We start from the raw sequence: 133,222 nt of genomic DNA on the forward strand, positions 1-133,222 counted from the left end.
TGCTATAAGGTTGATTAGCACCTGAACCTGAAAAAAATCCATTGGGACAGCAACAGCACAGCATGCAGCACAGACAAGTTCTGAAATTAGATGCTGAACCCTGAAAAGTGAAGGCAAGTTCTCATTCAGTCTTCAACTAACTGGACATCATCCAGCTTGTCCATTTTGGGGGATTTCAGCTCCTGATGGCTACACCTTCCCATTTGCAACTAGGCAAGTCACCTTGTCACCTCAAATGGCACAAAGCATCCTGGCCAGAAGGTCAACCTCTACCTGGGGACAGGGGTCCCCTTAACTCTACCTGGCTCAGGGCCACAGCAGTGCTGGTGCAACTAGGTCAGTCTTCCAGGAGAGGAGAGGCAACATGATCTACACAGCAACATTGGCATCTCCGTGTGAGCTTGTTCTTTTCACCAGTTTAGCACAGCAGAGAGCAGAGACTGCTAGCTCAGCTGCAGCAGTGAGCCAAGCCTCAATACTGTGCTAATGTGGCAATAGTGCTTTTGCTTCTACAGTCCTTGCCCTGCGATGTCCCACCCTCTCCACTGCCTGGTGTGGACACTCACTGTGGGGAAGTGGCAAACATCTGCCATGTAATGATCAACTGCTCTCATTCCATTACCATCCACCTGAGCTGGCATTGCTGACCAGCTCTGCAGACAGACATAAGACTAATTTGGTGAGGAAGCTCTTCGTGACTCTGGAGACCAAAGAAAGTAGCCTACAACACCCACAAAAGATTTTACATAGAGAAATAGAATAACCTGATACTTCCCTTCCATCCTGGGTTATCTGGGATAACCTCTGCCTTCAGATCTATGTTCTGCCTTCAGACTGTTTCTTGTGTTATGCCCAAGAAAGAAATGTTACTACCTCTTACTGGATGCAAACTGTCCAGGGACAGGCCAGTTTGCATGTCTGCTGCTAATGAACATCCTTGACTGAACTCATGGGAGCAAACATTACCACCCTACACAGAAGAAGAGGCACTAAAGCTGCTAGTGGTCACTAGTCAGGCAGCCCAAAGCCAGTGCTCCTCACCCTGGACCCATGAGCACAAGTGTGCAGAAAACAAGGCAAATGAGCGAGTCTAGCTGCCAAGAAGGGCCACCACTGCTCTACCAAGCATTTACAGCCTCTCTTTCAACAACACTGATTAGCCCCACCAGCACAAAATCAATATTTACTTGAGAGAAATTCTGGTTGAGAGAAACCCAGCAGTGACCCTGGCAGAGGCCAGTCCCCAGACATGGGGCAGCATGCCTGTCAGAGGGAGCACACACTGCCTGCTGGAAAGTGCCTGTTAACTCCTCTTTTGTTTGAGACTTCCTACCTTCCAGACATCTGATGCAGTCAGCCCTCAAGGGGCACAGGCGTTTATTCCAGATGAGTTCATTGCCCTCCCTTGGGGCTCAGGTTGTATGAGTTTTTAGGTCTGTACCTAAAAGGCAACTTTTTTGAGGAGAAAACAAACAACAAGAGGTGCAGGAGTGAGATTGTGTTTTTTTCCTCAGCTGCTTCACTGAACCCATTCAGCCTGCTGCTAAAACTCCCATCCCTTTCATGTAGGGCAAGAACTCAAGCTCACATGGCAAATAGTAAGAGGATCTGAGCTTCCTAGACTCAGTTAGGAACTATCATCTGCCTGGCTGCATCTCACAGATGAGAAGTTGCATTGAGCTTTGGGGTTTGGCCCTGTGTTGTTTCCTCCCTCCCACTGCAAAATGTGGCGACTTCAAAGCACAGCTTATTCTGTCCACCACACTCCTTGGTCTAATAGAGTTGGAACAGTCTCATGCTAGAGCCTTTTATCTGGGATGAGCCTATTAACTCTCTTCTAGGCTCAACTCAAGGCTTATTTACTTGTTTAATGCGCGAGACCAGAGAGGATCCCTTGAGTCACTGTATTCAGTCTCCCACCTTATGATACTTGGCCACCTTGTCTCAGATCTTTACATCACATTCCATCTGACCTCTAGCACATCACCTACAACTTCTTTCTCTCCTTCACAACCTCTTCTGTAAATGTTAGTTACAATCCATTGCCCCGCTCAAAGGGTCCCTAGACATCCCCAGAGCCCCTAAGAAGAATGGTTATTATTACCTCTCATTCCCACTGTGGAGGATATCAGCTATCATCCATGAGAGGGAAAAGAATAATTCTATATGTACAGCATTCCTCAGTTCCACGCTGATGGGACAGTGGGTACTGTAAAGCTTGATAACAGCAGATGATAAAATCCTTTTGGGAACATCACGCATCTGATGTACCCCATTTTCATTCTAGTTAGGTGACAGGGCATTTGCAAGAGCAGGTACTGTGGCCCAAGAGCTTCTCGGGCTGCAGGCGAATGGAGGGCATCTTTGTGACAGCATGACAAGTCCAGGTGAACCGTGACAGAGACTCAGAAGCAACTTCCTTCCTGCACATGACAAAAGGGAGTTTCCCAGGAATACTTCCACATCCATCTGCAAAATCATCCCCATTCTTTTTCACTTGATGATCTCAGCCTGCTCTTCTTTCTATTCTTACAGCTTTTCCCTCCAGCCACTCTGCTGGAGACTGATATTTTCCTGAGAAGCCAGATTTCTTCTCAACTGCCTTTGCACTGAAACCAAGATTTGAAGGGGAGCCTCAGGAGAGGGAGGGAGCAAAGTATGACACATTCAAGCTATAGTGAAATGACATATTCATCACAGCTAATGGGGGCCCACATGGCACTCCAACTGGATGCTGCCCCACTGCCCATTTCCTGGCTGGCTCTGCTGGAGTTTCCCCTCTGCTCCCCTCTCCAGGTTTCTGACAGTGTCACTCCAAGCGAAGTGGCTGATCTGATTGGCGAGAGAACACGAAGGGTGGCAGAGAAGGTGCTCACAGACATTTCTTGGCTGCCTCAAGGAAATAAAGGCCATCACTGAGCCTGTCAAAATGATTAATCGCTTACAGAGAATGAGGGGGAGGAGGGAGAGGGAGGGAAAAGGAACGGGAGGAAGGAGAAGAGAAAGACAGATGGGATGGGGAGAGCTATAAACAAATAGCAAAAGCAGGAGACACAGGTTTGCTTCTGTGCTGGGGAGGAATTGGAAGCAAGAGGCCCCAGGCTGTGCTCGGAGTGAACTGGTGGCAGATGAATGGGTCCTTCACAGCCCCCAGTTCCACTTGGAGATTTGTTCCTCAGGTGTGCACCACTCCCAAACACAGGCTCCAAGTGCACTAAGGCCTGCTCCACCAGAGCAGTGTCAGACCTGACAGCACAAGTAACATGGTCCTGTGACACCCCAGTTCTACAAATCTCTGCAGTTCCTGTCAGCTGACAGACCAGAAGCTTATTACCTCAAATGCCAAGCAAGGCCTTGCCTCCAGCTCCACAGCCTGTAGTGGCTGGCATTTGACCCAAATACCCACCAGCACCAGTAATTCTTTGCTGCCAGAAGGATTGTAACCCAATGAAACACAGATGGTTGGGAGCAGCTTCTGAATATCAGAGGTTCTGGCAAGGGAACTTGCAGCAAAATCAGCCCATTGCTGATGGTACTAATCTCTTCCACAGAAACTACCCGCTTGGATGCTATTATCACCCCATGTGCCCTCTCTGTGCATACAGGGACTGTCCTTTTATAGAAGCTAACGATTTGACCTCACCCCTTTAGCTGCTTTCAGCTGAGCTCGAGCCCCCACACAGCTCACTGCACGAGGCTAGTACTGCTTAAGCAGCTCAAGGGGCACAGAGCATGCAGCAGATCTTGTAACACAGATTACATACACACAGGAGAGCCTCCCTTCCTGGCTTCCCAAGAGGTTAAGTCACATCCAAAGGTCCTCCCCATCAAGGCATTCAATCCTGACTATTCATGAAAAAAAACCCACAGCTGACACTGAGACAAAAGTTACACTTGTGCTCCTGCCATCCAGTAGAGTGACATTTCTTACAGAAAGGGCAATGCCCTGCCATGTCAAAGTCTGAGATTGCTCAGGGTTTGCTGCAAGTTTGTTAAGTGAATTCTGACCCCACTACCTACTAAACCACAACCTACCTTCCCGCTCTACAAAGAGCATGAGGTGCACTCCAAATGTAAACACACATTTAAAGTGTTGCTGTAAATGAGGACAGCCTTCCTCTTGTGTTCAAGAGGGAATAAAAGTCACTACCTGACATATCTTCCCATCCTAAGCAATGTGACCAGTGATTCTCCTAACTGCTGTCATGATGAGTTCTGGATGAAAAACCCTGTTCGATCCTGTCCTGAGATCCTGTTTTCTCTTTCATTTGAGTTCCTGTGGTGAACACTAGCCATGGGAAGAGGCTGAAAATCCAATCTGCTATCATTTGTCTGAGCTCAGAGCCAGCTGGGAATGAGACAACATGGCTTCAGCTCTCCCCTTTTGTTCTGGTTTAGGGCAAATTTGGGAGAAAATCTCTAAAGGGGCTCCTCTAGAATGCAGATTCAAGCAAGCTCCTCCCTCAACTGGTCTGGGAAAATAGTTCCTTGGAGAAAAGTGGAAAAAACTGTTTATTTAACAGGCAAAGCATTCACCAGCACAAAAATGAACAATATTAAACAACAAAACCTCTTGCTGCTCGGAAGAGATGACAAATTCAGAAAGTTCTCTTTGTGGGTCGCTTAGCTTGGTTCACTCAGTCTGTTATCAGTCCCTGCCGTGCTGGAATGCAGCATCCTGGGCCAGGTGGGCCACAGGTGTGAGCTCCTGCTGTTTTACCTTTGTATCTGCTTTGATTCCCAGTCACAGCAAGAATAATCACCCCGATGGAGACCTTCACCTCAAGTAAATGACCCAGCCTTGCAAAGACAGGAACTGCCACTGAAATCAATGGATCCAGTAAGCTTCAGTCTTCAGATGAACCAACCAAGATTGTATGCCCCGCAAATGGTCTGTCATGCCCCCTCCCAGGTTTGAGCCGTTGATTTAATCAGAGGCAATGCCTCTTCATGCAAACTATCCCAAAGTGTTTAACCTGACAAGACCATGAATGACAGCTGTAGGAAAACCAGGTAACATGGATTCCATAGGTACGATAATTTGGTCAAAGCCGACAAAACCCAAACAAAAGCATATAGTGGATTGTGCACTACTGGATGATGAGGCAAGACAGCAAATGACAGACACAGAGAAGTCACCACTGCCTTCTTTTCTTTACCTGTCATGCAGTCCATCAGGTTTTTTCTCACTCTTGTAGAAAATGACATTATCAGGAAAAGAGCCTGAAACTTGCTTTCATGTTGCCTATCCTAAGGTTTCTGTATGCTAGTCAAGGCCCCTGCCTGCTCTCTTCCATACCACAAACTGCATGCAAGATGTGGAGAAAGAAGACAGAAAATTTAAGACCTTGTTCCTGTGGTTTTTGCTGTCAGTTTGTGGCCAGGCATTGAGAAGTGCAAGTTATCAGTGGGGGATGGACTGGTCTCCCAGATATGCTCTCTCCCTTACTAAGTAGGACTAGAAGGATTTTGCCACGCTGCCTTCCTCCCCAAGCTTTCCAAGCCAGACAAAACCCTCTTTGCTACTCTGTACCTAGGCAGAGATGGCTCTGTGGAGCAACAGGAGCACTTAGTTATGCATCTTGTGGACTTCACGGTGGCTCTAGTGGCTGCCTCTATTGTTTGTGGGATATTCTCCCCCCCTTCCCTCCTTCTAACAAAGATTCTGATTAATGATCGCTCATTCCTAATTGTCAAATTTCTTTTCCTTCATCCTGTGTCTAATCACCAGTGACAGAAGCCATTACGCAAATGAGAGCAGACGACTTCCCACAACTGTTCTCGTTGGTAAAAGCCTTGTAATTTAAAGCTCTGATTTGTAGAGGAAAGCTGCGTTTCCCCAAGGCGTCCGGGCATCTGTTCCACTTACACTCCAAGAGCCTCGACTTCCGCTCCCTCCCCCCACAATTAGTCCTCTGCTTGCAACAAATATTTGACTTTTCGAGGCAGTAATTAGAACTTACTTTGCATGTGTTTGTCACAGTAACAGCATCTTCCCCCTTCCATCTAGGCAGTAGCAATGCAGAGAAGTGCCCAGGGAAGATCGTGGCTTCAGGGCTTCCAAGGATATTGATGTGAGAGGTACTTTCTGTTCCAAAACAGGAACAGAAGATGAAGACCAGAAGCAAGAGTGCAAGGAAGCTTCTCACACACACGAGGCAGAAATGCATTTCTAAAAGTGTAGAAACACATGAGCAAAGGCAATACCTCTGCTGCAATTGCTGCTCTGCTTCCAGGGCTGAGACCATGCATTAACAAAGGCCTGCCAGGAGATTGCTGAGACCCTGAGAGCACTACCCCCATTCCAGGGCTTTAAAGCACAGTTGGCTGTGTTCAAGGTCAGCTTGGTCATTGATAAGAGCTGTTGCAAACAAAAGAAGTCTCTGCCCAGGGCTGCCCCGCTCTCTCTCAAGAGCTGCTTTGATGCCAAGGGTGACCCCTTGCCCCCAGCTGAGTTAGACTGCACTGCAGCTGTGCCTGGTACCTCCTCAGCCCAGGCCTGATCCTCACCTCTTGGCTTTGCCTTGGACCTGATGTATCACTCCAAATTTCCCTAAGCTGAGCATGACCCTGATCAACAAGGGGGTGAACAAGTGAATCAGTTCAAAAACCCATGTTCTTCTCTCACAGGAAAGATTCTGCAGCTATGATTTACAAGGATTAAGACTTCTCCTCAGAAGAATCCCACTTTTTAAGGAGCAGGGAAATGAGGAGGGAAAAAAAAGGGAGAAGAAAGGTATTAAGGAACCTAAGTTAATAAAATAAAACAAGAAAAAGACAGTAAGTACAAGTGAAAAATCTTGGCCTCTGACCTATTTTCAAATTACACAGTTCTCATCCCTAAGTTTCCTCTGCTCTTTGCACATTTCTGAGCTTTGTGATGCCACCTGTACATTACCCAAGGGGCAATGCAGAGCTGAAAGGATCAGACACAGCAGATCACAAAGTTCAGTAGAACACAAGCAAGGGTGTTCAGAGATGATGACCCCAGCAGGCAGAGCAGGGAAGGATGAGCACCCACAGTAAGACTTCCTGCACTTGGCTTTCCTACTCCCTTCACATTCACCCTGTCCCCCAAAGGTGTGAGGAAAGAGCCATTTGCAGTGGCCAGGCTGAGTCTTCTTTCTCTCCCACAACACCAACACCCCTCGCCTACTATTCAACTCTTCCCTATTTTACTACATCTTAGCCATTTGTTCAGAATTAGTCAACATTTCACCAATGGTTAGATTTCAAGATTGCTGTAGAGTTAATATTACTGTAACACAACTTCTGTTTACTAGATAGAGAGGGCTCCATCTCCCAAGGCTGCTAACATACAGCACAGGTACACACAGGAAGCTTCCCCCCAAAATCTCCAGGACAATTAATTGAGATCATCAGGCCTGCTTGTGTAGTTTGCTCCATCATCCAGAGTATGGTGACACCATTCAGGTCAGCAGGGAGGGGAATTTTTCCCTTCCCACCAACATTTCTTGTTGACAGGGTACAAGCACACCATCTTATTCCCAGCTTTCCTTTCAGGCTTCTGGAAGTAGTATGGAGAAAGTTGTGAAGACACATAATAATGCAATTGGTCTTGCTGATTTGAAGGCAGTTCTGGAGACCAACAGCCTTCACCAGTGAAGAACACAAGTGGAGTTGTCAGACTGAAAGGCAGCTTTAGACACACATGTCCTTATAGAGCTCTTCTACATAGCCATTCACAAAATAAAAGCCACACCATTCTGTTGTTCAACATTGGTTGTATTTAAGAACTACACTTCAGAAGGTACCATGTGTTTGTCACACCCCACCCCCTGCACACACACCCCTAGCAGAGAACACACAGCTTCCCAATACCATGGCAAGGGGCATTGAAAGCACAAGGTGAAAAGGGAAGGGGGAGGGAGTCAGTCCATCAGTGCATTGTAAATGAGCTTTCACAAAGTCAAGTGCAGCAAAACCTGTTCAGACACTTTTTAAAAGTTAGACCTTTGGCAAATAAAAGAAAAAAAAGGATCCTAAAAGTTCTGTAAGTACCATTCTCTCTCCACATGGGATATGAACTCCCACCCTGAGCTTCAAGAGTTGATGGTGTCTAACAAGCAGTACTGAAGACTACCATGTGCTGAATAAATAGCACAGAAACAGGATTTAATTTGAGCATCTTTCAACAAAGGGCATGTGCCCAAGGTTCCTGGGAAGGCCTTGATTTTGGCCAGTCAGAAGGTTCTTCCCCAGTTGTCCAAAGGCTAAGCATTGATGAGCATCCAGCTGAGTGACCATCGTCTGGATCTAACCACAGCTCTGGAGAGCCTGCAACATGGCAGTCAGACTACTCAGTGACACACATTTCTTGAACAAGGACCCTGTAGCTGCCAATTAAACTTCATTTATTCTGACCAGTAAAGCAGCCAGAAAACTTGCCTCAGGACCTCCTGTTTGAGAAGCCTTTCACTTTTGTGAAAGACAAGCCCACTGCAAGTGGTGCATGAACTGTTCCAGCAAAAGATGGGATCTGAGACCAAAGATGGAGCACCTCTCAAGTAGCATGTTACACTTTTATCAGAACCCACATCAGAACAAGCCCAGCACAACAGGGAAAACACTGGGAAGTCTCAACAAAAGAAATTCTACACTTTCTGGGATGAGATATGTGGGCTGTGAAAGAGCTTCTCCCACCTCTAGCTTTTGGAACCCATTACAACCGCATCAAAAGTACAAGACCTTTGCACCACTCCCCAAACCAGGGACAGCAGTGCAGCACACCTCAGGGAATAAAAAGCCAGCTTCCACATGAGCTTAAGGCTTCTGCATGGAAGAGAAGAAGGAGGAAAGCAAAGTTATTATTCAGAGTGATTACTGTGGACTCAAACAGAGGCTTATCTGGCTCCTGTGCTCTGGTCTCATCACTTCCCAGCCTGCCATGTCAAGTCCCGGAACACAAAAAGGATCAAGATAAACTTAATCACATTTAAACAAAAAGCCCTGAACTCTTTCACATGACTGTACAAGGAAGAGAACCACACACTGGCATGGATTTAACTGATGGACAGGAGCCACACAAAATCACACAAACAGGCGCACCTGTGTGCAGCCACACACACTTGAGTTCTTGGAGTTTCGGTAAAAAGGGCACTTTCCTGTGTTAGTCTCAGGAGCCAGCACCCTGCTGGGGAGAAGTGAGGCTCTGTACCTATCTGACACTGTGTTTTGACAGCTGAGCTCAGCATCCCTTGGAAATGTAATTTAAAAATGTGGCTTAATCATTCAAGACTCGGAGAGTGCCCTGGCATTTATGCATCTCCCTTCATAATGCTACATCCCCTTTTAACCATACTGCAGCTTCAAAAGAGTAGGAGAGAAGCCTTCACTCCCCAGAAAAAGCTGTCAGAAAGGAGATTTATCTAGACTTATACAAGACAGATGTTATTTGGATAGCATGGGATTTGGTGCTCACACACTAGATAAATTCATTCTGATCTCTACCCTGTACTACATCCAAAGCATAGATGTCTTAGGTTGAAGGAACTGAATCATTTGTCCTGTTGCTCAATACACACAAGCCATCTCACGTGTTCATTTCCATTAATACAAAAAGGTGCCAGAGTTGAGCAGGGACAGGTCCTCTAACAACAGAGGACTGTGAAACCTAACATTTCCCACCTTATATCCACTGCCACCACCAACACACAAACCCAGCCAAGAGGTCCAAATCCCGTGAGGCTGAGGAAACAATATTGCTCCTGGTTATCCTCCAAGCTCTTCTTCATATGCCTGAAAATCCTGAAGTAATACATCCAAGTGCCAGAAGCCATGCTCCTTGTTTTGGCAAACAGGGCAGAGGGAAGAAAATAAACAAGTTAGTGAGCATGAATCCAGCTTCCAGTAAGTGCAGACTCTTTCTTGGGAGGTTCAGTTAGATGAGAGTGGAGGATGAATAGGGTACTAATGGTTTTGCAGTTCCAGTAGCCCCTTAATTGTAGTGGGGCCAGGATAGGCCAGGAAACCCATCAGTCTGTTAAGTGCTGCGTGCAATACTAGCGCTCAGTATCTTCCATTGCTTGTGAACAAAGCAGCTCCAACATCAGCCAGGGGCACCAGGCATTAGTCATACCGGCCCTTAATCATCATATTCAACAAGGGACCCACCTGTTCAAAGCAAAAACAGGTCATTAGCCTGGACAGTTACACAGAAATGGCAGTGCAGAGCCTGCTCCCTCTGCATCACAGAGCCCAAGATACACCTAATCACTTTCAAAGTATTTTCTAGAAAAACACTGGGGCACACACAAACACATTCTTAAAACACCCGACCAAAACTGCACAGTTCTCTGTCAACACGTGACTTCAGGCAACACCGAAACATTCCATCCAGAGTGGAAACATGCCCGAAACATTTTCACTTCCCACCTAACCTTTGTGATTTCTAAGTAGATGCCATTAAAGGGAATCAATAGTGTCCACGGGTTGCTTTTTTCAGGGAGAGAAGGAACATTCTCACTCATTGAATCCTCTCTGGTTGCTGGGGTCAGTAAGAGGTGGTGATACAACTGATGATTTTGCTAAGGTTTTTTTTTTTTCAGTCAGGACCACTCCCACATCTCAGGACTGCCTAATCATGGAGGGAACTTCAGAATGCCATGACAGTAAAATAATCTCAGGGGAGAAGCTAAAGAGGAGTTTCTGCACACTGGTAAGGATTACAGACCATGAAAGCATTTTTACCCTTGACCTGCATTTCCACTTACAGATGATCAGATCTTCAAAAGCATACTCTTAGTACCTCAGTCTTTTTAGACTTAGTACCTCAGGGTTTTGGGTTTTTTTTGCTATACCAGATAGTTAAGACTGCAAAGAATTCAGAGATAAGCAAGAGACATGTTAAAGATGAAGCACATGACTTAATAGAGGAGATTTCTGTAATTTAAGAGACTTGGATTCAACAAGTGAAACAGTTTCAATTTATTTTTGCAAATAATGGGTATCATTGCTGCACAGTAGACTAAGGAGTTTTTGGGAAAAACACTTTCCTGGAAGTGCCCAAAGTCAAAGTACACTTTTTCCCACATACAAGAACAACTACTTCATTGTTTGTAGTGGCCCTTCCCAGAATTATAATTTTAAGAGCTTGCATTTTTGTAAGCAAATGACCTTCTGAAGACTGCAGGAAGAATCAGCAAAAGAGAAATCCTGCTTTCTCCCACCCTCACTGTGGCATCTAGAGAGCCAAGTAGCTGCCATCTCAAGTTTTGCCTTAACTATTTCAACAGCGGTGACCACATGGTTTTTCCATACCTCTTGGGGATTTCCTAAGGCTTCTCCCAGCATCTTCTCAATGTTCCTCATTATCGCCACTTTCTGATGAGCCTTTAAGGGATACTCAATTCTCTTTGGAGTTGGGGCACCCTGAAATATCAAAAAGAGCTTATTTGCATGCTTCCTGTATTGGCAGCTTATTCCACTGTACCCCAGTCACCCAGTCCTTCACACACACAACTCTGAAGAGGAAAAAGTAAAGGACTTGGTGCCACGAAGTTCTCATATTGACAATGTGTGCCAATACATCTCTACCTGAAAAAAATCATCTGAGATGGAGTTATCCAAGCTGTGCTTGTACTCACCTTGTACCAGAAGTTCACAGTGATGGTAATCCCCCCATTCAGGAGAGACTCAATGTGGTGCCACCTGCATGGAAATCACATAAAAAAAAAAGAAAAGAAACTATTGCTGTAGCTTATAGTGAAACACCATGGATGATGAGTTCAGACAGCACTAGACAAGCCTGGCCCTATACCTCCTGCATCAAGACCTCAAAACTTCTGGAAAGCTCTCCTTATTTAAATATATATCCTTTTCTCACACACTAGTGAGTACATATACAATTAAAGTGGTGTCAGGGAAAATTACTATATCCATCCAACAGACAGGAATTAGAAGCATACTGGCCCAAGATATCACAGAAAATATCACAGTTGCTGGAGAAGTAAAAGCAAAATACTCTTAAGAACCAACCCAACAATAAGAAGAAAACATTTTAAACCTCTGTTTTTTATCACAGCGCAGTCCTGCCTGCCATCCTTCTTACCAGTACATAGGTATGTACAGCACATCCCCAGGACCCACCACCGTCTCGTAGCCAACCACATTCCGGAAGTTTGGAAACTTCTCATAGTCGGGATTGTCAAAGTCCACCTAACAGGAGAAAACATTAAGAAACTCAGAAGAATTCCCTGCAATGACAGTCCTCATTATTGGCTCTCAGTGTCAAATCATGCTGGTGTTCCTTACATGGCTTTTACATTTCCATTTGTATCTTAACTTTATTGTGAGGTCCTGCAGTACCCTCCAAGTACCATACAGGTAGGAATCTTGCAATTTGTCTGTCAACAAATCTGCGTTTGACCAAATTATAAATGAAACAGAACAGAGAAGATAGCAACTGCAGACTCATTGTGTATCAGTAAGAAGGTTTTTATGGCCTAGCACTTGCGAGTCAGAACAAGAGACAAACAGAAAACCACCAATGCATTCCCCACTTAACAAAAGTGAACAGAGGTTTTGCAAAAGCTCAGTAAGTGTTTTGCAACTTTAACTCCAGTGCAGCTTACTCCCACCTAGCATCTTTACAAATGCCCATTTTTGGCATGGAACAGAGAACAGATCTGCTGCTCTCACCTGGCTCTGTCTGTCACATGGATGGTGCACAGGATAAGGGTAGAGGCATTCAAACTGATCAGGAGGAAACAGGATACACCTCTTGTAACCCTTAATCTGAGCAAAGAAGTTCTGTTGCTCGTCATAATGAGCTGGTGTCACATTCCCTACACAGAGAGAAAAGAAAATCAAGACACTCTCAGCTATGAAAGAGATGCAAGTTATATTCCTTGCTGAAGACAGAAAATATACTCCCACATCTTCAGAAACTAAACAAGGAAAATGACAACAGGAATGTTACAAACACAAACGCCCTATCATCAGCCTTTATTGAGGAGCTGCTACTCCACTTAATTTCCATTCTAAATCCATACTCAGCAACTTATGCTCTACACGATTAGGATGTCCAGCTTGTTCCAATGAACAGCAGATGCTGAATGTTGATAGGAAACTTCTTCATAAAACACTTTGTTTAAATGACAAGTTGTGGAACAGACTGTCAAAGATTATTAGTCTAGAAAAAAGGAGCTCAGTGGTCGGATTTGAAAAAAGTCCCAGAAGTTTTTCAAGAAAACAAGCAAACAATCTCTGTCAATGGAGCTCCCAACAGCACCCGCACAAGTCTGATTAACAGTGCTTGACTGTTGCCACTAGATCTTAATTTTATCAAATATTCAAATACAGAGGGCTGTTTTGTATGCCTCACAACTGTTTTTCAGGTGGTTTGCCAATTCAGATATTACTCTCTTGGCCTGCAAGAATTTAAGATAACAGTTAGCCCCATAACTTCATTAAATAGATCATACAATCACATGCTGCTCTGAAGACATTCCTTTTCCCAGCATGTGCTGTTTCAAGACCATTCCTTGGTTCTTGTGCTAACCTGTTAATAGGATTTTAGTGATTTTATGGCCTGTAAGGAAGTGTTGGTCCACTGATTTTATATTATGTTCTCTCAGCTAGTAAAACAAGTGGCAAAGACAAACTACTGTAGGTTGAGTATGACTTGGTGCAAAGAGGAAAAACCCATCCAAGTCATGCAATTGAACAATTATAATTGGATATGTTGGCCACATTGATTATAGGCTCTCCCACTTCACAGAACGTTGTACATTTCTTCCCCAGTTATTGAGATTACTTTCTAAAAGAATGTTCTCCTTGTCAACAGCCTAGTGGTACCTCTGTCTTCTAAGGCACCTGCCTCTAAGTCAGGCTCCACATGAATTTGGAATTCTATTCTATCCAAATACTTTTAGAATTTACCCATCTTCACGTTTCCCACTGTCCTCTAGCATTTCAAGGAAAAACAAACAAACAAACAAACAACAACAAAAAAACAACAACAAAAAAACCCCAGGTCTTAATCAAAAGAGAATTCCTCCTCACAGTGTAATAGTTCAAATAAGAAAAAAGGCTTCACGAAATAATCAGATTTCCTCCTAGGCAGACATTGGACATACTCAGAAAAGCCCAGAAGTCTAAGACTGTTCAGGTTGCAAACCCTTCTGCATTTTGAATCTGCAGGCTTCGAGCTTTTTAAATCTACAGTGCCTGAAGCATGCAAACAGTAAACAGATCCCAGGATATGATTAGCAGTTACTAGAAACACAGTCCCACCAGCATCACACAGAGCCTTTCCATGAGCACATGACATTCAGGCATTCACAGTACATCCCTGGCAAAATACAGACTGTCCCATTCCTTGTTTCCTCTTTATAACCCAAGTTAAGGTGTGACAACAGTCTCCTCCCAGCACAAAGCTTTACACTACCTCTTCTGAAGGAACACACAGATCTAGGGGAAAATCCATTTGAAAGACCATCTGGAACTGAAATACAGAACTGCTGATGCAATCTTCTCCCTTTCTCCTTCAGTCTGAGGAAGCTATTTACCTTCCATGCCAATAAGAAGCAAGTTAGAAGTCAGTTGACCCCAGCCTCGTTTCCCTTGCTGCTTGTTAATCCAGTTCCAATTGAAGCCAAGGAAATCCACTACAATCTTCCTTCCAACTGTGTCATTCAACGTTTGCTGTAGATACAGCCTGAATTGTCCAAGAGAGAAAGCAGAAATCAAGTATTAAACTTTGTCATGAGCACAGACATACTCTGTCTCTTCAGAAAGATTTCAAAACAGAGAAGTACTTCCTAGAGATTCTGTTCTATCACTACACAGCTTGAACACCTGTGGAAGAAAACAGTTTCAAAAAGTCTACATACTTTGCTGTAAGGTTTCCCAGTACACAAGAGAACAGATCTTGGTTCAACTTGAACAATTACAAGGGAAAAACATAATTTTAAGGAAGAACAACCCTCTTGCAGGGCAGGAGGAGGAAACTCTAAACAGACTGGCCATTATCAAATACAAATATATTCACATCTAATCCCTAGATGAATGCCACCCCTCTAACTCACCTGCAATATCAGTTACCTCTTCTAGCAGAACTACATGAGGGAAAAAGAGGGCTCAGGAGATCCTGCACAGTTCAGTACAAAGTTACGTAAAGCCATTTAGACATAGAGGATCAGAGGAATCTAACATCTGTACCAACAATCACAGCATTACAGACTGCTGTCTGCAATGCTGGAAGAAAACACATTTTTAAGAGCAAGGATTGATTTCTCTCTTGGAAAAAGCACACCCAAAGCTGAGAAAGAAAAGAAAGGCACAGATGACAAGTGGGCAGTGCTGCTCTCAATTAGGCATCTGTAACTCCTTTTAGAAGGCTGTGACTGAAAACACTAAGGGTTTAAGTACAGCTGCTGCCAGTTATATTCCATGTCCAGCTGAATCCTCTCAGTGACCTACAGCTCTGTTAGTGGCACGGGCCATCACCCCCAGTACACAGCACGTGCACAGCCTGGCCTCGTGCTCCCCAAAGAGGGTTAGCTCCAGCTGCCTTGGGATTCTGTGGGAAAGCCTGAATGCCACAGCCTATACCTTTACATCAGACAACAAGCTCTTTAACAATACCACAGTCTGCAAAAAAAAAAAGTGAAGCTTAATTCTTTCTCTATACAAACCCTGCCTCACACAGAGGAGGAAAAAAATAAATTCCCACGGCCAGTGTGAACAGTTTGTTTGGTATGACTTTTCTAATAAGGTAACGAGGCTGCTGTCAACTAGAAGCCCTGCAGGAAAATCAGGATTATTAACAAGAAACAAATAAAAATTCCAAAAAGTTCAGGACACTTTAATCATCAACACCCACTGAAGAGAAACTTTGCTCCTACTTAGGTCTGAAGAAACAGAGAAACCTCCACACTCCACTTATCACTTACCTCTCAGCACTCCCTTTTTGTTTTATTTCTTTGAGTCTGTCCACAAACTCAGCAAACTTCATTTCTTCCCTACTTGACTTGGGTTTGAAGTTCTTAAAATTGGCCATTTTTTTCTCATCATAGTACAAAAACTTGTGTGTGCTGGCACTATACACTGAGAAGTCCCCATTGCCAATGTTTTCCTGGAGGTAGTCCAGGTCCCATTTCAGAGCAGGATAAACCAGATTTGTATCTGTCAGCACCACTGGCTCCTGCAGAGAAACAGAAAGTTTATTGATTCAAAGATCTCTCGGACTTAAGAACAAACACATGCATTATTGCACCCACAAAAACTTGCTTTCAAAATGGGGAATTGCAAAAGGCATTTGAAGTAATCATATACCTTGTTCTGGGGAGAAAACCAAGCAAGACGTGATAAGAAATTTTAAGAAAGTGGTGGCCTGGGGCTACAGTAAGCTCCAGGTAGCAATGGGACGACAGATTGCACTATCTACTTAGCCAATCTCTATCAGCAAGGTTAGACAAACACTAGCTGGCAACACTTCTGGGCCTGCTTGGTGCTGCCACGTAGCCAGGAGACACACTAGATTCTGGCTGGTCACCTCCAGCCTCAGCTGTGAAGGGGTAAGTGCCAGCAAAAAGATCCCTCTGAATCCAGAAACACAACTCATTTCTTTTCTCAGAGGAATGCAAATAACCATCAAAAAACTGACCCTCCCTTCTCCAGCAAAAAAAGAACCTTTACAAACGGAAGACAAAGGGCATCGCCTATCTCCTCACCTACCAGCAGTAAGCAAGCTAACCAGGACAGCACTGTGTTCCCAAGCTGTGCATACACAACTCCTTGCAGACTTTCCTTAAGAAACCCAACCACCAAAGCTACCAGAAGGAGACTGAGCTGCTACAGAGCCAATACGAGAGCCACCACTGCAAAGGAACCTTCACATCTGTGGTCGCTGGCACCTAGAAAACAATCAATACGTGCCATGGGGTTCACACAACGTTCCCACAACTTCCGTGCCGACAACAAAGGGCTTAAAACAAACATTTCCTGCGAATTTCACAACTCAGTGCCGTAGCACCGAAGAAAAATGTCCACTACAGCAGAGATGAACGGGACAGCGGCTAGAACAGAGCCCGCGCGGTACCCAGGACGGACAGGGCCGGGATGAGGAGGTGACTGCGCCCTCACCTCGTTCTCGATGAGCTCCTCGGCGCGGGGGTCGCTGTGGCTGAGCCGCGGGATGGGCCGCGTCTCGAAGGAGTAGCGGCGGAACTGGGAGTCGCTCCAGCCGGGCCCTGCCGCCACCGCCGGGCCCTCCCGGCAACCCGCGGCGGCCGCCGAGGAGGAGCAGGAGGAAGAAGAAGAGGAGGAGGAGGAGGAGGAGGAAGAAGAAGAAGAAGAGGAAGAGGAAGAGGAGGAGGAGGAGGACGAGGCCGCCGCCATCGCCGCCTCCACCGGAGAACCCGTCCCCAGGAAGCCGGAAGCGGAAGCTGCGCACCCATGGCAACGCCGGAAGCGGAGGGCAGGGGACCATGGAGAGGGAGGGCGGGAGAGAGAGAGGCGCTGCGGCGGCGGCAGCGCCCCCGCGCGGGCGGAGGCTGCAGGGGCTCCTCTGCGCTTGGCCTGGGCCCCTGTGCGAGGCTCGGGGAGCCCGGCGGGCGCTGGGAGCGCAGGCGGCAGGAGCCGCCGCGGAAAACAGAGAGGATCGGCTCTGCAGCCTCCTGGCCGGGCCCCTGCCGCCCCGCGGGCCTTCAGCCGGCAGCCCCCTCCCCTGAAAGGCGGCAAGCGCTGCGCTCGGGCATTCCCATCGCCCAAGGAAACAGCGCGGCCCGCTGCCTCTGACCGGCCTCGGGAAATGCTCTGCGGAGCTCTGCGCCTGCAAACGAGCTCCTTAATTAGCACTTGCTACAAAAAGAAAAAAAAATAAAATTTGGATTTGGCTTTTAATCTGCAGACAGCAAGAATGATGATCGCTGTTTCCCAAAAATGCGCGCCACATTAGGCATCAGCTCTGGAGAAGATTTTGGTCTCTGCCATACAGTGGTTTCCATCTTACAGTAGCTGGTATTTGTTCTGCCTGTACAGAACTTTGCCTTCATGAGAATAATGCCATTTCCCTTTGTCCTTCCAAAAGTTATTAATATACTTAGTTGCAGGGAAAATGATTGTCCTCTCACATTTTAAATCTACAGCATTTCTGCTGCACGGGTTAACAACATTTTTTACAGTGTATTTCCAAATATTTTTGGATGCTTAGGAAACTTGAAACTCAGCCGTGGAAAACTCAAACATAATTCAGAAAATAAATAGCCAGTGGTGAAGAGCTGATGTAAGAAGTAGCTGACCACAATCCAAGCCAGCAGTGAGGCCTGAGACCAAGTCAGTGGGAACCAAGGTCCCCACGTCCAGTGCCATCCCCATACTGCTGTCCCCACAGCTCTGTGGGCTCAGAGGTGGGACAGGACCAAATGCTGCTCCATGGAAAACAGCAGAAGCATCTGCACTGGAAGGTTGGGCTCTGAATTAGTAACTTTATTAGATAACTGGGTAACTTCACTGCAGACTCGTTGTAAGAGAGTTGGCTGAGTTAAGATACCATCCCTAAAATGACATCTGTAGGCCTTTCTTTGGGATAAGTGAAAGGATCCTGTTCTTTATCTGCAATAAAGCCCCCATCTCAGGCGTACTGTGTCTCAGATATAGTTTTGTGGTTCATCACTATCTTCATTCAATTCTTAGATTTAAAATTAATGTTGTTATTAGAAGGAATGGCTTTAATGACAAACTGTCTGTGATAGTTTTTGAGCTGCAAAGCTTTATAATGTAAATCGTTATAGAGACATTACCCATTATGGCTGATGTGAATAACCGAAGGAAAATGAGTTCAAGTACCACAGAGTTTACATAATGAAGTAAACTGCAAAATCCTTAATGCTCGTATTGATTTTATTTACAATAATACATTGCTTACATTTGAAGAATCACACTGCTAAATTAACGTGCCATTTCTGCCGTCCACCTTCCTCTGGCTCCATAGAGATAAGATGATTAGATTTGGGTATTGACTTTAATAATATTGATACTGATACAAAGAAGGCGATTTGCATAACGCCGCCGGGCACGGCATCGATCCGACTGAGCATCGATCCGGCGCTCCGCAGGAGCTCCCCGCGTCTGGAAGGCAGTTCCCGCCATACATTCCCGCTGCCCCGCTTCAGACGGTGACAGACAAACCGAAATATCGCACCGCTGCCTTTTCCGCCCATTGACCTGGCGTCAGTACCGCCGATGGGCTGCTGCTCGCGGTCGATGGGCTGGGGCCCGCGGCCGATGGGCTAGGGCCCGCGGCCGATGGGCTGCGGCTCTCGGTCGATGGGCTGCGGCTCTCGGTCGATGGGCTGGGGCCCGCGGCCGATGGGCTGCGGCTCTCGGTCGATGGGCTGGGGCCCGCGGCCGATGGGCTGCGGCTCTCGGTCGATGGGCTGGGGCCCGCGGCCGATGGGCTGCGGCTCTCGGTCGATGGGCTGGGGCCCGCGGCCGATGGGCTGCGGCTCTCGGTCGATGCGCTGGGGCCCGCGGCCGATGGGCTGCTGCCCCGGCGGGCCGGCCCCGGCACCGAGCCCCGGGCGGCCGCGCCCCTGGCCCCGCCCCCGAGCGCTGGCCCCGCCCCGTTCCCGTGCCTCGCGCGGCCGCGCCTGCGCGCTGGGGGTGATGGCGGCGGGCGCTCTCCGCGGTGTCCTCTGGCCCCGGGCGGCCGCCGGGCTCCGGGCGGCCCGGGCCGCCTTGGCGGCGCCTTCGGGGGCACGGGCCGGTGAGCGGGGAGGCGGAGGCTGGAGCGAGAGGCCAGCGGCGGGGTCGGGGTGTCTGGGGTGACGGGCCGGTGGTTCTGGGGTCGGGGCGGGAGGGCGGCGCGACCTCTCCGGCCCGGCTGCGGCTGGCGGCGGCGCCCGCGCCCACTCTGCCGCGTTCCTCTCCCGCAGCCTCGGAGATGTCCAAGGACATGATGCCTGGGCCGTATCCGCGGACTCCGGAGGAGCGGGCGGCCGCTGCGAAGAAGTACAACATGCGGGTGGAGGACTATCAGCCCTACCCCGACAACGGCTTGGGGTGAGCTGCGTGGTGCCGTGGTTCCGGGCCGGGACCCGTAGCTCCTGGCTTTGTGGGGGCGTGCTGTAGGCTCGTGGCTCCTGGTGAATGCCTGCCTTTGCTGTACTGTGAGCTTAGAGCTTTGAAGACACTTCAGTGTTTAAAAATAGGAACGAACGGAGTGAGTTAGAGGCTTGTGTGAATAAAACACGAGAGACTTCGTGAGAGAAACTTGAGAGACTTCATATGCTGTTGTACTGCAAGGCTAAGTGGGATGAACTGAAAGTCATGTCTAGAATAAAGGTTTCAGGCGATGTTTAAATGTTGGGGAGTACTTTGACATGTGCCAAGACAACTAAGTTTCCAAATTTTGGTTAAGCTTGCGTTTCATCTAGTAGAGCCCAGTAAGGCCAGTTTGGGGAATGCCATTTGTTACGGTGACTGGTGTCAAGGTAATTATTGTCGTGCTAGTTGTTTTAATGCATTTCAAAAATCTGTATGCATAAAAGCTATAAAAACAAAGTAGTATTTAATTCTGTTTCCTCAGGCCTGTCTTATACTATCTCTTACAAATTATATCTAAATTAGTACAGATTTCTTTATGTTTGGTCTTTTGTTTGTTTCTCATAGGTATGGTGACTATCCCATGCTCCCTAATAAGTCTCAATATGAGAGAGACCCCTGGTACCAGTGGGACCAGCCAGACGTGAGGCACAACTGGGGAGAGCCGGTAGGAACACCAGTTCCACTTCTCAAGCTGCTCACCAATGCTTCTGCTACTAAATTCTAACATGCACCTCTTGTTAGTGCTTTCTGGTGAATCCTTTGTGTAATTTCCTCACCAGTGCTGGTGTGTGTTGCCTGTGCAAGCAGGGACAGTCAGTTCAAGGCAAAGTTAGGCTTTGGCCATCTGGGTAAATACTGTAAAAGTACTGAGGACAGTTAACTTACTACATATGAGAAGGGAGACTTAACTTTCCCTCAGGAGTAATTTTATTTGCCTGATATGATACCCTTTTATATGCCTTTTATTTGCCAGTATGAGAGCCTGGTTCAGAATTGTTTAGCAAAGAAGCCACTGTTTGAATAAAGTCCTTTTAGTGCAATGGAAGTAGCTACTGCTGCTTTATTACTCCAGGGCTTTTTTGAGGTAGACTGCAAAAAAGGATGCTCTCTCTAAAGGAAGTTTGCAACATGTCCTTAAGATAAATGTGAATAGTTCATTTATGTTAACTTTGAACTTGAAAATATAAGTTACTCTAATTCCTTGCAGGAGTAGCTCTTTTCCTAGTGCATGCTCTTTCTGTGAATGACTGCAATCTGACTGCAGTTACTGAGCTTGGTAATTGACTCGTGATCTCTTTACTAAAAGCAAGAGTTCATCTAAGTGCATGTGCTTAATATATCATAGTAGAACCATGTCAGAGCATTTCAACATGTGTACCACAGCTAAGTGCATGTTGTAGTGACTGTAAAAGCACATGAAAAAAACCCATGTTGATTCTGTGTTGTTCTGGTGCTTGCTGCAGGAAGGCTTGTGTGCAAGCCTAGCACATAGTGTTGGCAATCAGGAGCAAAAAGGGCTATACTGGTGTTTTCCAGGTGTCACTAGATGCCTCTTTAGGCAGCTTTGATTTCTGCTCATTCTGGCTCTGGGCTTGATAGGAAATGGCTCTGGGAGAACTAGAGCTGGGAATCTGGAAGCAGTACTTGAGCTGCAAATTAATAAGTTCCCTGCATTTATTAATGTGAAAGGCGACTATAGGCAGAACATGCCTATAGTCAGAGACTTTCCTATTTGTAGTTCAGGGCATTAGCTTGCTACCAGCCTTGCTCTTGTCCTGGAGTAACAGCAGGTTGTCTCCCTGTTTTGAGGGACCAGCTTCCAAGTGTCAGGTAGTTGCTTCTTTGTTTGAAATAGCACTACTTCTGTTTGGGTATGTGACTGAGCTTCCATTAATGAGGGTTCCAGTTTATACCATGCCTTTCCAGTGGTCCTGGGGAGCAAAGCCGAGGTGGAATGATTATGCATAGAAATAAAAGCTGCTGCTATCCTATGTTTAAGTATGTGGTGTGGTATAAGCGTAGGATGAAATGTAGGGTCTTTTGAGTTCTACTGTAAGCAGCAATTTGTTGTGACCATAGGTGAACAATATACCTCCTCTGTGGCTTTATCTCTACATTTGAGGTGGAGATGGAAGAGCTTCTTGCAGTTTTGTGAATGCTGTGATGTGCCGCTTCCCTTGAGAGAAGTGGCTTGACCACTGTTGGTAAATGTGCAATTGTTTTCCTTTGTTCTTTAGATGCACTGGGATTTTGACATGTACGTTCGGAACCGGGTTGATACATCCCCCACTGTCGTTCCCTGGCACACCATGAGCAAACACTTCCTTCTGTTTTTGAGCACAATGCTGATCATGTTTGGTCTTGGACAGATCTACCCATCCTACAGGCCCGTGGTAAGTGAAACCTGAGGGTAAAGGGAGAAAATTTAGCTGTGTTTCTTGTCATTGCCAATGCCAACAAGAGTGGTTTTGCTGAAGATGAGTGATGAGTGTGAATGCAAAACTGCTGCTGGCAGTGGATGGGCCAAGGGATGTCCTGTGGCCTCATCTAGCCTGAGTTGTTCTCTTGACTGGCCTGGCTCAGCTCACAGATGCTGCTTCATAGTGTGCAGTTCCTGTTCACAGGGAACTAATTTGGACTATGCTTCTTAGAGTATCCCATCCTTGGTCTAGGTATTCTCCTTCCCTGTGTGTGCATCTGCTCAAGTGAGATGCTTTAACTCTCCTCTTGCCCTGTGTTTTTAATTATATCTCATGAGCTGTATCATTTGGGAAATGCACTCTTGAAAAATGTGCCCGAATTACACAAGCAGCTTTTGCAATGTATTATCCTCATGCTGTGAGATAAAATGTTGATAAAGATTAAAAGCAAGGCCGCCTTGATGTTTCTGTTTAAAAAAATCATTTATGCAAGGAATCCCTTATTTCTGAATTTACTTTCCTCATACTCTAATGTTCTAGCTGAAGCACTTAAGAAATAGAAATTTAGGTCATAAATTACAAGCCTTCATTTGGGTGGGGGTGGGATGGGATGAGACATTTTCCTCTTTCCCCTTAATTTGCTTGGTGAATGTGGTGAATTTGCCACTCTTTGTCTCTCCTTGTAGGGACCGAAGCAATATCCCTTCAATGACCTGTATCTGGAGAGAGGAGGAGACCCCAATAAAAAGCCACCAGCGGTGATACACTATGAAATTTGAAAGTTGTTCAAGTGCTACATTTCCATCAGTTCTGCTGGGGAAGAAATCTTGTCTAGTGTTCACTGGCATATGTTAACACTTGTTCTTCAATGTTCAGCTGCTAACTGCAGTGAAATATATCAATGACACCTACTGTACTAGTTGTCTTCTGTTGGTGTGAGACGGCTGAATTATGGCTAATGAAATGGAGTGACCTTTGCCATTTTTCTAAATGGGATAGTATCTATGGGGCAAAATTATGAGTGCAGACCTAGGACTGCTGGTCATTTATGTATCTTGTGCCCAAACATTCCTCACTTGTGCCTGTTTATGTGGGCAATACTGCCTGTAACCCAGACATTTAATGTAGGTGCTGCTGGGAGTTGAACTGGAGTGTCACTGTATACTGTAAAGTGACAGGCAGAAACAGATTGGCAAGTGCCAGTCCTTGGGAGTCTTGTACTGTGTCTGCCTTTACTGGGAGTTGACTTTGATCTCTTCCAGGTCTAGATGCCTTCTCAAGTGAAGTTTGCATAAGCAGTAGGAAGCACTTGTGAGGCACTGAGCCTTGCAGTGTGTAGCTTGAAGCTGACAGCAGAGCTGTGTGGACAGCAGCAGTATGAAAAGGCTAATGAGCAAGTTCAGCTCTGGCCAGATCTGCTTTGATACAAGTGCCCATAGTTGTTCCTCTGTGGCCTGAGTTCATCCACCTGGCCTGGAGTTACATCTGACTCATGACATCTGCCTGTTTTGCTGCAAACCACTGGTCTTGAACCTCCTATAGTTTCAGCAACAGTTTGCTTGGGAAAGTTATACATACAGTTATATTAAACTCCTAAATTTGTCCAGCTCCACTCTAACATAAGGGTTTTTTTCCTCGTGTTGCTGGAGGAGACAGTACCTTTAGTACTAATTTACAGTGAATCTTCTCTCAACTCTGCCCTGCTATGCCTTAACCCCACTGTTTATTTGCAGGAGGGGTTGATCATAGAGGATGAAGGCTTGGGCTGCTCTAGGTGCTTCCCATAAACTGGGTGCTGTGCTCTGCTCTCAGCACCCTGTCTCAGCTCATAGTTTTGTGCTTTAAGAGAAGCAGGTATATAAAAGACAGTGATGCACGGTTTTTCCATCTGTACAGATTTTAAACCCCAAATTCCAAAGATACTGTCAGCTTGGTTTTTGCGTAGGGGTTTTTATAAGGATTTATGTTAAAGGAAATTATGGGATTGAATGCTAGGACATAGTTTTATTTGCACCTAAATATTTGTAACTCCTTTGGAGGTGCTGAACAATCAATGTTCCTCATAGCTTTTGTTAGCTGTCACCTTCTCTTTTCATTACAGAAATGCTCGCTTTTAAATTATAGTCAATGATGTTTTATCTCAGAAGGGTTTTCAAGTGTTTTTTATGAGCTGTGGGGACCTTAAAACTGAATTCTGTTTTGCAGGGCAAAACACTCCTTAGGGATACTTGAGTCGACAATTACCATTCCACAGCACTGTATAAAATGTTATGAGAGTTGTAAGAGTCTTCAAGTAAAATGAAGGTGGTCAGAGCAGTAGTAGGAGCTTTGGTGTGTGTGATAGGGTAGCGCTTGCATTGAGGCAGGACTAGGCCCATCCAGCTGTGTGCAGTGTTCCAGTGCTGTTTGCTGCTGCCCGCTTTGGGGACTTCCCATCCCAGTTTGTTCTAAACAGTAGCTTAATTATGGTTTTCATCCATGGGGATGGCATAATGGGTTGGGCAGATATGGTTCAGAAATCCTAAAAAATGGAGTTTGTAATGTAGGCAAATTTTTTCTTAAAGCAGGAGAGATGTGAGGGAAGAAGGCCTGGGTCCTTCTGCATATTGTTTCCTGGCAATTAAAATACTTCTAGAAAAATACATTCCTTTCCTTTCTGCACGCCCTCAGGATGCATTACATGTGCAGCTAAGGCAAAGTTCTGATAGAGGTATGGCAGCCGCAGCAGAGCCCGGCTCCAGCAGTGGTGTCCTTGGCCTCCGGCGTGCACCGTCCGGTCCCGATGGACGGAGCCGATTCGGGTACCCCACACGGGGTGAAGGAGCCCGGCAGCGCCGGGCCGGGCCGGGCGGGCGGAGGAGCGGGGCGGCTTCCGGGCCGCTCGGCGCAGGCGCGGTGGGGCGGGGCGGGCGCCGCTCGGGGCTCCCCGCGGCCACCGTCGGAGCGCCGGGCTGCGGGAGCGAGCGGCGCGGGAGGCACGGCAGCCAGCCGGTAAGGGCCGCCCGCCCCCCGACCCGGCCCGGCCCCGCCCCGCGCCCCTCGGACACGAGCCGGGGCTGGCCCTGCCCCGCCGCGCCCCTGTCCCCCCAGCCCAGGGGCGCTGCGCTGCCCTGCCCGTCTCGATCGAGACTCCGCTCCCAGGTCCCGTGGCCCCGTCCTTGCCCCGGGTGCCTCGGCTCCTCTCTCCCGTCTCTCCTCCGCCCGCCGGCTGGCGGGGAGCGGCCGGGGCTCTCAGCTGTGTGCCCTGGGCCGCGGAGAGGCCTCTGGCGTAGCCCGGAGCCTGTGTCTGACACCCGTGTCCGAGGTCAACGCTTTCCTCCTAGACGCTTGCTCTTTCTCACCATCCCACGGGGTAATGCTGTTGTGCAGACACACTTGAGACGTGTGTGCACTGCCATCTGAGCAGCGCCGTGCAATGGGCAGCAGCTTCTGAAACTGCGCAGAGCACAAGAAGTTTCTTTATATACCATTGGAGCTGTCATGGAGGAATGTGCTGAGCCCTGCCCTGCCACAACCCCACCTTGCACACACCAGTGATTAGCTGAGATTAGCTGTGTGTCTCTGCCCTCTGTAATCGGGGTTTATAATAAGCACATACGAGAACAGCCTGGCTGTGGGGTGCTGGGGAGCTGCGGAAGGAGCATGTCATGTCAGAACAGTGCAAATGGAAGGGGCAGAACAGAGATTTTAAATCAATGCTGTGACGTGGAAACTCTCGGGACAGTTTGTGTCTTAACTGTTGTGTCATGTCTGGGGGATGTTTTTCAGGTCTTAGGGTGTCTGCTTGTCACCCGGGTGACCTTGGACTAATCTTTTTTGTTCTGCCCAAGTTTCACTTTTTAGCTAGGAGTGGGGAGATCAGCCTATCAGGTCCTTTGTGTGCAGTGCTGAAGTCCAATATCAATAGGAACAGAGAGGAATGGTTGTGTGTCCAGTGGCAGGAGGAGGACTGGGAAAGTCAGTGGGAGGGGATTTCTGATTGACAGTATTTGGGTGGTGCAAGAGAGATAACGCCTCACTAGAGTGCTATGAGGGATAATTATTATGACAGCTTTGAGGGTTAATTAGCTCATACAACAACCATGGTCTTATTATAGTGTACTGTAAAGCCATAAGTATTTCAGGTTAGCAAAGGTGAGAAATTTTTGCTTCTGTCAGCATTGTTTGCATGGTCTAATGTGATTTGGGAATTTTCACTGTTTAGCTGCATGCTCTGTATTTCTCAGCGGTGAGGTGTGCTCTGACCTGTCAGGTTTTGCTTTGTTACCCTTTAAGGTTTGTGCAGGAAGCCATGTCTAAGGAAAGCTGTGGGGAATTGCTGCTTCTGTCCACTCCCTTTGGGGCTGAGATTCATTAATATCTTAGATCTGTAATCGGATGGATGGCTGTGGAAGAAGGGTGAGGAATTGTCATGATTAATTAATTAGAAGTCCTGAGAAAAGTATGAGCTTTCTTGGAAGTCTTAGATGCTATTTGGAGAGATGACAGCAGGTGGCAACCTCTCCCTAAAAATTCTACTGAGGAAGAGTTCAATACTTGCAAATTTTTCTCAGGCAGCCAGAAGATTTTGCTGAAGAAGGGGTTTTTCCTTCTTTAAGGATTATGGTTCCTCTCCTGGATACAGATATTCATAGGGTATAGAAGGATCACTTCTCTAAAAGTAAGACTCAAATCAGGCTTTTTTTTTTCCCTTTCAAACTCAGAGCTCACTGACTTCAGGAGAGGGTGCTGCTGTATCTCTGCAGATTCTCAGCTGCAGTGGAGCTGAACTGCTCAGACGTTCCTAAGAGACAGTGTGAGATACTGTGATCTTTTAGCTTCTTATGCATCCCCTGTGGGCCTTCTGAAGTCTGTTGGAACCACTGCTGGTTTGCCTTTAGGGCCAGGGACACAGTGAACCTCTTCAGTACCTATGAACCAGCAGTTCTACAGTTGTTCTGTTGACATTGAGCCACTCTAAATGGAGTGTTGTTTGCTTTCCTCCATTTGGGTGGGTTACCATGACCAAGACACTTTACCTTCACATTCTGTCCTGACTTAATTTTGTGAAAAGAGAACAGTAATGATGCAGTAACTGACTTTATTATGTAAAATGCTCTATTGACAAGAAAAGCCAAACAATTGATCAATACTGTTCTGCACAATTTTTGCAGCTTATCTTTATTTGCACATTAAATGTAAATTATTTCAGCCATGTAGTCCATCCAGCACAGAGGTAAGGAGGGGGAGCTTGTACCATTTACCCAACTAAGTTTGTGATAGTTGTATTCTTCACTGATTCCTTACCAGTAGGGAAGAGATCTCTTGGCCATTGTCTATTAATGTTTGCAGGGAAGTTGCCTTCTCAAAAGCCAAGAAGCAGTGAGACCTGAGTGTACAGCCAGCTCCTACAACTGGTAGATTGTAACTGGAGGAGGAGGAGGCAAGAAGGGGACTGGTGAGGAGCATGCCAGCTGTCCTGTCCCCCATGGTGGTGGAGTCAGCTAGAGCCTTGTGCAATATCTTCTTGTTGCTAGAAGATTCACCTAAGTTCTGCTGCCATTTTCACTCGCCTCTGCCAATGAAGGGAGAAGACCTGGACAGGGTTTCTGCAGTAGTATGGGAGGCATGAGTAGGTACTGGAACATCTTCAGAGATGCACCACAGAGAGAGTGTGGTAGACCCCTAACGAGTACCCCACAAAGTGTGTACTGGAAGATTGGAAAGTAAGCTTTAGAGATTTATTATGGTAGTGAGGAGATGACCTTTCCATCTCTAATCGGAGGGGGCATGAAGAAATACTTGCACTTTTTTTATTGTACAAGAATTCTGTTCAGATTCTGTTGGGCCTTAACTAAGTTGGGGTAAGCTTGATGGGCGAATTGGCACATCAAGCAGTTGGCAGTTTGAGCTTGGGGAGATACTGCTGAGGCTAATGCTAAAAAGCATTAAATAGGTTCTAGTCAATCAGCATATCCTCCTAATAGTGCGTGGGAGAGAGAGAGAGGATCTCCTTAACTTTCTGACTCGTGAGGCAGAAGAAACCTTAAAAAGAGGTGTAGAATTATTAACTGGGAGGTCCAAGCCCAAGAAGTAATGCTGACCAAACTTCCCCCTTGTGTCGGCCCCAGGAGGCCACAGTTTCTTATGAGCCCTGCATCTGAACAGAGAGCCATGTGATACAGGTTGTGGTTTACACAAACAGTGTCAAGTAACCAGGAGAGGTTAATCACAGCAAACTGACAAGATGCAGGGGGTTTTGCTGTGCTGCCTGCTGATGGTTTTACTTTATTCACCATGATATCATCTAAGCATACAGTTCTGTTTAGCTAGAGTTAAAAGGCTGCAGTGCAGCCAAGCTTGAAAAGTTAGGCACTGCTCATGAGAGTGACCCCACTAGCCTGTGAATGTCCACACATCATTTGTGATGCTTAGAAGGCCTGTTTATGGTCAGGGATGGAACTCAGGGTGCTTTCTCTTTAGTAAGAATGGGATCCTATCAAAACAATAATTATTTGTATTGTAGTCAGTTGTCTTTATATTCAGTTTTGCAGCCTCCCACCTGTCTGCTGTTGATGTTTGATTTTCAGTTAACCTGCCACATTGTTGCCCAGCTAATCCCTCTCCAAAGACATGGGGAAATTTGGTTCCTGTTTTACAGGTGTCACTCAATCTATCCTGAGTAAATAAAGAGTTGCTGTCAGTGCTGAGATTGAAACCCTGTAGTTATTTGTGGATTACTTCTTCTCACCTTCTGCCATTTGCTGGCTTGAAGAGAAAGTCAAATGATTTTTTTTTTCCCTTTTGCGTTTTGGAGGAGCAAGAACAAAGTACATTAACTGAATTGGCACACGATAGCATTGCACTTTGTTTTCTGTTGCCACGTCACTTTTCTGCTTGGATTTTAGCCTGTCCTGAGATTCCTTCTGCTCCCTTTTTGCTTTTGTATATACTGACATTTGCTTGTTTGAGAGCAACTAGTGCTAGATCAAAATACATTTGTTTAAATTAATTTCTGCAGCTAATTTAAACCAGCCTGCAGTGAAGACTTGAGTATGTTAATTTAGATCCCTTGCTTTTTTCTGAAACTCTCCTGTAATTGGGACATATCAAAAAGAGAGCTATATATAAAAGAAAATCTGGGGTCAGACAGTGGAATTTTGAGGGAGGGGGGTTGGGGAGGTTTAATGAATTCTTAAATATCCTGATTTATTCCAGTATTCGCTGCCTCAGGAAGTAGCAATTAACGTCACTCTTTTGAGAGCAGTGTGTTCTCATCGTGTTTCTGATGTGAATATTTTCACATCAACTGTGTCTCTCTCTTCTAAACTCTGTGTGAAATTTCTTTCAGAGTCTAGAAAATGAAGCTAAAAGAAATTGAGCGAACAGCTGTCCAGGCATGGAGTCCAGCAAACAACCACCCTATTTACCTAGCAACAGGTAAAGTTCTTCACAATTTGTGAATATTAGAGTACGAATCACAGAAAAAAATTATGTAGAGTTGTATGGGTTTTAGCTTTCAACAGTTTCCACCTTGATAGTGTCTGGAAAACTTACAAGCAATATACCAAAAACATTACAGCTTTTATGCTTTTTTAAAGTAACTGGTAGAGAATTACTTCTGTGCCCAACAGTGACATTTCAAATATGATTGATTTTTCAAAGGTTGAATACATGATTTTTTTGATTTCCAATTAAGACTCCAACACTGCTTGATGTTCTGCATTACACATGGCCTGTGCCTGTGGGGGAAAAAAAGTTAATTCAAGCAATGTTTGTTTAAGGTCATTTGAAGTTGTCTGTCTTCAGTCATAATCACATAGCTTGACAATCAAATACTATAAACCTCTTCTCCCTAAAGTTGCCTGTTTTTGTTAAAATTCCATTTTCAGTACTTTTGCAAGACTTTAAATTTTATTTCGTTGATTTTATTACTTAATATCTATTCTTATAGTAATTTTATTTCCTGAAGCAGAAAGTGAGCCTGTTCACTGAGTTGGCAGAGTTTGTCTGTGTGGAGCTGACAGCTCTGGTTGTTTTGTTGGGTTTGCACGGGAGGGCTTTGGTAGCTGGAGTGGCTCCTGTAAGAAGCTGCCAGGAGCTCCCGCCGTGTCTGCTGGTGCTGGTGCCAGCCGCCTTCCAGACAGACCCACTGCTGTCCCAGGGCCAGCCTGGCAGTGGGAGTGCCTCTGAGGTAACACAGTTAACGAGAGGGAGAAAAAATGCCATGTATAACTGAAGCACAAGAGAGGAGGGAGGATATGGGAGAGAAGCAATGCTGCAGTCACCGAGGTCCATGCAGAAGGATGGGCTGGAGATGTTTTAGGTGCCAGAGCAGAGATTCCCCTGCAGCCCCTGGTGAAGACCTTAGTGAGGCAGGCTCTCACCCCCACAGCCCATGGAGGTCCATGGTGGAACAGATACCCAGCTACAATCCACCATGCTGGAGCAGGTGGATGCCAAAGGATGCTGTGGCCCTGTGGAAAGCCCACACTGGACAGGCTCTTGGTAGGGCCTGTGGCCCCATGGAGAGAGGAGCCCATGCTGGAGCAGGTTGCTGGCAGGACGTGTGACCCTATGGAGGACTGAGGTTGGAGCAATCTGTTCTGAAAGACTACCCCATGGAGGGGACCCACACTGGATTAGTTTGTGAAGAGATGCAGCCTCTGGGAAGGATTTGTATTGGGGAAGTTTGCAGAGAACGAGGCCAGGGTTTTGACTGAACCAAAGGTCGTGGCTTTAGTTTGCTTTAGATCAGGAGCTGTGTGGTTTCATAAATTGTACTGCTTTTTAATAGTCCTTTGGGCACTTTCCATGCTGTAAGCATCCCTGTGGTAACTAGGGGACAGTTTGCCTGGCAGTGCCCCACTAGGCAATGTTAAATCAACTTGTAGCTTTTATTCCATAAGAATAAGGAGAAAGAAGGAAGCTACCAATTTGTTACTGTCTTTGGGTTGTTGAGGCATGTTTAGTTGGTTACAGTTGAAGAACTTATTCTGTAGAGTAGGTTTACAAGGTCTGATTAAGACATATCATGATTGAGGAGCAGTATCCAGAAGTACTTGGGATCATAATTGTTGCTGGATTTCATTATGTCAGTGCCTTTGTATTTTAGAGAAGAACTTGATAATATCAAAAGCCATAGTTGCTTGGAGGAGGGTGCATGAGTTGCACCTCTCCCAAGAAAGAAAGTTATCTGTGTAACAGTAATGTTGGTGACCAGAATTTCCTGAAGAAATTTTCATTTCTTTCAAAGTCTTTGTCATAATTGTTGATTCTTTTTTCTGAGTTGTTCAGAGATGTCCTCTTTTGAACTGTTGCAACACCAAGGCTGTGTTGATTATGAAGAATAGGTTTTCAGTGCCTTACTCTTTTTGTACCTCATGCCTTTGATAAAAATGCCCACTTGTGTTGCCCTTGTACTTCTGCTAGGAACATCTGCCCAACAACTGGATGCATCCTTCAGTACAAATGCCACCTTGGAAATATTTGAGGTTGACTTCAGGGATCCCTCCCTGGATATGAAGCAGAAAGGAGCACTTCCTGCCTCAAACAGGTACTAGAGGCTCATACTGATGTATCAATCAATGAAAATGAAAAGGGTTTTCTGATGCAAGAAAGGAGAGCAGGAGATGTTTACAGCATATAAAGTGATCCTTTGAATCAATTGACCTCTCTTCAAAAATGGAACATTTTTGTTGATAGAGACCATATTGGGTGTAAAAGTAGAGCAGGTGGACTATTAGAGAAATCTGAAATTACTTGTGTGGTAGTCAGTCAGTAGAGACATTATGTATAATGTGAATTTGCTGGGACTAACAGTTTGTCCTGAAGACACTATAGAGAGAGCGAAACTTACTTTCCAGCTATTTAAAACAAGATGATTTCTTAGGCTTATCAGTGTAGGGATTTCTTAGGCTTATCAGTGTAGGTGACATCTGCCCCCAGTGTAAAACGCAGCCTGGATTTCTAGCTAGCAGATTTTAAAGGGCGTAAACATATTTTTCAGATAACAGCTCTGGAAATGAAGGCACATAGATCTCTTAACTAATTTTCAGTAAAGTGTAGGCTAGAGGATTTCACCCACCAAATCCCATGTGAGGTCCTAAAAGTTTTAAACAAACAACATAACAGTCAAAAAAATAGAGACAAGCTCTGCCTTTTTAAATTCCCTTGAAAAGTCGTTGGAAGGGAGCTTATTTCTTTTTTTGCACGCAAGAGCCACAGTCCTCTTAAAGGGGAGACGATTGTTTAAAGTGCAGACTTGATGGATATGTTTGGTAGGTTTAAACAGGGATGTGAGTTTTGGTAATGCAGAGGGTGTCTTGATTTCCACCAAACATCATGGCCTATGCCAGCTTTATTTCCTTCTGGTTTTAGGTTTCATAAGCTGATCTGGGGGAACTTTGGAAATGGGTCTGCAGAGTCCTCTGGAGTGCTCCTTGGTGGGGGGGATAACGGAGTCCTGACGATGTACAGCGTGCAGCGTGTCCTGGCTTCGAAGGGCGACCCTGTCATTGCGCAGACAGAGAAGCATTCAGGTCCTGTTCGAGCCCTGGACTTCAACCCTTTCCAGGTGTGTAACGTTAAGGTACCGAAGGAAAGTTAATCTCCATGTTAGAAAATACATTCCTTTGTGTATAGATTCATAAATAAATGGACAAGTTTTAACTTACGAGGCACAGTAGTTGTCCGATAAGGCTGGTTTGAGACTCAGATTTGGATTCTTTTCACAGCTTTGCCTCTGAATTCTCCTGTGACCTTGTTCAAATCACTTACCTCTCTATAAAAACATGTCTTGTAATATTGTTACATGTCAAACCATTGTCCTTTTAAAATTAAAACTTTTATTTTTTTATTTGTTCAGTTGGTGTTTAATTCAGTGGGGCTCTGATCACAGAGGACTGTAACATAAATGAGAAGTGAACAGAACATGTTTCTTGTGGTAGCACAAAGGCAAATGGAAAATTGTCTGCAGTCAGTTGTGAGAAACTTGCATCTTCTCAGAAGGAATGTCCTTGATGCCAGGCAAAGGCTCATCTGGCCAGAGACGATGGCTTCAAGGCCTGTGGCAGAATTTCATCATGGTTTACAGCAGCCATCTGCACAAAACAGACAAATTTTAAATTTGTCTCTACTCTGCCACAGTGGATGGCACGGGGGCCAGAGATGTGCTTATAATCCAGTTAGTATCTTTATGCATGCTAGTGGCTATGAAATAAAGCTCTCATCTCACTATAGAAGATTTTGGGGTTTTTGCTTCCATTTATTTTTAAGAAATCTGTGAGCAGCAATCTCAGCTGAGCATTTCCTTTTTTTTTCTACAGAATAATCTCTTGGCTTCTGGAGCCAATGATTCTGAAATTTTCATCTGGGACTTGAATAATTTCAGTGTGCCTATGACTCCGGGGACTAAATCACAGGTAAATGAGTTTTCCTCTGGGCAATACTCGTGCAGTTTTGTATCTCAGTAGGCAAGACAAAAAGATGTGTGTGGAGACATCCTAGCCTAGTCAGTCAGTCTGTGAAAGGGGAATGACTTTGAAGTCTGTCAGGAGAGAGTTGAATCAGAAGAGACTGATTGGTTTCATTCTTGGGGGTGGAAGAAGTGTTGTAAAGGCAGGGGAGGTAGACTGGCAAGCTCTGGAAGGATGCACTTTGCATGGATGGGTAAGCTCTTTGTTGATTTGAATCAAGTAACTGACCAGTTTATCTTGTGATCCAGCTGGGGCATGTGTGATGGATTAGGAAGGTTTATTGGACCTTTTCTGAGGAATGAATTTATTTCAGGCTTCAGCTGAGGCTTTTCATATCTCATGAAAGTCATATCCCTCGCAGAGCCAGTGAGCCATTAAATGCATCTTGGCTATTGCTCCCAGATAATATTTCCCGAGTTTGAAGAAGAAGTAGTTTTTGATCTTCTGATGCTTATTATATTATTCAGGGCAATCAACTCCTGAAAGTAGAAAAATCATAGTAAACTTCAGTAAAAGCAAGCCAGGTTTTTCCTCCAGTAAGTCTCCTGTTTGTTTCTTTGTCTATCTCCTGCATTGCAGTAGATACAATAACAGCAATTAGTCATGAATAGTTCATTGTTTTCCATCTCACTGCACTCCTGAAATGTTGCAGAAGGTCATCTTTCCATTTAAGTTCATCTGAGAAGTTGGGGTAGAAACATATAGGTGTGCTTAGCTGCAGTTCTCTCTAGAGTGATTTATAACACATTTGGCCAATGAAGAATCCAGTGCCTGTTCCTCAAATGCAGAGGTACTTTTCCAGGTGACATTCTGCTATAGAATTTTACTGTCCACTGTACTCTGAGTAAAGGGCTTTCCCTAGTCTTTCTGGTTAGCGCTGCTGATATTTCCAGTTAGTTGATCAGCAGTTGAAGAGAGGAATCTATGTATCATCAAATCCCTAATCCCTCAGTTAAACTATTGACAGATTCCTGTGAGTGTTCCCTCAGCTTGGGAATAATGGATGTGTGGCCTTTCCTGTCTTGGCAGCCCCATGAAGACATCAGTGTGGTGTCCTGGAATCGGCAGGTGCAGCATATCCTGTCCTCCGCTCACCCCAGCGGCAAGGCTGTGGTTTGGGACCTCAGGAAGAATGAGCCCATCATCAAAGTCAGTGACCACAGCAACAGAGTGAGTGGAGAAAAGACTGCGTTTTTAGCTAGCTTACAACATGCCACATGGGATTACAAAGCAGTGGCACAGACTCTTGGGACAAGTGGTTTTATTCTAGGAGCTGTTGGAACTCGTTCTCTTGGAGACATAGCATCAAAGCACCTCTTTTTCTTCTTTTGTGAATGAAATGGAGAAACAAGGCCCCTTACTGTTCTTAAAATTCATGCACACTTGCATTCAGTTTCTGTGTTCACAACTCATTTATGAGAAGCCCCCAACTTTCTTCCTAGGTCAGCTTTGGACATTGACTTCTATGTGGTTAGTGTTTTGTTTTTTTTGGGTTTTTTTTTTGCTGCGAAGAGACGGTAGAAATGCTTGCTGCCTGGAACAAGACATTACTGGACTTGGTTTATGTCAAGCATTCTAGGCGAGTTCAGTACAGAATGACACGGCTTTGGCCCATTCGTGCTATTGCCAACTTGCATTGCTGAATTTTCAGCCTGTGCTATTTTTGTCCCTAGATGCATTGCTCAGGAATGGCCTGGCACCCAGAAGTTGCAACCCAGCTAGTCCTTTCCTCTGAGGATGACCGTTTGCCAGTGATCCAAATATGGGACTTACGCTTTGCTACCTCTCCTCTCAGCCAGCTGGAAGGGCACACGAGGTGAGGACTTGCATGTTGTGTTGCATCTTTTCAAGACCAACAGCTGGGAGACTGGACTTAGGGGAACTATTATTTTCTCCTGGGCCTGCTTTCTTTCCCAGATGAATCTGGTTGAAGGTAGAGATGAGAACTTGCATTTCTGAGCCAAGGTGCTGGTGCATGGTGCTTTCTTAGTGACTGGATGGCAGAACAAACTATACAGGAAATATGACTGATTTCTTTCTGATCTGTTTTAGGGGAGTTCTGTCTGTTTCTTGGTGCCAGGCTGACCCTGAACTGCTGTTGAGTAGTGCCAAAGACAACCGGATCTTGTGCTGGAACCCAAGTTTGGGGGAGGTATGTAACCACAGCTATCAGTACACGTGGTCTGCTTTATATTGTGTACTACTTTGCTCTGTGTGTCCTTCCCTTTATCCTTGTGGAGTGCCAATGTTATTCCCTCAAGCATGTCTTATGCACTCTTTCTGAAGTGAATGAGTGTGGTCCATATCCAGACTGAAATAGGATTTTGCTGATACGTCTTTGTCTGGAGGTCAGAGAGGGAAGAAAACTTTAAGTTAAAATTTAGTTTCAACTATTTATGATTACTCTTGCTATGCTAATACTTTAGTGTTCTCTCTTTCCATGTGTTTCTTTTTTTTCCTTCTCCTAGAGTAGTAAGTTCATTTGGGAGGAAATTTGAAGGAGACCAAAGAGCGTATGTTAAAGAGGGTCACTGAGAAGGGAACAGTGTAGTTAAACAATGCGTGTAAACTTTATTTATACTAAAATGGTTTCACATGTATGTGCTTATCTACTCATGCATCTCAGAATTACCATAGGTATATTTAGGTTTCACCTGAATTAAAGTGGTTTAATTTATGGTTTAAAAAGATGTTTAAAAAGATGTTTAAAATTTTTTTATGCACACCCATTCATTCAGTGCGGAGATCCTGGATAAAACTGAACTTTGGACAATGCAGTTGATCTTGATGATGGCATTGGGAAAGTGCTCTAGCAATACTGAGCAAAGTCTGGATGGGAGCCCCAGGCTAGATTAATTTCATGGGACAATGTCACTCAGCTGGCCACTTTTGCCTTGGAGACAAGGAAAAAAATGAATCTGTTTTCCTAAAATGCATGCAATGCTGCTTTTGTACTTGCATGGGATTTGATGCTCACTTCATCTAGATCTCTAGTGGTTAGAAGAGATTCAGACTCTGAAACGTGCCTGATGTCTAATTTTTACAAAAATACTTTCACTGTCTTTTAGTGGAAAACTTAAAAAAAATTACTGTGACTGAAATGCATGCTGCTGTAGATTTGCGGAGTCCAAGTTCAAATTAGACTTTTATGTATAAACTACGTTAGGGAGCTCTTTTTGACTTGGTACCAGTGAGCAGCAAATTTTCAAGTGAAAAATTGGGAAGCTTTGCAGAATTAATACAGTTATGCAGAATGGCTGATCTTGTAAGTTTGAGGGAAGTATTGGTTTCTTTGGGTTTGGGGGATGTTTGATTTCTTGGGATTTGTTTGTTAGTTTTTCTGTTTGGCAATCTAGATTTTAATATAAGCAAATGATATTAATTTGCTTCTATCTGGAAAACACAGATCACGTTCCTGCAGAAAATGAAGATGTGATTGTCTATCCTTTGTTTCTGTAAACCATAAAGGAAATATGTTCATTTTACAAATGAGAGGTTTAAAGTCAAGGCTGTGTTAGTGAGTTGCCCAACATCAGGCAGGAAGTCTGTGAATCGAACTTTGGCTTTTTGAATGCTGAACCATAAACTTGTTGGCTGCAATGCCCTTCATAGTTCATGTGCAGCTATTACATTCCTCTCTTCTTGTTCTATTTTTTCTTTTCTTTAGGCTCTTTATTTTCCTTGCCACATTTGTTACTCCACACTATTCTTTCTGTTTATGTGTTCTTGCTCATGACACATTCTTGCCTCTTGACTTCTGGTTTTATTTTGGACTCAAGGTGCTGTAATTTGGTTGCAGATGCACCCTTCGAGAAGCAAAAATAATAGATTTGTATGCAATGGTGACATGTAAATAAAGTGACAGGCTTGCTGTGGGCAAGTAATTTGGGGAAAGCAGGAGGCTATTTGTGTTGTGCTTCTGTCTTCTCTCTTTCTGTGATAGGTGGTGTATGAGTTGCCTATTCGGAGTCAGTGGTGCTTTGATGTCCAGTGGTGTCCCAGGAATCCTTCAGTCTTCTCTGCTGCCACTTTTGATGGGTGGATCAACATTTATTCTGTTATGGGTGGGAACTTAGAAGCTCAACAGAAGACACAGGCTGACAAGGTAAAGTCCTGTGACCGTATTAGACCTTGACAGACTGGCAGTTTCTCTCGTGACTGCTCAGAGTGGTGGGAACACATGTGTGTAACAGGGTCACTTTTAAGCGATGCAATCTGTCCCACACACCTGGACCTATGGCTGTATGGTGTGGGAACCAGAGGCTACCTGTGGGGGGGTTTAATAATCCCACCAGATCCCAAAGAGACCACACTGGCTCTGACAAGGTGTGTAAAGAAAACCAAGAGCAAGCACAGTTGTGACGTTAAGATACATTTTATTGTTGTTTCTATTAGACTAAAAATAAGGCAGTGCACAAGCTTTTCTTGTCATTAGGTTAACATTAAATACATTGATACTAATTGATAGGATATGTTATTCTTCATTAGTTTAGAAGTTAATTTTATAAAGTGGCTTATAAACCACTATTAGCAATTTTCCTCAAGTCTTTTGACTGCAACTTTAAGCATGTTAATATTTTTGATACTGAAACCCATTACTTAGCCAATGAATAGATGAACAATTTATGAACAGATTAAATGTCACTACTGTCTAAAATTTTAGTTTTAATCTGGTGTCTAGTCTTTTAATTCCCTCCCTCTGTCCCAGCCAACAAATGCCTTACAATACAGGTTTTAAGAGAATACATATGAACTGGCTTAAGTGTTATTTATATAGTCATTTACAGCTGACTGAGTTCAGTTTCATAGGATTTGCAAGAGACAGAAAATACTTTATCAAGCAACAGCTGCAGGAGATTAAGGATTTATTTAACCCATGGAGAATTTTCTTTCTCTGCATTCTTCATGTGTATGCACCGCACTTCCACTGTTCAAAATTGGGGAACAGTAGTGTTGAATAATTCCTGAATAAATTGAATATCAAGTAAGAACACAAGCAGGAGATAATGACAGTTATGGTGACAGGGAATTTGTGACCAAGAGGTCTTTCTCTTATGAATTCAGTAGTCTCAGGACAGAAACTATTGCAGACCTGGTTATGTTATTTCTTTAAGGTTTAGGGTGTTTGATCTGTTGGATATAAGCTGTTCTTCAAGAACTATTCTTTCTTTGGAATTGGTTTTCTCTGAAGAAAGACAAGCACTGCTTGTGATTCTAAGATTTGGCAATCTTAGCTTGATCAGCCTGAGGTTGCTTGCTTTTGGGTATGCTGGTTTTGAATTATAAAGCTATTCCCTATGGTCCAGTCAAACTTGAACAGGATTATCTTTAGCAAACAACAAATCTATGCCAACAATGTTAAAAATGAAAAATGCTTGTGAACAGCATTGTATGTATGTTTACTGACTCCCTAAATGTAAGAAATCTGGCTCAGGGGCCACTTCTGTCACTCTCTTGTCTAGACAAGAAAATTTTATTTCATCAGTCTCATCAAAGCCAAAAAAGCTTGAGACAGTCCTTGAAACTAACCCGTTTGAAAAACTCCAGCAACAAAAAGGGAGATTGAATTCCTTTGTGAGAAAAACAAGAAATAAGTTGGACAACTTTTGACCATATGTTGTCATTATCTTGCATAAAACAAGTAATTTTGCAACTTCTCTGTTTGAGCTGGGTGCTAGGCCTAGCAGTGCTTTTTTAGGAAATTTGCATCTTGCTAAGGAAAAACTACTTGAAAATCTCTTAGGGTAAAACTTCCTTGAGAAAGGATTGCTGGAACTGTTTTGACATGCCATTTCTCTTGCATAGGGACTCGGTGGTATTCCAGAAGGAGGTGCTGTACTTGCCTCATTTTTCATGCTTACTCCATACAGAGAGGAATTGAATTATATTTTCTTCCTATTTCCATCTGATTCTAGATCTCTTCCTCCTTCAACAATCTGGATCCCTTTGGCACAGGACAGAGCCTTCCTCCTCTGCAGGTGCCAGAGCAAGTAACTCAGACCACCTTGATTCCACCATTAAAAAAACCACCCAAGTGGATTCGGAGACCTGTGGGGGTTTCATTTGCAGTAAGTGAACGGAGCTGACAATGCAATAGATATGTTGTCTTGTGACACAATCCTTTGTTTTGACTGAAGAAACCTGTATCTTCCTGTTGCTAGTTGTTTTAATGCCTGTTTAAGGTGCATTGTAGTGTCCCATGAAGTGAAGTTTGTTTACTCTCAATATTCAGATATATTTTCAACAACAGAGAGTCCTGTAGTGGAGAATGGGAGATTATAAGTACAAGTTAATATAAGAAAAATTTGTAAAAGCTATCCTTGAAAGCTAGCATGCATTCCCATTCTCCTCTGTCTCTCTCTTTCCTATCCAGGCATTTAATTTTCCTCACATCTTTGCTCCTAAATTGGATGGCTGAATTGGATTTTTAGCCTGTTGCTTGATTTGTTCTTTGTCTGTCTAGTGCCTGCTCTTCACCTGATAGTTTTTATCATTGCAGTCTGCCTCTCCATGTAACAAAGGAACTAACAGTTCTGTTCAAGGGTACTTTTTCCTCTGTGCCTCTCTGGCACTTGCAATTGGCTAGGCTTGATTGGATATGCACAAGTGTCAAGTTTATCAGTGTTCAGTTCAGCTGAAGGGCTAGTAATGAGAGCTCCCTCAGTGTTCATACCATCCATGCACACTGAGCTCTTGGGTTCCTTGTGGTCACTGCTGGAACTTGGGTCTGTCTTGCTAAATGAAGAACTGAGTAGCTTTTACCTTTGTGTATAAGAATACTTACTGTGTCTCCCTCTGTCATTCTCAGTTTGGAGGAAAACTGATTACCTTTGGTCTAACCAAAGCTCCTGGACAGCAAATGCAGCAGACTTATCCACACCAGGTGTTCATCAGTCAAGTCACTACTGAAACTGAATTCCTACTCCGATCCAAAGAGCTGCAGATGGCCTTGCAGTCAGGGAACCTCCTTGATTACTGCCAGGGCAAGATCCAGACAGCCAAGTTCCCATTTGATGAGAACCTTTGGAACTTCTTGAAGGTAGGATGGCTGTGGTGAAATACAGAGGTCAATTCTTCTATGGTCCTGGGGTGGAATGTGGTCCTCTCTAACCCTTTATGTTCCTGTTCTTTAAAATATAAATTGGAATTGAATGAATATACTTCTTATTTTTCTAAAGAAAGTTTAGGTCTTGGAGGTTGTCTTGTATTTCATTAGGAGTGATCTTTTCAGTGAACTTGTCTGGGCTTCCTGAAACAGGATCTTTTCAACTCAACACACTGCCAAGCTATATCTGCCTGCAACCTGTGGAGCTGTACATTATTATTTTTCAAGGTGAAGTCCAAATGGACAATGAGATACACCAGAACAAAGGAGAGAGCTGTGGTGGCATGAGGACTGACTAGCCTTCATGGACAATTTGGTAGCATGAGAGTTTGGTAATAAGAAGAGGTCGTCCTTCTGAAGAGGCAGGGCTTAGTCTTGACAGTGGTTTACAGACACTTGTTGCAGACTGTGTGGAGGGCAAAATATTGAGATATTTGCCACAGTATTATATTTGTGTGGGGAATCTTGAACGGGATGGCCAGCTGTTTTATCTAGGTGGTGAAAGTGGTCTCCATTGCAACAATGCCTTCAGTTGCATTAAATGGGACACATCAAACTGTCATTTTGAGTCTCTTTTTATAACCCATCTGGTGTGTGGTCCTGAGAGACCACTCCAGCACATAAAGGATATATTACAATATTACAGTTGATTGTCTTAAACTACAAACTAGGCTTCTGTACAAAAGTGTCCTGCAGCACCATTCCTGCTTCTGCAGGAACAGTTTCTGAAATGTTTACACGTATCTGTAAACATTTACTGTTTACATGTACAGTTTGATCATTTGTGTAGAAAAAGCAGCATGGGACTTAACTGAGACAGACAGATTCTCATTGCAGAATGTAAATCATGCATTAAAGCATATAAATAGTGCCTATCAATTAGGCTCCGTGCAGCCTTTGGGAATTTTTGGGAGTGTCTGAAATCCTCACCCAAGGAGCTTCTGTAACAGTTAACTAATTCTTGTGAATTGGCTAGCAATTCAGGCGACCACCTTGTCTCAGTTTCATCCAGATTCAAATCAGTCAGTTTTCTCTGTGAAGAGATGAGCTTGGCAATTCCTTGATTATCCAGAAAATTAATGACCAAGTACACTAGGTATGGATACAGTCGTGGTCTGGATACACAGTTGTATCTCAGTTGTAACTGTGGCATACTTGAGTTTTGCCCTTTTATCACGATTATAACTTAAATTCCATACATCTTTCCACGGTAGTTTTTAGGTGGACTTTTCATAGTTCAATTCTTTATCTATAAACTGAGCTCTAAACTTTGCTGCTGCCAGAAGCAGCTAACTGTTATCAGTGTGTAGATGTCTATGATATTACATATTTTTTGTCTTTTTAATATCTATTGGGACTCAGGTGAATTTGGAGCAGGAGTCCAGGACTAAACTTCTCAAGCTGCTGGGCTACAGTAAAGAGGATCTGCAAAAAAAGGTAAGGGGTATTTCCAATAGATAGAAACCTTTACAGGACTAAAGCTGCTGCAGGAGGGTTGCAGGGTCCTACTGGAACTGAGCAAGTGATCTCACAGCACACAAATGACCAAAGTGTGTGAAATTTCAGCTGGGAGTCACATGAAGTATATCCCACTAAAAAGCAAATGCAAGCACTTGTAACGGTGTAGCCAAAGGGGTCTTGAGCCCAGTTATCTTGCTTTGTGTTGTTGGTGCACTGGGAAATGTTCAACAACAGTGCAGTTGTGAGAGCTTCTTTTAGCGTTCAGCTCTCTGCATCTCAGGGGATTCTTCAACCAGGAAGAAGGTGACAGGTGGAGACAGTCTGGCATAGTACTGATGGATAATGTTCTGAAAAGGATAAATAGTCACTGATAGGCAGCCAGCCAGGAATAGGGTGAGGTGGAAGTTTTCAAACAGGTGAAAGAGTTGGGGGAATTGTGTCTGGGGCTTGCCAGTCTCTTGGTAGTTTTGCTGTCCAGTTGCTTGCTTTGCTTTACTCTCTGTGTGTGTCTGTTACTTTCCTAGATTGCCTCATGTTTGAGTAATGGGATCCCAGATAAACAGCCCCTTCCTGAGGCAGGTGATACAAATGCTGCACCAGATCAGGTATGTCCTGTACATCTTGCCAGCATTGGAGAGCAGAGGAGGGCAGAATGAACTGGAAGGCCTAATTCCACCCACAGCTTGTTGGGCTTGATGCCTGCATTGTAGAGGGCAGTTCACAGGCCTATCAAACCCTCACAGGGTCAGACTAAATGATAATAACTTTCTCTTCTGGCTTTAAAACTAACCAGTGAACAGTGAAGGACTCCTGGCTATTATTCCTGCAAGAAGGTTTGCTTCACCTGTGTTGATTTCTTCAGTGGTAGAATTAGCCTCACCCCCGCTTAACTTAAGGCTACTGTTCTGGATTTCCTCTGTGAAGCTTCTGCTGTGGTATTTCTTTCTTTTTCACCTCTATCCTCTGAAATGTATTTTCACATAATTTGGCATGTCCATCTTCAGATGCCTTCCAAGGCCTGGTTCACTGTAAACTTTTCTCCTCTGAGGTATCTAAAACTTATATCCTCTGATTAGTAATCACCTTCACAAGCCTCAAACATGGGCTGAGATATTCTAGGAGTAGCAATTGTGTCCTGATTTCAGTAAAGCACCATGCATGGCTGTGATCCAGCCTGTTATTTACAGATTTTATTTGTTCTTGTCTCTCTTCCATCCAAAATAGTTCAGCTTGCTCAAGGGCTGACAGTTGAGTTGATGAATGCTGCCCAGCAGTGCTGTTGGCATTGCATGTCTTGCACCATCAGTGTCCTAGGCTTTGCCAATTGCAGCACTGCTCTTGCTGCTTCCCTTGTGAAACTGTGCAGATTGATTGCACAGTGACAGGAGTTTCCAAATTGAAATTAGATTTATATGAGCATGCACAACCAAATGGAGAGCAGCCCCATCCCACCCTGTAATCCACTAAACTGTTTTGTGTAGAATATGTGTGTGCTGTGAATTAAAAAAGCTCTTGCACTTTTTGCACAGCTTTTGATGAATTCCAGCGATGATGTAGCTGCTGTTTCTTCCTCTTCAGCCTTTTTTGATAACCTCATCCCACAGAATATGAGCACATTGGAGATTCCAGTCACAGAAGGTATGTTACATAAAGAGTGTTTCTACCCTCTTAGGAAAAGGGGAGAGGAGGGAAAACCAGTCTATTCAGAGAGACCAGGAAGAATCTAGTTCACTCCAGCAGGTGGATACCTTTAAAACATATGACCCCTTCAAGTGTTATGCAGCATATCACATTGAGCATAGAAATACTTCTTTCAGATGAGAGACCCATTAAAAATTTAGAAGAATCTTCTAGATGATGGAAGACCTAGAGTCAATTCAGTGGGTTTTTTTGAGTTTACAAATTTTCTTTTAGGTGGGCTTTTAGCTGTTACTGCTTTTTACTGCCTGCTCCTTAAAACAAGCATCATCAGTGCATCTGACTGATGACTCTTTGGGTTGACTCTTCTTCTCACCTCTGTAGATACAGATGGACTCATCAGCCAAGCCCTTTTGTTGGGGAATTTTGAGGGTGCAGTGGAGCTGTGCATGCGAGCAGAGCGCTTTGCTGATGCCATCATCTTAGCTATAGCTGGTGGGGATAACCTCCTAAAGGAAACCCAGAAGCGCTACTTTGCCAAGCGGAAAACAAATCTCTCCATGGTAAGTGATGGTTTTGTGTACACACTGAGCAGGGGAAGGTGTGCACTGTCTTGCCAAATGTTTCTCTGAATATATGTGGAAATGCTTTTTCTTCAGTGAAGGAAGTAGAATATTAGCAGAATCTGTTCATCTCCTATTGCATTTACTCTAATATCTTGGTAGTTTTATGACAATTTTACATAGTATGTCTGTGTTCTCTATTCCTTTTTTTTTGGTAATGGTTTCTGTTTCAGCTTCTCATGCTTGTAACCTGTAGTGCATACTGCCCCTTTACAGCTCAACTAGGAAGCTCCTAGCTTATTAATTTACAAACGGGAAATGTAACAGAGCTTGGGATATCTTAACCCTGTGCTCCCAGTCATTGATACCAGCTGCTCTGAACAAGATATGTGTTAGATCTTGTCTAGTGTGGCTGTTTCCATATTCTTTTAAGTGCTTTGTTGGGCTTTTTTACTTTCCTTAGAGGCATCAGGTTCCAATTATTGTTAACATAGGGATGCTGAGATTGTTGGACCTTAATGTACAGTGAGGTACTCTCTGCATGGTGGAAAGCATGTTCGAAAGTGAGCTGTTGCTTAGACTGTCAGCTTATCTTTTTCTTCAGTGACTGACAGGCCTTCTGCTTCCCTTACAGCTGCTTTCCTCCATTGTGCAGCAGAAGTGGCAAGATATTGTTTGCACTTGTGATCTACAGAGCTGGAAGGAGGCACTGGCCATCTTGTTAACATACTCAAAGCACGAAGACTACACTCAGCTCTGTGGTATGCAGTGTACTCTGTTTTGATACTATTTCCCTTGCAGAGCGTACCTCTGCACTGCTTATGGACAAAAGTGGATAGAGTTCAGAAAAGGAAGCACTTCTTACTCATTACCGCTATCTGGAACTTAAATAAGTGTGGAGTGTTGAGTTAGGAGAATGATAGGTGTACACTGTAGCTGAGAATCATGGTGTAAAATTGTGTATGTGGGTATGTTCTGTGACCTCTAGAAGTAGCATGGAAAAAAACCAGGATAGATGCTATCCCTTGGCTGAGACATGAAGAGGACGATTTTTATTCTGTAGAGAAGGGTATTTACTTTACAGTAAAAGGTCCAGTGGGCTTCATTCACCTAAAACAGGTTTCAGCACCCTACTATTGCCTGGAGATTCCCACACTTCTTTTGGAAATTAAAAGAAGTGTTGGATTTTTTCACTGAATTAATCTGTCATTTCTTTTTTTTATGTGTTTGGGCAGACATAAAAATTGGCAGATGTTTAAAAGTGTTTTTTTTCAACCAGGTGTGCTTTGGGTTTCCTTCCCATTTCTCTGTTATCCAGCAGTTATGCAGTGGAGCTGGTGAAGGGTCTAAATCCCATATCTTATGAGGAGCAGCTGAGAGAACTGGGATTGTTTAGCATGGAGAAAAGAAGGATTGGAGTGACTTTACTGCTCTCTATAACTACCCAAAAGGAGGTTGTACTTCTCCAAAATAGCAAGTGATAGGAGAAGAAGAAACAGCCTCAAGTTGCACCAGGCGAAGTTTAAATTGGGCATTAGGAAAACCACCTACACTCAATGGGTTGTCAAGCATTAGGACAGGCTGCCCAGGGAAGTGGTGGAGTCACCATCCCTAGAGTTATTTAAAAAACAAGTATATGTGGCACTTAAAATCTTGGTTTAGTGGGACTTGGCAGTGCTAGGTTTATAGTTAGACTAAATCTTAATGTTCTTTCCTGATCTAAATTATTCTATGATTCTAATTAGGTGCAGATTAAAAGCACTGGGGTCAATGAGCTCTTCCAGAGGAGAGTGTATTAAATGTTGTCTGCATCTCTTCCTCTCTAGACATGCTGGGTGCCCGCCTGGAGTCAGAGGGAGATGCAGCCCTGTCCAATGATGCCTGCCTCTGCTATATCTCATCAGGCAATGTGGAGAGGCTGGTGGAATGCTGGGTAAAAAACCACGAGACTTCATCACCACTTGCTCTCCAGGTACAGGTGCTATGATGTTGGTTTGACTCCTCTTTAGGCCAGTCTGGTAGCCCTGAACTGTTTGCCTTTTTCCATCAGGGTATCTGGCTTCCAGCAGGCAGTTTGTACTCACCCAGGTATCTCCTTGTAGCCTGGGTTATGGGCCTACTTTGAAAGGAGGTTTGCACTCTGGATCAGTCAGGGTTTGTGTGCTTACACTGCACATAAATCCAGCCATGAACAGGAGTTACAGCCTACTTGCCTCTCTTACATACTGATGTCACCTCTGAGCTTCCTTTTGGTCAGGGAAGTTTGAGCTATACCTTTTTTTTACTGGTAGTAGCCTGGGATGCATTTGCTGCTGTGCTTGTCATGTATAACTTAATGCTGCAGTTATCTGGCTGTACCTTCAGAACAGCCTTAGCAAAATAAAATGAAGTCTGGATCATGATATTCCCACTGCAAGTAGGATGATCACATATGGGAAGTCACACCTTGGAGATAAATCAGGACTTCTAAGTCAATGTTGTTGCCTACCTCTCTTCATTCCTATTGGTTATTTCACAGAATAATCTGAGTTGAAATGGACCCGTATGGGGATTGAACCCACAACCTTGGTATTACCAGCACCATGCTCTGACCAACGGAGTTAATCTCAGTAATCTGCTACACTTAAACCAGTCCTGGCTAAGTGACTAAGCCCTGTTGTGTATGTCACTTGCTAGAATGAGCTAGACAAGTTTATTTGATATCTGCAGATAATGCCCTCTGCTGCAGAGTTCCCTGGTTTTGTAATCCTACTACTGAGTAAAAGTAATAAAAAGGCATCTTCAGCACTCCTGGTTATTTCTGAAACTGGCCTCCTCCCAGTTGCCAGATATCAGCATGTATCATTCTCCAGCTGTAAGCACTGCTTTCATTCCTGGGAGTTGAAGGAGTTTTGAGTAACTGAAACCCTTCTGGTCCTTTTGCCAGCAGTAGTAGTTTTTGCTAATGAATTTCTCTTGATATGGTTTTAAGCCTTCCTCTTCCAAGTTGATCACCTATAACAATAGTAGCTTCCTAGTAAAATGATCACAGTTGATTAGAACAATCTTGTGGCTTCTGATTTTCTTTTTTTCCCTTACTATTAAAGGAGCAATGTCAGGATTTGCTTCCTGGTTCCTGGTTTTCTCCAAGTGCATCCGAGGAAATGGTCATTAGTGACAGTATTTGGTGCAAAGGGGAGTAACTTCTGTCCACATTGGCCCTGATGTCAACTGAAAGTGGGGAGAGCCATCTAGTATTGTCTCAGCATGAGTTGGGCCAGTAAAACTAGTCAGAATCTGAGTAGTCTTATTTCTTCCTTCCCCCTGTATTATTCAGGATCTTATAGAGAAGGTGATGGTGCTGAGCAGGTCCATTGAGATGCTCCGAGGCACCGCAGGACCAGCACCAGGCCCTGTCTTGGCAGAACGAATCACCCAGTATGCCAATCTCCTGGCATCACAAGGATGCTTGGCAGCTGCAATGAATTACCTACCCAGCAGCTCTAAAGAGGTGAGTGAGCAGCAAGCTGTTGTGGGAAAGAGTGGTATGGGGGGAGATTGTATGAGGGAGAGCTGGGATTTTGCCATGCATCGGGACTTAAAGTTTCACCTTAGTTATGCTAACTTGAGAATAGAGGGGGAGGGGGGAATGTATTCCAGGATATGGGTTTTGTCTTTATTTGCATTTTCTTTGTAGTGCCTTTGATTCAAAGAAAAGGGAAGAGTTTTAGAACTGTAAAATGGTTGATGGAGAACAACACTGGGAAGCAGCTTGCCAGGGAAGCTGCCTCTCTTCTTGAAACTAGCTTGTAGAGGATGGGAATGAGGAGGTCACCTGGCAGTTTGAAATAAATCCATCTAGTGCCTAAATGTGGGTAGGGATTGGGGAGGGAATATTATAAAGACTGGGGGAAGGATTAGGGAGACTTCATCTGCCTGATAGTGTGGCAGGTGATGTCTCAGATTGTCATTTACCATTTGTTGAGGTTTTTTTTCCTGGTGGCTGTTGGGGACATGGTTAGTTTTGCAGTCTGATTCATAGTGCTTTAGGTCAGGGTCTGCTTTGAATGCCTCCCCAGCATTTCTCATCTGGGGTTTTCAAAGTGCTTCTTCTAAAGCATAGTTTGTTTCAGCTCCTGATTGAACAGCTCCGAGACCGTCTCTTTCATGCTCAAGGAGAGAGTGTGGGTGATCAGCAGCCACCCCCTTTTCCCTACGCTCGTGTCAATGTAGGGGTCATTAAACCCGCAGCAGCCAAGGGTGGTTCCATCCTTGAAGGAGCAGCCCACAAAGCCGGTCCCAGACATCCAGAGAAGGTATGCCCTAAACTCAGGTGTTCGTGGCTTGGGAAGAGGGAGGAAGGCTACTGGGTTGTGGAAGGCATAAGAAGTAATATGAGATGACATAAACTGACAACACTGAGGAGCTCCTCGTTGATGTCCTTCACTGGAGCAAACGCAAGCTCTGTGACAATCCAGAAGTAAGCTGTCTGGCGTATTTTCACAAAGCTCTGTCCTACATGGAGTCCCCAGAGGAGTGTAGTGATCCACTGAGATCTTAAATCTTAGGGTGAAAGAGGCTGGGGTCATTTTCCTATGCTCATCTCACCCTGATATCTTAGTAAAATTACTGTAGTATGGCTTCATGGCTTCATCTCAGCTCTTGCACAAGAAGACTGTTCACAGAGTTTTGCTTCCAACCTCTATTATTCCATTATTGTTCCTTCATTATTTCCTCCTGGTTGGGCTTCCAGGAAATAATTTTATGGGAATTTGCTCCTGAGGACTAATGCTTTTGAGAGCTGGAGAATACTCTGAAGAGTGTGGTGCTCATCATGTTGAGCAAGTTACATGGTGGGAAAGGCCTTTGATCAAGTGCATCAAGGGCACCAACAGCAGCAGCAGCTTCTGTTGCCTGAGAAGTGACAGGGATAGAAATTGCATCTGCTAGTATTGTGTATGCATGTGACTCTGTTGGCCATTTGCAAGTTCTTTATTTTTTCATTGCAGCCCAACTATCCGTCATCGTTTCCCCCTTCAGCACCATCTCAGCCTTCAGTGCCTTCCCTCTTCACACCTCAGCCAGTGCCAGCGATGCCTGTGACACCTCACCACGTTGCCCCTCCCCAAGCCAGCACGGGTCCACAAACAAGTGTCTATTCCAGAGGGCACCCATATCCACAGTACAACTTGGGCTTGAATCCAGCAACTGTCTCAGGGCCAGGTAAGCATTGTTTGATTATTGTGCCCATTTCTAGGTTTTCTGAGACTAAAGCCTTCAGTGTGGGTGGCTGCTCTAGTTTTTTCCTCACAGGCCTATTGTACTGACAAAGAGCAAGTCAGCTCTCTGAGGCTTCTCAGTGCTTCTGACAGATGTAGTTGTAGTAACTGTAGTAACTGCATGTGTGCTGACACTGAGCATATATCGGGGTAGAAAAGCCACAGCTGGCTTGGTGGCAGTTTCATTGATGTAGCCTGGGCTAGGGAGGCATGGATATTAAAAGATATGGCTTGAAGAAGGGAAGGCTTATTACCGAGAAGCATAGTGTCATGAGTAGTTGGCCCATGAAACAAGTGATGCTGATACACTCACTCTCTTTGTTGTCTGTAGCTGTGTCGCAGTCTCAGCCATTTGGACCAGTGGGAGTCAGACCTGTTGGTCCTGCTCCTTTCTCCAGCCAGCCCTCTCTGCCAGGACAGTTGATGCCCATGACATCTCCTGGTGTTCCACCACCCAGACCTGCCCTCTTCACTCCAGCCTCAGCCCCATCATCTCAGCTTCCTGCCTCCTGTCCTCTCCCTGTGGCAAGCCAATCTCCTCTAGACTTCTCTTCAGCACCTTTTAACTGCCCCATGAACATGGGTTATCCTCAGGGAGGTCCTGGAGCTCCATCTGCTAAACCACTGCCAGCAGCCATTCCTCCTCCCCCCACAGGTAAGTACTGCTTGTGTGACTTTTGTGTCCAGGACGAGCCTGGGTGGGGTTTGTAGTGTGTCATGGATGTGGATCTTCTGGTCTGGTCTGTCTCCATAAAGACTGGATGTGGTGTTGAGGCAGACCTTACAGGCAGAGAGTGCTGAGTCTTGCTGTGGTGGTGGAACACAACAATGGTGACTGTTTCCATCTGCCTGCTCAGTTGTTCTGTCTCCCAGGTTGTGGTTGCAAGATGATGTCTTTTCAGGTCCTCAGTGTGCCCTGAATAGTCATCTACTCCAAAGGCATCTGCTCTGATGGAAAGGGTGGTGGTTCCCATGGAACGCCTGTTGGAAGGTTTGCTCATCTCACCCTTGCTTATGCAACTTACATGAGAAGTGTATTTGAAATGGTGGGAGAGCTTCCCTATCTATGAGATACTCCTTATTTACCTTCAGGACTAAATTCCTCTGTCTGCTGGGCTCCAGGGCTACCATTTTCTTCCTGTTGTCATAAAAGGCTTGTCTGGGAATCACTTCTGGATTCCTCTCTGCAGTGTTTTAGACCCCTGTGGGTCTATAGTTTGAATCCAGTCTATCGTGTGAAGTCCTTGCTAGCATGATGAATACAAAGAGTGTTGGACCTAGTTCCCCATGGATGGGCATGCCTTCTATTTCCCAGAATATCTGGTGTTTATTAATTCTCTGTTTGCTGTCTCAAGTGACAGGCTGTGGAGATCCCTAACAACAAGGCTGACAATCCATAGATTTTTGAGCAGATGCTTCTCCGAGCCACACGTATGCTGCGAGTGAAGGAACTGAGGCTATGATGTTTGCCTTCACCTGAAATCCTTTGCTGACCTGTGTTTATCCAAAGATAGCAAATCCCACTGTGTGAAGTCTGTGGGGACTATACACCAAAGGCTCTAAGCTACAGCTGGACAAAAAAATCATTCCTGGAAAGCTTTTTGGCATATAGTCCAGTGAAATTACTCACTGAATTAAAGCTGTTGGTGATTATGCCTTTTCCACCCTGCCTTGATTTTCAGGTTTCTTCCCTTGGCTAGATCCCCACACGGATCATGCAGGTAGTACCCAGAGAAACCTCCAGACCTGTGGGGCAGGCAATGTTGCTGCTTCCAGCGAAATGCATGTTTTGATGTGTGTGCACGTGTGCATGCTCACTGCTGTTTGTTGTTCCCTTGCATGCCTGGGGAGCTGTACAGGTGGGGTAGGGAACATACCTGTCCTGAGGACTAGTAAGTGACAGCTGGGGATACTGGAAGTGAAATAAAAGTACTATGCTATTACTCATGACTTTGATACAGAAAATAAGGTCTCCTGCTTCTTCCTTCTCTATTTCCCTCCAGTTCTGGAGGTATTAGACCATTTTCAGTCTCTGTCTTTTTAGGCAGTTGCTGGGCCAACAGGACAGGGAAGCAGTTTTCTGTCTGCTTGCTTCTCTAGGTGAGGAACAGGCCAGTGGTTGTAATTCATCTCTCCCAGCCTTGTGCATGGTTTTGCTAGTGCTTTCTTCCTGTGTTTTGCAAGAGGTGGAGTCCCAGCAGAAGCAGTGGTGGAGTAGAGCTTCCCAAGCAGAATTTGGGGGCTCTCTTCCAAGGGGAACTGGAAATCCCTTTTGGCTTTAGTTAAAGGGTGAGGTTTGGCTTTGAATCTTAGTTTGACTGTGGGGGAAAATTTGGACCCAAGGGGTTTTCTGACTGATACTTTGTTCTGATTTCTCTCCTTGGTATTCATTGGTGTTGGCAGGTAGTCATACTCTAATCTACATTGTCAGTGGGGTATGGCTCAATGTCTTTGTGGTCTGTTCTGATTGCTGCTCTTTGGCAGGACCATCTACCAGGCACAAATATCACAGCTTCATTTAGGAAGTCCAAGTACTTATAGGTGCTTACATCCCCAAGCAGTCTGGCTGCATGGAGTTGGACTCCAGAGACGGAGTTGTCCCTTCAGCAGAGAAACAAAATACCTCCATTTCTCCCTGTTAAGGGAAGATGATTCCACGGCAAGGATTTCAAGCACTTCTTTAGGCTGAAGAACCCCTTCAGGAATTCACTACTGAGAAATTCCCTTCTCCTGGGCAGCATTTGCCCCCAGTTTTAATGGCAATGGTTCAGCAGTGGTTGAATACTTGGTTCAGCAGTGGAAACTGGCTTCCTTGAGAGTGCTTTCTTGCCTGCTATTAGTGTTCTGGTTTTGATTTGTATTTTTCTTAATCTGAAAAAGGACTGTAAAATCACTCAATCTGACTGGCCAAAATTACTTGCTCTGGACATTACTGAACATAGTATCTGCAGCTCGTGAACATTATTACTAACACAATGAACAGACACCTCCACTTGCAGAAATCCCAAGTTCCTGAGAGTGTCAGGGACAGGGAGAAGGACAGCAACATGTTGGCTCATCTCCTTTCTGGCCAGGATAATCCCTGATTCCAGCCTCTGATGGTCTTGTGTTTTCTAGGACAGGCATTGCTGGAGGCTGCTGCCATGGGGCACTCCTTTCAGGGATGGTGAGAAATCCTATTTCACAAGTAGCATAGGAAAGATAGCATTTCACCCCAGCAAAATGCACCAGGGTCTGTTGTCTCTCATGTCTGATGATTAAATGCCTGGCTTAAAGGGTATAATTTAAATAGCTGTTTCCAGTGAGGATACAGAGTGCCACTGGGTTGGAATAGTGCCAAGGACTGCTGGGCCACCAACTCTGTGGGGGCCAGCGGAGTTCTAGGGCACAGAATCCCCAAGCTAGAAATAGGTGCCAACTTAATTAAACTTCTGATCCAAACTCATCAGAGAGCGAGTCTTGAAATCATGGGAAAAGGGAGGGCAAAAAGAGGCTGCCAGGATTTTAATAATAAAGGTAATTAAAGTAATGAAGCACCTTTTGCATCTTTCTCCTGTGATTTTTAAAGCTCAGTTCAGGATCAGTAGCTCATTAAGTGTGGCTCTGAGCTCCAGCAATTCTCATATTCCCCCTTAGAATTCTTTTGTTTCTCACAGATTATTCCTGTCTCATGGGCTTGAGGTTATTAATACTGGGGTTTTGTCTAAAGATGCAGGTACCTTTACAGGACAGCAGCAGACAAGGTAGTTGCAATTCGACCTTAGCAGAATGAAGAGTGGACACAAGTCTTTTGATGTCATGTTGTCTGATGGATTTTAAATTATCTGGAGTGAGGTTAGAGTACCACAGAAGCATCTGCTGAGACACCCTTCTGCTTCCAAAGCATTTACTGGCTAAGTCTATTCCCTTCTATTTGGCAGTGAGCAAATTTTGCTAAGCTTTGGTTCTGAACATGATTTTGGAAGGGAACCCACCCCTAAATATTTCTGCCTTTATCAGAACAGCCTGTATTGCTTTGGACTGCCACCATGAGCATTCCTGTGCGTACTGGTGAGAAGCTTTCTCACATACAGCATGGCTCTTGCTGTGTTGCCACAGTGCCACATTCTCTGGAGAACCCCAAGAACTTCCTGAAATGTGAGCTGCACACTTATGCGGGTCCCCACCAAGGTTCAGGCCTGACTCTGAGGCTGACTTCTGCAGCTTATACAGAATCCAGAAAGCGTCAGGTAGTTAAAAAAAAGTTTCCTATGTGGGAGCGGGTGTGTGCCAGTTCAGTCTGATCAGACATCACCTCATTAAGGCTGTGCACACACTAGGATACTAAGAATGGAATTAAGAAAGGGAAGGGGAAACAAGAGCATCTCATGGGCCTGTGAGCTGGGTTTGAATTTCCTCAGCTGAAACACCTTTAGACAAAGGTGCAATGACTAGGGAAATGGAGCAAAAGGGCCTTCTCCTGAAGGAAGTTCTAAACCATGCATGAATTGTTGCTGCAGCCAGCTTCTCACAGTCTGAAGTTTGTGTCTTGTCCTCTGTCCTGGCAGCTCAGGAATCTTGGAGTGATCCCTCTACTGGAAGAGGAGGCCTTCAGAAGAAAAAGGTACGTTTTCAGCTACAATATGTGTTGGTTGTCTTTTAGCCGGGGAGTTCCATGTGACAGATACATCCCTATAAATGCTCGCTGTCAAACTCGGCAGGCCTCTATCCCTGCACACGTCTGCACTGCATGCATGGCTAGGACTGGAGTCTAAGCAATCTTGACTCTTTGCCATCCAAAGTCACATGCTGTTCTGCAGGGTGGCTGTTTTGTAATATGGTTATCAGCTCTAATGTTGCCTCCTCTGTCAGTACTTCCCAGGCTGCCTACAATAATTTGTTGTTAAAAATACAGATTTAATCTTATGCCTTTGCCTACACAATTTTTTTGATAGTGGCTGAGGAGGTCACATTCTCTTCACACCTGACAGCTAGGGGCAGCATTTTCCCTCAGAACAGTGAGACTAACAGTGATTTTCCTCAGATGCTGATACCAAATGTTAAGGCACTTGTGCTGAGGAAGCTGGGACAGGTGTAGCTGTGAGCTGCCTGCTGTGTTGGTCCTGCAGCTCTCTGCCTTGTCGTGATTGCACTGGAGGGCCTGTGAGCTGAGCTCTTCTGCAACAAATGCTCTCAGTACCCCGTTTCTATCACTGGTGCCTGCTGGCAGGTGTGATGAGAAGCATCTTTGGCATCCTTCCCACCCCCCACCCCTCTTCTTTAGCTTGGAACAGACTTCTCGCCCTTTTTTTCTGGCAGCATAGCTGGGAACCTGCTTCAGGCTGTGCTCACTACAACAGGATTAGCCTCTTGTTAAAGCCATCTCCTTTTGATCTAGCCCTGTTGGAAAGAATCTGTCATGACTCTCTGGCTTAGCAGGGGCATGATGAAGTGTTTGCAAGAGGAATCTCCCCCCATGTCATGGGATTTTCCCCAATACGTGCTCAGTTGGACACTTTACTGCTGCTAATCTCTACATTCAGGACTCGTGCCGTTGCAGAGACCAAGCGGCTTTCTGAGGACCAGTGCTCTCAGGGGTAACGGATCTGTTTGATTGAGTAATTCCAGAGGGGTTTTCTTGCTGTCGCTTCGACTGTTCATCTAGGATGGAAGAGGAAGGGCCCTATTCTCTGAGTCAGGGGGCTGAAAGAACAGGGATGTGTTCTTTCATCATCTTGAGAACTGGAGACTCTTCAAGTTAGAAAGGATGTTGAATTTTTCTGTGGAGAAGCAACCAACCCTTATTCCTTGGACTTGGTTTTCTTGATTTTTTTTTCTTTGCTTTCTTTGCTGACAGTTACCTGAGAAATTTACTCCTCTGGCCCCCATCACAGCTCCAGTAATGGGCGTGCCTGCTGAACCCCAAGGGATCCATCCTCAGCTATCCAGGTTGCAAGAATCTGGCCAGTCACCCCCAGGAGCACCCAAGGAAGGCAGCCTACAGGTACCAGGGAAAGTGGGGCATTTCCCAGCCACCAGCACCTTGTCAATTAGAAAAACAATTCAGCTTTTGAGGTTCTTACTACTTGGCAGCTGCAGAGGGCTTATGCTGCTCCCTGGCCCCTACAAGGGATCCCTGCTGAGCATTAGAGGAATTGTCAGGTTGGAAAAATGACACCTGGGTATGGGTGGGAGAGAGCAAGGGAGACCAGGCAGGCTGTCAGCCTGCTGGGAGTTGAGAATCCACAGAGGCCTGGAGCTGTATCACAGTCTGAAGATAACCTAACTCTGTGCTTCCAGATATTCTCTGGGTTTGTGAAGGGGTGAAATTCTTCCTGTTCTTGAGGTTGAAGAGAAGAATCTACCTGCTCTGGCCTTGCATGCTCCTGTTGCATTGATTCAGCTGCATTTTTTTTCTGTCAGTATCACCAGCTACCTGGGGAAAGCATTGAGAGGAAGGAGCTGCCCCCTGAGCACCAGGCTTTGAAGGCTGCATTTGAAGGCTTGGTGCAACGCTGCTCAGCTGTTGCCACTGATCCAGTAAGTCCTCCCTTCTCTGATTATGGACTTTTTTCCCCTTATAGATGTTTGACTGGTGCTTCCTTCTTTTGGTTGGGTAAAAAAGGAAAAGTCTTGTCCCTATAACCAAGTTAATGTCCAGTAAGTCCTCCCTTCCTTTAGGCTGCAGGATTGTTCATCTTTGAGAACTGAGATGCATTCTCTAACTTTTATCCCATGCTTCTCATTGCCTTCTTGAAGCAATGATTCTGTCCTCCTGGCTCTTTCTTTTAAGGAAAGTAAATTTACCCAGCTAATTCAGTTTCACTGGCTTGATCTGCAGATAGTTCCTGCAGAGCTAGTATTACCAGCTATCTTTAGACCTTAGAGGGAAAGGCTGAGATATCCCAGGTGGAAGAGAAAGCCAAACAATCTTTGTGTCCAAGTAAATGTAATTTCTCCACCCTGGTTCCTGAAAGGCTATTGGCACATGTCACATTGGGTCAATATGTCAGGCCAGACTGAAGCAGTCTGACATATTTCTGGAAGCAGAAAAACAGTGTTTGCACATTGTGTTAGGTTGCTAAGTCTTCCCAGGGCTTAAGGCCACTAAGAAGCCTTCCAGAATACCTCTGCTTGATAGGTGTTATGATGAATACTGAGCCCAGACTGCTATGCCAGAGTCAGGCAATTTGAGCAGCATCCTCAGTGTGTTTGCTCTGTGCTTTCTGAGAGTGCAGCATAGCAATTTCTGCAGCATAATCTAAAGGTTCCCTCTATGGACAGAAAGGCCTGTTGGTTTGGGCTTAAGCACTTAGGTGTGGTTGAATAGCTGGCTCTGTACAGCAGTGCAGGGTACCTGAACTCCTGTGGCTTCCAGGCCTATTCCAGCAGTGCCCAGAGCCAGGCATTTGTGTTCATGGAATAAGTTACCTGTGAGTGGATTATTCAAGATGTGGTTAATGAGGTCAGTCTCATCAGAGCTTCAGTACTCACATCACACATTTTCTGTGGTGGTTACCTAGAGTGGGAAGGATATTCCCTCTTTTCCCTAAGGAAACCAGGAAGAAGCTCTTTCTTGGGCCAGTCAGGGTGAGGCTGGCCATGAACACCCCATGGGTCAGGTAGTGGATGTTTCTCATACTTTGGAAGTCGTCAGTCTGTCCTGTGGTCTGCAAGTACTGGCAGAAGGGAGGAATGCCTAGGCTGGGAGATGGGAAGAGGGGCAGTCCATCTTTCTGCATTGGGGAGAGAATGTGTATATGTGTACATGTATGTATATGTGCAGAGTGGGGGCATGGCTGTCAGAGGCTGAGATGCAGCTGAATGGTAGGGTGCTGTGGAAACACAGAGGAAGGGAGGGACTGAATGAGAGCACTTTGGCTCTGGAGAGGTGGCTTTGAAGCTCTGGCAGACAAGCAATACCTATTTTGCTTCAGAAAACGCGAAGGAAGCTGGAGGACGCGCTGCAGCGGCTGGAGTGTTTGTACGAGAAGCTGCGCGAGCAGGCGGTAAGTAGATGCCACCATTCCTTGTGTCCTGCTGGGTCCCTGAGCACACCTTGGCACGGGGTTGTGGGTCTTGGTGTCTGTACCAGTGTACTGGCACATATTCTCTGGGAAGACAAGGGGAGTGCCAAACCTTGTAATGACCATTAATCCAGCCTGCCTTGTATCTTCTTTCTTAACTTTGGCCAGACATAGTGTAAGAAGTTGAGGAGGTATCTGAAAGGTGCTTTTACCCTTCGAGAAGTATACTTCCACATAGATCCTGGATGGGAAGGGGCAATTGGGAGTAGTTAAGTGTGAACATAGTGTAGCTAGCTTAGAAAACTCTGAAGGTGATGATGCCAGTTGCTGATGCCAGCTGGCAGTTGTAGTCTGGGAAAGCAAGGGGAGAAGCAGCTATCCTTCCTGCCAGTGCTTGACTGTATAGGTGCTGTTTGGTGAAGATGAAGTGGAGAACAGTAATGAAGGGTGTGGAGGGAGAGACCTGTGTTATATCACAGAACATGCTGACTCATTTCTTCTCCCTCTCCACAGCTCTCTCCAACCATCCTCATGGGTCTCCACGAAATTGCCCGATGCATTGAGGCTAAGAACTACCCACAGGGTCTCCTGGTTCACACCCAAGTTGTGAGCAGCAGCAGTTTCAGTGAGGTGTCTGGTTTCATGCCCATCCTGAAAGTCCTCATGACCATAGCAGGCAAGCTGAATGTGTAAAGTGTGGAGCAGCTGGAACAGTGCACACCAGGAGCTGGTGGACTGCCTCACCTGTTGATGTGCTGCAGGTTGTGGACTCTCCTTCTGACTCTGGAGAAATAGGTCTGTGCCAGTGCCTGGAACTGTGCTAAGCCAGCACGCCTGGCCCCATCCACTTTCCAGACAGCCCACACTTTCCAGACTGGTGCCTGCAGCTCCTGGAGACTATTTTTCCTCTCTTCTTTCTTACTAGTCTGAGGCCACTTTTCAGCCCAGGGATCTCAATTTCAGGCTGTCCAGGTTGCACAGAGGTCCTTCTTCTTCCCTATATCTCCAGCACAAAAGGGGAAAATCTTTCCCTTCTAGGCTGACATTGCTTTGTATTTTTCAGGAAACAAACAGGGCTGGTACCTGCAGCACCACCACAGAAGAGCCTCAAGCTCTATTCCCTGCTGCAGAGTAAACTTCCTGAGTGGTAGCTGGGCTGCCTTGGGAACCTAGGCTGGTGTGTCCTCACTCTGCTGGGCTGCAGCAAGGATCTCTCCTGGCTCCTTCCTTCTCTTCATTCTCATCCTTGACTCAGCCTTTCACCCCTCTGCACCCATATTGTGCTGCAGCTGGAACTAACTACTACTAGTCTGCTGTAGGCCAGCTTTGGTTCTCTTTCTTCTTCACCCAGCTCTCCAGTCAAAGTCAAGTCTCCTGTTTACCCTCTATGCACCTTCCTTTATATCTTTACCCCATCATCTGCAGGCTCAAGCCCATAATGTTTCAGATCCAGGGATGATTTCCCTTTCCAGTTCCTGTGACTCTCCCATTCAGGAATGTTGGCAGGTTGTGCTCTGTGCGCTTCTCCCTGGAGCCAGTCACGTCCTGTCCTGGAGCTAAAAGCTGCCCTTTCTGGCTCCTGGCCTTTTTCATTTCTTTTACTTTAGCACAGCTGGACTTTTACCTACTGGTATTATCTAAAGGCTTCATACTTCAGGTTTTTCAGATGGCCTAGGGACTTTAGGAGCAGCAAGGATTGTTTAAGTCCCATAAAGATTTCCCTTGAGCTACCCTGACCAGCCCAGACTTGAGCAGGGAGGGACAGCTCATTGCTACAGATATGGTGCATTCATACTACCTACAGATACATGCAAAGGTGGTTCCAAGGGCCCATTGGCACTATGGTGGTAGGAATATGCTGCAGGAGGTGATCTTGTCAGGACTTGAAGATATGGATTGTGCTGACACTTGTCATCACTGTGGCAATTCCTCTGGAAGTAGATGAATGAAGCATATCTGTCCTGAGGAAGAAGTCTGGGAAGGTAGATGGGATTTTTGGGCACGTCTTTGTGTTTATTTCCTTCTCTTCCTCCCTCCTTGCCTGCTCTCTCAACATCCTTCTTACTAACCAGGCAGCATAATCATTGATCCATAGCTGAGAGCAAGGCTTATTCCCAAGATTTGGATGCAGCCAGCCCCTATTTGCTCTGCTTGCTGCTTGAGTGATAATGCTATCATGGGCCTGCGGTTCAGTGACGTACATGAATCAACCTAGTCTACCATGAGACTTAGGAGGGAGAAGAATTAGAGAAGGGAGAAAGAGGACATGTCCCATTCACTCCTTTCCAGGTCGAAGTGCCTCCTTGTTGCTGCTGTGTTGTTTCTATTGCTGTGGTTTGATGCACTGAGAAATTACAGAACAGTGAAATAAAAGCTGTGGTTTGTGATGCTTTTTTTCATAGGCCTGTTACCTCTGGCTGCATGGGACTTCTTCAGTCTGCATGGCCACCCACAGAGGGGGCAATTGAGAACTGTATGGGGCAAACCAGATTTTGGGCTCTGCTGCTATGGACATCCATCCCGGTGTGGTGAGGCCTCAGGCCTTACGCACTCCCTAAGGCTGCAGGGTCAGAGCACTGATCTTCTCCAGATCACCTGCGTCAGTTGTGACTGTTCGTCTACATCAGGCATAAGAAAGCCCCAGACTCAGGTTCTCTTGGGGAATCTCAGCAGTGTTTGAGATTTGGCACTTGACATCAAGAGTTGGAAGTATGTGAGTAAGTAAACAGAGAGCCCTTGATGGCATTGTCTCCCATTGCAAATAAATGTTACACCACTGAAGCCATGCAGCCTGAACTAGGATAAGGATGGACCTGTGTGGAAATTTATATCCTTGAATTGTCAGTTCTTATCATTAGTTAATAACTTAAGAATCTGTTGGCTGATTTCATTTAATCTTTTAAGGAGGTAAGAAGGGCTGAATTGAAATATAGTACTAAGATAAAGGTGGGGGAATCAAACTTCTTTCTTACAAAAGAAAGAAATTCTGGGGTTTTTTTCTGTCAGCTAGCTAGTATGTATGTACAACCCTGCCAGTCATGAAACTCTGAAATATGAAGGACTGTATTACATGGCCCAAGGTTGGAGGACTTCGAAGGAAGCAAAGGCTTGGAAAGATTGTTTGAATGGTGAAAATTTGAAGGGCTGTTGCTGAGAAGGGCCCAGGGTTTCTGAGAGTTGTGGGTGTTAGGGACACACCACATGCATTCAAGGAAAATAAGCTTTTGTAGCTCTGCTGCTGGCAGAGGCAAACACCCAGTGTGAAGGAGTCTTGAAGAGCTTTTGGTCTGGAGCAGTTAGCAAACAGCCTGGCCTAACTGCTGTCCCCCCAGCAGGGACAAGCATAGCTGATTTTCAAAGGTAACACTGGTGCAGCATCAGAATGGTGTTATCACACAGGTAGCCCAGGTGGCATACATTTGCTTAATGAGTGTATAAGGGAAGTCCCAGCTTTCTGAGATCACTTAACAAGCCTGGCATTTCTTAGATTCTGCCTTTTTGGATTCAGTTATGGTACCCTTTGCAGTCCAGCCCTTTGCTCTCTTTAACTCAGGCCACTTCTACTGCTGAGAAATAAGCACAGATTTTCCACGTATCTCTCAGATACATATGACATTAGCTCCCTCCAGCACACATAGCAATTGGTACCCAGTACTTGTGGAGAGACTGGCTGTTTATCCTGCCTTTGATGTGTGAGTCCTTCCCACCTGCCCCTCTGTTGCTCTGTTTTGCTTCATGTTTACCCCTGTAAGCACCATCCCTGAGGCTTTATTCTTTGAAAGCAAGCAGAGGGGGAAGTGAGGTGACTCGCTTGAAAGTCTTGGAGAGGTTTGTGGCAGAGGCCTGTCTCTGCAGCCCTGGTGTAGTATATTACCCTTCAAACCCCACTGGAAAGTGCTCCTCCTTTTATACACCATCTCTGCTGGCTGGCAGTATCCCAGTCTGTGGGCAGTGAGCATTGCCCCCTCCCGTGTGGGCACATGGCTTCACAGCACCCGGGCACCCGAGAAAGCATTTCGGTTGGGTGAGAAGGCCTTTGGGTTGACAAAGAATATGGGGGGAAGGGGGCAGCAGGAAAGGATCCCTGGGTGCAGAAAACAGAGCTCTAATCCTGTGGCAGATAACATCATGTCTGCAGGCTAGGCTTGTGTGTGTTTGGGGGAGCTGGAGGGGCAGAGATTGTTAGGCAGTATTTGTTTGTAAAGCCACTTGCTCTGAAGATAATGCTTGCACTAACTTCTATTGAGGGAGCAGTGTGAGTCCCCACAAAGTCCTTTCCCAAAGTGTCTTTGAAGCCAAGAACCCATTGAAAGGAAGAAAGGCCAAGAGAGGGGATTAGTTTGTTCAGCAGCTGTGAATTTCAGTGGGAGGCTGATGAACTCCAAAGTCTTTGTTGAGATGTTTTTTGTAAGGAGCCCTGCTGGAGGGAGAGACCCACACCGGGGCCGCGGCCTTAGACAAGAAGGAATCTGAAGCGGCGGGGAGCTGTAAACGGGCCACAAGGACTTTTCCCAAACACTTTTCGGAAAAGGTGTTGTAAAGAGATCGGAGGGGGATTAGCATGTGAAATGACACTTTCCATTGACTCCACTGAGGGGAGGGGAAAAGGGCTGGCTGGCTGATTTATTAGCATTTTGTTCCCTTCTCTATTCTGCTCCCCCAGCAGCCCCCCCTCCGCTGTCTCCCCTCCTCCCGAGCCCTCTAAAGAGGCTCGGATTGGAAAAGGGAGCGGGGGGCTGCCTGTTTGTGTGTCATCTGGGCGAAGGTGACCACCTGGGAAGCTGAATGTAAATATTTCTCCTCTGAGGAATGCGCCTTCATTAAACCGAAATGAATACATGGAAGCATCCAATCCTTCCCACAATGGCAGCAGGGCCTTTACCGCTGCGGGCTCCGTGCGCCGGGAGGGGGGGCCCGCTGCTGAGGTCAGCACATTCTGCAGCTGCGGCGTCGCCGTTTCCCCAGCGGAAGCAGCGCGGGGCGGTGGGGCTCTCGCTGAGGCGCCCCGCATGTCCCCTGGGCCAGCAGCCGCCACCGCGCCAGCCGGGGCTGTGCCACGGCCTTCGCGGGCAGCAGTGTCAGCAGGGGAGGGATGGAGGACGAATGGGACGAAGAGGGAAGCGGCTTCTGCAGCTTTTCCAGCTGACTGTGGAGCGGCGAGAGCCAGAAGGAAAAGGGAGGCCCATGCTGGACCTTTCCCTGGTGGTCGAGAGGCTCTTGCTTCCTCTTTCCTGGCCAACCACATAGGGACATAGGGGAACTGTGGCTGGGGATGCAAGAGACCTTGGGCAGGGTCACTGTGCTAGTAAAAACTTCTGTGCAAACAGTGGTGGTTTGTGTGTGAAGTGGAAGTGTTTCAGTTTTCCCTGAGAATGGGCCAAGGTTTCTTGCAATTTCTGAAAGGCCAAGATTCTTGCTTGACAGGAATGCTCTTGCTCTGATGAGACCCTAGGCCCAAATTCCTGCTCCCTGTGAGGTAGTTCTAGGATCAAGGGACTAATTGATAATGAAGAGACAAATGCAGGCTGCTGAGTGTCTTTAATATATCAGCTATGTAATGGGCAACTGGGCCCTGCCTGCCCCTCTCCCACCCCATTTCTTCCTGGCAGTTGCATGCATCCTCAGGCAAGCTCAGGAGGGAGCACATCCTTTCCCCTCATGGTAGGGGCTGAGGTTGTGCTGGCTGGAACTGGTTAGGTCTTCCTGGGCTCAGATGGATAAGCAATGTGTTTTAGTCTCTAGGACACTTCAAATTTCTACATACACATGCAAAATGGGACGAAAGAACACCCAGCCACTTAGACACAACAGCATTTTACAAGCACTTGGCTACTGATTTATTGCATTGGCTATTGGTTTACAAATATTGGCTACAAGATGGGTCTAATGGCCAGGAACAGCTCTGCTGGCTTCTTGTCTGGCTAAAGGACACTTCAAACAGCAGAGTAGATGATCTTATCGCAGCACAGGGGCAGATTGCTCTGTTGGTGCAGTGAGCTTCCCCAAGTCCTGCAGCTGGCAGCTTCTTACCTCCCTCCCCTAGCCTCAGCAAGGGAACAGAGATGCACCAACCAAATCTTCCTGCTGCTTGCTTAGCCTATAGAATATATACAATAAGTGGTAGAGGAAAAACTGTTATGTATACATCACAGTAACTGTGCAATAAATTAAACTTCAAAGTGCTTCACTTTCCTATTTACACCACCATTAAATAGTAACTGACATTATTTTCTCAGACTAGGAAGAAGTATTTAGTTAGTTAGCTGACAGGGTGTAAGAGTGCTTGGCAAGTACACCAGGACATGGGGAGTAGGCTCAGCTTGGCAGCTCCTCTCTGGGAGTGATTTGGGAAGAAGGAGGTAGTGGAGAAGTGTGAGGGCATCTTTATGGCATCAGTCAGGGGCTTTGATAGGAATGCTAGCCTAAAAAGGGAGACCAGACCTAGAGACTTGGAAGACACAGAGAAAGCATGTAAAAATCAAGGGATGGGACCCCTATTTTGAACAGCTGTGTAATGGGCAGGTCAAGCAGCAGTTTTGATCTTGCTGCTGCCATTTCAAATGCAAAGCACTGGAGAGCTTAGCAAAGCTGTCAAAGGGTGGGAAGCAAAGCTGTGGGGTCCCTGGAGGCTGGCTTGCTGAGAAAGGAGCTGCATGTCTTTTGTATTTCCTCATAGTGTAGGCCTGAGGCAATTACTGTTTTAGTACCTCTATTTTTTAAAAGCCTCTTCTCATTTACAGATTACTGATCTGAGTTGCCCAATTGTTGGTGCCAATTTTCCTTGTACTTTTCATCTCACTTACTCAAAAGCCCAGAGCAGGTGCTTGTTTGGGGAACAGACCAGCTCAAAACCACAGGAGCCACCAAGGCCTCCTGTGTTTTCAGAGATAATGCCATAGCCACTGGATAGAGTGACACTGAGTTGAAGGGACAGTTTTGTTTTGTGAACACTTGAAGGTGTCCCCAGAAGACATTACCCACTGCACTAATGCCCTGTATGGGCAAGGCCTGAGCTCTCATACAAGGCTCTTTTGCCTTGCCCAAGCCCCGGTAAGGCAGCAGTGGGAATGAGACAAAACTATGCCAAACAGAAATGGTGCCAGGAGCTGATGGGAAGGGCAGGAGAGGAGAGGGGCAGACAGAACTGTGGAGGAGCAGAAGCAAGTTAGAGCTTTCTCTTGAGCTTGCGGCTGGCTCCGCCACCTCCGCTCCGCTCCCGCTTCTCCTTGCGGACACAGAAGTACTTGGTGACCCGTTTGCGGCACTGCTCGCAGCGCACAGCACAGCACCAGTGGAACTTGCAGTTGCAGCTGGACACCATCTCGGCTCGCCTCTCCTCCACCGCCAGCCCGCAGTCCCCGCACAGCCGCCGGCAGCTCCGCTTCTCCCACTTGCTGAGCGCCTTGCCCCTCTTCAGGCACTCCCTGCCCTCTGTGCCCAGCAGCCCCAGGGTCTTGTTCTCCAGGCAGTAGTCAGGAGAGTCTTCCAAATGGACCAGTTCCTTCTTGGAGATGGAACTAAAGGTCTCAGCAATGGCACCCCGGCTGGCAGCGCTGTTCCCTGCTCCCTGCAGCAAGTCCACCTTCAGGGCTTTGTGGTACCTCTCCTTGAGGTAAGTGCCCACCTCCCGAAACTCAGGCAACTGCAGCCAGCAGGTCTGGGTCGTGCAGCTCCCTGACACACCATGGCATTTGCAAGTCCGCTTCATGGTCCCTTTCACTGCCTACAGGGTGAGCAGAGAGAGAGGTTCAAGAATACAACCCCAGAAGGGCCGTTTCTGTGCTGCAGTGCATGCAGGACCATGGCTCCAGGCCTGTGGAGGAGTTTGGCATCAATTCTCCCTGCACAGTAGTCTTGAAGCTCACAGATTTGCTTTTCCACAGTGCTCCCCTCCTTGAACTGGGAGAAGGAGGACTGCAGAAAGTCATTAACACTGTAACACAGAAGCTTTGCCACCTTAGAGCAGATACCATTGTACTGCTGCCATCCCCCCAGGAAGTTGTTTCTTCAGGACATGTGTTTTTAGCCACATCAAATTGTGACTCTCCACAGTGAATGTTCAGAGCCAATTTGGTATGCACTGTCAGCTCTGGAGGGAGAGAGGCGCTCACCTTTCTACCTGCCTCATTGTTATGCAGGTTCATAGCAGCTCTGGCATCTTGTCCAGTCTCCAGGGCATCCACAAACTGCTTGGAAATAGCTTCCCCAAAGCCCACATTATCGCTGCAGCCTCCCCACAGCCAGCCTTGTCCCCCTAAGAAAGGAGATGAGATGCGTGCTGTCAAAGAACCAGAACAGGTTTCAGAAGCGATGGGAGGGAATGGAGGCTGTGGGGTAAATCCAGCCTTTCACCACACAGTACTCCCAGATTCCCTCCCATTGAGTTCATGGCATTTCTCCTGAGGCCTCGATTGTAGGTGGCTCAGGCAGGCAGCAGAGGGGTATGTCCTGTACAGCAAACACAGGGCTTTCCAGGCTTTCTATAGAGCAGGATTTAAAAGCTGTCAGTTACCATGCATTAGCAGACATGCAGATAAGCCTTTGGGTCTCTAATCACTTCTCAAATCCTGACTTCAGCTGGTTCAGAGTGACTTGCAGGGACAGCATCTTGCTAACTTGGATTAACAAACTGGTGAAGGTATCCTGGTCAGAGGCAGCAGATCCCCCTCTGCCTAGAACAGCCCAAACCTTGCACACGTGCATCAAGGAGGCCGTGGTTTTGGCACACCCAGAATTCTGAGATGATGTTTGGCATCTTAGAAGGGTCTGGTTTTCTAGTTACCATCAAGAAACAAGGGAGTCAGCAAAGAATTGTGAAATTACACAAAAATATGTGGAAGGTACTTTTCCCAGCTGAGTGGGAGCTGAGTGGGATTGGAAAAACATTGTGCAGGTTTTTTCCTCCTAGAGAAAGATGCCAAATTTCAAATGAAGATTTGAAATCTGGAACATTCTGACCCTGACGTGCCACATTGGTACGTCTTGGGAGTTGCGGTTTAATGGCCTTGTTCCTCTCTGGAAAGGCCTGGCCCTCACCTGGACTTCCCCAGGGCATCGTGATCCACTCTCCCAGGGTGAGACAGGAGTGTTTCATGGGAGGTGGGTAATTGCAGCAGATGATGCAGTCCAAATCAAGAACTGGGACTGAAGGAAGGAGGAAAACCTTTCACCAGCTTGGATTCAGTCCAATAGCTGAATTGAATCATGCTGTTTTGGTCAAACCCAAAAATTCCCTGTGCCTTACAAGGTTTTAATTCCACGATGGAAAGTTTTTATTAAAAACAGATATATTTGGGGGAAAGGAAATGTAGCATGACTAACTTGATTTTCCAGAGAAGATAGAATTTGATGTGTTGTTGCCCAAAAGTCTTGCTCTATGGGAGAGAGGCATTCCCAAACTTTGGACAACTATCCAGTAGTGGCTGTTGTCAAAACAATCGGCCAGTAAAGTAAATTACTAAATACTGGACACTCCAGAGGAGTTTGTCATAAAGTGACACATACTGACTGCCTAGTGTGGCTGGGAAGGGCATGGCTTTTAAAAGATTTTGATAATTTGAAATTTGACCTCTTTCTATTTAAAACAAAATCCCTAAATGTCAGTGTTTCTGTGAAAGCTGAGCAGAGAGCTGGAGTGGTGCAGCCTGGAGTTCCCCACCAGGGGTGCTTGGTGGCTGAGGGCCTGGATATCACTGCCATGTGGAGGGTGTGATGGCTGTGTGCACCCACAGTGATTTTCCTGGTTGTGCTCCTGTGTGCCTGTCATGCTGACAAGTGCTAGAGAGATTTATGAATGCCACCCTGCTTTTTCTCATGATCATTCTTCTGTGGGGCCAACCTGGTCCTGCAGACCCTGGGAACCCTGAGGTCCCTGACCTGTGCTGCTATACCAAGAACATTTATGTGCATGGCAACAGATCCACTCCTCTGTCTGTATGATATAGTCATTCTCTCCAGCAGCCTAAATAGAGTTTTTTATTTGAATCAGGGAAACTGCAACCCCTTCTACTTTCCTGCTCATTTAGAAAGTAATGGAAAGCATCAAGAGCTTGGCTGGTGTAAGCTGGAGGTGGCTCCATTAGCTTCCACAGAGCTACTTTGGTTTGAACCAGGGAAAGCTTTTCTCTGAGCATTATTCCCTGGTGTGGGGACCAGGATGGGGAGGTGTTTCTGCAGGCCTCAGTGGAGGCGACAAGAGCTTCTCCTGCCGCCTGGGACAAGTGAAGGGCAGCAGCTCATCCCTCCTTACCCAGCTGTCCATTGCGGGAGTCGTCACAGCCACAGTTGTCAAAATCCCCCAGGCTGCAGTTCCGGGTCAGCGTGTACATGACACCCGCAGAGCTGATGGCGTGGACAAAGGCTGTTTCTCGGTTTGCTGTCAAGGGGGAATACAAAGAGAGTGGATGTGCAAAAGATTTCATTGCAGGACCAGAGTTAGAAATTGTTCCTACTGTGCACAGGACATCTGCAGTGGGGAAGACTTTGTGGGGTGAAGAGGCCCTACATCTCAGATTAGCTTAGTTTGGGCTTCAACTGCATGATGATAGAAGCTCCCAAATATGTTCCAGACTGACTCATGTAGTTTGAAAGGGTGCAGAGGAGATAGTACCTGGCTGTCCTTGTGGGAGCTCAACAGTGGTGATATAGCACAGACTGCCAATGTTCCCCACTTCTCACTAACACACCCCAACAGGAAGGGCTCCTCTTGAAGTATCAAAGAGCTCCTTCCCCACAGTCCCCTCAAGCTGTACCTTCTGCTGTAAGGGCTCGGAGCAGTGCCATACCTACCCACTAGGATCAGTCTGGGAATCATCAGCTGGCTTCACTGAGCCTTTGGCTTTCCTTTAATACCAGCAAGGTGTGGATCTGAGCAGATAACCTTGACAGGAATGGTTCTGGGACCTGCTTCTGGTCTCAGAGTGGGCCTTGTGCTGCAATTGTCGACTCAAGGCCCCGCTTTGAAACCTTTGTCCACCTCTGCTGGGGTCTGGTCTCTTGTCTGCTGCTAGTCCCACCAGAGGCCTGAGGCTCTCCTCCACACCCAGGTCCTGCTTTTAGAGGGTAGGTATGAGCATCAAACATAGGTCTAGAGGGCCAGATATGCACTGAAATATTTCCTGGGACCTGCAAATAGGTAGGGAATAGGATACAGTGACAATGACCACAGCCCCATGCCCTACAGTGGCCCAGGTCAGGGGTACTGGATTTCTGCCTAGGGTGATTCTGACATCTGGAAGATGTAGGAAGACTTTTGTCCTGTCTCTTGGCCACAGCACAGCCACTGATGAACTTTCCTGCTCCCTTTAGCCTTATCCCTCTGCTTGCTCCCCAGGCAGCCTGTGCTGGTTCTCAGCCTCCCTGGGATACCCTGGGACACCATCTAGGCATGGTGTCCAGCAGGCCAAGTGCAGGTCAGGGGGATGCATCCTTATGGGAAGACAGTTGTGTAAAGTTTGGTCCTGTGCCAATTGGGGTTCAGCAGGTCCATGGGTAAGGCTGGCATTGCAAGGAGGCCTTGGAGCTAGATCCCACTGTATCTGGGAGCTGATAGGTGAAGAGGTCTCCTGGGGAGATCCCTCTGGGGGATTCCTGGAAGAGGCACTTCCCAGGTGAGAATGGGGAAGAAAAGGAGGCACTTGGGAAGGGGGGCATGGGCTCTAACCTGTAGCAAGGGGGTCCCAGTAGCGGTATCCAATACTTTCCTTACCACTGCGCAGCCCACCGTGGCTGGAGAGCTGCAGTGCCCTCTCCGGGCAGTTCCAGCGGTCCCAGGCGAACTGGAACTTGCACTCCTCGATGCCGCTCTGCGCCCCCGCCGCCACACTGCTGGAGTAGATGAGATAGGCCTAGGAGCAGAGCCGGGGGTCAGCACGGGGACAATGCATCTTTTCAACTGAAAGTAACCTGTGTGCCATCTTACAAAACTACAGAGCTCAGAAGGTCTCCCTGGCCTGGCTTCCCTGGGAAGCTCACCACCACCAGCAGCACACCCATTTCCTGCTGAGCTGGGTCAGAGCCTGAGTCTCCTGTGGGAGAAAGCTCAGGTCTTGGCTGTTAGCCACATTAGGAAATGTGTCAGCCAACCTCTGCCATGGGGAACCCCTTATCTCTCCACCTTGAGAGGAAACAGAGCTTTCTGCTCAGATCAGGGAGCTCCAGGCTAGCAGATGCCTCAACCTGCCTTCTTCTTCACCACAGCCCATTTAGGAGAGCTAGTGCTTTGGGGCAAGGTTGCTCCACCAGTGTATTGGGAGCTAGATGGGCTTGGAGGTGTTCCTGGGGAATAGCCAGAACCAAATCCGGGTAAATTTTAAATTTTACAACTGGTCCTGGCTAAGAAAAAAAGCCTCTGAAAGAGGAGCACAAGGATGTGAGGGGTCAAAAATATGGAACAAAGTCCTGGCAATTCTAATTGTGCTCCTTGAGGAAGTATGTTTTACAGAGCCCACTGAAAATACTTTCCAGGTGGATCAGTGTGGGCCCTGATGCCAACCTGATCCTCAGGAAGCAATAGATGTCAAGTGAGAACCTTGGCTGGTGTTAATAGACAAATCTCCAGAATCTGGCCCCAACCAGCTTAAAAGAACCCTAGGTCAGCATTACTCAGAGCTTATACAGCCCAAGGAGCTCACAAGTTCCTGGCCTTTCTCTTTGCCTTATTGCTGAAAACCTGGGGGTGAGGGGAGCTCTGGCCAAGGCTGAGTGGAGAGGAGTGGGAAGGAGGAGCCCCTCTCTCTCTCTCCTTCCCTCTCTGGGTTTAGTGGAATCAGGGACAGAGATCAAAGGGATTTCTCTTACCTTGGGGCCCGTCATCAGGAAATTATTCACTGACCTGGAAGATAGAGACAGTGTCAGCAGGGAGGGGGTGATGGTGGAGGGGCCTGGGGAATGCCAGGCATCCCAGGGCTCTCCTCTCATTCCCCCACAGTCTGCCTGTCTCCTGGCTCCAGGCACCTCTGGTCTCTCCCCCATGTCCCTGTGCTTCTCCCTAAGGGACAGGACAGTGCTGTCCCCTTCTGCCCACCCTGCTCCCCTCAGTCAGGCTGTACTGGGCTGCAGTTCCTTCACTGCTCCCTCCTTTTGCTTTCCTCTGCTCAGCTACCCTTTGTAACAATCTACCCCTTATTTAGCTTTCTGGTTCCCCATGCCTTGCTTTTTACCTACTTGACTAAACTCAGGGTAGCATTTCTCCCAGCCTCAGGAGAGGGACCATGCTGAGGGAAGGAGGGCATCACACCACTGCTCCTTTGCAATATGAGTCCAGATGCATCTCTCCACATCACAATCCCTTGTTTTCCTGTGGTGCCATGTCTTACTGCCCACACTCTCCTCTTGGTCAGGTTATGGTGATGGCTGAGCACAAATATACCTGCCCTTCCCATCCTCCTGGACACTGTGCAGGGGACCCTGGGGGTTTGGGGTGGGTGGGCGGTCCTAGACAAAACTAAGCTTTCTGCTGTTCCCACTGAAGGTGTGGAGAGATCATCTCCAAGAGTCAGGCAGTGTGGCTTGTCTCCAACACTGTCCCTATGGCCTTGCAGAATGGATGCTGTCTGCTCTGAGTCTTTCACCAGTAAGAAAGATTGTTTGTGTCCAAATGGTCAGTCAGCGTTGGGACTTCATATGGTGCAGTGACCACCTGCAGAATTTGGAGAATGGCTGGGTGAATCCTGCTTAGCTGCATCATGGCAGAAAGGACTGGCACTTTGAAAAAGCCCAAAAACCAACTTGAAATATCCAAAGTCAGAAATGAAGTAAGAAAAGAGAGAGTCTCCTAAAAATACCTAATTCCACTCTCTCTAGGTTTATAAAATAACACTCATCACTATTTCTGGTGAGTCTGTGGTACATTTTCCCTGCTGGAACTCAGCACTTCAGAGAAATGGGTGACTGCGGTTATCACCCAGAGAGGACACTGGGGCCAGAGAGGTGGAATGAGTGGATTGAGATCTTGCTGTGAGTGAGTGAGTGGGAAAATGACAGAGCATGTGCTGTTAGAAACTTGGTTCTTCAGCTTCTTCTTGAGATTATGTTCTGCTTAAAATGAGCCACAAGTATTCCCTCATAAAGGAGAGAAAGATACTGTCTTTTTGTGCTACAAATCCAGCACAGACACTGTGGGCACATCCCAGGGTGGGCTCAAGCACAGTCAGAGGCAGGCAATGCCGTCCAAAGCTGAGGGTCAAAGTGCAGCCCTGCCATAGACACAGGGACAGGATTGGTCCCCAGACATCAGACACGTGAGAGATTGAGAGAGAGTGCTGTCCTGCTCTGGAAAACCACTTCTGCAGTTAGCAAGCCCACTTCACCTCCACCAGAACTTCACCCACGGAGATCCTTTCCAAAGTACACCACAAAAAGAGGTCTCATTACTTTAGTTTGGTCAAAATCACAAGAAACCTGATCTTTGCTGTTACAGTTTAGAGTTAGGAGAATGAGTTTGCAACATTTCATTCTGGCAAGTCTAACTTTCTTTTGTTTTGATTTGGTTTTTGTGGGTTTTTTGGTGAAAATGTGTTGATATTGATGAAGCTTTCTTTGGGAAAGTTTCCCCTGGGTCAAAACAGGAATAGGCTGTGAGAACGGGAGATTCTTTCCCTTTGTTCCAGGCTTGGGATTCAGACCCGGCTGTGCTCCAGCCCCCATGGGTACTTTAGCACAAAGTCGATGGTTGTTTTGCAGAGGAATTTTCCTTTGGAAGCTGCTTCTGCATTGTACAGCTAATTAAATATTTCCTGGGACTTGGAGAGACGGCATCTGTAGCCGAGTGATTAGAGCATCGGGTGACCTGAATCACACAGGGCCATGAACCTGGGGCTAATCAGACTGTGTAAGCTCCATGGGTCCCCATCCTAACGCAACTGGGTAGCAGCATGAACAAGTCATTTTTCCATCTGGTTTCCCTTCTGTCCATTGCCTTGACCTTAAGTGTTTTGCTATGGGGACCACACTCAGGATGGTGTCAGTGTGAATCTGGGCCCCTGGTAGCAGCTGTGAGAAAACTCTGGTAAAATGCTCCTGTGCAGGCAAGAGCTAGAAAATTGCAAGTCCTCTCTTATCTTGTTTTTGTCACCAAAAGAAGAGATATACCCTATCTGCATTGTTTCCCACGTGGATAGGAAAACCCAAATTCACAGTGTATAGAAGGGATTTGCCTCAAACCCTTGGATTAGGAATATCTGAAAAATTGCAAGGACGGCTTTAGGAGGAGGACAGTAATCCACAATATCAGTTTACAACAAACCAGCCTGTTAGCAGGAGTCAATTGACATGACTGCATTGAAGCAGAGGATCTGTTCCTTCCAGTATAAACTACAAGGTCCACAAAAAGGCCAAGTTCAGGATATGCCAATTCTCCATCTGCAGCTGAGCAAATGATACAGTAGCAATTTCCCAGCAGGATATTCTAAACAGTTTATAAAGTCAGGAAGACTGAAGGCGCTTTTCTTGAGCTCTCAGATCAACAGGCAGGCAGGCTGGGTTTGTAGGACTTAGACAAGTAAAGGATTCACAAAGTTTCAAGTGTTTTGTGCACTTGACATCCCAACATTTAACTCTTGCAGCTTCAGGTGGGTTCAGGAGAGGGGAAGATGAGACTATCATATGGCTAGAGGCTGGCTGAAATTTTTCTTACTTGTGTTGAGGGGGAAGGAAAGATAGGAATGGAGACACAATCTGTGTGCTTTTCTTTGCTCTTATAATTTAGCTAAGAAAAATGCATCTCCATTCTGTATATAGTCTCCAGTAAAGGCAGAGAGCAATTAAACCACTACTTACACAGATGTAGTACAATAGTGACAGTGTCTCTAGAATCATCTCTGTGCTGCAAATAGGAATCGCTACCAAAAGCTCTCTTCATTGTTTTCTCTGTAGTGTGATTTTTATAAAGAAATTATGTATTTCTACTAAATTTTCATTCCATTGTAAAGGAAAGCAGAATATAATACTAAACTAAGTAAGTAGTTGTATTCATGGCTGGTGCTAACCAGCCCAAATTCTATGACATTGGTGATTTTTTTGTATCACACACATGAAAAGAGACACTTTAGGTAATTTCTCTTCTCTGAGAAAGCTCTGGGAGTTTCTAGCTGTGTAAACCCCTTTCCCTCCATCTTCAGTCTCCAGGACAGCATTACACAGACTGAAGCAGAGCAGGCTCATAACTGAGGGGGTAGAGGGAGGACACCCCCGAGTTCCTCTGCCCCCTCCCCAGGCTGTGCAGGGCCCTGGCCGGGGCACACTGCTTCCCTCAGCACAACTCTATGTCTCCAGGTAAAAAGTAAATCTAGGGCAAGAGATTTTCATTGGATCCAATATTAGAAAATTATCTCAAAGCTAGTGAAAATCTTCAGCAGGAGTTTTCTATCATAGTTTTATTGAATCTGAAAGCAAAGAACCCTGCCAAGCAGCTGTCCCATTATATTTTACTCATATCAAATACTAATAAGCCTCTGATAATTCTGTTTCAGTTACAACTTTAACCAATAACATCACACTCATCAGTTTAGCATCACACTCCTCAGTTTAATATGCCCTGAGAGCCTTATCTAATCTCTCATTACAATATTTGTCTGATACTTTACCACCCACTCAGGCTACTGTGCTGCTGATTCTGCTCTTTAGACAATTATAAAGCTGGATTTACATCTTCACTGTCATTATTGTAAAGAGAGAAAATTGATAGAATTTCCTTTTGGATATGAGTTTTGTTCTCAATACGAGCTCCCCGAGGTTATTAGAAAATCAGGGAGGCTGGAAACCACAAGCAGTCCCACAGCTGAAGTGTAAAAAATACATTTAGGAGAAAACTACTGAGTTAGAGATCTTTATGTTATTCCCACAGGAGAGGAGACTGGGCAGCAACTCAATAACATTTGGAACTTTGCTTATTTTTTCTTCATTTTTCTCTATTTTGTTATATTTATTTTGAAGATTTTGTTCCTAAATGCAGCCCTGACATTTTGATCACCTAGAAATAATACATTGGTTGAATGGTCCGTTAAAAGTAAAAGCTAATCCACATGCAAAGAAGAGAAGTGGCCACATATGTATATATATTTTTGTTGTTGTTGTTGTTGTTTTATATTGTTGTTTTTGTTGTTGTTCTATATTGCTCCCCCACCATGTTCCCACTCCCAATTCCTGTGATTAAATCACAGGGAAAAAATAATGTGTTTTAAGCCATTGGATCAGATAGAGAAAACCAGCACAAATTTCAAGCAGAATTATTGTATGATTCCCACAAATTTGTCTTTTTTCTCCTCAAAAGTTAAGGGAGAGTGTCTGCAAAATTATGATTTCAAATAAAGGTTGCAATTTTCCTTTCTCTATGGAACTCTTGACCTATGAGCAACGTGCAGAGAGAAGCAGGGTTGTCTTGATCTATAAACTTTTCTCTTAGATAAAAAATGCTGAGAGATAGGGAATTTAAACATCCATCTTTGGACTGAAAATGTCTTGGATTTCCATATTTAGCTCTAATTTGTGTGCTGAAATTTCTCTGCTTTGAACTGTTTCTTTAAAATGTTGGGTTTTTTTCTTTTAATATATTCTAAACCTGTTTTTATTGAGGAAAGCAAGACACAGACATAGGAAGAGCAGAAAAATAACAATAAAATTAGCATGAGCTCTTGCCTAGCCTTTCTGTAGAACATACATATTACCCTTGTTCCAGAAGGGAGGTTTGTCTTGAGTTTGCTGCTTTATAGTATTTAGACATATACAAATTGTTGCGTATTCTTTTAATTAAAGGAATAGAAAATCTCTGAAAGAACATAAATTTCACTTCCAGACTAACAGGAATGAGTTCCCATTTACTATTTAGTTTCTCTTTTTGTAGTTTTGATTTTTCCATCCATGGTAATAACCCTAGAGATCTGCTATGGAGAAGGCAGGGCATTTTAGTAATTGAATGGTAAGAGACTTTCCTTGCCATTAGAGATAAGTCTGTAACCGACTGAGCTGATTCCCCAGGGCATCACAGCAATTGAGAAAAAAGTTTGGGTATTCAGTAAAAATCACATAGGAAAAATACCTGCAGAGACCATTTCCCTTTGGGAATGGGACTGATATATCCCACAAGGAATGATACAAGATTTGATGCACGCATAATCTCTTTCTGTTCACCCCTAAAGGACTTTTTTGGGATATAAATATAACACCGCCCTCAGGACAAAGCAAGAGATCCACAGGAGATGGCCACAGATTTGTGTGCAGCAGAACTATCTGATGGGACTCAGGTAGTTGGAAACCAAGCTGTAGCAGCTGCCGTAGCAAAAGCAGCTCCCCAGGAAACCCTACTACATGAATTTCAGACCAGTAATTCTGCCCCTATGTGTGCCAAGGAGCTGGACTCTCAGGCTGCTCATCCAGAGTGACACTGCTATGGATCTAACTCACCCCTGCGGGCTCTGAGCCCTTAATCACGGACTGTCCTCTTTGGGGAGCGTGAGAGGAGCCCCACTCGCTTTAATTAAGACAAGAGACAAGCTGACTGGGAGCCTTTGGAAAAACAGAAGTCTCTGGCTCTTCCGTTGGGTTATCTTCCCACTTGAAAGTGAGGGGCTACGTCTCAGCGTCCACTCTCCCCTATTTTATCCCAGCTTACAATCTGGCCCCTAGTTATTTTTGGGAGGTGCAGGGAAAAAGGACTTTCATAGAGCTAACCTCTCTGCCAATTAGTGTGTAGGGACTTGGTTAAATATCTGATTCCATTAAAGAACAGAACTGAACTAAGTGAGAAAGAGGAGACATTTAGGAAGGTGAAGAGGAATTTCCTTAGGGTATCTGGGAAGAGCACCCACCTGTGACACAGACTGTGATGCTCTTGATACTCACCAGGCATAGCAGGACTGGAAGAAGGGAGTGAGGAAGAAGATGCCCAGATAAGGGTCCATGTGAAATATAAAATCCAAATAAAGAGGGAGAAAGGAGATCCTAAAAAAACCCCAAACTTGGGTACCACCACCACCACCAGAGAAAAGAAAAAAAAAAACCCAAAAAACAACAAGCACAACTAATTTAGGGAAGGGATGGAGTTATTTTCCACCCGGCAGTCCTGGTGTGATGAAGAGGCGGATGCCTCCTGAATCCCACCTTCTGCAAAGGATAACCAATCCTAAAGTAAGAGCTAAAGGGGGCTGGTGAAATGGAGCCGCAGAACTTCCTAAGAAGAGATTATCTACTTAATTAAAGATTTTTTTTTCCCCTAAGTCCTTCAGCCAATCAGGACTCAAGTGCCAGAGAGAGATTGAGCTGATGAAAAGAACACCCCAGGTTCCTCGAAGACAAATGCACCACGAAAGGGATAAGAGGGAGGGAAAAGGGGGGGAAAAGAAAAAAAAAAAGAAAAAAAAAAAAAGAAAGAGAGGGATAAAGAAAGAGACAGCAAATCCCTTAAAGTAATCAATCTCCACCAGCACTGCCCTGGCTTTCCATTCCTGGCAAAGGCAAACGGAAGGGGCTGCTTTTGAAGTGTCTTCTCCTCCTGCCTTGGAGACACCACTGAGCTGGGGTGCACTGAATAGTCTGGGGTGGGGGGATTGGGCTCAGGCTGTCTACATCTGCTGCTTGGGTCACAGATATGAGATCATTGTCTCTGCCTCAGTCTCCCCCAGAAGTTTAAGGAGGATCAGGGCCAGTTCCTACTTCCATCTGCTTCTCTTTCATCATGGTGACCTGCTCTTTCTTCCCACCTCCTGTTTGCATCAGGCCATCCTCACCCCAGGAGAAAAGCCTCTGACTAAACCTTCCTATTCCCCCTTAATTTTCTGCTTTTGGCATTTCCTATAGTCTATGGGAGAGGGTCTGGAAGGGTTAGCAGTCTCTCGCTAAGGGCTTATCCCCGGCCAACAGCTGCTGGAGCTACTTAGAAGCGCATCCAGTCTGTGGCAGCTGGCCACATGGGACATTCCAGTTACTGTCACAGCACCCACCATAGATACCCTGACTAGCCCTAAATCAACATGACCAGTTGTATCACCATGTCCCAAAGCCATAGGAAGAGCTTCTCCACACTACGCAATTGAATTTTGTGCTGTGGACATGATCAGGCAAAACATGGGCTGAGACCAGTCAAACTCATTTCATCCAGGCACAGCTACCAAGCAGAAGTGCTGGACCCAGGCAGGATTTGAAGAGGACTGAGACCCTGTGGCTGAGCCATCAGGCAGGGCTGGTGGCAGGTTGAGCTTTGCTTGGGGACGCTTCAGGTGGACCAAAGTCCCTCCTGGGTTACAGAGTCTCAGGAAAGGAAAGCTGCTCAGCAGAGATTTGCTCTCTGATGGATTTTGGCTGTCTCACACTGAGCCCAGCTGTGCTGAAGTCAGGGAGCCCTGGCCAGGCACAGCATGCAGGACACTGCTGGCAAAACACTACCTTTGCCCAGAGCACTGCCTGTCCAGCCAGGACACTCCCTCACCCCAAGGGTGGCTGGGCAGTTTCTGGGCACCTAGAGAAGAAAATACAGGTGGCAGCAATTTATCCCAGGGCCAGCTGTGTCCCCAGCTGTGTCGCATTACAGCAAGGCTGATGGTATTTGCACTCATTAAAGTCCCAGATCCTGGAGCCCAGAGCATTTTAAAAACTAAGGTGTTATGTATGCTGAGAAAAAGCTTGAGAATTTGTCTAGTAGAAGATAAAACCCCAAAAACTGAAAGATGAGGGAAATGAGCCCTTTGTTTATTCTTAAATTATTTTTTGATAATACAGTTTTTAATTAATAATTATATTGAAACAAAATTTCAATGCTGTGATGTTTAGCACAGTTTTATGGTTTTGGTGGTCTAATTCAAGTAGTGGAGGTGGCTGTGCTCCCCCTCCCAGGCTGTCCTGGACTCAGTGTAGAGAACAGCTGCAGAGGCTGATGCTGCCTCAGGGGAGCTGAGGGTCTGCCAAGGGGCTCAGTCCCACTGGGAAGCACTGGTGAGATGCAGGAGATGCCACCATCCTGCATTTGGCATCTATTTCTGATGGTAGAAAGGGGAAGAATTTTCAGTTGTGTCTTGTAAGTCTCCAGCTGTCTGTTTCAGGATTCTTGAGGTGGAGTTTTCACATTTCTCAGGCCAGCAGCAATGGCATTTTGAAATCATGCAACACTTCAGACATTTCTTGACCAATTGGAAAGACACCATTGGGTTCACTGGGGTGAGCTGTTTTTGTTACTCCATGACAACTTAAGTAAGAAGATTACAAAAAGTAGGAAAAAAATAATAGTAGGTGGATCTAAAATAAACAGATGCAATTAATTGTTTTTATTAACTGTTGCAAGAGGCACACAGGCCTTTCTCCAAGCTCACAGAAGCACCAACAGCTTTGGAAACAGCCTCCTCTGCCAACATCTAATTCCAATTAAATGCAATACTCACTTTCCTGGAAACAAGCCTGTTTTTCAAACCAAAGAAGCTGGAGGCAAAGTCTGAAACAAAACTGTCCCAAACATGTTTCAAAGTATTTAATTACAATTCTCAAAAGTTATTAAAAAGATTCTATGAAGCGCTATCTAAATAAATGAGATGCAAAATTGTTTATCACGTTCCTCATATTTTGTTGTTGTTACTGACAAAAGCTCTGTAAATTTACTAAATGGATGCAGAGAGAAGTAAAACACATTTTATGGCCAGAACAGGTACCTTACCCCACTTGACCCACTGGCCAATACAGATCTCTTCTGACCTTTGCACTGAGTGTGTGCTGTGTGTTTGACTAGTTGTTCATTTCTCAGAATGGCAGGCAGGGCTTGAGGACAACAGCAGATAGAGAACCTGCCACCATCTGCAGTAATTACTTCCAGTTTATTAAAAAAAAAAAAAGGAAAAAAAAAAAAAAAAAAAAAAAAAACCCCACAAAACAAAAAAAAATTACCAAATTTTAATATAATATGTCTAAATTTAATTTCCAGAGTACAGAGAAAATTTTAACTATCCTAAAAGAACTTGTACAAGTTATCACAAAAGTCAGAGAAAAAGTGAAAAATAAAGCCTTTAACGCTCCTGCTTCCTTCCATCCCAGTACCAATGCAACGGATGGATTTGAAAAAAGAGGTTAAGAAGTGGGGGTAATAATTCCAAGTCTGGCTCACAGATATCTCAAAAGTTTCTTGGTGCCAGTGCAAAGTGCCCAAAGAACAGATTTGTTAAAACAAAATGGGCATTAAAAACGTAAAGAAAGAATTTGACATTTCTTCCGTTAAAAGATATGTAAAAGGTATGAGATCAAAATGAAAGGAAAATAATCCTATCTAGGCAACACACAGAATTCAAACCTGAAAGGGCTGAAATAGTCTCAGGAAGGTCCAGCTTCCAGTGCAGTAAGTGAATTTAAATTGTTTTGACTGTAGCTTTGCCTTTTGGACCAGCTAAATGCATCTTTAATAGTGCCTAAAGTCTGTCAAAACATCCACCAGTACCCCAAGAAGGAGTATGTGCTGCTCACAGTCCTGTACTGAGCATGCCCTGTGATAGTCTGCTTCTTCAGTCAAGTGGCTCCAGAAACAAAGCCAAATACAGGCTGGGGAAATGCAATAGCTTCCATGACAGCAACAAACATGCAATGGAAGCAAACGTGGAATTTTTAGCATTTTGGCTATGAAAAGGCAAGAAATGTGCTGGTGTGCCCAGAAGCCTCTCTGTTTATTTTTGTGTTTAGCTGTATCAGTCTGAGATTGTGCCATTAAAGACAGTATTGACACACCAGAAGATGCCAACAGTGGTGCGACCTCTTTGCTGTAAGGTTGATTTTGTAACCTAGCACTGTTCCCCCACGCTGTTCTGTGCATGGGTGACGCACACAGAGCAGCCTCCTGTGAGGTCTGCTTGTGCTTTACCGGTACTGAGAGTATCCTCACATTTGTACGTTCTCTGTAAGGTTCGTGCAGGGACAGCTCAGTGGATCCTTGTCCACTGCAGTGAACTGTGGGGACAGGACACATCCATCATACATCATAGGAAGTGACTTGACCTGAGGAACCCAAGAAAAATCTACTTGGGAGCTGCTTAAACAGGCCCACTGTTGCACTGGAGACATGCATTTTCTTTCCTTTTCAGGCTCTCGCTGCTCCCTTCAATATTATTATTATTGGGAATACTTGTAAACAAAACTACATTTTGAACTGTAAGAATGAAGAATTAAAAAGACTGCTCAGTGACATGCTTCAAACTTCTTTAGCTGAAACTGTTTGCAAGCACTGCAAGAGCTCTAAATAACTCCAGCTAACTTACAACTGGATCTCCTTCACCCAAATCAGTTTGTTTGGCTCTAGTGCAGAAAGACTGCCTGGTTTGGAGCCCCTTTTGTGAGGCTGACAGGAGGAGGTTTAGCTGAGGGATTTGTCCAACCCTGTGATTTTTTCATCTCTGATTTGCTATGCAGTCTAATGACTGTGCAGCTCTGGGTTACCCTGTAATTTGTCCCTCTGACGAGCCAGCCTGCCATGTCAAAGCCAGCAGATGGTGCTCCCAGCTTGGGCTGTGGCTGGGCTGCGGCTCAGCACTCCTGTGGAAGAGGATCCCTGGATTGCAGGGGTGCAGGGAAATGCTGCTCTTCTAGACACAGCCATGTCCAGCACAGACAACAGGCTATGCACAAGATCCAAGCCTAAAAATTCTCCTTTCCTCCTCCCTGTTTCTCCAAACCAAGTACCTTGAGGCCTCAGAGTAGGTAAAGTCCAAAGATGACTCTGACTGGTTGTGTCATGGCAGTGGTGTGGAGCTGCTGGTGGCTGTGCCCACAGCTGGAGGTCACAGCAGGGCCACGGTGCAGCTGCCACCTGTGCACTGCAGCACACTTTCCACAGCCAGCCCCTGTGGTGGCCAATGAGACCCCTACCAACCCCTGGCCATAGCTCAGGGTTGAGCAGATGCTCCCTAACTCTCAGCAAGAAGGTGGCTGTAAGGCTGTCTGCAGTATGCACAGATCTGTGTCCACACTTTTTCACTGATGTGCCCCTTAATGGGTCGTGGGACAAGCCCCAAGGTCAGGGATCAGCAAATGTGGCTCAGCTTTTTGCCCCACAACAGCAATGAAAACTGCACTGGGGTAAGTCCAGTGAGGTCCTTCCTCTTTGCCTACAGCTGACTATCATGACTAACCTTCTGCATTTATCTGGAATGAGTCAGACCTGTAAAATCATGAGACCAGCTTGAAAATAATACACACTGCGAGCTATTTGTGTCCAAGTCTTTAATGTACTCTTGGGGCTTGTTTCCTCTGGAAATGGCAGAGCTGGGAACATGCTGTTCTCTCGTAAAAAAAGGCAAGCTAGGCTCCAGGCAATTGAACTTTCCAATGAACACCCAATGTCAAAAGGCTTGCCAGAAATTTTGGGGGTAGTGACACTGAGCAGGCATATAGGCCCTCTCTGTGTTGAGGAAAACTTGCTGAGTGTGGGTCCGGGCTGTTTGCCTGAGAGATCTCACACCTTCAGTGTTTGTACATTAAAATACTGGGTCCTTTTTGCTCTGTCCTTGGCCAAGGACTCTTCTTGGCCTTGCGTGTAATACTTGTTGCTACTCTTCACACTGGGAGTGGCTGCATTTTAGTGGTGAACATCAGATCAGCCCATGGGGTGCGGTGGCTCCCAGTGAGCTGTAAGGAAAGCTGAATCATTTTCCCATAAAACCCATGGTGCAGGATCTGGGTCCAGCTTCAGCGTTCCCCAGTGCCATCTGCATTGACTAGGACTATTTCTTTTGTCAGACTAGTCAGCCAGCCCCAATAAATGGTGATGATGATGATGAGCTTGGAGGCTGAATCAGGCAGCCAAGATGAAGAAACAGCTCCAAGATGGTCAGGATAAACTGGCACCACAAAATCTATCACCAGTTCTTTGCAAATGTCATTGCTGACAAAGCCACTATCAGGCTTTCCATTACAATCTTAAACACGAAGCATTTTTAATGATGGTTGTTGGAAAAGTGTTACAGACAGACTGTTATTGGACAACTCGCACCCCTTTTATAAGTGTCCCGAGAAAGAGGCATAAACAATAAAGGATCACTTTTGTTTGCCTGTTTGGAAGGAGCCCTTTGGCTTTCATACTGCCAGCCTGGACAAGGTTTCACCACTGATGTGGGCCACCACAAACAGGCGTTTTATTGAAGCACAACACTCTCTGAAGGAGATGTTTCTTTTCCCATCTAAAATGAACCAGATATTTCAGTTATAACTTAAGAGCATGGTCTGTGTCCTAATCTAGATTTTCCCTGAGTCCTAAAAACCACAGATGCAGAGAGTGAAGGAAAGAGAATTGTGGCTAGAAATAATAAGCTTTTTTTGAGTGCCACTGTTGAATCACAGGTAAGAGGGCTCTGTGCTGTCAGGTGCTGCTGAGGGGAGTCAATATATGGTGACAAACTTTTGGCTTTGTTTATTTGTCACAACTGACAGCAGTCAAGCCTACTTTGTAGAAATCTTTTACAAAGTCATTGTTATCTCACCCCTATGACTGCAGCATCCCAGGACATGAGCTACTGAAACCCCTCAGTATACTTATGAAGTGTCAGCTGTTGACTAGAGGCTGGTAACTGAGGCATGACATAGATAATGACTTGCCCAGACTCAGGCAGCCAAATGGTGTCTCATATGGTACATCTGAGCTGAAAACAAACAAGGATATAGATTGTTAATAGTGAGAAGAGGGAGCTGAGGGTGCCCACACAACCAATTGCTGCTCAGAAGGAGGGTACCCTATAGCAGAAGATGCAAGAACATCCTGGCTTCTGGCCAGAGGTTGCTGTGAGCTGAGACCCCAGTACACTGGGATGGCACTGCCTCAAGAGTACAAGAAGATCCTGTATGAAGTCAGCTTTTCCCAAACACTGGAATTTATATGGGGACCTGTATCTGGTGTCAGAATGAAAATCAACATCAAAGTTTGCACTGGTTTCACATTAACATATGCAAAGTAGGAATGAGCCCTACTTTGTGGAGGACAAAGCATTCCTTGCCATGAGAGAAAGAGGAAAAAAACATCAACCACGACATTAGAAGACAATATTAATATAGTTTCTTTATACAAATGTTCATATTTATCCATCACAGGGTGGTATTTTTTTGGAATAATGTACTTTACGTAGCTTTATCCTTACCCATTGCCAATGTGAAAGACGAGCTAACTCCCAGACTCTCTGTTGTCAGATTGCAGTACCTGTTTGGAGACAGAGTCTAGCCTCTCCTCATTTTTGAGAAATATGGCAACATAATTCAGACTTCATGCCGTCTGGGTGACCGAAGGGGAATCTAATTCAGACACATTGTGCCTGCAGTTCCCTGACCGACTCCAGGGTGGCGATGCTGTCTCAGCTCTTACTCCAGCTAAGAATGCCCATTGTGCACTTTGAGAAGGGATTTTTTATTAGCACCACTGGGTGTGCTGAAAAATGATTGCATATGGCAGGAGTCATTCTTACAACCACGGTCTGCCTGTTTTTGCTACATCTGAAGCCTTGCATGTAGCTGCTGCAACAGCCCTTACCTGCCCATGGATTGTAACCAGAGGAAGAACAGAGTGTCCTAAGAAATTACGCATGTCTTGTTTCTGGGATGCTTTTTATTATGAGTATTTACAGATGGTGTCAGTCATTGGTAGTTGGTCATGCTAAGAGGAGATAACAGATCCCACCCATCTCAGCCTTTGATCATGGATAAATTATTCCTCTTTCACATGCCTCAGTCTCTCTCCCCATTCAAATGTCTGTTTAGACTCTAAGCTTTTGGAGACAGTGGGTGTGTCATAGCGTGGAGATACAGATTGTAGTACTGATACTGTACAGCACCCGGAACAATGGAGACCTTGATCCTGATGGCAGCCTTCACTCATTATCTTAATAAAGTATCCGAGTCTATATTTGAAACAATTTATCTGAACAATCCTTTGGCCATACTGACTTCAGATCAGACACATGATAAGTGACAGAGGAAACTGTGTATGTAAAACGATTTTATGTCCTTGAAATGACTGAAGATATAAATTTTGCAGTAGGAGTGGAGGTGGGTGCCCTCCAAGTGGCAGCGCTGCACCTCAGACACAATGTATGTGCCATTTCCACTGCCTGCTTGAAGCTTCCTTCTGAGTAGGGAAAAGAAATTAACTCCAAGTCTTGGATCCCAAAGGGCAATTTTGTAGCAATTGTGGCTCTCTGCAGGGAGCAGCTCCTTAGAGAGCTGAGTACTAACTGGCAGCAGAGAAGGAACTGGTTCCTCCGTTACAAGAGAAAACTCTTCCCATCTGAAGAGGGAGCAAAAATGCAGGTTTGAGGAGACTGGACCCTCCAGCCCTCCAGTCCCTTTTCCATTTTTAAGTACATGCTAGAAACACCACGGGAGATAGAAAGCATCAATTCTTAAGGAAAACTCCCTTTTGACTAAAAAAAATCTCACAAATGACATTTTAATGGGGAGGTTTTGAGCATAAGGAGTGTGAGGACCATTAATAGTGTTTCACCATCATTAAGAGAGTGAAGTTTCCATCTTGTGTGGCAGAAGAGCCAGTGTGCAGATCCACAGTGTACCTCACTTCCAAGGGTATGTCTTCCAGCTTTGCTGGGCTGCAAGGAGCAGATCTGTGTGCAGCCTCTACCAGAGAGTTTATTTCACTGGTGTACTACTACCTCTCTTAACCAAGACATCAGTCAGTCATTCAAAAGACCTGGTGGTGCTTCATTAGGCCAGTTTGGTGCCTTATGTGTCTCCTCCACCCCAGCTCAATAGACACATATCCACACTGCACAGGATCCTCCTGGCAACACTAGGCATACCAAAGCAACAGTGAACCTCTGTTCCTCATTAGCCAGCCACTTTCTAATCCAAGCCTTGCTATTTTTAACCTGTTCAGATTTCTTCACTCCTTTATTAGATAAATAATGTGGCAATCTCTCAAATGTCTGGCCAAAGGCAAAGCAGTTTGCAGTCATTTCTGGCCCTACTGCCAGAAATCAAATGGCATCTTGCTTGCTAAGCTGACCCCAGTAACAGGTTCTCCTCTCAAAGGAAGCATCTGGATATCAGGACTCTGTCAGCATTTCCACTAAACTAGGGGTCTCTTTCCCCTTCTCTCCCAAAACAACTGCATTAATGATGTAGTAGAGGAGAATTCAGCAGCATCCTGCCATGTTCACCATCTTCCCAAACACCAAAGGAGCTTATGTGCCTCAAGGGAGGTTGTAGGACCTCCAAAAATTCACTCAGTCATCTGAGATTTCTGCCCTTGATGTCACAACAAATGGGAACAGTGTCCAGTGCCCTGTCCTCTTGTGACCTTACCCGCAGTGTGCCCTAGATGTGATACCTCTCATTGAGACCTGAGTGACTCTTCTGGCTTGGACCACCAGCAGACACAGCTGGGGCTTCATCTGAGGTGTGTCAAAGCACACACATTCAAATTGTGCTAAGCCCTATAATAACAGGGAGAAGGTGGCCCCAAATATGTTGTTTGTAGCATCAGCTAAATGCTAATTTGGAGCTGCTTTTCCTCCCACTTTGCTGGGCTATCTTGACAGAACAAAAGCCAGAATTCCTGAGGAACTAGCAATTACTAACCACCAAGATTCCAAGGGCAAAACTCAGAAAACATATTAAAAAAACAAAAACAAACAAAAACCAAAACAACAACAACAACAAAAAAACCAACAACAAAACAAAGTCATAAAAATCTCTGGTTTCTGAAAAATAAAGAGTCTCTCCCCTCTGAAAACTCTGCTTCACACTGTCTTTGGTAGGATTTCCAAAATCACCTGTATATAAAAGCCTTGGGCTGGGTGTCCTTTATGCAAGGCTAAGATGGTGGCTCATTCTCTTATGGTCAGTCAAATATGTTAAGTTTCTTTCAGGCCTAGTTAGGGGCTCAGCCTGTGCATTTTAGTGTTTTTACTGAAAGTAGCACAAGGTGGAAACTACTCTGCTGAAAAAAAGTAGACTGACCCCCACTGAACCTTAGTTATGCCCTATCCCTCCTTTCAGGCAGGGCGATTTCTAGGGAATAGAGGGCAGCTGAGCAGTTGGACTTTCCTATAAAAGAAGACTATGGGGGTAGAAATTCTGGAAGACTGGGGGATGTGGGTATGTAGGGAATTGATGATATGTGCTAGGGAAAGGGTGGGTTGCAGCAAAACTGCAATGCAGGTTTGGAGATTAAGCCTCAGAGGTTTAGGGCATTGTGTAAGGCTGGTAAAGCAGTGCTAGAGAAAAGGGGAAACAGATGAATTTGCATACTACATATTATAACTGGTATTGGGGAGGGGAAGGGGAGCAAAGCAATGCATGGTCTGTTCTCAGGGAGGGAAGCATACTTGACTGAGTAGAGACCTATCTTTTTTAATTCCCCCTTATTTCTACCTCTTTTCTGTAATTAGGTGTGCTCTGGATAGTGTAAAGGAAACTTTACCACTCTGATACTGGGAGCCTGAAGCAACCCTGAGCCCACAGAGCCTGTAAATGTTTCTGAGAGTTCAGGGTCTCCTGCTGTTGCAGAAAGCAGTGCCCTTGTCCCTAGCCTTACATGCAATGAAGGCTTGTGAAAGTCTCTCTTCTGATGGTATGGCAGTCTGACCTCCCATGTGGCCTTTCTCTACTTATTGTTAGGATATCATAAGGGTCTAGAAGTTTATTAATTACTTCTGGGGACAGAGCTACTATTTTAAGTGCCTTTGTTCCCTCTTCCAGAGGCACAGGAAAGCTATGGCTTTGAGGTCTCTGAACATCTTAATAGTTCATAGGTAATCTCTTCCCTATGCCAGAGCAGGTCTGCCGTGGGATCTCTTTAGGTAAGCCAGGAGTATTTCTCAGCTGATGACCTCTCAGATACTGGGGTGGAGGGGCAGAGCTCCAGGAAGTGCCATCGGAGGTGCTGGACATTGAGGCCATCCTTGGATGAGGTCTGTCACCGACCTGCTGTCTTGGTTGGGTGATGTCATCCCTAGTGAAGGTTGGTGTGCTGGCAGTGTCTGGTCAGGACATTTCACTGAAGTAACCCCTTGTTCCTCACATGTCAGAGAGTGTGGAGGTGCATCAAACAGCCATTTGCCTGGCACCACTCTTATCTGAGGGTCACCGTTCTCAGGTTTCTGTGCTCAGCCAAATATTTGGCAACTCCCTGGCACTTGTAGCCAAACAGAAAATCTGGCACTTGTGTTAGTGTGACCATGTCCCTGCAGGATTTGACAGAAACTGGTCTGAGGTAAAATGAGAGCCGGTCTTCAAACAGTGTCCATTGGGACCCCTACTAGATCTGAACAGCTATCATATCTCTGATATCTGAAAAGCAGGTATTAAGCTGAAAGGCTACCAGTGCCTATACTCCTGCTCTTTCATCACTAGGCAAAAAAACAGTTTGCAAATATTTTTATTGCTTACTGATGTGGATTTTTTAAAAATGCTTTTGGGCCTCCAATTGACTTTTTCCTTCATTTGCAAAAAGATCTTAATCAAGATTGCAGAATCAAATAGGCTGTGGATGGTTCAAACCCAACTGCTCTGCCAAGCCTCTGGCCATATAGGATTGGTCCAGTTATTCCTTTAATGGGTGCAGCAGGATCACAGGCTGCAGCAGGGGTTTGTTGCATAGGGCTAGGTGCAGAGGGATTACTACTTCTTGTGAAGAAGGAACAGGAAGATATGGAAGAGGTTGCTCAGCTGATCAGTGGCAGAGTGGGAATAAGCTCCAGTTCATATTTAATGCATCAGGGGGGAAAATCCACATTTTAAAAATTCTCATTAGACTTTACAGGGGTAAAGGGGAGTGGGAAATTTCTGCCCTATTGATGGAGAAGCTGACATGCTCACCTTGTTGCATACAGAGCCAGACCAGAGACACTTCTCTGAGGGGAAGGAATGGATGTAACTGGGGTTTAACTTGAGTAGGTGTATAAATTACCTCATACAGATTCCCTTGCTCTGTAATTAATTTAAGTTCTAAAGTGATGGGATTTAATCTTAGTGTTCTTGCTGGCTCCCCTCTGGCATTTCTGGCAAAATAGCCTTGGAGAACTCTCATTTGATACCCTAAGGCTTTCTAAATGCCACGAGAGGTGACTTCTGTTTAGGTTGCTGGCAGCAGCAGTAGGGAAGCTTTAGCGGGCCCTGGAGCCATGCCATCAGCTGCCATATTTGCCATACATGGGGAGAGGCAAAGGCATGTTGCATTCTGCAGCTGAGAGGCTTCTGCTAGAAGTGTGGGGATTTGACAATGTTTTGGCACTGGTAGACAGGAAATTAGTTCCTCTAGCTCTACAGGTGCTTACAGCCCAAAGGCTTTCCTTAAAATCTGAGGCAGAAGTGGAAGTAACAAAGCTAAGCAAAGTTTTCAGGACTTTCTCAGCAGGACAGATATTACCCATTTCACACAGATGAAAGCGATTAGAGGAAAAAGGAAATCAAGAATTGAGAACACTGAGTGAGTAAAACTTCATTACTAATGTCATTAAAGCATAGCTGAGCCAGCTCATTTTCCCTGTTCTTCGATCACACACTATTTGGCTTCTTTCACTTGAGCACAAGTGAAAAATCCAACAGCTACAGGCAATGTGTAGGCTCAGGAGGTCCCACAGCCTGGGGGGCCTTTTTTTGCCCTCAAAATGAGGTGCTGGGCACAAATGCAAACATTTCATTATCTGCCCATGCAGGCAGGTGACAGTGGGAAGTCAGCTGCTGATTGCAAATGTTTGCTGACCACAGCTTGCCAGGTCCAGCTGCCAGCACCCAGAAAGCTCTCAAAGCCAGAACCTCATCAGTGATGACAATGGTGGGGGAGGGGAAACACTGGAAAAACTCTGTTGCGTGTCTTAATAAATCATAAAGTTGCTGATATCAGTGTGCTGGTACTGAAGGAGTTACTGGAGGCAATAAGCTTATCAAGCAGGAAGTTTTGCTTGAATGGCTGGGCATGAGCTAGCATGGTGTTCCTGCACGCTTGGAGGTCAGGTGTGCATGAGGGATTTCAGTGATCAGGCTGAAACTGCACCAGAAAATCTGGAAGGAAATTTCATCTGTCAGAGGTTTTGGTTTTTTTCTTTAGTTTAATCACTCTTGTCATGTTTTGGACAGATAGTTTTGAATATATAACCTAGTGGCAAGAGACTGCATTTGATTCTCAGCTTTGCCATGGACACTCTGAGCTGCCTCTTGCAAAGAAGCTCTGTGCCTGTGTTTGTAGATGGGGATTTTGCCTCTTGGGTTATAAACTCTCTCTGGGGAGGAGCTGCAAGATTGTGTGATCTGCTCAAACCTTTCAGTACTTACATGGAAGGAGTGCTTCACAGAAGGTGAGGTAGTTATTGGTAGTTATTAAAAATAGAGGTCCAGATATAATCTGGCTGTTCTTCAATAGCATCTTCAAAGCATCTGCTGCTGGCTGTGGTTAGTCAGAGGATACCTTTGGTCTGACACAATAAAGCTAGTTTTGTTGCAATAGGTAGTCAAGCAACCTCACATTCTTTTTATAGATGGAAAAATCTGTCTGTTGCTTAATTGGAGGTACACACTTCAGAGCCCTGGAGAGATGAGAATGCAGATTACCTGGAGGCGGATTAAAAGGGAGGCTTATTAAGATAAATTGTCCGGGGTCTCATTTATTTGCAGCACTGTGACTTCCAACACTTGTAACTTTTCTGCTTTAGAAGTGATGAGTTTGCACAGACTCTCTGGACATCTGTGGAAGCCACAAGGCATGTGGAGAAGCTTTAGTAAAACAGCAGACTCAAGCAATGCCCATGTCTGCAGAGTGACTAAGTGGCAGAGTTGGTCTGGCAGTTCATGGTCCCCAGCCATGCATTGAAGCATGAAGGGAAGACAACATGTGGGTGATGGAGCAGAAAGCACTTAACTGCTTCTTACATGGGACCTTCTCCTTTTGGGCAGATCTTGCCCTTACAGACAGGCATGTGGTTCCTGTCAAGTCCCTCCACAGGGCTAAATTTGACTGAATTTCCTACAGTATATTTCTGGGGGAGGAACATGTTCCCCACAGCCACCAATTCTCTCTGGCAAACAGTAGCATGTGTTTCACTGGGCTTTCCACATGGTTTGTTTCCTCAGAGAAGCTGTCCTGTGCTAGCACCGTCTGTCCTAGCTGGATCTGCAGGTGCTACCATGAAGAATTATGCGTGTCACACTCTCTTCAACATGTTTTTCCCAAACAGGTAGTATAAGGTCCTATTTTCTTTGATATGGAATACTCTTGGGGGAAAACTCAGATTACAGCTGCTATTTCCTAAAATATCTTTTATTCATCAGCTGCTGTTAATAAAATCAAGGTGTTATTAGTAAAGCAGATAGCTCTTCACAGAACACATCACTCATTCATGGTAACTCGTTAGTGGGAGCAGCCATTAGAAGGCCAATCCCCATGTGAAGCAGAAGGTCATCCTGACTCACCACTGCCTTCTGGGCAGGTCTTTAGAAATTCCTTCAGAGGGCACTTTGTTTCACCACCGGCATACATAACTCTGTATTCTTAATCTGTGTCGAGCAGCTGCTGCCCTCCTGGGTGTGATCCAAGTTATACAACCTGTTGCAGGTTCTAATGTGTGCTGGCAGCCTGGTAGAGCATTAAACGCTGGTGGTCTAAGTTTATAATTTCTTGCAAATTCATGAGGATTCGTTATCTCTGAAGCTTATCAGCCCCTAGGAAACTTTCACATAATATCTTTTAGCATATATCTGTCTTGACTTCATCCTGTGATATTTCTTGGTAACTATTTCCCCATCTGAATCTATAGAAGCATACAAACTTGTACCAAGGGGGCTTCTATGATACCAGGAGGTAGTATTTAACTGGGGTGGTGGTGGAGCATGTATGTCCTCTGCAGAATATGTGGTACTGTGGCCTAAGGTGGGCTCAAATTCATTTGGAATAAGCCGGATGGATACCAGCACTTGGGCTCACTGATGCTGTCATCTTCCCATGAAGTTGACATTTACCTACTCCAACTGGTTTAAGAGCCTGTATGTGACACGTAGAAAGACTCTGCCACAGCTCCTCTTCATGTTTTGCAGGCTGGTTGGGGTTCCCCTGGTGTTCCAGCTCTCTCATACATGGAGTGATGACCTCCTCTGACAGCCACATTGTAATGCCCAGCATGGTGAAGAGCAGAGTTCCCTGCAGACCCTAGAAGGCTTAGGGAGGAGCAGTGTAATTGCATAGCCCCCAGTAAATACCCATTTACATCTCTGCCCTATGTGGGAACTTACCAGAGCAGGATGGCCCAAGCTCTCAAACCAGGAGGGAGCTCTGTGGGATCCCAGCCATATGGCAAACAGTGCTGGTTACTCATGAATAGGTTTGTTTGGAGCTTTCCTATTCATGTGGTTAATGAGACAGTCTGCTCCTTTAGCAGGTCTCAGTCTGGCTCCTTTTTGAGCAGCACTGGCTTACACTGGTGCCTTTGCTAGTGCTCCTGGTTGACTTTCTGTGGTCTTGCCCAGATGAGTCTTGGTCTTCTGCTGCTGAAAGAAAAAACCTTATTCCTGGCTGCACAGAAAGCATCTCCAAAGAAGTCTGAGCTGTACATGGTGTAGATATGGCCAGCCTGAATGTAAAGCCAGCAGCTAGCCTGGAGAAAGGAGTATTACCATCTTGGGTGCCCACAGTGAGGGAAAAGGGTAAGTGCTCTGACATTCTTCCTAAATCCAGCCTTGCCTTTTCACCTCCCTGGAGTCTGGCCCTCTGAAGAGGCTCCTGCCCTTAAAAGCCAAAATGGATGGGAATAAGGGTTGGGTTAAAGGAGCACTGAGATGGAGAAGTTTGAGGGTTCCTGATCACCATTACATGGGCCCTTCCCTACTGCAGGATCCCTCAGATCATGCTCCCCATCTTACCCAGAGGGCTGGCTTTCAGTGCAACTGCAGCAGACCCAGTGGATCTGATCTATCAGCAGCCTGATCCTCTGATCCACATTACAGCCAGCAGCAGGGCAGCCAGGATGCATGGGGGAATCTGACTACTGTAACCAGGGAAACAGGAGTGGTGGGCTTTTCAGGAGGAACCAAAATGGAGAAACATTCCGAACTAGTAAATTCATTCACCACATAGCACAGTGAAGAAAACGGAGAGGGTTGTGCTGCTGTGTGTGACAGCTGATTGTGTAGCTATTCCCTGTGATGGGGGAGGTGAAGTTGGCAGGTGTGCAGGTTAGCATACATCCCATGTCTTTCCCTTGCTGGCATTTTCTGTTAGTTTTCAACAACATTCAGAAGTCCCACACACAATTATAAATTTAAAACATGTGGTAGCTTGTGTATCGTATGATAAAAAGTATAAACCAGCAGGAAAGTGTGAAAAGGCCATACTGACATGTCAGTGAAGCAGTCACCAGCTGTGGATTTAAGTGCTAAGTGAAGTGCTACAGGTTGTTTCACAAAGCGAAGTTTTTTACCTAGCTTACTACAGAGCTGTCATTTGGGAAATCAGAGGCACGTGCAGCCCTTCTTGACAGACCACGCTCTGCATTGACTTCACTGGGGGTTTGAAGTACCAAGTGCCTTCTCTTCTTTATTTATTTGTCACTGTCATAGACATCCTGCCAGCCGCAGCAACTGAAACATTGGTTACCGGTCATGCCCTTAACTGGAATTAGCTCCCACCCACTTCTCCCTGCCGGTTCAGTCAAACAGCTCTTTGGCAGCCCGGTTATTTCTCAGCCTCTGCTGCTGGTTTCTCTGCAATGGTACTCTTGTGATTGCTATCTTGCAGTAAGAACATTTTTGTATCAGTGTCCCTATCTCCCCCAACAGGAAGAGCTGCCTAACCCTGTCCTCTAAGCCACGGAAAAGCTATTTACAAATACACCAGGAAGGAGGCACTTCTTCAGTCGTTATAAATCTGAGCTTTTACTGGGAGGTGCTTTATCTATGCCAACTAGTCTACAGTGCCTCTGTACTCTATACTGAGGATGAGGGTAATTATTTTAAGCTAACTCACTTTCTAAGCAGACTGTTCTCTTTTACTGCTGCACTGTGGCCTCCTCATGACCAGGAATCAGTTCTTTCTCTGCAGTAGTCTCCTCACAGAATGGAACTGAGTGCATTTAATAAGCTAATGTGTTCTGAAGTGGGGCTTGCGTTAAAGATGCAATACCTGATCACAGAGTGATCTTATAAATATTTACTATTTTATATGCCTGGAGCAGTCTTATGCATTTAAACATCGACAGTGAACAGCAAGCACATTTATAAGGATGTGTGTGGTACCACCCTTGTGCTAGAGCTGATGTCATGAGGCCAGGAAAGCTCTCTGCCCTATCTCTTGGGCACCAGAAGAGGCCGGAGGCCATTGGCACTGACACCATACACTGTGCCCAGGCAAACATTTGGGTTGGAAATGTCTGTATGTGCTGGCCACATGGGAAGGAGGTGTATCTTGAGGGTGCAACTAAAGGGCAAAGAGGCTGAGCTTAGAGCTTTCCTGTGCCCCAGCTCAGTGGCTCTACTGCTGTGTGGCAGAGCAGCACTGGGCAGGAGATGCAAAAGTGTTTCTCCAGCCAAACAGAAATCTATCCCAGCACAGCCCAGCTGAATGCAGTAGCACTGCAGCTGACTGAAAGTAACTCACCAGGACAGGGGGAACTCAGCTAAGGGGTTATTGACAAAGATGTGTCAGGCAATTAGTGATCCTTGCAGTATGTCCCGTACCTGCTCAGATAGAAGGAGCTGACAATAAGAATGCTGTTAAGAAATTAAATGTGTCCAGTTCTCATGGCAGAAGCATTTATTATCAGTCTGTGTTGTTCTGTTAGCTCAAGGCATCCAGATAAGGATGAGAGCATAGAACAAGCTAGGAGAGATGTGCCTCAACCCATCAATCATTCTAAAGCATTATGTATTTAAATGTGCAATTGGAACTGATTTGAGTCTCTTGAGAAAAAAACCCTGTGCATGTATCTCCTAGGATAAGGAGGTTTAGTTTCACTGTTTCAGTGTCTTTCATTGCACAGGAGTTTTGTTATGGCAAGGGTTTCCGTAGTAGCAAATGATGGGACACTGTGCTCTGGTTTTCCTCAAAGACTGAGGGATGGCCTGAGGACCTGCCTTGTGAACTTCAGAGAAACAGGAATGACTGAACTCTAAGTAAAGCAGGTAAGATGGAAGGTTTCTATGACAGCTCTTTGTCTTAAAAAAACCCTAACCATGCTCTGGCCTCCCTGTGCTGGATGTGGAATATGAAGACTGTTGTCCACAGAGGACAGCAGAAAATCTGGGAAGGAGGAAAGCAGAATTTTCCCAGTTCCTGGAGGATTAAGACACCTGCACATCATTACATAGGAAGTCAACAGCAGAGTGGGAACCAAATAAATTCACTAGTAGTGATTCAGACTAGAGGCTGGCCCAGCCTATATAAAACTGCATCATCCTTCTGACTGGATAAATTCCACTGAGAGAGCCACCTGCCAGCAGAAAATGTGGTCATCATAATTGAAACACTGTTTGAAACCAGAAGGAGAAAAAAGATGTTATGGACATTTTGGAATTTCCTGGTTTGAGTATTTTCAAAATTAAGTGCTTCTAGATGTTGTTTGGAAAAGACTCTTCAGCTGTATTTGTGCAAAGGTGGTGATCTTATATTCTATTACGTGGAACAGAAGGAGTCAAATCAAAGACAAAGGAAAGCAAACACTTAAGGCTGAAACTGCCTCATGAGCAATCAACCACACAAGAAAGCTGAGAGCTTTTTGTCTGTTTTCAGATAAATCCAAAAAAATTTTGTAAATTTTTCCTTCAATTTTTCACTTTCCTGAATCCAAATTAAAGCTAGTTGTGAAACAAAAATCTCCCTTTTTGATGCTTCTCTATTATAACCTCTTATGCTCTGCCAGCATAGGACTCAGCTTAACTGGCATTGGAGAGACTAGAGACAAAGAAAAAAAATCTCAGAAACACGGAAAATAAATACTACACAAATATTAAAACAAAGCTACTGCATTGTTACTTGCAGTTCTAGAGACTTATTTCCTGAAAACTCTCATGTCTGCAGTATCTTCCACAGCATCAGTGCCAGTATGTTATGTAGTCATTAGTCCAAAGAATATATTCATTTATGAGTCTGAGATGGCTTTGTTAGTCAGGAGTGGCAAACTCAGTTATGAGCCTCTTTCCCAAAGATGCAGTATTTATTATGTGCCATCAAACAGCTTGATAATTTGATGGCTGGCCTTCTTAGAGGCTTGGAGCGCTCAAACAAAGCCTGGGGAAGAGACCTGGAAGATCTGGAAGGGATGATGAGGAGGAATGGGAGTGCTGCCTCCAAAGCTGGGTGGGATCATGGGATCCACAGTGATTCCAGCCCTCTGTGTCCCCATGCTGTAACAGGGGCTGTCATGAAAGCAAAATTTAGAGCAGGGTAACTACTGGCAACTGCTCCTGATCCCGCTGTACATGCCTGACATGTCATTTTTTCCATCAGTGGCAGCCAGAGAGGCTGTTTAGGAGAGCCTGCAAGCTGTCTGAGGCTGTTCCAGGTCTGCTCCACTCAGATCTGTGTCTATTAACCTTTTGTGTGTGTCAGAGGGCACATCTTTGCTTTTACCATCTGGTTATGGACCTTGTTTGCTGTGAGTCTCCCTAAAGCATTGGTGAACCTGTTGATGCTGTGGAAATTGGAAACAATTTCCAGAAGTTAATCATCCCCAGTAGGACAAAAACTAATTATGCTTGTATGCCAAGCGCATTTCAAATTTCCAGTAATTCTTGGGGCATTTTAAAATTCTTTAGCTTCAAATAAGGAAGCTTAGTCATAGGCCAAAGCCACCAAGATGCCTCAGATGGCATGTTTCTCACTCTAGGCACTCAGAGTTGAGCTTAGAGTTGAGGGCACTCCTCATTAATATCCAGGTGTGGAACTCATTGTACCAAACTCATGATCTAAAAGACAGGCATCCAAAAACTAATCCGGGCATCCGTATATAGAAGTTATGGATGCACCACCAGCAGATGATTCACCCTTTTCTAAAACAGGTATCTCAGATTGCTGCTGTGAGTCACTGTGAGCACCACCTCCGTGTCTCCCCTGACTAGAGGGTGCTTATTTAACCAAAGTGGATTTCACACATGTTTAAAACTGCTGAAGTTAATTGAAACCTGTCCCCACCATCTTTGCCCTGTGAAAAGAGACACATGATCTCTGAGTCATCTTGAAAGACTTTTGGCTGAAGGGGGACAGTGGACAGGTGAGTGAAGAGCAGCCTGATGTTCTGCACCTGCTTGAGGTGAGAAAACGTCTTGACCTCAGTCACAGTTGTAGCCATTCAAGGCTTTTAAAATAATTATCTTGGTTTTCTAATGATGCACTTACCAGTGACCACCCAAGAACAACGTATCCAAACAGAATTTCTTTGGGATTCAGGATTGGGCCAAATCTATTTTAGTTGATAATATGGTAGTAAAATGTATGATATTTGAATCACCAGTATGTCATTAGGCAACTCAAAAAGACAAGGAAGAAGAGAAATATTATGATTGGGTCTCTTCCTGTTTCTGAACATTAAAAGTCACATGGCAGGGGTTACCAGAATTATGTGATTAGCTTAGAAATTTTTAATTTTATATAACTGTGCAAATGTGACAGAATGTTAAGACTTCTCTGTAGATGAAGGAACACGTAATTAGGATGATTTTGTCAAAATGACAACTTTACTTAGCATATAAGGTGCCTGAAGGTCATAGGTATTTTCAAAAGGGATAAGCATTTTTTTTCTGTTTGAAAGACCAGAGTTTTGTAAAAAGCTATTTTAGGAGAACTGAAGAAAAAAAAAAAAAAAGTAAAACAAACAGCTGTGTTTGTTACAAAGCCAAAGTGGCATGTAAGAGCTGTCGTCACTGTGTTCTCTGTTATGAAATACTATTTGTTCTGCAAAGTGTTGTATCTTTCCATGTAGTTTAAAAAGAAATACAAGACACAATTTTACAAGGGTTTTGTTTTCAGTTAAGAATTAACTGAATAAAAGTGAGGATTTGCTTGTTTTCATGTAATGCCAACTCTCAAAATACAGTTACAAAATTACCAGATTGTAACACAGTTAACATTTATAGGCATGAAAAACGTACTTTTAAGCCTCTCTTCCAAATCGAAGTATTCTGCTTTATGAGTGATACTTTTGTGATATTTATATATGTATATATAGGTCTGTATTTGAGCGTGACTACATGCGTCCGCACGCGTACTGAATTACAATGGTTTGCCTTCCGGATTTTTTTTCTACTGTCTTTTTAAAGCTAAAACCGGAGCCCATTTTTAAACACGACTTGAAGTGCTCGCATTTCCCACGACTCCAGCATCTGGCGCTTTTTTGAGAAAGTCTAGCGAGGGGCAGGGGCGGGCCGGGCTGGAGCTGGCAGCGGGGCCGGGGCAGGCGGGAGCGGGGCCGGGCCGGGCGGCGGGGCGGGATTGGCCCGGCGCGGTCAGGCGCCGTGGGCTGTTGCACACAGGCGGCTCCGGGCCCCGGTGACCGGCAGTAACCCCGGGGAAGCCCAGCCCACCGCGGGTGTTTCCCCCGATCCCGGCCCTGCACCGTCAGCTGGCCCTGGCCGCGCCCGGCCTCCCCCGCCTACGAGGGCGCCTGCCTGCGCCGGGGCCTGCGCCGCCCCCTCAGCGCTGCCGGGCCGCGGGACGAGAGCTGCCGCTGAGGGGGGCTGGGCTGAGGCCATTGGCCGTTCAGCACACGCCGCTCCATGCATCCCTCTGCTCTGCAGGGCTGCTGTGGTGCCATCGCCTCCACGCGCTCTCCTGGGACTTTGTTCCCTCTTTCCGAAAGTCCCCACGGGCTTGTGGGGCCCGCATGGAGGGCCAGCAGCAGCTGGTGCTTTCTCACTGCGGTTGGAGCGCATGGCTCGGAGCAGAGCTGGTACCCAGTCCTGCTCCTGGGCAGCTCCTGGGAGGATTGCTGCCCTCCCTGGGGCACTCTCCCTAGGGCACCCTCCCTGGTCCTGCTCCCAGGGCCCTGGGCTGGACAGACTGGATTCTTCACAGCTGTGTTCACTGCATCCCACCCCTGGGGAGTGAGTGGATTGCAGCTGGAACCTGGTTTCTCCTAAGGAGCACGTTGGCATCTTCTGATATTGTGTTCGGAGCAGAAAGATGCAGCAAACTCTCCTCTGATAGCCTGCAGCCCTCCCTGCTCTCCCTCCCTTGGGTCTGAACAAGCAGGCACTTGTTTGCCTGCTCTCTCCCAACCCAGCAGAGCTGGCTTGTACATTAACTCTTCCTTTCCCTCTCCTTCTCTGCTGGGTGAGAGATTTTCAGAGGAGCAAAGTTGGGGTGCACTGGAATTGCAACCCAAATGTGCAGATTAACTAGGAAACCAGGAATGATCATGCATGAAATACTTCCAGGCAATGACCTAAAATGCTGAGCTGGCACTGCTGAAGGGCTTGATACTGTAGGAAAACATATTTTGGGCAGGGGATTTAATAACAGTCTTTGACGAAGAGGGAGAGGTTGCGATTGGAGTTGCACTCATGAAATCCAGACAGAGGGGTCATTAACTTTATTTTTAGGCTTGGCTGAATATCAGTTTTGAAGACTTGCCTTCTCTGTTTCACTTGTTTTAGGAGGGGCTGTGCTGTCACAGCTGGGATCAAAAGTGCACCAGATTACCAGAAGCACCTCTCTGTCATTTCCAGGGACATGGTGCTGTGACCAGCTGATGAGCAGGAGCATTTGCTTTGCTTTTTTCTACAGCTCAAGGCAGCCATATGTCAGATTGGTTGGGCTGGTCACATACCTCCAGGTGGAAGAACACAGCTGCTGGAAGAGCCTCAACCGTCTGTCTCAGTAACTCTCTTTTCACCCCCCTGCTCCAATTTGCAGTGTGCTGGCTCTGGCCTTCCCACTCAAAGGGCTTTCCAGCAGCAGTAGCTGCAGCTGGAAACCAAAGCGTGGGCCTGTTTTTCCAAGGGATTCGGCATGCCCATCTGCAAGGGTCTGGCAGTGCCAGGAAGCATGGGCTGGACCAGGGGTCCCAGTGTGCTGCAGGTGGCAAAGATGCCACAAACAAGACCATGCCCTCTGCCTGCCTGTGCACGGAGCAAGCTGGTGCCATGTGGAGATGGCCTTACTCGCCAGTATGACCACAAGGCGTTTGGGTGGGGGTGCAGGGAAGCTACTGTCAATTAAAGGGATACTTGGTATGGAGATTTCCCCCTTTTCTTTTCACTTCCCTCCAGCTGCAGAAGGGGTGGGGACAAGCAGGGACACTCACTGCTGCATGAGGAAAATTCCCCTGCTGAGGCTGAGGAACCCGCCTGACGGGCGGTGGCTGCCGGTATTACGTGTTGTGCCGCATGTGTATCCGCCAGCCACAAGGCCCTGGCAAGGGGCCCCGGCTGGAATTAACCTGCAGTAACCCCAGGCACAGGGGCAGCCTCGGCGGGGTGTGCCTGCCTGGCCTGCGCTGGAGTATGAAAGCCATTATAATCCACTCATTCATGATGCTTAAAGAGCCAGAGGCGTTTTTCCCCTGGTTCTCTTGGAAGAGAGAAGGGTTTGGAAGCAGTAAGGCACAGCATTCCCGTCCTGATGGAATATCTCGTGCTTTACCAAGCCCTGCCCACCATGTCATCAGTCCAACAAGTTTTAAAGTAACATTTATCATTTTTATTATGAACAAATAAAATTTCAGATCAGCACAACCAGACGTCTGTTTCCATATTAGTAGAAATTATTTCAAAAAGGTTTGTTTTTTTTTCCAGTACACAAAACAGAGATACTACTATGCAGAAATCCCTAAGCTGTGAAAAATTGTATCCTACTCACATTTCAACAGTGACAGAGCTTAGACAATGTGCAGATTCAACTTTCCAATCCTTCCCTGAACACTCAACACTTAAGACTTCTGCTCTTCACAATACCAGCAGGGCTGGGAACGGTTTTGGAAAACAAACTAGTCCATGCTTCTGCCAGCAGCGGTGTGTGTGGTTCGTACTGTTCCTTCCTGTGCTCGGCTGGTCGGCAGCGAGCCTCACCCACACCTCTGGGAGGCAGGGTATAACGTCCTGTTACAGATAGGGAAACTGAGGCACAGAGTGTTTTTAAATGACTTTGTCCCAAATCACGCAGCGAGTGAGTTGGTGAGCTGGGAACGGGTCCCAGCTGCTTCAGCCATGAGGTCCCACTGCTGCTTTTTCTGCTTCCACCTTTCACAGACTCATTTAAGCTAAACATACAGACGATGCGTCCAGGACACAAACATGCCACCAAAAATATATATATATTTATAGGTATATATATATATATATATATATCTCAAACAAAGTTCTACTTAAAGTGTTCTATCTGTTTCTTAATCTAACAAAAATTCTAACTCAAATACATTCAAAATCACCTGCACCCACAGTTCAATGTAGGCAATTAAATAATTAAGAAACCCCTTGAATGTTCATGACTCAGAAAAAAAAAAAAAACGGCAAATAGCTGTCAATACTTCTATGTATATTAAAGAAAGATTTAAGGCACCCAGAGATATTTGCCAATCTACCTTTAAAGTGACTGGGCAAACACCAGGACTGTTTGGTTACTGCTCCTCAACTTCCACTCTCATTCCAGATTCTGGACCTGAATCAGCACTTGAAATTTGAAAGGAACCCTTGATGTCAAGCCCAGCTTCTCTGCTGAGAGGATGTGAAATACTGCTGCATTTCATAGCATGCATCTCTACTGTAGAGTATGTCACAGTACACCTTTAGGGCACCAGGAGCAAGGAAATCATTCTTCCCTTCTCCCCTCCCCTCACCCCTTTCAAATTACTGGCTGGAGCAAATTCATCCTCTCTGGGGACTTCCATGAGTTCAGAGGGGTTTACACTAGAGCAAAGTCAGCCCACAATTACAGAGCTAACAGTGTTTCTCTTTTTTTGCAGGTCTTTTTGGTTTTTTTTCAAATGGTAGGATACAGCTCTAGCCACAACTCCCTTTGCTCCAGCCAGCACCCAGGCAGTCAACAGCCTCAGAGCAGTAAGGACACTGTCTCCTGAAACCAGGAGCTCAAGGACTCTCTTCTCCATTTGTCCTTGTTCCTTTTGGCTGGAGACCACATCACTCCTAATGGCTCAAAAACTCAAAGGGTCCCATTGCTGAGCAAAAACAAGGTCATGGTGGTGGCAGGGAGGGGAAGGTGAGGAGACAGACTCATTTTCCGAGTAACAAGCTTGTTCTTGTTAAGGAGAACATCACAGAGCTATCCTGGCTCCTGGCGAGTTTCACTGCAGCAGGAGGAAGCAAAGCTGCCGACACTCGCTCCCGTGAAGCTTCCCTGGCTGCGACGTGGCAGAGCTGAGGTGAGGAAGTTGGCATCTGCACTGTCTCTGCCTTCCCTGGCCTGCCTGAATAAAGGAGACGCTGCAAACCCCACTCCAATATCACTTTGTTCCAGCTACCTCTTGTGCTTTCCTCCAGCTCCGATTGATGCATTGAAGCAACAAAAACAGTACTATTGCTACAACTAATAACAATAATAGTAATAAAATGAATAATAACTAGGAGAATTAAGGGGGAAAAAGCACGTTCAGCTCAGTGAGGGGCATGATGCCGTAACATCCAGAATGTAACCGACTGCCTGAATTCAAAATGGTCTCTGCAACTTGCAGGAAACAACACCCACACGGACTCTTTCCCCAGCGCCCTCCAGCTGCATGCCCACATCGGCTCAGTGATGTAACTGACCTTTCTGCAGGCTCAGCCGCCCTCGCTGCCTGTCTCACTGGCAAAGGAGCAAAGTGGTGAGATGGCTCGCCGAGGGGGCTGGGAGGCAAGCTAAGGGACTAACAAGGAGCTGGTTTTGCCTCTCCTTCCCACTTTCTCTGGGCAGCAGGGAATGGCAAACCAACACAGCAGACCCTGGGCAAGAAAGCACAGAGGTAGCTCACGCTGGTGGCAGTGTCTCACCTCGAGGTCTCAACTTCCTCGAGCCCCCTGTACCACCTGGCCCCACATTGATGTTTCTCAGGCACTTGTTGAGTGGAGCCCCCGAGGATGAAAATACCTGGTCCTGCAGACACCTTCACTCCTCCCTACACCTCCAGGTGCTCCCTTGTCCTGTCTCTGTGCTCAGCAAAGATGTGGATCTGCCTGCCACCCAGAAGGGACCCTGTTTTTCCAGCACATAAAGCAGCTTAGCTCAGAGGTGGAGCTTTGGTTTACATCCTTCTCCTCCTCTCCATTTTGGCAAAGTCCTATTTGCCAGCAAAAATCTCAGTGGTGGAGGTGAACAAAACTCACTATGGGCTGGTCCTGCCCCTTGGCAGCCAGTGGCACACCCTTCCATCTGTCCTCCTCCTCACTGTGGCTCTCTAAAACAGCTGTGGAGCTCAGAGTCATGCTCCGCCTTCAGTCCCTCATGGCACAGAGGGCAGTGCAAGGAGGGAGGCTGTGACACCAGAGGGAGTGCAAATTAAGGCCACCAGCACTCCCTCTCCCAGTGCCCACTGCTGTTACTGCATCCCCTGGCCAGTGGTAGACCTGGGGTTCTGAGAGAGTCTGGGCACTCCTCTCCCCAGCCAGAGTGGCTGCATGGTGAGGAGCAGTGGAGAACACTTCCCAAGAGACATCTTGGAAAGAAACAACTCTTCTTTCTGATGGCAAGAGCAAGGGATGGGGCTGCTTTTCCCAGGCAGAGCAGTTTAGCCATGTCATGTCCGTCAGCAGCCCTTGAGAAAAGAGAAGGGACAGTGGCAGAAACTTTGGGGGGAAGGTAGTGGGGAGAGGATCACTGACTTTGGCTCAACTCTCCATCTGGCTGGTTCAGGCTTCCCTTAACTACATAGTACATAGCCAACTGCAATGGGCCTCCCCAGGCCACTTCCTACCAGCTTCTCTTCCAGGTAGAGACTGGGAAAATGTAAAGCAGGAGACAGGTTAGAGAGGCTGGAGAGGAAAACAAAAAGGGAAGGGAGAGGAGGGAAAGAGTGGCCTTGTGTTATAACAGCAGACTCCTAGATCTTAAATACATCACGCAAAATGCAGCGTGGGACGGGGGCGTTAAAACTCATTATCATTATCTTAAGCAAACTGGTAGCATTATTCAGTAGTTAGTTAACAGAACATTAAACTTTTGTCCAGCGTGTCTGGAGGGGGTGAGAAGGGAGAAAGGGAGAAAAAAGGAGGAAGGAGAGGTGTGGATGTGTGTGTGAAATTGAGCAGGAACTCAGCCACTCTTGTGACTTCCATCTCCAGTCCGCATTTTCCGAGCCAGGATGACCTCCTTGGAGACCTTCTTGCGATCACTGGCCAGCCCCAGGAGGCACATGAGGTCAATGAAGGCTGTGGTTAAGTTGAAGCGCCAGCCAAACTCACTGGTGGAGTAGTCATAGGGGAAGGTGTGGTGGTAGTTGTGGAAGCCTTCTCCTGAAAAACATGACCAGGGAGAGGATGTTGCAGAGCTCTAGGAGATAGACCCTTTATCTTGACCCAAAGCACCATATTCTTGTAATGGGCTCTGGATTGAGTCCAGGTTCCTCTCTCCTCTCAGCCCAATTTCATCCTTCTGCAATGTACCCCATCTCATTTGGGCATGACCCAGCATGCCAGGGCTGAGACAATGACAATCACAGAGGATTTCTGGTGCTTTAGAGGAAAATAAGCATATGTCAAGGAACAGTGAAAGGCCCTGGTTCCCCAGCTGCACCAAAAAAACCAGAGGATTCCTAATAGTTTTCCTCTCCCACCACAAAAAATCTTCTAGTATTAATTCAGCTACCAGCTAGACCAGCAGCAAGCCTCCAACAAACCAGGCTAATCAATACTATTGTTGTACTAATGTCAAATCCAAAGGACATTTCCAGATGGGGAAAAAAGCACACACTAAGCAGACACTTTTACTAAGCAATCTACACCAGTCAGCCACTATCTGTTCTGGACACTGCCAACATTGGCTTCAGTTCTCACCCCTTCAAAGACACTGCCTCGACTCCTGCTCCTACCCCTGAACCTCTGTAGTTCAAATCCCTCTCTACTAACATTCCACAAGCAGATCCTTTGATGGTGGAAATCAGTGGAGCCCCACTGAGGTACAGTGGTGCAAAACAGATGAGGATTTAGGCAGGGGAAAACAGATGAGAGCATATGCTGATCCTGGGATGTACTTAACTAGATCTCCAAAATTTCAGTAAAAAACTTGAAAGCATCTATCTTGTCTTACCCTCAAGTACCCCCAAAATCACCAACTGTCCTGAGAACATGTCAAAATGTGAATCTGCTGGTTTTCAAGTTGACAAATCTCAGAGAGATATCCAGTGACAGCAGCACACGTTTTTCAGTCTAGTGAACGTGGCAGAGAGACCTCTGAACAGGGTAAATAAAATATTGCCATTGAGATAAGAAGGTGCTAAGTGTAGCAGAGTCCTTTCCAGCCTGGAAAGAGTCTGATGGGAGCTGATAACCCCACTGCCCTTATGTACTCACTGGCCAACACAGGAAACACCCTCAGATGCAAAGGCTGAAAGGTGCAGGGGAAATAGGGACACCTGATTGATAGAAATTCCTAGAAGCAGTTGCAGCCCCAAGAGGCAGTCCCTGTTCTACAGCCCCCCTGCAGCAAAGACACATATGTTGAACATACCTAGGGCCCCCAGGCTGACCAAGGGGTTCTCCCGTGGGTTGATGTTCTGGTCATACGGCCGGTTGCCAAACATGTGAGCAGCGCTGTTCACTAGCCAAGTGGCATTGAGCCCTATGGTGTAGCGCAGGATGGCCGGAATGAAGAAGCTGATGATGATGGATTCATCCCAGAAGTACCAGGGCACTACAGCTGGCAGTGTGAAGCACAGCAACACCACTGAAGGCTTGTAGTATCTGGAAAGGAAGGGACCGGGAGGAAGGTGTTCAGTGGCAGAGGCAGGACAGGAAGGACTGATTCAGTCCTCCATCTGAAGGACTCATGCTCAGCTACACAGGGAAAATCAAGTGCAGAAATGCCTCACTCCTGAGCCTTGTATCTTTTGCTCTGGATGTGCAGAAGCTATGCCTGGAGATTCCCAAGTCCTATCATCAGGCAAGAGACTCAGACTAAATCCTGCTCTCCTCACATCTGCACAAAGCAATACTCCTATCACCGTGGGGGTGAGTGAGAGTCCAGACACTCAGACACCCAGAAAAGCCGCTGCTTTTGGCTTTATCTGTCCTTTGCTTCTCAGCTACACTGGTCCCCATAAAGGCAACCCCATGCTTCCAGAGTCCCACAGATGGTCCTTTCTCTGGCTTTGGCCCGGTGCTGCAACTCCTCCTTGCAGACTTGGCTCTGCCTACAAATACACCCCGTCAACAAGTGCAAGCAAGTGGCACAGATGACCATGTGGGCTCTCTCACATTAGAAGAATGGGAATAGAGGAAGGTGAACCACTCTGATGACCCACAAGAAAAGTCAGTCTGGACTGTACTAGGAACTTCCTGACTTAGGCTGGTTACTGTATGGGTTAAGTCCCACATCCCTGCAGCCCGTGCAATAGGCTCACCTGCTCAGGGTCCTACTATAGCTCCAGATGGGTGAGAGATACCCTACCCAAGAGGCACCAGTGAATCAAGACTGTTCTTCCTAGTTACTGCCCCTCTCACATCTCCATTTTCAACCCTTCTCTCACCATCCTGTTTCCAGAAGACTGAGGGAAGAGGGGTACACACATGGCCTGGTAGGTGTACAATTTCCAAGGATGTCTCAGAGGCACCTGTGTGTGGGCTCTGGGCCAGCCAAAGCAGCAGCTGGGCTGTGGGGTGAGCAGGTGTGGAGGGGCTTTGTGGTGGGAAGCTCAGCCTGCTGCTGGCAAGATGCTGCAGAGTAGGCAGGCGAGAGAAGGGTGTGGGAGGGCTAGAGGTAGCACTGGATTCTAAACATTTCCCATTTCCATAGGAGAGGAACAGCTCATTTCTCACAGTTCATCTCACAGCAAAGCCTTGGGCATGCTGGAAGGTCGCATTTCTCCCATGATGCCCTCAATCCTCTCATATTCCATCGAAGCCATTTGAGTTCCCAGCCCATTTGTCTCTGCTCCATTCCCCATGGCTCCCCACTACTCACCTGCGCTGGAACATCACCACTTTGTCAGCCTTGATGTCACTCAGGTCCAGCTTCTGTCCCTTCTCGATGACATCGGGGTGCTTGCGCACGAGCAGCCAGCCGATGTGGGAGAAGAAGAAGCCCCGCATGGCGTTGTGTGGGTCTGCATCTGTTTCGGAGAACTTGTGATGGACACGGTGGTCCCGGACCCACTCGTAGATGTCATTCTGCAAGTCAGCAGGAGTGAAAACTTAGGGTCAGGGCTGGAGACGTTCCCTTCAAATTACAAAATGGCCTGAAATGCTTAAATACTTAAATCCTATTGACCTGAACTTGTATCAGTGGCATTATGTCTCATTAGGGTTTGGGGTTTCTGGACTTAAAACAGAGGTTGACTTTTGGCTGCACCTCCCCAATTTTTTGGGAAGCAGCTCCAGGGGTGCCTCCTTGCTGCTCTTTGATTGGCCAACTCTGGGCTGGGGGGGGAGGGCGTGCTGTGCCACACCCATGGCGCTGCAGGCTCTGATTGGTCAGCCTGTGCCCCGCCCCTGCAGCAGCCACTCTCATTGGCTGGCTGGTGCCTCCTCTCCTATGCTCGGCTCCTGTCCCATCCCTGTCCCCATCCCCATCCCTGCACAGTGCCAGCCGGGGCTGACCTGCCCCTTCCCTCTACCTGACATTTCCCATAGGTCACTCTGCCTTGCTTGTCCTGGGATTGCCTAATCAGATGTTTAACTTCGGTGGGAGCAAGGCTTTTTTAATTTTTTTTTTCCATTGGAAATCAAACAGTCTTAAAATTAAGGTCCCTTTTTAGAAGGAGAACAAACACACCATTTCAATGACATTTCTCAAAAATACCTCTCTTCATCCCCATTACTGTTCCATTTAAGCAGCAAAATCAATACTGTTTGGAAAATGTCAACGCTTTTATCATTTGTATTATGAAATGATTGCTTTGGCTGGTTTTAAGAATAGATTTTCATAAGCCTGTGATCATTTCTTTGTATCCAAATTTCCATGAGCTTAAAGCCATGTATTACACCATCCTAGAAAACATGAAATAGAGATCTAACCATGGCTCTATTACCTGTATTACACAAGAGGCTCCTTAATCTCCTGCATACCCAGGACTTTTCCTGAAAACACTTTGAAGATAGGGAAATGGCATAACCATCCCTATTTCCTGCCTTGAAAGACTAAGGGACTTGTCCACACAGGGAGCTTGTAACAGAGGCACAACTCCTCAAGTCCTTTTCAAGTATTGTAACCACTCCTCCTTTACCTGAGATAAAATGATTTACCTGCAGGCCATTCAAGAAGGCAATGAGAGACAGGGACCAGGGTTAAAGTGTTGTTTGTTTCCTAATAGTGGAAACTGCTGCCTTCCTTCCAACCAAACATCTCCAAGTATCAGCAACCCTTGCTGACTGTGGCCAGAGCTTGATCACTCAGTATTCCCCCAGAAGAGGGTGGCCCAGCTGCCCTCCCTATCTAAGTAAGCAGAGAAACTCAACCAGTACCTATGCTGGAAAAGTTTCACCAGTGACCCAAAGTCTCTTTCACATCCCAGACCCTACACAGCACCATGTAACATGAGAAAGCCCAGTCTGAAAGTTGACAGACAACTTCGGCTTGCACATATGGGAAGGTTTTCCCTGTCTTGCTGGAGGCAGGAGGCACAAATTTGGAAAGAGACCGTGTAATGCAGCTGGATCATGGTATGACTTCATCCACCACATCCTGTCTACAGACAAAATCAGGAGTCTCAAACCTGAAAAATCTGTATCTTGACCCAGACTTTAGCTCATTATCTTTTTTACAGGTCTTATTTTGGGCCCACCTCTAACTGCAACCCTGACTGAAAATCATGACTTTCTGAGAAGAGCAAGCAAAGCCAAGGAGAATGTCTTCTTCCTCGGCAGTTTCCAGCTACAGGCTGTAGCCATGAGACCTTCTGTTGTGCTGCAGCTGACAGGTCTTGCAGGTGGAAAAGCCTGTTAGAGGCAGAATTCACAAATTCTCTGAAATTACAAGTCACAGGTCTCTGAGCAACCAACAGGCATTTTCTGGAGGACCTAAGATAAGACAGTCCATAAACTTTCGTGATCTTAAAAGTTCCTGATCTCCTCTGCTGCCACTAATAGGAATAAGATAAATTCAACACAAATCTTCTCTTGATCTCACTGAAAGTAAGTACTAAAAAAAAAAATCCATGGAGAATAGTATCGAATTTTCAGTAAAACTTTGGATTAGTTCCTATTGAAGCTGAAATATCTGTCTGTCTCTCATCTTTGTCTATTCCTATCCCCTACAGCAATAGCTCAGCAAATTCTTTCCCCCTCTGCCCTATAACCCTGTGAAAGATGGTCTTTGTACAGGACTAGCTAATACACAGCAACCCATCCTGTTGCCTCGCTGAGTGCTGGACCACTGGCTGGTCCTCCCCTTCCTCATCAAAGATGGCTGTTTGGTACTATCACAGAAGAAGAAATTCAATGATGTTTTAAAAAGTCTTTCAAGGCTTAAAAAACCTTACTCTGTTTTGATTACATGTGAAAAAAAAGTAATATCCTCTGGAGAATTACTTAAGAGCACAGTACTGATACTCTTGTGTTCACCTTTTTATAGCAGAAAGTGCTGCATTCTGACACCTTCCTGAGTGCTTCCCACAGACAAGCAACCCTTCAGTACTGTTGGAGGATGGAGTGTTGTTAGCAGCAAGCCTGAGAGGATTTATTTTTCTGTGCCATAGCAATCTGGGTTTTCACTCTGACTTCTACAGATTTGCAGTTTTGTTTGTTTTGGGGACTGTGAAGTACTCTCACAGTAGTTAGGCAATATCCTGAGGTTAGGGCCCTTTGAGAGGTGAAGCAATCTCCCAGGGTGCTTAACAGTGCTTGCAGTCACTTGTGCCACTCTGAATGGTCCCAACCCTTCTCTCCTTAAAATATCACTGACCTGGGACAACTCTCTGGAAGCCAGTGGAGTGATTTGTAACATGATTAGTCCTAAATATCACTCTTCTGAACAAGAGAAACATTCCCTAAATCTCAACAAGTTCTTGGTCTTTATGAATACATCCTGTAGAATTCTACATCCTTGGCTTTGCAGATGTCTTCTCCTTTATCAGCCACACAGCAAAAGGAGAGTGAGGCAACACCAGGAGAACACTTAACACTTCCACACCTCTTTCATGGGACCTGGTGCAAGCACAGGGAGACCACACCTTAAGAGAAAGGTACATTCCTGCTTCAGAGAGATTTCTTACCCCTGGTTTCGGCCTGTTGTCCTCTCAACACTGGGTTTGTCTCAGAGTCAACCTCTGATGGGACAAGGTAAAGACAACGAGACAGACTCTAGCACTGCAGTGTTAGATGGAAAGGGCCGTCTTTTTCCTAACAAGAGGTAGTAGGAGAGAGGAACCTCTTCATCAGATTGTGTCCCATATCTGAGACAGGGATTCATGGGAACACTTCCTTCTGAGGACCAGTGGCACACTGAGGAAGTGCTTACCTGGAAGGCCATGGAGTTGGCAATAGTCAGGAAGATGCGCAGGGGCAGTGTGGCTTTGTAGGAGCGATGACTCCAGAGGCGGTGAGATCCAGCTGTGATCCCCAGAGCACTCACCACGAAACACAGAAGAGCTACAAAGGAAAAGAAGGTGTTTGAGCAATTGGAGCAAAGCTTCAGGCAGAGTAACACAAAGGTGGGCCTTCCCCCAAAGCTGTATAATCAAGAGAGGAATCCATGGAGAGCAGACTGGGGCAATAAAACTCAATGTGAGATTGCCCAAGCTACCACAGGCCTCCTAGGCAATGTGGGACAAATCAATTCAGTTCTTCATCTCTAACAAGGAAGGAGGCTCCCCCTTAGAAGACTCACAAGGGTTGGTTCTTCAGCATTATGCCATCTGTCATAGTGCAGAGTAGTCAAAATTGTATAAACTGGCTGCTTTCATAAAGCACTGTGGTAAAAGCCCTGCAGTCCACCAGGGAACAGCTTCTCCCTTTCCTTCCACCCTGAATAAGCCAGGCTCTTGATTTCCTATCTCACCAATCCCCACTAAATCTCTTTTGCTTATTTTCACACAGTGATGGTAGGTAATCTTAGCATTCTTGAGGGGGACAACTCAAGCCCAGGGTTAGGCTTTTCTTCTGCTCCCTTTCTCAGCAGAAGCTGGCTAAAAAAAGATCTAACCCATCCTCCCACTGAAGCCTGGGCTTCACCTTCAGCTCTAGCACTGGTTTAAAATCTCCCAAGAGGCTACTGTTCCTAGGGTCTTTTTGATCCCTCCCTCTGCTGAACTCCTGCATCTTTCATGTAAGGAAACCCTAGGCTAATGATTCATTGCAAATTTGCCCATGACAGAGGCAGATGTTGCTGGGCCCCTCTGAGCTTTGAGGCTGCTTCATGTGTTCCCTCTTCACGCAGGGCAAAAGGAATTCCTTGCCCCTTTGGCATCTAGTGAAAAACCACATCCCTCTCCCAATACATCATGAGTTCATATTTGCCCTGGTTTGTGTGCCTGTTTGCCCTCCTGGGAATTCTGGAAATTAACCTCAGCTCCAGCATCTGATCCTAAAACTGAAATAGAGAAAAGATCCCAAGAGTTTCATAGCAGCATTACACTAGGAAAGTAGGGTAAGAAGAAAATTGGTTCTGCAAATTAACTCTTCCTCTAGAAAGAAGGGTCAGGAAGTTTGGCAGAAAGAGAACATTCAACAGCTGGTTTGCTTTGCAAGCTCAGACACAAAGAGGGAAGGGTGCACACCTGTGAACGGGTCAACTGATCCACCTCTAGTCCTCTGGGGGAAGCAATGCCTTCTTACCAATCCCCCAGGGCAAACTTTCCTGGTATAAATTTGCACATTTCAGCCAATTGTATCAATCATGAAAAGAGTTCCTTATTCCTTCATGTAAGTCCATGGACAGGAATTGCTGGTAGTATGCTTGATGTTCAGCCATTCAGTCCAGCCAAATGGCTCTAATCAAGTTTATCTTGAATCCAGAAAACCAGATACTCTGACAGAAACTTGTCTGGAATCAGACCTGAGACCTGTGCCAGGCATGGCCTGGTTCTTTAATTCAAAATAATACAGGCTTTATTTCCAGTCATCTCCTGCTTTGTCTTCCTTCTGTCACCTCCTTTTTGTTTTTCCACATTCCCAGCCTCTTATCCTCTAAAAGCCTGTCTTGGCTGATTTAACATCATCTTCTGGCCCCTTAAACTTGCATGAACCCTTCTCACTTCCATCCCACTGCACAAGAGTGACCTTCCCTGTCTGTTGATCTGACCGGATTCCCCATCTTCATCTTCTCCCTTGGTTCCCCTGCCTGCTGCTGAATGCAGCACAAGCCTTGGACCAGCACAACTCTGCCTTGTGTCTCCCAGCACCTTGGCAGTGTTTCAGAAGAGCCAAGCATGCAAATACAGCAGGATCCAGCCTTTGCAAGAGACAACGGAGCTGAACAAAGCTCACCAAGCTTTCCAACACAGACAATTATACAGACAATTCTTAGAATTTGCCCATGGATATCCCTGTTGGGAAAAGATGACACCAGCAGCAATGACATTATCAGCAAGCACAGGGAATCACAAAAGAGATGTGATGGGGACACCAACAGACTCCAAACCCAGACAATCCAGTATCTGTTTTTGCGTATCCTTTCCTGGAAGCTTTTGTAAAAAATTTGGAAAAGTACCCACTGCTTTTGGGTGCCCCAGCAAAGAACAGACTCAGCCTCCATCTAAAGCCCATGAACCTCAGCAGCTCATGCTGACTTCTCTTGGACTCGCATCCCAGGTCACTACAATGGCCATAACTCTCTAATCCTGTGCTGCCTGGCCTCATGCCCGTATACAGAAGCTGTAGTTTATCTAAGGGGCCGACACTTTCTGTGGGAAAGCAACTGATTCTCAGTCTCTATGCATTCATGGCACCAGCCCCACAGAAAGCCAAACCCTACCTGGAGACAATTAGATCCATCAGCCATATCTAAGAGTTTATGTCACAGTGACAGGATATGCACAATGATTGAAATCCTTCTGGAATACAGAAGAATCCAGCAACCTTATGATTCAGAGAGTTCACCCTCACAAATGATGATCATTGCATAGTCAGGGAATCAGCATCTCACAGGGAAGAAGAAAAACTCCTCCAAGATCATCCACTAAGAATTCAATTGGAAAGAGAGTAGAGAAGGTGAAACAAAGTAGCACAGATTTTCACACCTGCCCTGTGATGCTGCCCCAAACTGAAGGATTTAGGGACTCCATCAGCTGAGGATTCAAAGTCATCTTCCATGCTGTGCTTTGAACCACACAAGATTCAAAAGATTTGCAACTCACAGGTGATATTCCCAGTGACCCATTCAAATGGAATACAAAGAATTATGACCATTGGCAGTAATAAGCACTCAATGCTCCAAAAATTAAACAGAAAACATTCCGCATTCAGTCATAGCTATGACTCATTAGGCTTTACCTCTTTAGGGCCCAGATTCAGACCCAAGCTATGATGAGAAACCAGGAATGTGCTGAAAGCATTGCCACCTGCAGTGAACACCAAGGATGTTTACATGTAAAGAGGTGCTCCTGATCCAACAGGTGTCCTCAGGCTTTTGCTCAGTGCAGGACTGTTCCCTCCTTGCTGCCCAGTCCCTGTTAGCCAGGTAAGTCCTGTGACTCTCAGGAGAAAGATACCAGGGGCAATGAAATTTACAGGCTGCATAAAGGGAACAGTGTTTAGGAGGAGCAATAGGATCTGCTGTCACTGAAACCTAACTTCCCTGCCACACTCAGAGAAGCACACCACCTGCTACTTAAGCCTGGAGGGAACACTAAGTGGTAAGGTATTGCCAGCTGTAGTCTTGATGGGAAAGTAAAAACAACCACTGTAAACACTTTGCTGGTCATATCTCTAGGGGTAGTATTGGCTGAGATTTTCTGACTGTCAGAATTGCCTAAATTACCCAGCAAGGTTCACCTTGGTCCAAAGATAATACAGCAACAACAAAATACAGTATCTACCCATGCTTCTAGAGCCTCTGGCACTGCAGGGAACTGAGGTGTTGACAGAGCACCATGTCGAGAGGAACCATTCCTCTTTACAGACACTGCTGTTGAGGCCAACAGGAGCTAACACAATTACTGTCACTCTGCTGCATCCAAGGGCTAAAAGGACTACCCACAAATCATGTTTCCAGCGAGGACATCTTGTCTTTTTAGACTCAGTCTCTGTACCATTTGGCAAATGACGTAAAATATGCCCATGATCCTTGAAAAAACTAAGCAAGACTTTGAGAAGTGCAGTGGAGAAGACAATAAATAAAAGGGGAGCTGACTAGAAAGCCAGTGCTGGACAGGCTCGGAGAGCTCTTGTGATGGTGAGCTCTCACCTGATCAACAACCCGAGCTCATTCTGGGAAGCTCTGTACCAGAAAGAGATCAGGGGATACAATGCACACAGCAATGCAGAACAGCAAACAATGATGAAGGCAGGGCTGGGGAGCTTGAGAGACAAAGAGGAATCAGCACATAGAGAAATGAAAACAAAAGAGGACAGTCACCAATATAACTGGTTTCAAAGGGACAGGAACATCAAGGAGACGGTGGCCTGGATGAAGTGGGTACAAGCAATGGATAAATTATAGAAGGTAGATGAGCTACCAGGCCCCACAGCTGTCTGCAACACAACAGACAACACCTGGGACCATGCTAATTTTATATTATATATACACAACCTAAGGAAGAAATTATCTGAAAAACAAAGAAAGAAACAAGCAAAAATTCCATCAGCTCCAGAACTACCACTGCTAGAGCTGGGCTGCCATGAGCCAATGGTGTAGTGCCAGGGGCAACCCAAGTCTCTGCTGCACTATCCTTGTGTGTACCATGTGAACTGTAGTCCTCTCCTTGCTACCAGAGGGTGATGGGAAAAAACAGCAAGTCACTGATATGACAGGTGCCTTGTATATGCCAAATAAAGGTATGAGCTGAGAAAAGGGCAATGCAAGGAGCAAGAAGCCTTGTGCTGAGAAGGCAGACATGTGGAGGATCAGAGTATTCCAGTTCCGGTGAGTGCTGGAGAAGAATGGACTATAAGGGAACTGTAACTTGGCTGTAAGGTGCCACGAACAGTGGTCCTTTCCCAGAACAGGAGTGTAGGACAGGGAGCTTGTGGAGCTATTCCAGCTTTGGTAAGGCCAGATAGATCTTCAGCCAGTCCAGAACAGTGCAGTTCCCCCAAACATCATGTCCTTCTCCCATTCCCAGAACACATCACTCCAGAATCCACCACGGAATCTTGCAGTGCCTCACAGTGGCAGGAGAGCAACTGGCACTTCACATCAGAGTTGACAGAGCAAGGAGAGCAGGAAAGATTGACATCAGATAAAAAGCAAAGCAGATTCCTGGGAGGTGCCATGAGATGCTATACAGACATCCTAAAGAGGTGCATGGTTGCAAAGACACTGCCTCAGAGACCATTTTGGGGTAGGGTGGGGTTCAGCAAAATGCAAAACAGCATTAACTTTCTGGATAAAGATGATCAAGCCCCCTTAGGTATCTCAAGGGCACTCAAAGGAGAAGGGCTGGATGGATTTGGAAATCATGGAGCATATCAGCAGCTTGAAATGAAATCAGTAAATTCAACTCACTTTTTTTCCTTCTCCTTGCCCCAACATCCTGAGGTTACCTGACTGGAATTGGAGGACCCAGGCTGTCAGCTCAGTGAGTGAGAGAAGCCAGCAGTCTTTGCTTAGCCTCCAGCCCAGGGATGGGACACACAGAACAGGACCAAGAGCCCTGAAATGCTCCCCCAACATCATGCTGAGGCTGCATGTTCTGCCCAGCTCTGACAGGCCAGGGGAATGTACAGCCTGTCAGGTTTTCACAAGGGAAAGGCCCAGCAAAGTCTTCTTTCACAACATCACCCTGAAAGGCCACGCTGGCTGCACAAGGGAACACATCAAGGCCTCTGCTTTTGCAGATGCTGTAGCCATTCTCTGGCTGTTGCCTGCACTTAAGTTCATCCCCCAGACCTCTGCCTGTGAGAGGCTGATAAGGTTACAGAGGAAGAGTCAGCCTGGCCATCCAGGAAGCCATCTCCTTCCCGGTTCAGCGGTGATACTTGTTGCACACAGCCAGCAGGAAGACAGACTTTGAGAGAGTGATAGACCAGGTGGATCGCCCCAGGGCCCATCCATAGCCGGGCTGACTAGGAAGCAGGAGCACTACTGAACCCAAAAGCCACCCCCGCAGACCTCAATCTAGGCAGCTGCTTTTTGTTTCAGGATGTTCTGTTTCACAGGGAGGCAGGGGCTGGATGCAATCTCTCGACCTCCCTACTGGGAGCCATTTGGTTTCTGGACTCCTCCAGGGGTCCACACAAAGGCTCCTGGAAAGCAAAGCTCTCCTGCAGAGTGGGCCCTGGGCCCAGCTGTCTTTCAAGCAGTCAGAGGAGAAGTTTGGTTCCTACCCAGGGTAAGATCTCTGAGAAAGCAGAGCTTTGCCTAGCTACCTTCTGCTGGGTTGTGCTTTCCACTGGAATTTGCTGCCTGGAGAGATGCTTATTTATTTTCTCAAAGTCGTCAGGCTTAGTTCCGGGACGACAGCGGCTAATCTGTGCTTTTTTAAGAATGATAGAAGAGCTGAGCTTCAGACTTAATTCTTGACTTTTATCTTCAGCACAACTGTATTTTGTCTCTTTTCCCTCATACACACATTGAGGCTCTGTGGGATTTACATTTCCCTGGTAAGGACAGGAATGGTTCTCATGTCTGGGCAGCAGTCTCATGCCAAGCAGTGCTCTGTACCTTGCCTCCTCAAAAACCCACGAAGGTGCTTTTGCTAGCATCTTTCTTACTAACTTTCTGGCACTGTCACAGTACTCTATCACACAGTTTTTGTGCTTCACCCCAGAAGAAGCTACACATTCAGGATATTTCCAATCCTAAAGCCTGTGAATCAAGTTTGTTCTTTGAGCAGACAAGCCAAATCCCTGCCAAATCTTTCCCTCTCGTGTATGACCTTATAAGAGACACTAGCAAGTCCTTCCACAGCTTGCTACAAATCTGGCTGAAGAGCTGCTTCTAGAAGCCCCCTGCTTCTTTCTCTCTCATCCCCAAGTCTGTGGGCCTGGAGGGAAAAAAACCCCAAACCCCACCCAACAGATTTGGGGGTTGCAGATGCCAAGAAACAGATAAGAGAAATGTGCTTACCCCAGGCCAGTGTCTGGATCTTTGCAGAAGGTATCAGCGTCAGCGCAAACAGGGCCCCTAGGTGCAGCAGGCTCATGAGGATGATATTCCTCCAGACGTATCGCAGCGGGGGCTTGGGGCCCTCTTTCTCCTGGTAGGTCTCATCAAAGATATCGTCTATCATGCCCCGGTCTCCTGCCAAGTCCTCATGATTGAGTAAGTCCTTCTCCATGACGGCATTTCCATTCCTGGTCACCCGGGAGGTGACTGTGCCACCAGCAGTGGTGCTGGAGGTGGAGGAGAACTCCTTGAAGAGGTAGCAATGGATATTTTCAAGAAAGGAAAGAAGGGAAAACAAAATAAGAAGTTGGTGGTTATCAATTCAAGAAATAGAAACACATGCATCTAGGCTGGCAGTGTAAAGATTCACAGCCTGTAGTTTCCCTGGAAGGCTCTATTCTTTCAGCTGAGCCCTTGGCACAAAGAAAAGCCTGCTCTGGCCACATGGAGTCATGGCCTGAGAGGATGGGGACATGATCTTTCTGGAGAGGAGGTGAATGGTAGGTAGGGTGCCAAAAGTAAAGAAAAATACTTGAAAGCCAGTCTCTTTTCCACCAGTGGCTTTGGTGAGACCGTTTGCAGACTGCAAGGATTTTTATTTTCGTTCAGTTTGATTAGTGGATGTTTTTAGGTGGGTTTGTTGTCTAGGCTTGTGCACAAGTGGACAACAATAAAGGAAATCTTGTGAATGAACAAAGAGGTGGGAAAGAAATAAGGTCTGAAACACAGTTTTATAATAAATCAATGGGCTAATTCTGAAATCCTACTTATTTGTCATCCCACCTGGGATCACAGGGGAACATCAGGAAGATCCACAGAGGGATTACTCTGGGGTGCCTCCTTATCTTGCCTGCCTCTCCTTCCAAGATGGGATGTGGCAAGACCAACATGCTTGAAGATCAGTGGATGGAGGCAATCAGGTGAGGTACTTCTAGTTAGAACTGCAGCTACTTATCCTGCGCCTGCTGCTAAGACTCTTATCCCTCTCTCATTTCCCACCCACAGGCAAACTGAGGCAAGGGAAGACAATCCTCTGATCTATGGCCACCAGCATGTAGAGAGGAAGTTTTAAGCGGCAAAGTTGGCTCCGCTTGGCTCCTGGCTCCCTTCTGTAACTGTGACACAACATTCCCTCAGAACATGCTTGTTTGCCCTGGCTGAGTGACAGCCTGCCCGATCAGGCATGCATGACAAAAGGAGCAGGCAGGACTGACCCTAATGAGACAGGTCACTGAAGCCTGAATCACCGATTTCCATCTCCATCCAGACAGCCTGTGCTTGCTGGTACTCGCAGCCCTTTGTCAGCCCCAAGCGCCCCAAGTGCCCGACGCGGCCAACCCCGGGGGTGGCAAGCATATGGGCTGCAAGTGGTGTGTCCCACACACATCACCCCATCCCCTGCCCCCTGGGACACATCCAGACTGCTGCCTCCGTGGGTGAAGGGGCACTAAAGGTCAGCCAGCAGGAACAGGAGAGCTGACACTGCGGGAGGGAGCACGGTCAAGCTGGGAAAACTCCTTTCCCAATAGAAATCTCTCCTGAATTAGCAGCAGATTCCCACTCAGGTGTTCAGGTTTTATAAAAGACCACCATCCTGCCATGGCCTAGTTTCTTGAGGGAGGCATTAAAATCAGGCCAGGCAGCTTACGTGGCCACCCCAACTCCTCCCTTTCCCAAGGGTTGAAACTAGAGGGTTACAGACATACCTTCCGATGGGGAGGAGCTGGCAAGGCTGACAGATTCCCCACATTTGGGAAGTAAAATGATCTCTACAGAGGAGCGCTTTTAATTTTTCCTTGGGGAATCAAAGGTTTGAAAGGAAAAAAACTGGACACAAAGTATCCTGCTGCCTTCACTGCACGCAGGCAAGCTGCTGAGCTTGGGACTGGCTCTTCTGCATCCTGGCTATAGGCTGTCTCTGCCTGCTTTCCTAGTTAATGTTCTGAGGATATGATACTCTCATCTGCTAGAGAATTTAGAGGTATTCCCCACACCAAAAGAGCCATGAAAAATGGCTTCTAATCCAGAGATTAGGCAAGGAGAAGTCCTGCCTGTTCCCAAGTGTTAGATATTCTCATCTAGCATTTTGGCAGAAAGGTACAATTTTCTTTCTTGGCTGCAAGACAATCTACCAAAAAGACCCAAGACTTGTCTATGCAGGAAAAATTCCCAGCAGTGATTGGTGGTATAATTAGACAGGTAACACACCCCATATGGACATGCTGTTTCCAGAGTAAGAATGTGGGGCTGGAGTTGCATTTTTCTCCTCCAAGATAGTTTATGTCACTGTCAAAGTTACACAGGGGCAGAGGAGGAGGAGGAGGAGGGAAAGTGTAAAGAAAACAGCAGAGAGGAAAAAATCTCTTCTGGAGTTGTAGTAGCCACATGAGGAATTTTACCAGCATACCTATGCTGCTGGAATTACACTGATATAATCAGGCTGGTCATTTCTCACATGTAAACTAACCTCGAACAAAAGGGCTATAAAGTAGCTGTGAAACAGCTCCACCATTACAGACTTGGTGAGAGGAGCATGGGGGGAAGAGGGAGGGAGGGAGGTAGAAATGGGGGAAATGAGGAAAGAAAGAGGATTTTTATCCCCTTATGACCATAGTGGCTCCTACCGAGGAAAATGGGATGGAGATTGATCTGGAGTCTAGGGCTGAGTGAGGGAAGAGGCCAGCTAAATAATTTTCATTAGCTTTCCCTTATTTCTGAATGACTTTGCAGCTCTCATCTGCAGAACAGATGTGTTTCCCCACCTACACCCCCACCTCCCCAGCACTGAACATGCCATAGGTGATCCTGGCATCCAGCCAGCTTATACAACCAACTGCAGCTCAAAGGCTCCTGCACCGGGCACAGTGTATGGGCCCCAGGGCACTGAATCTCGGGTCCGGTATATTTGAATATGCCCAGCATGACCCAGGGACAGGATTCTTTCCAGTTTCCAGGATATGACCCAAAATACATGCCAAAACCATGAAACATGGCTTGAACACACTGCCTTTGACATCTATTTTGGGAGAGGAGAAAAGTAAAGTTCTTTACATCACAGATTCCCTGGAAGGTCATGGCACCTGCACAAAAGCACCAAGGGAGACCCTGGATGCTGGTGACATGAAAAGAGCAGGGGTGTGATTTACATCCACTTCTAGGCATTGGCAGAGGGGGGAAGGATGAGAAGGTGAGAGCACAAACACTAGAATCAAGCGCCTGCCTCCTCCCCTTGGGCAAAGGGTGGCTGCCAGAAGGGTCAAAAATAAAAATTAAAATCTTTAAAAATCCAACAGCTCCGCATGTCTTACTGAAGTCAGGTTATTATTCAGACCTTCTTATGCCAAAAATGGGCAGTCTCCCTATTGTATGCTTGCTGGGCTCAAGCAATGCAGACACAGTCATTCATTTCATCTGGGCAGCCGGCTTTCACCTTGCGTCTGTCCTAGAGACGCTTCCTGCTGCAGTATCTGGTTTTAAAACACTGCGAGTAAAACCCCTTTCTTATCAAAAATAAAATGAATTAAGAATTTTTTTTAAATCCCAGTCTGAGTATTATCAAAAAACTTATGACTTCTTGGCACAAATGATCTTCTTGAATAGTCCTTCATACTATTCAAGCACCCAGCATGTTTCGATGGGTGTTTTCAAAATAACGCTGTATTTTATGCTCGAAGATCACCTCAAAGGCGGATGTCTCCGCTTCATCCGTGGGCTCCCCACCAGGCTCGGGTGATGTTTTAAGTTACCACTGAACCCCTTCGCCTCACCGGCTGCGAAGCGGCGCGGAGAGGACACAGGCACGCACGTGTGAATACGTGTGTGTGTGCACGCACAGACACGCGTGGATGCCCGCACCTTCTTCCCCAGCACAGCAGCAGCGCAGCGCCGTCGGAGCCGCGGACATGAAGGAGGAAGGGGCGAGGGGAAGACAAAGCACCCGCACCCCGGGGCCCCGCTTACCTCCTCTTGCAGCAAGTGCGCAGGCATGGGGCGGCCCTGTCTCTGCTCCTCGGCGGCGGTACGCGGGCGCGCAGGTTCCCGGCTCCGGCGAGAGGCTGGCTCTGGTCGGCTCCTCGCTCGGCGAGCTCTGCGGCTCGCGGAGGCGGGTGCGGAGGTATTTAAGGGGGGCTGCTTGCTCGGAAGCTGGCGGGGCCGGGCTCTGCGCGCCCCGGCCTCCCGGTGACCCCCTGCCCGCGGCTGGGATGCGCGGGGTCAGCGCGGAGGGCGGCGAATCGCGGCGGGGGCCCGGCTCTCGACGTAGCCGGGGGGAGAGGCGGGGCGGAGCGGGCAGGGGGGCGGGAGGAAGGAAGGATGCTGAGGAAGAGGAGGATGACGAGGGCCAGGCTCTCTCATGATGCCTGGCTGCTTTTTTCTTTTTTTTTTCCTTCCTTTTTTTTTTTTTTTTCCCCCTCCCTCCCCCTTGCGAGCTGATTGGTTGCGGGAAATTTGGTGCCACCTCGGCTTGCCCTCGCCATTGGCTGCCCGCAATCTGCTGTTCGCTCCCCGCGGCGCGCACCCTGAGCGCCCCGCTGCGCGCACTGCTCCGCGCACGGTCCCGCGCCCGCCGGGGCGCGCCGGGGCTGCTGCGGTCCCCCCAGAGCCCTTCCGCCGCCGCGAGGGCTGCCCCTCACGAAATAAGGGGTTCCGGAGGGGTGAGGGATGTCAGGGAGCCCCGTCCCCCTTCCCCAGCTGGATGTGGGTTGCGGCGGGGGAAGAAGGGGATTCAGCGTGAAACATCTGCTCTGTACTGGGGATCTGTCTGGGGCGCAATCTGCACGTGTATGCGTGTATAGAAACCACACATTTCTGCAAAGAAAAGCGCCCCACAACGTACATCCAGATAAGCATGTATGTCTGTGTAAATGTTCATCACGATATGCGCAAATAGTTTGGAAACTGTTGGCTGTAACATTTTAAAAAGAATCCTGTCTGTTGTCCCCAGAAAACAGTGCCTTCAGCAGAGGATGGAAAGAAAAAGTAGTAGCTCAGTTTACTATTTGCTATTTGCATCAGCTATTTTCCTTAACAACCTTCCTGCTAGCCGGTAATGCCAGCAATATCCAGCATCTATCCAAAATCCAAGATCTGTCCGAAATTCAAACTCTATCCCACAGAGACCTTCACCAGTAAAAGTGAAAACCAGGGTCCTTACAAATCAAACCTTTTCGGTGGCAGAGCCCGGAGGCAGCTCTCCTAACTCCACCGTGTGGTCACCGTGCCAGGCACCTCGGTCATTTAGCACCAAGGCTTAGGGTGCCCTAATGCCATCACCCTGGCCAGGACCTCTTGTAGCTCCTTCCCCTACTCAATAGTGTGTCCCGTGTTCAGTTTCTGTCCCCTGCTGACACATGACATGAGTCACTTTGGGAGTGGAGCAGGGACGGGAAAAACCAAAAGTGTGCCCATATCCTCTGACATATATTCTGTCTGGAGCTCTCCTGCAGTGATGGAGCTGACCACACGAGGTGCGGACAGACAACCAAGATCAGAGTCCATCCCTGGGCTGATCCTGCTCAGACATATCGTGGCTTATTCAGTGGCAGCCGTCAAAAGTGAGTTGCATTGTAATCACTGGAAGGGAAAAGTGACAATGAAAAATAAAAGTAGCCCATTGGTTCTCCAGATTTAGAGGTGTCCAGCAAATGGGAAAATATATCCCTGCTTTTTCATTTCACGATGATGGATGAAGAGGTCTGTGAGGAGTATGTGTTTAAATTTGATATTAGGATCTTGAGTCATGCCTACCTTTTGAGACACAGTATTTAAACAGAGAGCCCAAATCAGAAGATGTTCCTGGATGGTGAAAGCGGACATGACTCAGGGAGGGACTTTCAACTGTCTATTTTAAGACTCTCCACTAAATGTTTTGTTAACAACACTGAAGAGAAATTATGTTTGAATTAAAGATTCTACCTATTTTCTATGTGAGTGCTGAAAGAACTACAAACTGAGCTGAAAACTACCCCAAGGACACCTGACTCCTGCTATTTCCAGGAAAGAAAACCAGAAAATAAATAAATTTCAAAAAAAGAAGATGGAACTTGATGATTTTAAAGAGGTACTCTCCAGCTCATAACAGATGGAGAAAATAATCTTAATATCATGAACCAGGGGCAGACCTAGAATTGCTTCTGGTGGGTGGCAGTGAGACTTGGAGAATTCAAGGTTTTCAGTTTTGCAGATACTCAGACCCACCAGAGCCCTTTCCTTTTCCACAGGTTTCTTTCCTCAGACATGGAGTATAACTATGAGGCATTATACAGGGCAGCTAGACTTTTGCCGTCTAAAATCAACAACACGTTTGGCTGCTCCCTCACAACATGAATAAGTTTTCTGCATATTCCCCTGCCCAGTTAGTCTGGGGGGTGACCGTCACAATTTTTTTGTTGCATAGAGAGAAAGATGGATCTTGACCATCACTGGGGCTGTGCTCACCTGGCAGGTTTCAAGTGTTCTGTGCCAGGGGCAGTCCTGAGAAACGCCCTGCACAGCTTGGCCAACTTCTCCAGCTGCCATTTTCATCACCTTTGAAACACGTTAATGCTCCTGAATGTGTCCACAAGGTTCAGGCATTGACACCTTGGTGAGGAAGTGGAGAGTGTGCAGAGAGGTTTGCTTTTCCAGTGCTTGGACTGCCACAGATCTGGCCTTGCTGTCGAAAAGCTTTTTGGCCCTATGTGGGCTGGAGGCTTGGCCATGCTGTGCCAGCCAGGCTCCCTCCTGTGGAGAGCTGCTGGCCATGCCAGTGGCCTGCACCCTGCACACCCCTGGCCCTACCACCCGGCCCTGCCCATCTGAGTCCCAGCTGCAGACTTTGGTCTCAGCTCTGTTGCTCAAAGGCTTGAGACAAAAGGGGGATCACTGGGCAGCCCAGGTGGGAAAACAGAAATGTTTATATAAGCACAGCAATACAGCTAAAATCAGGCTTTTCCCACTCTAGTTTGTATCTCTCCAGACAGGTTTTTCCCTCTTTCCAGGGAGAACTTCCCAGCTGAGCCCTCAGCAGAATTACATTTCTCGTGGTGTACACCAACACTGCTTCACAAAGATTTGGCTTCAGCCACTGTCCTCAGGAAACTGATTCAATTTTTCTGCATCTGGTGACTGCTGCCCAGGGTCATAGTCTTTCATAAAAGAGCTGATGCAATGCCAGGGCCATGGTGCATGGCAGCAATGAGCAGAGCCGTGCCATGGGCAGCACAGGCCATGAACTTCAGCACTGGATTTCTTTAGAAATACATGGTCTAATGTAAGGCTGTTTCCACCTTCCTAGGACCTCCCCACAGATTCATGACTCAGCTGAGGTACTGGGCTAGTGAAAAATTCTTGCAGAATTCTTTTTGTCAGAGGGTCTCACATTTTTTCATCAAGACTGGGGACAACGAGGCACAAACCAGCAGTGAGGTTTGCCACAAGACAGTATCAGTGAGCAGACACTTTAAGAGAAAGAACTGTCACATTCCTGTCCTGGGATGCACTAACCACCCTGGTTTTGCTACCACAGTGCCAGAATGCAGATAAAAACATCAAAACTAAGCTAAAGTTATTTGACTATAACACATTAACACATTCCTTCCTAGTCTCCCCCTGCCCCCTCCCCCCCCCCCCAAAAAAAAAAAGCTTTTCCATTTAGCAGTAAGTTTTGCAAGGGGATTTCATCTATTTCTTCTGGTGTTGACATCTTGGAAATTTTATTGGATCTCCTCAGTTACCCCCCCAAAACTGTTGAAAAAGCCATGTACACAGAAATGCTTGCTGCAAGGTTTGTTTAATGTTGTTTATTTATCTTCTTTAACAACATTCCCTGTCTCCCACTTTGTCTTCTATTTCACAGCTGGAAGTTGAAACAAGAAGAGGGGACTCAAGTAATGAGGGAATAAGCTGAAAACTGGGGAAAGAAATGAACTCTATGCCAAAAATAAAGGCTTGCAAAAATCAGTTTCCTGAAGAAGTATGAAGCAATTCCAGCTTTAGAGCTTTTTCTGGAGATAGGAGAATCATGCTGTGGGTGTGGGTGCCATGGGTACTCCATTCAAAGAGCAGTGCTGGGGTGGCTTTCCATCCTTTCACCAATGCTTTCTGTCCTCCTAACTCTCATAAAGAATCTGCTCTTCAAAGGTGTTGAGCCCACTCTGCAGTGCAGATGGACACTGGCATCATTCACCACTGCTGCCAGCAGTCTCTTAGGTTAATGGTGTCTCTGGTTTTGACAAGCTGACTTTTGGGCACAGTTATGTGTTGCAGAGAAATAGGGTAGGGGACCATGGCTGCAGAATGAGTTGGGACAGGACCTGGCTCAGACGACAAGAGTTCAGATTTAATGCCTGCTTGAAGGATGATGGCAGCTGCAGGTCTTTCAGGGTTGTGTGTTTCAGGAGTTCAGGTGCCAGGGATCAGATGCCAGCTCGTGGGATCACCACCCTTGTTTGATGTTGTTTTCTCCCCATGCTTTCTTTTGGAAGGTGGTGATTCTTTGTTATATTTTCACACACTCTTCCTTGTCCAGGAGAGGTAGCAAATGGCTTTAATATTTGAAGTGGAAAGATAGGAATTGTTTAGTCACCTGCTCCAGACACAGTGACTTGAGGAGCCTGGTATCATGGCATTTACCAAAAGTGCTATTTACGTTTACAAGAACTGGCAGCATCCTGGTCACTTGGCTTGCTTTCTATCATGTTACCCCCACCACACACACACACACACACACCTTAAAACATCAACTGTTGCTCTATAAATTCAATGGTTTCCACAAATTCCTGAAGATCCCCTGCTCCATCCTCACTCTTCAAGCATGGCTAAGCTCAGTATGGGTTACCTGGGCTCCTCAGGTGGGAGCACCCAGATGAGTAGCAATGGCCAAACCCCCAGCTGCCTTTGAAAAGGCAAGGGCTGAAAGAAGAAGCTGATGCTTACCTGGCCACCCTGCTGATGCTGAGTGGGAAATGTGGGGTTAAGGGGAGTCAATAAAGTAGCTGAAATCACTCCTGTCTCATTGCCAGGGTTAGAAGGGAATGCAAATGTAACTGGGGTGATGGCCATGGCTCCAGGCTATGGCCAGGATGGCTAAATTCCCTGCCATTGATGAGAGAATAAGCTGTCAAGATAATCTTATCAACATCAAGAAGTAGCCTGATAACATGCTGATGACTGGGATAGGGTGCTTATCTCTGCACTTTGCTCCATCCATTGCGGTCTGACTCAATGCCACACACCCTGCCCACCCTCCTCCCCTCCCGTTACCCCAAGCAGGCTTTGCTCCCAGTCCTCGGGCTGCCAGCAGCAAGAACCCAGCCGGTATTGTCTAAACAGGGCCATACAATGGGCAGCATTGTTGATACTGGATTTTTGCCCTCATTGAAGATGACCTCACAGCCCACCCCTTGGCCACTTCAGCCAGCCCCTCGGGACTGTGAGGCTGTCTTTTGAACTCGGGTAAATAAATTGGGAGAGGAGGGGGAGAAAGGGATGGGGACCAGAGGAACACAGCGGTCTTTGTGTTGCCACCCTCTCTTCAGCACTGGTGCTCTCTGGTGTCCTTCTACCCACATCAGATATGGCAGGCCAGGTGCCAAGGAGCCGCATGCCGAGCGCCCATCCCCACCCTGCGCTCGCTGGGCAGCGGCACCTCTGCACTTCTGCAGCCTCCCTTCTTCAGCGTGCTCGGCTCATCTCAGCTGGCCTGTCTCCTCCTCCAGGCCTTCCGTGCCTTCTTCCCCACATCTGCAGCCTACATGTCCTGCCCCTCTCTTCAGGCTGTGACCGTCCTCCTAGGAAGCCCATCCCCTGCTGCCAGCACCGTGGGAGTGCCGAGCAGGGATGTGCAGGAATGCCACCTCCTGGTGGCAGATCTTCTGACCCAGCTGAGGTGGCGTGGGCAGTGCCACAGTGTCCCGTGCTCCATGGTGTCAGCCCGGCTCAGATGCACCTCACACGTCCACGATACCCGCTTGCGTCTGCAGGCGGATCTCCACCCGTGTGGGAAGAGAGGTGATGCTGCGTGGCTGTAAGCGTGAGCCCTGGGGACACATTGCCACATAGCACAGGGGGAAATTGCAGCACCGGGGAATGGTGAGGGCGCATCCAAGGTCAGTTTGCAGCTGCCTCTTGGGCAGAGCACAGTGTCCCATGCCACTGTTTATCCTGTTTGTGTGCGTGCTCTGCATCATTGCTTTTTGCCCTGTCTCCTTGCTGCAACAGCAGCCTGACCTTTTGGCGACCGTCCCAACATTTAGGAGAACAAAAATAGTTCACCAAAGTTAAAAATAACCTGGGGTCTAAAGATTTGGGAGACATCTCCCTTACATACTTGCTGGCTGAATCTCAGATATTCATTTTTATCCTGGAGAGGTTTCTGATAGACTCCTGTTAGGGGAAGCAGGCATACCTTGGCAGGAGACACTGGTGGGGTTGCCCTGAGAATGCACACATGCTGCTGGGATAAGAAGCAGGAAGGACAAAGGAGAAACTTGCTGGACACTCAACCCAATTCTCCCTACTCTGGGCTTATCAATGGCACACAGATGAAAACCTCTAAGATGGGGTGTGCCTCTCCCTGTCTGCTGCTTCCAACTTTGTCTATATCCATACCTCAGTTGCTTTTAAAGTGAATTTTTTCTTTCCTCTTGGACAACAGGACTAGAGCAGAGAGCTTTGTACTCCAGAAGCCAGCATTGCTTTTCCTCTTTTCACTCTCTGCTTATCCCAGTAAAGAGCTATATACTGTCAGCAGCATTTTATTGGTTTTGGGATTTTTTTTTTTTTTTGCCTACAGGGATGGTGCTCCTGTCTTTGTCTACATCCATTTGCAACTGAAAATCCTTCAGGATTCCCCTCTGAGCACAGTGCCTCCCCGACCGTGGTGTATAGGCTGCAGCAGTGTGCATGGCTGGCCCAGTAAAGGACATTTTGAGTCCTTAAGGAGAAACATCTTACAAGCTGTTATGTTTCTGCCCAGCAAAAGGTCCTACAAGCTGTTAGGTTTCTCGCCAGGAACATTTTTAGGTTTCCTTGCTTGCTCTTTTACTTGCCTGCCTGGTTTTGCTGCCATTTCAGGTCTTTAAAGAACTTGTCTACCCTGTCTCCTCTAAAGAATGGAGCTGAAAATACTCTTGCCTTTCCATGTCTACCTCCTCACTTAAAGTAAAGGGCTGCAGACTTCTGGGTTCCTGTTAGTTTTGGTGGGTAAAATGTCCCATATTAACCTGGTGTTTGTGTTTGGAGTGTTAATAGAGAGAAAGTTCTGTTGCAAGTGTAAAAGGAATCCTGAGCAGGTAACACTGAGGGGACCCTGCAGCCCGAGCAGATGATAATCTGCTCTTAGCTACTTCTGTTACCTTTTTAAAGCATCCTCATTTTGTCTCTATAATCTTGTGACAATACTAATGCAGCAGTTTCATTCAAAATGTCAGTCTACAAAGTCTGGTCCTCATGGCACTGGAGAGGTGAGCAGATGATTGATCACCACACATATTCACTCATTCACACAGCAGGCATTTGGTATGTACTGGGAGTTGTGTGTTTTCCTTTGTCTGAGCTGTGTTTGAGAGGATCATGTTTGCAGATGATTTAGGTATAAACTTCAAGAACAACCAATATTGGCATGAAAATTACTTCAACCTTCTCTAATTTATGATGCTAGGTGATTTTATTCCTGATTCTTCAAGAAAAAAAAAGCAAGGTAGCAGAAGTAGCAAGTAGCAGAATTTTATGGCTTTTGGTATAGAGTTACATGACATTATCACCACTGTTATCCTCCTAATTTTACCTAGATGAAGATGGTTGGGGAGGTTTTGGGAAACTGGGCTAAGAGCCCCCACTTTCAGTCTGAGGGTTGCTGGAACAACTCTGAGATCCATAGGTGCAGTACAGCTACTTTGAATTTCCCTGCTGATACACGTGAAGAAAGACCAAACTTCTTCCTCCTGTAGACTGTACTAGACTAGGAAGAGTAGAAAATGTGTTGGAGGCCACCCTGCTTAGATTTCCAATAAGATCTTGGCAAATGGGATACATGGACTGAACTAAATAATAATAGGATGCAATTCACTAGACAAGTACAAAGTTCTAGTTTGAGGTCAAGAGTCAACTATCCAAACCTGCACTGGGAGAGTAACTTGGCGAGACAGGAGTTCTGCAGATGAGAGTCTGTGGACAACAGTGGAGCCTGTGCTCACAATGCCACACTACAAGCAGGGAGAACTGTAGGTGTACAAATAGTGGCATACGACAGACACAGGGAGTGACTGTCTGGTTCTGCTTGGCACTGGGGACACCCAAGGCCTGAGGGTTTTCTTTGTTTGTCCACTGTGCCAGTTTGCTTTTTAAATAGCCTGCTGACTCGGTGGTGTGCCTTGGGAATAACAACTCTGGAAAAGGATTTGCATGTAAAGATTAGCAACTCTAAAACTTGAAGAGCCTCCCTGAACAGTAAAAATATCACAGAGGGAGAATCCAGACAGAATCCTTTACTGCCTGTCCTGCAGCAGCAAAGTTTTGGTTTCAGATGTGATACTCAGCTGTACTGCTTTGGGGGATAAATGCCTGTCAGGATGGTAGCTCTCAAACCCCTATCAAGAGACTGCAATGTGTCCTGCCCAATGATGTCCCCACCTGATCACAGCTTCTGTAATAGGCTGAGAGCACCCCACAGATACTCCAGGATCCCAGCTAACATGCCTGAATGCTGAGATAGAATGAGTCTGGAAAGCACTGGAATACAGATAGGAGCTAACTGGTGTGCAAACACACAATGTTGCCAGAGATTGGTTTGGCCCCAACTCCTTCTTAACCTCTTCTTTCTCAATCAGTCAAGTATATCCTTTAAAAAACTGGCTAAATCAGGTGATTGGCTCATCCCTGAATATCAATCACATGCAGCACCTAATCCCAAAACTGATGACAGAATCTTGGTGTTCAAATGGCCACCTAAGCCTGTCCCATCTTGTCTTTCTACCTATAAAATATGAACTTCATGGATTATTTGGAATTACATGGTGAGGAATAAGGAGAGAAAAATAAGTACTGTGCAGCATGGGACTGTGCAGGTTGAATGGATATAATTGCATTGCAGACAAATAATTTTCATCTAAACAATGATTTGGTTACAGAAAAACAGAGAATCATTTGCAGCTCCTGAGGAATCTGCTTCTCTGGTCTCTAGCCAGGACTTGGCCAGCACCTTTCCCCAGAAGAACAGTGAAGTGAGCTCAGGACGTGCTGAGGTAAAACTAGAGCAGCTCTTTAGTGTCCAGAGGATTCCTGTCTTGGTTTCCAAAGATTTCAGGATTCCTTCTTTTGCCTTTCCTCCCTGGGGCTCACAGCTGGATCTCAGGAGGTGCCAGGCCTTCAGATGCAGGGACCCTGCCCTTCTTCTGGTGCTGCTGGATGTATCACAAACTTTTCTTTTGCCCCTGGGAATAGGGTATCTCCTCTTCAGCATGTGCCAAGGTGAGCCTTAGCCATAGACTATGGGAAAAACAACATCAAAATGTCAACTGCTGACACTTGACAGCTGCTAGAGGAGGGGGAGAGGGATACTTCTGCAGCAGGTATCAGAGATGCCTGAAGTTTTGCCCTGGATAACCCTGATTTCAGTATCTTTCATTGCTGAAGTTTGCTTCAGGCATGACAGGAACAGGCAGGGTGAGTTCCCCATCCAGGATTGAGTTACATGACAGTTAACCAGTGCTGAGGATTTACGTTTGAACTGCTAATCCAGTTTTATACCCCCAGCCCCACCCTTTGGACTTTTCCTAAATTATTCTATGTGGGATATCGGCATTGCCTGCCCCTGCCAGAGGCCCTGAGAGGTGGAAGTATTCCTAAAGTCAACATGTAATGATTAAACTGCAAAGAGCCTGGCAACTTTCAGCAGATGGCTGCGGTATGTCTTCCATAGCATATGTCTGCCACTCGTGCTGTAGCTTGTGCATGATATGCACGGATCAATAATCAGCTAGAGAAAGTTTTCCCAGGTGGAATAAACTGCACTCCCTTCATCCCAAACACCTGCACTGGCCCTCTGGTGGGATTGGTTGATAGCTGAGCGCTCTGCTGAGCATTTAAAGAAGCCTGGCTGCCTTGCTCCTGGCTGTAGGATATTGCTGCTGCTTTGTCCTGGTAAGGACAGGCTGGGTCTTGTTGAGGCTGTGCTGGCTCTGCCCATGTTGTCCTTGTTAAGCGGGGTGACAGGCAGTAATTGACTGAGTTTGAGAAAGAACAAGCCCAATGTGGTATGGAAGGGGAGTGCTGGTGGAATTGGGATTTCAAGCGTTTGTGGCTGCTGGGGAATGTAGTTCCAGGCAGAAGAGACACCCAAAGTCAAAGAGCCCCTGAGGAGGGGGCACTGCCGGCAGGGGGGCCCAGCTGCACGAAGGGCACAAGACGGGCGTGTCCCGGGGCTGCGCTGCCTGCCCCGGGAGGCCTGTGGCACCGGAGGCCTGTGGCACCAGCGGAGGGGCGTGCGGCCACCGCCGCGCCGGGAGGGCACCCGCTGGCCCATGCGCTCGGCAGCGGGCACCGGGCACCGGGCCTGGAGAGGGAGCGCATCGGGGGCACTGAGGGGCGCTGAGGGGCGATGAGGGGCGCTGAGGGCCGCGGGGCGGAAGGCCGGGCGCGCTGGAGCACGCCTGCGGCCGCGCGCGGCGCGGGGCGGAGCGCTGCCGCCACCTGGCGGCCGGGGCCGAGCGGGGCCAGGCCCGGCCCGGGCGCTCCGCGGGGCGGCGGCGGCGGCAGGAGCGGGAGGCTGCGGGGCATCCTTGGAGCGTCCCGCGGCGCTCAGCTGAAGAATTTCACCCCAGCTGAGACGGGCGCACGTGTCTGAGGTGGGCTGGACTGCCATCGCTGAGAGATATGAACCCCATCCTCGTGGGATTCCTCCAAAAAGGCAGAAAAGATCAATGATGCTCCAAGTGAGCTCTTCCAAACAGGACGACCCTGTGCCAGTTTGTAGCCGTGTGCTAAGCACTGCCCAGTAAACCTAGGTGGCCACAATAGTGAGCTGAAGTACTTTACTAAACTCATAAGCATATAACTGAGGAGTAGATGAAAAGCACTGAAGTATAAATAATAGCTAATGAAACCAAACAATATTTCAGGCAAGATTTACTGTGAATAAACTGAAAAAACCCCCCAGAGGTATTACCTACACTTCAGAAATTAAATGCTTCAAAAAGTGCTGGTGCATTTAAAAGTGGGAACACCAGCAGGCACACAAATTCCAGAGGAGGGAAACATTCCACAGCAGTGACCTTTTTACTAGTCTCCCATTATATGAATTATGCTATTCCATCAGAAAGTTGGATGTAGCACTGTCATTCTCCATTATGCTTGCTCCTGTTAACAAAGCTGATGGAAACGGCAACCTCATCTCTCGCGCCTGATGCATCCTGCTATTTTTTTCCCCAATGTGTTAATGCAACATGTATTAATGCAACATTCCCCAAAAATCTAGAGGGATCAGCATTCCTTCTTTCCATTGCACTTATTCAACACAAGTCTGCAGCTTGCTGTGCTCACAGAGGTATTATACAGAGACTCTCCTGCATCTGGCAGGTAGCTGGGTTGGGGAAGAAATCTTTGGTCTGAGTCCTGTTTTGTCCTTGTAGGGACAGTGGCAGGTGTTTGTTGCTTGTGATATGCCACGGGACACAGACTGTGTGTGTCCCTCTTCTTGCTGGCTGTTAAAAATCTGGGTAAAAAGAGCAGCCTGTATCCAAACACCCTGGTACTGACAGCAGCCCAGCTCATGAGAAGTGACTCCTTGAGCCCCTTGATGGAAGTTCCCTGACTTGTGACAAGTGTGGGTCACCTCTGGGAGTAAACTGTGGGTTGGTTGCCACCCTGGAGCTGGTTTCGTTGCACAGGAGGAAATACCTATTGTTTTGAAGCTGGTCCTCCTGAGGCGCTTCTGTTTTTTAGGCGTGGTGCTCAGCTGGGCTTTCATCACTGCCCACGGTGTGTCAAACACAGACTTTCTCCCAGCAGTGCCAGTTGGCCCAGACAGTTCCTAGGAGCTCAGAGC

General features: G+C 46.4%; 5 protein-coding genes across 9 annotated transcripts; 2 read left to right on the plus strand and 3 right to left on the minus strand.

Moving 5' to 3' along the window:
- Window positions 1-7,728: 7,728 nt before the first annotated feature.
- Window positions 7,729-17,405, minus strand: HIF1AN (hypoxia inducible factor 1 subunit alpha inhibitor). The gene is made up of 8 exons (XM_038141040.1): window positions 17,110-17,405; window positions 15,918-16,168; window positions 14,532-14,680; window positions 12,661-12,806; window positions 12,071-12,177; window positions 11,607-11,670; window positions 11,281-11,391; window positions 7,729-10,134 (listed from the first exon to the last, which is right to left on the minus strand). Exons 1-8 carry the CDS (start codon window positions 17,362-17,364, stop codon window positions 10,090-10,092), a joined length of 1,128 nt encoding a protein of 375 aa, XP_037996968.1. The 5' UTR covers window positions 17,365-17,405; the 3' UTR covers window positions 7,729-10,089.
- Window positions 17,406-19,572: 2,167 nt separating this feature from the next.
- On the plus strand, window positions 19,573-23,409 carry NDUFB8 (NADH:ubiquinone oxidoreductase subunit B8). The gene is made up of 5 exons (XM_038140613.1): window positions 19,573-19,732; window positions 19,902-20,028; window positions 20,638-20,737; window positions 22,311-22,466; window positions 23,180-23,409. The coding sequence occupies exons 1-5, from the start codon at window positions 19,633-19,635 to the stop codon at window positions 23,270-23,272; spliced, it is 576 nt and encodes a 191-aa protein (XP_037996541.1). The 5' UTR covers window positions 19,573-19,632; the 3' UTR covers window positions 23,273-23,409.
- Window positions 23,410-25,373: 1,964 nt separating this feature from the next.
- On the plus strand, window positions 25,374-60,368 carry SEC31B (SEC31 homolog B, COPII coat complex component). 5 transcript variants are annotated; one of them, XM_038140608.1, is made up of 27 exons: window positions 25,374-25,484; window positions 29,824-29,912; window positions 31,905-32,028; window positions 32,853-33,048; window positions 33,800-33,895; window positions 34,979-35,119; window positions 35,623-35,765; window positions 36,002-36,101; window positions 37,893-38,054; window positions 39,865-40,017; window positions 40,758-40,988; window positions 42,417-42,491; window positions 43,040-43,120; window positions 44,045-44,153; window positions 44,538-44,716; window positions 45,351-45,477; window positions 46,543-46,688; window positions 48,033-48,206; window positions 48,829-49,011; window positions 49,705-49,918; window positions 50,306-50,629; window positions 51,657-51,695; window positions 54,522-54,577; window positions 55,811-55,957; window positions 56,377-56,493; window positions 57,891-57,962; window positions 58,494-60,368. In XM_038140608.1, the coding sequence occupies exons 2-27, from the start codon at window positions 29,834-29,836 to the stop codon at window positions 58,671-58,673; spliced, it is 3,648 nt and encodes a 1,215-aa protein (XP_037996536.1). In that variant the 5' UTR covers window positions 25,374-25,484; window positions 29,824-29,833; the 3' UTR covers window positions 58,674-60,368. The 5 variants fall into 5 exon arrangements, with proteins under 5 accessions (XP_037996536.1, XP_037996538.1, XP_037996539.1 ...); XM_038140609.1 differs by lacking the exon at window positions 25,374-25,484 and adding an exon at window positions 25,513-26,891; XM_038140610.1 differs by lacking the exon at window positions 51,657-51,695.
- Window positions 60,369-63,798: 3,430 nt separating this feature from the next.
- Window positions 63,799-77,266, minus strand: WNT8B (Wnt family member 8B). The gene is made up of 6 exons (XM_038140615.1): window positions 76,818-77,266; window positions 70,779-70,812; window positions 69,688-69,826; window positions 68,230-68,355; window positions 66,092-66,234; window positions 63,799-65,703 (listed from the first exon to the last, which is right to left on the minus strand). The coding sequence occupies exons 1-6, from the start codon at window positions 76,874-76,876 to the stop codon at window positions 65,146-65,148; spliced, it is 1,059 nt and encodes a 352-aa protein (XP_037996543.1). The 5' UTR covers window positions 76,877-77,266; the 3' UTR covers window positions 63,799-65,145.
- A 23,265-nt stretch (window positions 77,267-100,531) lies between these two features.
- Window positions 100,532-121,556, minus strand: SCD (stearoyl-CoA desaturase). The gene is made up of 6 exons (XM_038141004.1): window positions 121,162-121,556; window positions 117,163-117,448; window positions 110,455-110,585; window positions 106,963-107,168; window positions 105,511-105,743; window positions 100,532-104,297 (listed from the first exon to the last, which is right to left on the minus strand). Exons 1-6 carry the CDS (start codon window positions 121,186-121,188, stop codon window positions 104,098-104,100), a joined length of 1,083 nt encoding a protein of 360 aa, XP_037996932.1. The 5' UTR covers window positions 121,189-121,556; the 3' UTR covers window positions 100,532-104,097.
- Window positions 121,557-133,222: the final 11,666 nt, after the last annotated feature.

This window comes from Motacilla alba, chromosome 6 (assembly GCF_015832195.1).
Source record: "Motacilla alba alba isolate MOTALB_02 chromosome 6, Motacilla_alba_V1.0_pri, whole genome shotgun sequence".
Classification (NCBI taxonomy): domain Eukaryota; kingdom Metazoa; phylum Chordata; class Aves; order Passeriformes; family Motacillidae; genus Motacilla; species Motacilla alba.

Coding starts and splice junctions, on each gene's coding strand:
- HIF1AN (XM_038141040.1), bottom strand. CDS start 17,364: ATGGCGGCGGCCTCGTCCTCCTCCTCCTCCTCTTCCTCTTCCTCTTCT. Junction 11,671..12,070: donor CTGTACATACCTATGTACTG/GTAAGAAGGATG, acceptor ATTTCCATGCAG/GTGGCACCACATTGAGTCTC. Junction 11,392..11,606: donor CTGTGAACTTCTGGTACAAG/GTGAGTACAAGC, acceptor TTGATATTTCAG/GGTGCCCCAACTCCAAAGAG.
- NDUFB8 (XM_038140613.1), top strand. CDS start 19,633: ATGGCGGCGGGCGCTCTCCGCGGTGTCCTCTGGCCCCGGGCGGCCGCC. Junction 20,738..22,310: donor GGCACAACTGGGGAGAGCCG/GTAGGAACACCA, acceptor TTTGTTCTTTAG/ATGCACTGGGATTTTGACAT. Junction 22,467..23,179: donor ACCCATCCTACAGGCCCGTG/GTAAGTGAAACC, acceptor CTCTCCTTGTAG/GGACCGAAGCAATATCCCTT.
- SEC31B (XM_038140608.1), top strand. CDS start 29,834: ATGAAGCTAAAAGAAATTGAGCGAACAGCTGTCCAGGCATGGAGTCCA. Junction 33,049..33,799: donor TGGACTTCAACCCTTTCCAG/GTGTGTAACGTT, acceptor TTTTTTCTACAG/AATAATCTCTTGGCTTCTGG. Junction 35,766..36,001: donor CAGCTGGAAGGGCACACGAG/GTGAGGACTTGC, acceptor GATCTGTTTTAG/GGGAGTTCTGTCTGTTTCTT.
- WNT8B (XM_038140615.1), bottom strand. CDS start 76,876: ATGGACCCTTATCTGGGCATCTTCTTCCTCACTCCCTTCTTCCAGTCC. Junction 70,813..76,817: donor TTCCAGTCCTGCTATGCCTG/GTGAGTATCAAG, acceptor TCTATCTTCCAG/GTCAGTGAATAATTTCCTGA. Junction 65,704..66,091: donor ACAATGAGGCAGGTAGAAAG/GTGAGCGCCTCT, acceptor CTCACCCTGTAG/GCAGTGAAAGGGACCATGAA.
- SCD (XM_038141004.1), bottom strand. CDS start 121,188: ATGCCTGCGCACTTGCTGCAAGAGGAG. Junction 110,586..117,162: donor GATCCAGACACTGGCCTGGG/GTAAGCACATTT, acceptor TTTCCTTTGTAG/CTCTTCTGTGTTTCGTGGTG. Junction 107,169..110,454: donor CCAACTCCATGGCCTTCCAG/GTAAGCACTTCC, acceptor GCTGACTTGCAG/AATGACATCTACGAGTGGGT.